Source organism: Hyla sarda, chromosome 1 (genome assembly GCF_029499605.1).
Source record: "Hyla sarda isolate aHylSar1 chromosome 1, aHylSar1.hap1, whole genome shotgun sequence".
NCBI classification, from domain to species: domain Eukaryota; kingdom Metazoa; phylum Chordata; class Amphibia; order Anura; family Hylidae; genus Hyla; species Hyla sarda.
This window is the reverse complement of record NC_079189.1, coordinates 119652418-119796596: the sequence shown is the minus strand read 5'-3', so window position 1 is coordinate 119796596 and position 144179 is coordinate 119652418. Positions and strand designations below refer to the sequence as shown.

Below are 144179 nucleotides of genomic sequence, written 5' to 3'. Positions count from 1 at the left end.
GCACACATGCAATCGGAGGAGGGAGGCAAGCTGCAAGCCCCACCTGAGTTGGCTAATAGTATGCCATGTGTTTTTTTTTTTGCTGTGCTGGCACCATAGGGGCTTCCTAAATGCGACATGCCCCCCAAAAACCATTCCAGCAAAATTTGCTTTCCGAAGCCATATGTGACTCCTTCTCTTCTAAGCATTGTAGTTCGCCTGCAGAGCATTTTACATCCTAACATGGGGTATTTCCATGCTCAGAAGAGATGGCGTTATAAATTTTGGGGGGCATTTTCTCCTATTACAATTTGTAAAAATGGTAAATTTGGGAAGAAAACTGCACTTTAGTGAAAAAACTTTTTTTTTCATTTACACATCCGACTTTAACCCCTTAAGGACTCAGCCCATTTTGGCCTTAAGGACTCAGACAATTTAATTTTTACGTTTTAATTTTTTCCTCCTCGCCTTCTAAAAATCATAACTCTTTTATATTTTCATCTGCAGACTAGTATGAGGGCTTGTTTTTTGCGCGACCAGTTGTCCTTTGTAATGAAATCACCCATTATATCATAAAATGTATGGCGCAACCAAAAAACACTATTTTTGTGGGGAAATTAAAAACGCAATTTTGCTAATTTTGAAAGGTTTCGTTTTCACGCCGTACAATTTATGGTAAAAATGACATTTGTTCTTTATTCTGAGGGTCAATACGATTAAAATGATACCCATTATTACATACTTTTCTATTATTGTTGCGCTTAAAAAAAATCACAAACTTTTTAACCAAATTAGTACGTTTATAATCCCTTTATTTTGATGACCTCTAACTTTTTTATTTTTCCGTATAAGCAGTGGTATGGGGGCTCATTTTTTGCTCCATGATCTGTACTTTTTTTTGATACCACATTTGCATATGAAAAACTTTTAATTCATTTTTTATAATTTTTTTTTAAATAAAATGCATTACAAAAGTAGGAATTTTGGACTTTTATTTTTTTTTTCGTTCACGCCGTTCACCGTACGGGATCATTAACATTTTATTTTAATATTTCGGACATTTACGCACGCGGAGATACCAAATATGTCTATAAAAAATTTTTTTTACGCTTTTTGGGGGTAAAATAGGAAAAAACTGACGTTTTACTTTTTTATTGGGGGAGGGGATTTTTTTTTACTTTTACTTTCACATTTTTTTACATTTTTTTTTACACTTGAATAGTCCCCATAGGGGACTATTCATAGCAATACCATGATTGCTAATACTGATCTGTTCTATGTATAGGACATAGAACAGATCAGTATTATCGGTCATCTTCTGCTCTGGTCTGCTCGATCACAGACCAGAGCAGGAGACGCCGGGAGCCGCACGGAGGAAGGAGAGGGGACCTCCGTGCGGCGCTATGAATGATCGGATCCCCGCAGCAGCGCTGCGGGCGATCCGATCATTCATTCAAATCGCGAACTGCCGCAGATGCCGGGATCTGTATTGATCCCGGCACCTGAGGGGTTAATGGCGGATGCCCGCGAGATCGCAGGCGTCGGCCATTGCCGGCGGGTCCCTGGCTGCGATCAGCAGCCGGGATCAGCCGCGCATGACACGGGCATCGCTCCGATGCCCGCGGTTATGCATAGGACGTAAATGTACGTCCTGGTGCGTTAAGTACCACCTCACCAGGACGTACATTTACGTCCTGCGTCCTTAAGGGGTTAAAGGGGTTATCCAGGAAAAAACTTTTTTTTATATATCAACTGGCTCCAGAAAGTTAAACAGATTTGTAAATAACTTCTATTAAAAAATCTTAATCCTTCAGTACCTATGAGCTGATGAAGTTAAGGTTGTTCTTTTCTGTCTAAGTGCTCTCTGATGACACGTGTCTCGGGAACCACCTAGTTTGGAAGCAAATCCCCATAGCAAACCTCTTCTAAACTGGGCGGTTCCCGAGACATGTGTCATCAGAGGGCACTTAGACAGAAAAGAACAAAATTAACTTCAGAAGCTCATAAGTACTGAAATGATTAAGATTTTTTAATAGAAGTAATTTACAAATCTGTTTAACTTTCTGGAGCCAGTTGATATTTAAAAAAAAGTTTTTTTCCTGGATAACCCCTTTAACGAAAAGTCGTCAAACTCCTGGGGGGTGTTAAGGCACACTGGACCCCTTGTTAAGTGTCTTGAGGGATGTAGTTTCCAAAATGGTATGCCATGTGGGAGGTTTTCTGCTGTTCTGGCACCATAGGGGCTTCCTAAATGCGACATGCCCCCCAAAAACCATTTCAGCAAAATTCACTCTCCAAAATCCCATTGTCGCTCCTTCCCTTCTGAGCCCTCTACTGTGCCTGACGAACACTTTACAAACACATATGAGGCATTTCCTTACTCGAGAGAAATTGGTTTACAAACTTTGGGGGGCTTTTTCTCCTATTACCCCTTGTCAAAATTCAAAAACTGGGTCTACAAGAACATGCCAGTGTAAAAAAATGAAGATTTAGAATTTTCTCCTTCAATTTGCTGCTATTCCTGTGAAACACCTAAAGGGTTAACAAACCTTTTGAATGTAATTTTGAATACTTTGAGGGGTGGTTCAGTTTTTATAATGGGCTCATATATGGGGTATTTCTAATAAGAAGGCCCCTAAAATCCACTTCAAAACTGGCCTGGTCCCTGAAAAATTTCGATTTTGAAAATTTTGTGAAAAATTGGAAAATTGCTGCTATACTTTGAAGCCCTCTGATGTCTTCCAAAAGTAAAAACATGTAAATTTTATGATGCAAATATAAAGTAGTCATATTGCACATGTGAATCAATATAAAATGTTTTTTGAATATCCATTTTCCTTATAAGCAGAGAGCTTCAAAGATAAAAATAAAATGGAAAATTTTAAATTTTTTCATCAAATTTTGGAATTTTTCACCAAGAAATGATGCAAGTATCGACAAAATGTTACCACTAATATTAAGTAGAATATGTCATGAAAAAAACATCTCGGAATCAAAATGAAAGGTAAAAACATCCCCGAGTTATTAATGCTATAAGTGACAGTGGTCAGATGTGCAAAAAATGGCCGGGTACTACAGTGAAAATTGTCTGGGTCCTTAAGGGGTAAAGGACCAAGGGCGTACCTGTATGCCCGTGGGAATTTCGGGACCAGACCAGCATGCCTGCTGAAATCATTTCTTTGCCGATCAATTCAGATTGGGCGATTTACGACGATTCAGGGCTGATCGGGTCTCTGATGTCCCGATAGCCCGGAAAATAGGGATGATTGGAGCTGTCAGAGATTGCCCGATCATCCTAAAGGATAGGAGAGAGGTGGCAGGGGTGCCACCTCCTCCTATCCCCTGCCATTGGTTGGTTACTACTGAAGACCAATGGCAGTTGGGGGTTAAAGTTGAAATGCCGCTCTGCCCGGCCCTGAATGTCCAGGCGGAGTGGGAGGAAGATGGCGGTGGAGGCAGGAGTGGCGAGGGACCAGGGATCGCGGCGGGACCAGCAGCAGCGGCGGTGGCAGCGGTGAAGGCAGCAGTGAAGATCAATGGTAAGTGTTCTTCACTGCTGCCTTCTAGGAGTTGCCAAACAAAGGCTGTTTGGGCATGCTGGGAGTTGTAGTTTTGCAACATCTAAAGGGCCACAGTTTGGAGACCACTGTGCAGTGGTGTCCAAACTGTAACCCTTCCAGATGTTGCAGAACTACAACTTCAATAGTTCAGGCATGCTGGAAGTTGAAGTTCTGTAACATCTGGCCCTTTAGATGTTGCAGAAATACAACTCCCACCATACCTGGGCAGTCTGGGAATGCTTGGAGTTGAAGTTTTGCAACATCTGGAGGGCTACAGTTTGGACACCACTACACAGTGGTCTCCAAACTGTTCTCCTCCAGTTGTTGCATAACTACAACTCCCAACATGTCCATCGGCTGTCTGGGCATGCTGGGAGTTGTAGTTTTGCAACAAATGGAGGCACACTGGTTGGGAAACACTGAGTTAAGTAACAAACCAAAGGGCATGCTGGGAGTATTAATAGTATGCCTCCAGCTGTTGCATAACTACAAGTCCCAGCATGCCCTGCATGCTGAGAGTTGTAGTTTTTGCAACAGCTGAAGGCACACTGCTTGCGAAACACAGAGTTTGTTACCTAACTCAGTGTTTCGCAACCAGTGTGCCTCCAGCTGTTGTAAACTACAACTCCCAGCATGCACTGATCAACCTTACATTCTGGGAGTTGTAGTTTTGCAACAGCTGGAGTTAAATAACAAACTCTGTGTTTTGCAACCAGTCTGCCTCCAGCGGTTGCATAACTACAACCCCCAGCATGCACAAACAGCCAAAGGTCATGCTGGGAGGCATCACTCACAATGTGTCTGACCTCATTACATGTAGGTCGACCTTTGTCGTGTATGTCCTCCTATGCCCATGTAGAAGATATTATGTGGGCAAGACGATCAGGCAGCTCCAGGTCCGGTTCCGGGAACATGTCCGTTCCATCCGAACCGAAGCTGGAGCTCCCAGACTGATTGCCCACATGCTGGAAAAACATGAAGGCAAAACAACAGACCTAAAATTCCTAGGGCTTGAAAAGGTTCCACCCCTCCGGGACGGAGGTGATCGTCACAGGGTCCTCCTACAGAAAGAAGCCCGTTGGATTGCACAGCTCAACGCAACGGGCAGTATCGGGCTGAATGATAGCAATGAGTACAGTTCTTTTCTTTGATCTTTTGTGTCCGTTTGGGTTTTTGTATACTTTACTTTGTTATCTATGTTTAGGTACTTACGTAATATTGTTCACGTGATCTTCCCCCACCGGTCATGTGATTCTGTTGTGCATCAGGTTGCCTAGCGACTACGTCATGCCGCTTCTATGTAAAGCGGTGGCGACGCGTCGCAGGCGTCACATCCGGCTAGAGGAAGTGCGCAGAGCGCACAAAACAACTTGTCCCGGCTACCCCTCGTCCACCCCACTCCCTCGCCTGCATCCCGTTTGATGTCACCGCTGAGTGAATAAAGAAGTTATCCTGAATGGTGAGTGTCGCCTCTTTTTACTACTTCTTGCTGAACCAATGCTGGTAGATGTAGTTTTGCAACAGCTGGAAGTTCCCCCCCATGTGAATGTATAGACTACATTCACACAGGCGGGGGTTTACAGCGAGTCTTTCAGTGCAAGTGTGAGATGCAGCAAATATTCTGTTTGCTGTAAACTTGCTGTAAGCCCCCGTCCATGTGAATGTACCCTAAAAACACTACACCACACTACACCTGCACAAAATAAAAAGTAAAACACTACATATACACATACCCCTACACAGTCCCCTGTACGGCACTGTTTCCAGCTGAACAACCAGTATTGCCGGATAGCCGTTGACTGTCCAGGCATGCTGGGAGTTTTGCAACAGCTGGATGCACCCTGTTTGGGAAACACTGCCGTAAGGTAATTTTGGTATCGGAGGCAAGTCTAATTCTTGCATCCGGGTCTGTCCCTATGCAAATCTCTTATTTAGGCCTCCAATGCGCATAGTGCTCTCTCACTTTAGAGCCCTGTTGTATTTCAAGGCAACAGTTTAGGCCACATATGGGGTATTTCTGTACTCGGGAGAAATTGCGTAACAAAATTTGGGGTCTTTTTCTCCTTTTACCCCTTATGAAAAGGTAAAGTTGGGGTCTACTCCAGCACGAGTACGGATATACCCTATAGGTGGACATAAAATGCTCTGGGGGCGCACAAGGCTCAGGAGTGAGAGCGCCATGTACATTTGAGGTGATTTGCACAGGGGTGGCTGATCGTTACAGCGATTCAAATTTTTCATTTTCACAATGGGGTAATAGGATAAAAGCCCCCAAAATTTGTAACACCATTTCTTCTGAGTATATAAATACCCCATATGTGGATGTAAAGTGCTCTGCGAGCAAACTACAATGCTCAGAAGAGAAGGAGAGCCATTGGGCTTTTGGAGAATTTGGCTGGAATTGAAGGCCATGTGCATTTACAAAGCCCCTATGGTGTCACAAAGGTGGAACCCCCACACATGTGACCCCATTTTGGAACTATACCCCTCCCCTCAAGGAATGAAGTGCAGTGAGTGTTTACACCCCACAGGTGTCTGACAGATTTTTTGAATAGTTGTCCATAAAAATGAAAAATTTTATTTTTCATTTGCACAGCCCTCTGTTCCAAAAATCTGTCAAAAGCCAGTGGGTTGTAAATGTTCACTCCACTCATTATTACATTCTGTGAGGGGTGTAGTTTCCAAAAATGGGTAACATGTGGGGGGGGGGGGGGGGTCCACTGTTCTGGCACATGGGGGCTTTGTAAATGCACATGGTGCCCGACTTCCATTCCAAACAAATTCTTTCTCCAAAAGCCCAATGGCGCTCCTTCTCTTCTGAGCATTGTAGTTCCCCCGCAGAGCACTTTACATCCACATATGGATTATCTCCAAACTCAGAAGAAACGGGATTAACATGTTGGGAGGCTTAAAATGTGTTTTGTTCCGAATTTATTCGCGGGAAATTGCTAATAAAAACATCTATTTCTGGCCTACAGGGAGCCTCAATAGGGGTGTATAACACTATGCCTTGTCCTAACATGCATAGGGAGTGTGCTGTGCTAGTGAAATAATACTGTCATTCAGTATTACATGCAGATTACAGGCATGGCTATTAAAATCACTGCTGCAGCGTCAAAATTGAAGAAATAGATTTTTTTATTTAATTTAATTTTTTATTTTTATTTATTTACATTTGAGTACCCATTCTGGTGAGCATCAAGCTGACAGTCCTCCACGAGGCGAGCTACCACCTGTTCCAGCCCATGCCTCTCAGCCCCCCCCCCCCCCATTGTCTTACTATTTCTGGAACTGCAAATGTTTCATTTAATCAGTTATGGTTCATTGCTCCAACCTGTTTCATTGGACTCTTGTGGTAATTCCACAACTAATATATGACGTTGACGACCAAATGGCCTCAGCCTTGAAAAGATTACATTGTCTGTTCCAGCCCATGCCTCTCAGCCCCCTCCCCCATTGTCTTACTATTTGTGGAACTGCAAATGTTTCATTTAATCAGTTATGGTTCATTGCTCCAACCTGTTTCATTTGACTCTTGTGGTAATTCCACAACTAATATATGATGTCGACGACCAAATGGCCTCAGCCTTGAAAAGATTACGTTGTTTTTTTTAAATTTAAATTTAAGATTTTGAAATTTGAATTTAATATTACATTCCCAAGTTTAATGTCCCGGGCCCCGGCATTTACTTTGAATAAATAGTGTGGTTACAAAAGATCAAATCTAACAAGGAGTCACATGTCATATGGCAGCACAATGACAGAGCCTGGAGGTGGCATCAGTCTGTGGAGACCATATAGTGGCTGAATGACACAGCCTGAAGTTGGAGGCAGCATGAGGAGAACATAGAGTGGCTAAATGACACAGCGGGGAGGTAGTGGCAGCATGAGGAGACCATATAGTGGCCAAATGACACAGTGTGGAGGTGGCAGCAGCATAAGGACAACATATAGTGGCTAAATGACACAACGTGGAGGTGGCGGCAGCATGAGAAGACCATATAGTGGCTGAATGACACAGCAAGGAGGTGGCGGCAGCATGAGGAGACCATATAGTGGCTGAATGACACAGCCTGGAGGTGGAAGCAGCATGAGGAGAACATATGGTAGTAGAACGAGACAGCCTGGAAGTGGCGGCAGCATGAGGAGTCCATTTAGTGGCTGAATGACACAGTGTGGAGGTGGCGGCAGCATGAGGAGAACATACAGTGGCTGAATGACACAGCATGGAGGTAGCGGCAGCATGAGGAGAACATATAGTGGCTGAATGACACAGAGTGGGGATAATGACAGCACGAGGAGAACATATAGTGGCTGAAAGAAACTGTGCAGAGTTGGCGGTAGCATGAGAAGACCATATAGTGGTTGATTGACACAACATGGAGGTGGCAGCAGCATGAGGAGAACATACAGTGGCTGAATGACACAGCATGGAGGTGGCGGCAGCATGAGGAGAGCATACAGTGGCTGAAGGACACAGCGTGGAGGTGGCAGCAGCATGAGGACACCATATAGTGGCTGAATGACACAGCATGCAGGTAATGGCAGCATGAGGAGACCATATAGTGGCTGAATGACAGAGTGTGGAGGTAGCGGCAGGATGAAAAGAACATATAGTGGCTGAATGACACAGGCTGGAGGTGGCTGCAGCATGAGGAGAGCATATGGTGACAGTATGAGACAGCTTGGAGTTGGCATCAGCATGAGGAGAACATATGGTGGCAGAATGATAAAGCCTGGAGGTGGCAGCAGCATCAGGAGTCCTGAAAGTGACCCGGTGACAGAGTGGTGTAGTGGGTGGCAATACCAATACCCAGTGACAAAGGTGGATGAAAAAAGGAAAGCTTGGCATCAGATGTGTGGCATCAGGTAAGTGGCAGGATCAGAATAGTAGCTGAGGCAGGTAGGCAGAAGAAAACGGTCTCTTTTGTAACAGTGTTAGTGTGCACAAGTAAGTATTGAGAATATGCATTACGTAAAACTTAATTTTAATAATATGCTTATTATAAAATATATGGTCCCAATTTTTTTTTAAATCAAACCAAAGGAAAGATGTGCAAAAAATATCATGTGCCACCTACACCACCGAGTATTGATGTGATGCAAAGGCCTTTAAAAGGTGAAAGGGAACAACGTATGGTCCATTGTAACCAGTGGGGCTAAACACTTCCCCGTCAAAAGGCCCTACTCTCGCATTATTAATTCCCTTCTTGGCAAGTGTTACTCGCCCTAAAAAGGGCAGCCCCACACAGGAACCTCTCCTTCTTGCTCCCTACAAACACTGCCATTTCCTAGGGTTTTTAGGTGGAAGTAGGGATTGGTTCCTGTGTGGGGCCACCCTTTTTAGAACGAGTAACACTTTCCTCAAAAAGGTGGAAGGGTAAAACATATTGTCCATTGTAACCAGTGGGGGTTACACAGGAACCGCTTGACAACCAGATTGAACACGTGTGCCATGCAGGGTGCATGTCTCAGGCTTCCTTGTCGCAGCGTAGACAAGATGTTCTTCTTGTTGTCGTTCACCAGGGTTCCTATTTCCAGTTTTCATGGACTAAGCCATGATTCGATTTCTTGATGAATGATTTTCAGCAGTTTCTCCCCTGTGTGACTCAGTTCGCCAAGGTAAACAATGTGAAAAACAGCGTGACACCGCCGTTCTCCGCACACATGGTATGCTGGAGGGGCACTGAGACTTGTCCATGCCGTGGAGGCTAAGCACATGGTGGAGGATGAGGAGGCAGAGTCGCACACTGTCACAGGACCTATGGCCTGAGAGCATGGAGGCAGAAGTGGCGTGACCTGTCCAAGTTGCTGTTGTTGTGGCTGTGCAGGAACCACATTCACCCAGTGGGCTAAAAAGGACAAGTATTGTCCCTGACTGTAGTTACAGCTCCACACGTCAGCGCTTTTGTGCACTTTGGTACACACCGACAGGCTCAAGGACTGGCCCACTTTCTTTTCCACAAAATCGTGCAGGACTGGTACTGTCTTTTTCACAAAAAAATTATGGCTTGGAACTCTCTACCTCAGCTAAGAACAAGCCATCAGTTCTCTGAAAGGTGCAGAGTCCACCACTTGAAAAGGGAGGGACTGCAGCACCAGCAACTTGGACAGGAGCACATTCAGCTTCTGCACTGTTGGATAAGTGGGCGCATACTGTTGGCTTTGCCGATGAATTGCTGGTGGAATGATAGACTTAAAGTAGGAGGAGCAAGAGCATCTGGAGTGACAGAAGATGGGTATGACACAGCTCCCTTTTGCTGAGGTGTTGAAACCTTGGCTGGCTGAAACAGGGAGCGGTGGGCCACTGGGGGATGCAGCAGGCTGGACCACAACATCGGAGCCATGGTTCTCCTAGGCCACTTCATGGTGACGCTGGATATGTTGACGCAGTGCCGTGGTGCCAAATTTGGGACCCTGGCCACGCTTCACCTTCTGCCGACACATCTTGCATGTGGCCAGGTTAACCTCCTCAGGCTACCAGTCCGCACTGATTGACTGCTACTGCCGCCATCTACAGGAACCCCTGTTTCACTACCTCCCGGGAAGGTAAGCAGCCGCGAAGCAGGTGGTCTACCCCGGGCACGTTTGGCTCCAGACTTTCCACTTCTGCCACCATGCTGAGTGCCAACCATGCTACCACCTTGATGGCTCAGCTGCTGCCTCATGGGTAACCTGCAACCCTCTTCTCCTGATGATGATGGGGAAACCCCTTCTGCATCCGGCTTCCAAATGCGATTGGTTTCATCATCATCATCGTCATCAAGTTATGTCTGCATGTCACTGATGTCCTCCTCAGGTTCCTCAACAGTGTCTGCTTCAGAAGCCTGAATGCTCGCAACACCACCTCCCACCCAGCTCTCCTCATCAATTTTTGCCTGCCAAGCGTAGGAAGCGGCGGATGTCTACTCCAATTCTTGGATGGGCAGTTGCTGCTGACTGTCCTCTAGATTGTCCTCACTAAATAGTGGAGCTGAACCCACAGCATAAGATTCTACTGTGGTGGAGGGAACAGCATAGGACAGAGACAATGGGAGGACAGGGACTGCTCTCGGGTCATGCCACCTGAGGGTTGTGTCTGAGGAACCCACCGACTTTTGACTGGGGGTGTCAGATGTCCCTTGTGATGAAGTGGATGACCGAGTTAACCAATCGATGATGGCAGATGGGTTGCTGGTCGAGACCTCATGCTGCGACTCCTGCTGCCACTCGACCCTAGTTTGCTGCGACCTCTTCCTGATGAATTTACATCCTGTCACTTCTCTGCCTGACATACTTAGTGTGTATATGAGGGGAGTACAATATGCTCCACTACGGTTGAAAAAGTATTTGTGTATAACACCAGTCAGTGAGTGCTTTTGCCTGGTCTTTTACAATATCTAGGCCCTTGAGACTTTAACAGGAACAAAATAGTACACCACTTAGATGTACATATGTGGTATGCACATGAGGGGAGTACAATGCACTCCAGTACGCTTAAAAAAGTATTTGTGTACAACATCAGCCGTTGGGTACTTTTGCCTGGCCTTTCACGGTATCTAGGCGCTTGAGACTTTAACAGGAACAAAATAGTACACCATTGAAATTTACGTAAGTGGAATGCATTTATGAAGGGAGTACAATGCGTTCCAGTAGGCTTCAAAAAGTATTTGTGTACATCACCAGCAGTTCACACCAGTGCTGCAGCACACAGTTGCTGTGTACTACAACCAAAATTGCACTTTCTCTCCCAATCACACTCCCTTTCCTATCAGTGCTTCTAGGCACGATTTGTGCTTGAGCTGAATCGCTGCTGTTCTGTGCAACACACTGTGCAACACACTGCTCTCTGTCCCTCTCTGTAATAGAACACTGTAGTCAGTGAATGGGAGGTGAATCGCTGCTGGACAAAAGCTTTTCTGTGCAACACACATCGCTGTCTGTCCCTATCTAACTCTCTGCAGTGAAAGGCTGAAGTGACTGGCTGCAATATGGCTGCCGATTATAATGCTGTAGTAAGTGAGTCCCGGGTTTAAAGTTATATACCTTGCCTTACTTGACTGACCTGTCTCTTCTGTGTGTAGATTCTCTGGTGTAGTGTTCTCCCTTAACCTGTTATTGGTCCTGCACAGGACTTGGGTCATGAAGGCTGTTTCCCTGGATTGATTTCTCTATACAAGGAGCACAGTGCCATTGTGCCCACAGCACTACTGAACAAGATGAGATGATGCTTGACACTGCTCCCGCCTGCTTTTAACAGCTAACAATAAACCCAGGGAAACAGGCTGAAGCTGCATCTCATAGAAATACATGTAGGGGGAGATTTATCAGTACCTGTGCAGAAGCAAAGTTGCCCAGTTGCCCATAGCAACCAATCAGTTTTCTTCTTTCATTTTCCAGAGGCCTTGTTAAGAATGTAAGAAGCAATCTGATTGGTTGATATGGGCAACTGGTCAGCTTTGCCTCTACACTGGTTTTGATAAATTTCCACTGTAGACTCTATATCAAGTGTATTGGTGAAGGATGTTTTATATCACTGACCTGTCACTTGCTGCAATTAAGACAGAGGCATCATAGAAAATATAGGTATACACAAGTCATACACAAGTGTCTATGCATTATTATTTTTATTTAATGAAAGCCTATTCTGCACTATATAAACAAACAAGACAGGCAATCTTAAAAACCTTAAGAATATTTTCATCTAAGCCTGCAATGTTAAAAACAAATAAATGTTAAAATATATTTATCTTTGCAATGCGGCATCTTTCCCAGATGAAATGTCCCCAGATTCCTCATCACTTTTTATTATGTTTGAACAATGAATTGCTACCAGTTATGGGCCACCTTGGTGACATGTTTGTAGTGTCATCATTGCGGTGGTCAGCAATTGACTGGGATTGTTATGTGACATAAAACAGCCCTGGACAGCATGTCATTGTGCAGCATCTACTAGGAATGCTATGTAACAACAATGTTCCCATATTTCATAAATATGCAGAATTAAACCTCTCTGAGAAGACACCCACATTTCTATGAAAAATTTACTTCTAGAGCTTTGGTCTAGGCATAGTATTGAATAACATTAGGCAACAAGGGCCATATTGTTGTCAACAACATTCCCAGAGTCCTACATGTTAATATTTATAAAAACCTTTAATATATTAACATTGGCCTTAGCACACGAAAACAATTCCCAGAATGTATCTCAGAGCAGCTGTTGACACTTTTCCAAGTGGGGCAGGGCAAGATCTGACAGGTACTTTACTCATCTGAGAGAACCTTACAAAGCTCAGTGATGACACTTTAAAATACACTCCATATAAATGAAATATTAAAAAGGACTTTGCATGTAAATACATTTCAATTGCTCCCAAGTTTGTGTCCACCAAGATAGAAGCATAGTAATAAACATGAACTTTGCACAAAAAAATGAGGCTATAAAGAGAAAGCTTTGCAGGCACTGCTGCAAAGAAAAAAAAATGGTAATATCCAAAACCGTGATTTGAATAGAATGAGAAGGAAGTGGAAATAGTTTCCGGGGGTTCACACTTTAAATACACAGAACATGTCAACAGCAAAATAAACAAAAAACTACCCCCAAAAAAAGCAAAATGCCTAATGTTTAGGGATGCTTGGTTAAAACATATTCATGCTGACTGATTGGTGAGGAGAGGCTGACATGGACTCTGTGCCCATGAAGATATAGTATATACCTGTATGCACTGGCTGCCTGGTACTTGGTGCATCAGGATATACTGTATATATACATCCTAAGAGCTAAAGGGTCTGTGGGGGATTTTCCGCAGCGTCGATTCCGCTGCTGAAAACTTGTTGGGGATAGCCCATGGACAGCCCAACCCTTTCAAACTTGTAGCAGAAAACACACTGCGAGTTTGAAACAAAATACGCTCATGTGAACGTACCCTTAGACGATGTTCAAAACAGCATTTGGAACTCCGTTATGGAGCTCAGTTCACCAATTCCGCTAAAGTCAACGGGACCTCAGGATCTGTTTATGTCAGTTGCGACACCCTCCGTCCCAGCCCTGTTATCAGCAGCTCAAATGAAGCTCTTGAAGGGAGCACCATGACACTGATATGAACAAGGCCTAATACAAATCATTTCAGCTTCATAAGTACAGTTATTTTACCCATAAACATGTCAATACGAGCGGAAACTGAGACAACATTTTACAACTAGAGACTCAAATTTGACTTTTCATGTGGCAAATGAGATACAAAATAAAACCTCAAAAAATTTCAAATTCTAGGCAGGTTCTGGAACTCATATCTACCTTTACAAAAATTAAATATGAATAACATACTGCTGCAGCTTGTATGATATGTATCAGGACAACCTTAAAGGGGTACTCTGGTGGAAAACCTTTTTTTTTTTATTAAATCAACTGTTGCCAGAGAGTTAAACAGATTTGTAAATTACTTCTATTAAACAACGTAATCTTTCCAGTACTTATTAGCTGCTGAATACTACAGAGGAAATTATTTTCTTTTTGGAACACAGTGCTCTCTGCTGACATCACGAGCACAGTGCTCTCTGCTGACATCTCTGTCCATTTTAGGAACTGTCCAGAGCAGCATATGTTTGCTATGGGGATTTTCTCCTACTCTGGACAGTTCTTAAAATGGACAGATATGTCAGCAGAGAGCACTGTGCTCGTGATGGCAGCAGAGAGCTCTGTGTTCCAAAAAGAAAATTATTTCCTCTGTAGTATTCAGCAGCTAATAAATACTGGAAGGATTAAGATTTTTTAATAGAAGTAATTTACAAATCTGTTTAATTTTCTTGCACCAGTTGATTAAAAAAAAAAAAAAAAAAAGGTTTCCACCAGAGTACCCCTTTAACTGTTACCATATATCACTAGTCTAGTTTCATTACTACAATTCTACACAGTTCTAAAATTCCTAATTCTGTAATTTTATGACTCATTTATAATTCATAAAAACAGTGCAGTAGGTTATGAAGATGTCGACACAGCAGATTTCTTTGCTGCTCGTTATTACCCAGTAATAAAGGAGATATCTTTTATAAGTGCAGTATCCCAACCAATGTGCTGAAGTAACTGTATTGCCTAAAATAATTGCAGAAAATAAGTTACTGAATGTTTTTCTATGAGCGACAAATGTAATTAAATCTAATTGCTCCCAGTGGTTACAAATACTGTACAGGGCATTCAGAAAGTCTTCAGATCCTTACACATTGCTGCTTGTGCTAAATTCAACAAAATGTATGTATTGTCCCATAATTTTACACTTAATGGACCATAAACAAAAACAGAATGATAGAAATCTTTGTTAATTTATTGAAAATGAAAAACTAAACAATTTTATGTACATAAGCATTCAGACCCTTTATTCAGTACTTAGGTGAAGCCCCATTTTGCAGTAATTCCAGCCGCCAATCTTCTTGGGGGTGATGTCACAAGGTTTGCACATCTGGATTTTGGGATTTCTGCCATTCATCTCTGCAGATCTCAAGTTCTATCAGATTGGATGGAAACCTTTAATAGAAGCCTTATTCAGGTCCATGCAGAAATGTTTGATGTACACCAACTGTCCTCTGTTACCTCTATAGCTACGCCTATACATATACTGTATAAATATGGATGAATATTATGGATGTTTTTGTACATTTCTGTTTTCCATAGATTTCCTGCCTCTGAAAAATGGCTATGGATGTTTAAAGAAGTTCTGTTTTCATCATCACATAAGACACAATACATGTGAAATGTATAGTACACTGCACAAAAAAATAAAGGGAACACTAAGATAAGACATCCTAGATCTAAATGAATGAACTAATCGTATGAAATACTTTCATCTTTACATAGTTGAATGTGCTGACAACAAAATCACACAAAAATTATTAATGGCAATCAAATTTATCAACCCATGGAGGTCTGGATATGGAGTCACACTCAAAATCAAAGTGGAAAACCACACTACAGGGTGATCCTACTTTGATGTAATGTCCTTAAAACAAGTCAAAATGAGGCTCAGTAATGTGTGTGGCCTCCACGTGCCCGTACGACCTCCCTACAACGCCTGGGCATGCTCCTGATGAGGTGCCGGATGGTCTCCTGAGGGATGTCCTCCCAGACCTGGACTAAAGCATCCACCAATTCCTGGACAGTCTCTGGTGCAATGTGGCGTTGGTGGATGGAGCGAAACATGATGTCCCAGATGTGCTCAATCGGATTCAGGTCTGGGGAACAGACGGGCCAGTCCATAGCATCAATGCCTTCCTCTTGCAGGAGCTGCTGACACACTCCAGCCACATGAGGTCTAGCATTGTCTTGCGTTAGGAGGAACCCAGGGCCAACCGCACCAGCATATGGTCTCACAAGGGGTCTGAGGATCTCATTTCGGTACCTAATGGCTGTCAGGCTACCTCTGGCAAGCACATGGAGGGCTGTGCGGTCCCTCAAAGAAATGCCACCCCACAACATTACTGACCCACTGCCAAACTGGTCATGCTGGACATGCAGAATGTTCTCCATGGGGTCTCCAGACTCTGTCATGTCTGTCACATGTGCTCAGTGTGAACCTGAAGAGCACAGAGTGCCAGTGGCGAATCTGCCAATCTTTGTGTTCTCTGGCAAATGCCAAACGTCCTGCATGGTGTTGGGCTGTCAGCACAACCCCCACCTGTGGACAACGGGCCCTCATACCACCCTCATGGAGTCTGTTTCTGATGGTTTGAGTGGACATATGCACATTTGTGGCCTGCTGGATGTCATTTTGCAGGGCTCTGGCAGTGCTCCTCCTTGCACAAAGGCAATGGTAGCGGTCCTGCTGCTGGGTTGTTGCCCTCCTACGGCATCCACCACATCTCCTGATGTTCTGGCCTGTCTCCTGGTAGCGCCTCCATGCTCTGGACACTATGCTGACAGACACAGCAAACCTTCTTGCCATATCTCGCATTGATGTGCCATCCTGAGCCACTTATGTAGGTTGTAGACTCAGTCTCATGCTACCACTAGAGTAAAAGCACCGCCAGCATTCAAAAGTGACCATAACATCGGCCAGGAAGCATAGGAACTGAGAAGTGGTCTGTGGCCACCACCTGCAGAACCACCCCTTTATAAAGGGGTTTTGCTAATTGCGTATAATTTCCACATGTAGTCTGTTCCATTTGCACAACAGCATGTGAAATTGAGAGTCAATCAGTGTTGCTTCCTGAGTGAACAGTGGGATTTCACAGAAGTGGGATTGCCTTGGAGTTACATTGTGTTGTTTAAGTGTTCCCATTATTTTTCTGATCAGTGTATTTAGTATACGACAGTGTTATGAACTTTTAAGGATGCTTCCCACCTAAACCTAGTCTATTATGCCTTTATATCTATCAGGAGCCATCCCAGGACATGGCTTAGGGGAATCATGAGACCCCCCTTGTCGGCGATCGCCGTGATTCGCCCGTCAATTCTGACTGGCCAATCACAGCTTTTCCAGGCTGATTGGGTCTCTGGTGACCCGATCGGCCGGAAAATACGGGTGATCGATACTGTCAGAGAATAGATCCCCTGCTCTGCTAGCCCCTTTAAGTCTGGGCAGAGCGGGGGAAAGATGGTGGCGACAGCTGCAGGGGCCGTTGTGGCAGGCAGCGGAGAGGACCGGTGGCAGGCAATGGAATGACTGGTGCAGGCTGCAGGAGATCGGCGGCAGCGGAGTCATCGGCAGCAGTGAAGATTGCTGGTAAGTGATCTTCACTGCTGCCTTTTAGGTGTTTCACAACTACAACTCCCTGATTGCGCAGACAGCCTTTGGGTACGGGGTATTTCCGTACCCGGGAGAAATAGCTCTACAAAGTTTGGGGGGCTTTTTCTACTTTTACCCCTTATGAAAAGGTAAAGTTGGGGTCTACACCAGCATGTTAGTGTAAATGTTTTAAATTTTTTAAAAGGTAGCCCAGCTACAGGCAACCAAAAAAAAACCTTTCTTCCCATATATCAAAAAGGTGTGAAATTAAAAGTGCAATCTTTAATATATTAGGTCCGCACTTAACAATAGTGTTTTAAAATTTAGAGCACCATAGAGTCCTACTTATATATATATGTATATAAATTGACCATCCGGTCTAATAGAATGAATACACTCTGAAGCGAAGATGAGGTGCCTGCAGAAGCACCAACATTCATCGCTATGTAGGATAAGGAACTCAAAGTTAAAAACAATTTAACATGGCCCCCCTTGACATGTTTCACTGCCTCAGCAGCTTTATCAAGAGGTTAGCGGGCACTGAGTTAAAAAACGCCGTGCAGGGGTTTTTAAAACCTCCCCTCATGATGTCACAGGATGTCAGGGCTCACACATTATTGATTCTCAACCAATAACCCTCCTAGTTTAAGGATTGGCACCCGAGTCGGCCAATCCGTACCTCTACACTGAATCCACCAATCTCCTGTCTAAGTTCCTTGCGCCCAATCACGGGTGAGTATCCTTAACTGGCGTGTATATCGGCAAATCCTTTCAAAATAGGTTGCCGATGACGCGCTGCGCTGTATTCACATGCGCGAGCTAATAGAACGATGAAGCCGAGACCGGCCTCATCTGCGCGTGCTCTGTTCTCCGACGGCATTGACGAGTTTCCGGTTGCGCGCTCAAACCTGTGCTGGGACTTAAAAAATCTTTCAGATGCGCAGGAGGAGATGCGCGAGAACATAGACAGTGACAGGTAGGTGAAGACTCGGCTCAAGTCAAATATACTAAATAAGCTAAATAAGTGGTGACGACTTTATATATGAAAAAATGTTGATAAAATGTGATAATAAAAGCTCAACTCCATTAAGCTATCTATTGTTGTATATTGTTATACAAAATAAAAAAGGAAATAAACACCAGTTGTGGTCTCATTCTTGTGATCTACTATAAACATTAGGGAAATAAACAGTGGGGGCAAATATTATTTATTTAGAGGGTGAAAAGGTTCCCCTATCCCCTATACCATCTAAAAAGATGGATATGGATTCTATTGGTGGTCTCATTGCCCTCACCATCTCATTGCCCCTATACCATCTAAAAGATCGATATTGGATCCTATTGGTGGTCTCATTGCCCTCACTTAGGAGATTTAGGGGGGGGGATTAGCGGGGGGGATTGGGAAAGGGAGAAAGGGGAGGGAGGGAAAGGGGAGGGAGAGGGGGGGGATAGGGGGGACATCATGAACACAATAACACTTGATTATTAAGTTAAGATATGAATATATAGAGTCATCACACTACCTATAAGAGCTTGGAGGGGAGGAATAATTAATCAATAAAGTAAAGCAACTAGCTCAAGCAATTCTTCTATATGTGTGTCCTGAACTGCTCTTAATCTATATGACATTCATGTAAAGGCTTAAGTGCAACACTAACGTGACTGGTACAGAAAGTACCATATATTCGTCTCAGGGAATGATAATCTGACAGAGGGGATAAGTTTGTATGTGGATCAGATTTTGGCTCCCTTTGTGGCGGCTCTCCCTTCGCATATTGAAGATACAGGGAATGCTGTCACTCGACTCCAGAAAATTTCTTTTTTGCCCCAAACCTTTATAGCAAGTCTTGATGTTGTGCCGCTATATACAAATATAAAACACGAAGTAGGTCTGGAGGCAGTTCGACACTTTTAATCCACGAGAGGTACACAATACACAAGTCACAATGAGTTTGTACTACGTCTACTTTATTTTCTTCTTAAAAAAAACATATCTAGTAGAGACCAATATATGGAGGGTGGAATTTGACCACTAACTCATAGACTACCAAACAGGGTAGCCCAAAAAAACCCTTTATTTCCCATATATCAAGAAAATGTGAATTTAAAAGTGCAATCTTTATTGAAATCGGGTCGCACTTAATGGTGTTTTAAAAATATAGAGCACCATATCGTCCTACTTGTTAGATTCTATATGCATATAAATTGGACCAACTGGTCTATGGATTGAATGAACACTGGAGCGGAGAAGAGGTGCCTGCAGATCACCTGCATTCAGCGCTATTGTAGGACAATGGAACTCAAAGTTAAAAACTTAACATGGCCCCCCTCGACATGTTTCACTGCCTCAGCAGCGTTATCAAGAGGTAGATAGGCACTGAGTTAAAAAACGCCGTGCAGGGGGTTATAATACCTCCCTTAATGATGTCACAGGATGTCGGGATTCACACATAATAAATTCTCCACCAATGCCTCTCATGTATTAAGAAGTGACACTTAAATCGACCAATCCACATCTCTGTATTGGATCAGCCAATCTCTGTTTGTGTTTCTTGTGCCCAATCGCAATTCCGGAGCCTTGACTGGCACGTACATCGGCGAATCCCCGTAGGGTAAATCGCCAATGACGTGCTGCGCCAGAATCTCGTGCGCGAGGTGATAGAACGAAGGAGCCGAATTCGACTCATCTGCGCATGCTCCGTTCTCCGACGGCTAACAGTAAACTTCCGGTTGCGCGTCTCGATCTGCGCGAGAACTTAGAAATCCTTCATATGCGCGGAAAAGATGCGCGAAAACATAGAGAATTTAGTGAAAACTCATGTCTATTGATTGGTATAGACTTTTAATTCAACAGACTTAATGGACTGAATTGTATATATTGTTATACATATTATGGATTTATTCGGCAAAGGAATAAAGTGGAAAGGTTTATTCTGATCTCATCTATGTGAATAGATATGATGAGATTCTGGTAAATCAAGCTAAATGAGTCAGTAGACTGATAAAAAGGAGAGGAGAATTCGATAATGAAAATTTGCATCCCAGAGGAAGTGTGATAGCTGTGACACCAATAAAAGGCTTAAATGCGACACTCACGTAATAGGTATATGAAATACCATAATTATAGGTTGTTATAAATAGTGTTATATTTTATTTAAGGCAGGTAAACTTAATTAGATAAATGGGCTGAAGGTGAACCCTTCATTCAGGCCCAAAGGAGACATAGATTTCAGTCGGTAAATCCACTTAGCTTCTTCTTGTAGAAGCTTTTTATCCAGATTGCCACGTCTTGGTCCTAAGCGTGGTCTGGCCAAGCCAAAAAATCTCAAACAGGACCAATTCCCCCCATGGTGGGACCAAAAATGTCTTGCTAGAGGTGTATCTGCTCTAGTTCGTATCGTGCTTATATGCTGAGAGATCCTTCTTCTGAACTGTTGAGTGGTTTTTCCTACATAAATCATAGGGCATCCACATTGAGCTATATAGACAATACCGGAGGTTTGACAATTGATAAATTCCCTAATCACATATCTTCGTCCATCAATGGGATTCGTAAAGTCCTTTGTTTTGGGGACTCTCTGACAAAAAGAGCAACTTCCACATGGATAGGAACCAATAATGGTGGACCTCAACCACGTTTCTTCCACATGGTCAGAGTAGTGGCTCTTTACTAGGTGCTCTCTAATGTTTCTCCCTCGTCTGAATGTGACAGACGGATAGTCGGTAAGTACTTCTCTCAGATCGCAATCTGCCATCAAAATGGGCCAATATTTCCGCAAAACGTCCATTACCCGGCGATTGTTTTGATCAAAGGTACCTATACATCTCACAATCTTCTGCCCCGGTACTGTCGTAGATCTTTTGTTAGTGGTGAGTAATTCATTTCTCGGAGTGTCCCTAGCTCGGGCAAAAGCCCTATGTAGAACTTTCTTTGGATATCCTCGAGATATAAATCTCTGATATAGCAATTTGCTCTCTGCCAGAAAGGCTTCATTAGATGAGCAATTGCGTCTCGCTCGCAAGTATTGCCCAACTGGGATGCCTCTCTTTAGGGCTACCGGATGATGACTTCTCCATTGTAGGAAACTATTGGTGGAAGTCGGTTTCCTAAATATCTTTGTATGAATACTGCCACTCGGGTCCAGAGTGATTTTTAGATCCAAGAAGTTAAGAGTGTTTTCATGTATTTCGTGTGTAAAGTGCATACCTATATTATTTTGATTGAGTGCCGTGACAAACTCATTGAATAAGGTGATAGTGCCATCCCAAAATAATAAAATATCATCAATAAATCTACCCCAAAATAAAACGTGACTAGTGTACTTGTGTAAGGTGTCAGAAAAAACTATAGTGTCCTCCCACCACCCTAGAAAGAGATTAGCGAAATTAGGTGCACAAGTAGTGCCCATAGCGGTGCCTTTACATTGTAAATAAAAGTGGCCATCAAATAAAAAGTAATTGTGAGTGAGAAGGAAATGAAGTAAACATAAAACAAATTCATTGTGACTGGTGTATTGTGTGCCTCTTGTGGATAGAAAGTGTCGAACTGCCTCCAAGCCCAAATCATGCTTTATATTGGTGTATAGCGCCTCAACATCGAGGCTTGCTATAAGGGTTTGGGGCGGAAAAGAAATTTCCTGGAGTCGAGTGACAGCATCTCCTGTGTCTTTGATGTACGAAGGGAGGGCCACCACAAAGGGGGCCAGAATCTGGTCCACATACACACTTATCCCCTCTGTCAAATTTTCATTCCCTGAAACGATAGGTCGTCCAGGGATAGGGGTTTTCTGTTTATGTACCTTCGGTAGTGCATATAGAGTAGCTATGGTTGGTTTAGGGTTAAACATAACCCGGAATTCATCCTCTGTTATCAAACAGTTTGTCTTAGCATCTGTCAAGATGGTTTTAAGCTCCGTCACATACACCTCAGTGGGATTGTTGTCTAATTTCTTATAGGTGGAAGGGTCCTTTATTAGTCTCAATACCATATTCTTGTAATCAATCTTATTCATAATTACGACATTTCCTCCTTTGTCAGAGGGTTTTATAATAATTTGCTGATTTTGCTCCAATTCTTTTAAAGCCTTGGACTCCGCCACTGTAAAATTCCGAGATCTACTGGAATTCTTGATTTTCCCTAAGTCATTCGTAACCATATCCACAAAGGTTTGTATGTTTCCATATTGGCTAAGGGGTGGTGTGGTCCTAGACTTTGGTCTTAAATCCGAAAAAGGGGGCTCCATCCTTCTGACTCCTGTGTCATTCTCCTCTAGAAGATCTACAAGATCCAACATAGCTCTTTCATCACGCTCCCTATTTGTAGACAGATTAGATTCTCTGTTCTTATGCATCTTATGGAGGGCTAATTTTCTAGCGAAGAGGTTTATGTCTTTTATCCAGGTGAAGGAGTCATAGGAAGGTGTTGGGACATATGATAGACCTTTCTTTAAAATATCAGTCTGAGAGGATGTTAATTCATGAGAAGACAGGTTAATAACCTGCATTTCATCCCTTTTTATCTCGACTGGGAGGGATAAGCCCATTTCTCCCGGTCTCGAAGTTGGACTCCTCCCCCTAAAAAAGTTGCTGGTGTTGGTAAATTTAGTGTTCCAGTAGTCATCATTGGGACAGCTGTGGTCACCACTGGCTGTTGGGCTAAAGGCACAGAATGAGTAGAGGAGGAGAAGGTGGACACAGGGGGAGAGACCCCCATCATATTTATCCCTTCTAAATTTCCTTGAGTTGTGCCAGAATAGCATGTCGATTGGGGATGTACTCCCATCATGTTTGTCCCATCTGGATTTCTTTGGGAGGGTCCAGGATGGCATGTTACTTGGGGATGAGTTCCTGCACTGTGGAACTGGTTCACAGAGTGATTTCCCTGGGTGGATCCTTGAGCGTATGCTGTGGTGCCCTTTTGGTAGGGACGTCTATTAGGATTTCTACGTTTGTTTTTGTATTTAGGTTTCGTTGTCGGATTAAATGCTCGTGTGGGCACGTTTGAGGTCTCGTCAGATTCAGATATCTCAGACTCCGAAATATCTGTATATTGGTTGATATAATTGTTTTGTGGTCTTTTGATGTAAATTTGACCAGTATCAAAGTCTCTCCTGTCTCTAATATATTTGTTATGTTTCCTTTCTTTAATATCTGATTGAAAATTTTCTATGTGTTTCTGTAACCTTTGTTCCAAATTCGAGAATTCAGGATTGCTTTTGAAAGCTTGTATTTCTTCAATCTGACTCTCCAGATGAGCACCGACAGCAATAAAGGCCTTTTTTTCATATGTTACTAAATAATCAAGCATACGTAATGAATTTTCGGTCAGAAGTTGTTGCCACCCATGTATAAACTCCTTATCCTCCTGATGTGAATTGGGCAAAATGTTGATTCGTAGACCCCTATATACTATCTTTTGTTGGAGGTAGGTCTCTAAGCTCGCTATCTCCCACCAGGAGCGAATGTATTTTTTATAAGTTTTTTGCAGATTACGAAAAGCTGATTGTATATCAATCTGATTCAGTGGTAATTCATTGGCTGAGAATACATGTTGGGCTTGTGCCAGAAAAATATCTGGATTTAATTTAGTGGAAAGAAATCCTGCCATAATATGGACAGACCTTAGAGGTACGGTCTCAGATGATGGGGATTTGACCCAAAAAAAGCAGAAAAAAACATATCTAGTAGAGACCAATATATGGAGGGTGGAATTTGACCACTAACTCATAGACTACCAAACAGGGTAGCCCAAAAAAACCCTTTATTTCCCATATATCAAGAAAATGTGAATTTAAAAGTGCAATCTTTATTGAAATCGGGTCGCACTTAATGGTGTTTTAAAAATATAGAGCACCATATCGTCCTACTTGTTAGATTCTATATGCATATAAATTGGACCAACTGGTCTATGGATTGAATGAACACTGGAGCGGAGAAGAGGTGCCTGCAGATCACCTGCATTCAGCGCTATTGTAGGACAATGGAGCTCAAAGTTAAAAACTTAACATGGCCCCCCTCGACATGTTTCACTGCCTCAGCAGCGTTATCAAGAGGTAGATAGGCACTGAGTTAAAAAACGCCGTGCAGGGGGTTATAATACCTCCCTTAATGATGTCACAGGATGTCGGGATTCACACATAATAAATTCTCCACCAATGCCTCTCATGTATTAAGAAGTGACACTTAAATCGACCAATCCACATCTCTGTATTGGATCAGCCAATCTCTGTTTGTGTTTCTTGTGCCCAATCGCAATTCCGGAGCCTTGACTGGCACGTACATCGGCGAATCCCCGTAGGGTAAATCGCCAATGACGTGCTGCGCCAGAATCTCGTGCGCGAGGTGATAGAACGAAGGAGCCGAATTCGACTCATCTGCGCATGCTCCGTTCTCCGACGGCTAACAGTAAACTTCCGGTTGCGCGTCTCGATCTGCGCGAGAACTTAGAAATCCTTCATATGCGCGGAAAAGATGCGCGAAAACATAGAGAATTTAGTGAAAACTCATGTCTATTGATTGGTATAGACTTTTAATTCAACAGACTTAATGGACTGAATTGTATATATTGTTATACATATTATGGATTTATTCGGCAAAGGAATAAAGTGGAAAGGTTTATTCTGATCTCATCTATGTGAATAGATATGATGAGATTCTGGTAAATCAAGCTAAATGAGTCAGTAGACTGATAAAAAGGAGAGGAGAATTCGATAATGAAAATTTGCATCCCAGAGGAAGTGTGATAGCTGTGACACCAATAAAAGGCTTAAATGCGACACTCACGTAATAGGTATATGAAATACCATAATTATAGGTTGTTATAAATAGTGTTATATTTTATTTAAGGCAGGTAAACTTAATTAGATAAATGGGCTGAAGGTGAACCCTTCATTCAGGCCCAAAGGAGACATAGATTTCAGTCGGTAAATCCACTTAGCTTCTTCTTGTAGAAGCTTTTTATCCAGATTGCCACGTCTTGGTCCTAAGCGTGGTCTGGCCAAGCCAAAAAATCTCAAACAGGACCAATTCCCCCCATGGTGGGACCAAAAATGTCTTGCTAGAGGTGTATCTGCTCTAGTTCGTATCGTGCTTATATGCTGAGAGATCCTTCTTCTGAACTGTTGAGTGGTTTTTCCTACATAAATCATAGGGCATCCACATTAAGCTATATAGACAATACCGGAGGTTTGACAATTGATAAATTCCCTAATCACATATCTTCGTCCATCAATGGGATTCGTAAAGTCCTTTGTTTTGGGGACTCTCTGACAAAAAGAGCAACTTCCACATGGATAGGAACCAATAATGGTGGACCTCAACCACGTTTCTTCCACATGGTCAGAGTAGTGGCTCTTTACTAGGTGCTCTCTAATGTTTCTCCCTCGTCTGAATGTGACAGACGGATAGTCGGTAAGTACTTCTCTCAGATCGCAATCTGCCATCAAAATGGGCCAATATTTCCGCAAAACGTCCATTACCCGGCGATTGTTTTGATCAAAGGTACCTATACATCTCACAATCTTCTGCCCCGGTACTGTCGTAGATCTTTTGTTAGTGGTGAGTAATTCATTTCTCGGAGTGTCCCTAGCTCGGGCAAAAGCCCTATGTAGAACTTTCTTTGGATATCCTCGAGATATAAATCTCTGATATAGCAATTTGCTCTCTGCCAGAAAGGCTTCATTAGATGAGCAATTGCGTCTCGCTCGCAAGTATTGCCCAACTGGGATGCCTCTCTTTAGGGCTACCGGATGATGACTTCTCCATTGTAGGAAACTATTGGTGGAAGTCGGTTTCCTAAATATCTTTGTATGAATACTGCCACTCGGGTCCAGAGTGATTTTTAGATCCAAGAAGTTAAGAGTGTTTTCATGTATTTCGTGTGTAAAGTGCATACCTATATTATTTTGATTGAGTGCCGTGACAAACTCATTGAATAAGGTGATAGTGCCATCCCAAAATAATAAAATATCATCAATAAATCTACCCCAAAATAAAACGTGACTAGTGTACTTGTGTAAGGTGTCAGAAAAAACTATAGTGTCCTCCCACCACCCTAGAAAGAGATTAGCGAAATTAGGTGCACAAGTAGTGCCCATAGCGGTGCCTTTACATTGTAAATAAAAGTGGCCATCAAATAAAAAGTAATTGTGAGTGAGAAGGAAATGAAGTAAACATAAAACAAATTCATTGTGACTGGTGTATTGTGTGCCTCTTGTGGATAGAAAGTGTCGAACTGCCTCCAAGCCCAAATCATGCTTTATATTGGTGTATAGCGCCTCAACATCGAGGCTTGCTATAAGGGTTTGGGGCGGAAAAGAAATTTCCTGGAGTCGAGTGACAGCATCTCCTGTGTCTTTGATGTACGAAGGGAGGGCCACCACAAAGGGGGCCAGAATCTGGTCCACATACACACTTATCCCCTCTGTCAAATTTTCATTCCCTGAAACGATAGGTCGTCCAGGGATAGGGGTTTTCTGTTTATGTACCTTCGGTAGTGCATATAGAGTAGCTATGGTTGGTTTAGGGTTAAACATAACCCGGAATTCATCCTCTGTTATCAAACAGTTTGTCTTAGCATCTGTCAAGATGGTTTTAAGCTCCGTCACATACACCTCAGTGGGATTGTTGTCTAATTTCTTATAGGTGGAAGGGTCCTTTATTAGTCTCAATACCATATTCTTGTAATCAATCTTATTCATAATTACGACATTTCCTCCTTTGTCAGAGGGTTTTATAATAATTTGCTGATTTTGCTCCAATTCTTTTAAAGCCTTGGACTCCGCCACTGTAAAATTCCGAGATCTACTGGAATTCTTGATTTTCCCTAAGTCATTCGTAACCATATCCACAAAGGTTTGTATGTTTCCATATTGGCTAAGGGGTGGTGTGGTCCTAGACTTTGGTCTTAAATCCGAAAAAGGGGGCTCCATCCTTCTGACTCCTGTGTCATTCTCCTCTAGAAGATCTACAAGATCCAACATAGCTCTTTCATCACGCTCCCTATTTGTAGACAGATTAGATTCTCTGTTCTTATGCATCTTATGGAGGGCTAATTTTCTAGCGAAGAGGTTTATGTCTTTTATCCAGGTGAAGGAGTCATAGGAAGGTGTTGGGACATATGATAGACCTTTCTTTAAAATATCAGTCTGAGAGGATGTTAATTCATGAGAAGACAGGTTAATAACCTGCATTTCATCCCTTTTTATCTCGACTGGGAGGGATAAGCCCATTTCTCCCGGTCTCGAAGTTGGACTCCTCCCCCTAAAAAAGTTGCTGGTGTTGGTAAATTTAGTGTTCCAGTAGTCATCATTGGGACAGCTGTGGTCACCACTGGCTGTTGGGCTAAAGGCACAGAATGAGTAGAGGAGGAGAAGGTGGACACAGGGGGAGAGACCCCCATCATATTTATCCCTTCTAAATTTCCTTGAGTTGTGCCAGAATAGCATGTCGATTGGGGATGTACTCCCATCATGTTTGTCCCATCTGGATTTCTTTGGGAGGGTCCAGGATGGCATGTTACTTGGGGATGAGTTCCTGCACTGTGGAACTGGTTCACAGAGTGATTTCCCTGGGTGGATCCTTGAGCGTATGCTGTGGTGCCCTTTTGGTAGGGACGTCTATTAGGATTTCTACGTTTGTTTTTGTATTTAGGTTTCGTTGTCGGATTAAATGCTCGTGTGGGCACGTTTGAGGTCTCGTCAGATTCAGATATCTCAGACTCCGAAATATCTGTATATTGGTTGATATAATTGTTTTGTGGTCTTTTGATGTAAATTTGACCAGTATCAAAGTCTCTCCTGTCTCTAATATATTTGTTATGTTTCCTTTCTTTAATATCTGATTGAAAATTTTCTATGTGTTTCTGTAACCTTTGTTCCAAATTCGAGAATTCAGGATTGCTTTTGAAAGCTTGTATTTCTTCAATCTGACTCTCCAGATGAGCACCGACAGCAATAAAGGCCTTTTTTTCATATGTTACTAAATAATCAAGCATACGTAATGAATTTTCGGTCAGAAGTTGTTGCCACCCATGTATAAACTCCTTATCCTCCTGATGTGAATTGGGCAAAATGTTGATTCGTAGACCCCTATATACTATCTTTTGTTGGAGGTAGGTCTCTAAGCTCGCTATCTCCCACCAGGAGCGAATGTATTTTTTATAAGTTTTTTGCAGATTACGAAAAGCTGATTGTATATCAATCTGATTCAGTGGTAATTCATTGGCTGAGAATACATGTTGGGCTTGTGCCAGAAAAATATCTGGATTTAATTTAGTGGAAAGAAATCCTGCCATAATATGGACAGACCTTAGAGGTACGGTCTCAGATGATGGGGATTTGACCCAAAAAAAGCAGAAAAAAACATATCTAGTAGAGACCAATATATGGAGGGTGGAATTTGACCACTAACTCATAGACTACCAAACAGGGTAGCCCAAAAAAACCCTTTATTTCCCATATATCAAGAAAATGTGAATTTAAAAGTGCAATCTTTATTGAAATCGGGTCGCACTTAATGGTGTTTTAAAAATATAGAGCACCATATCGTCCTACTTGTTAGATTCTATATGCATATAAATTGGACCAACTGGTCTATGGATTGAATGAACACTGGAGCGGAGAAGAGGTGCCTGCAGATCACCTGCATTCAGCGCTATTGTAGGACAATGGAGCTCAAAGTTAAAAACTTAACATGGCCCCCCTCGACATGTTTCACTGCCTCAGCAGCGTTATCAAGAGGTAGATAGGCACTGAGTTAAAAAACGCCGTGCAGGGGGTTATAATACCTCCCTTAATGATGTCACAGGATGTCGGGATTCACACATAATAAATTCTCCACCAATGCCTCTCATGTATTAAGAAGTGACACTTAAATCGACCAATCCACATCTCTGTATTGGATCAGCCAATCTCTGTTTGTGTTTCTTGTGCCCAATCGCAATTCCGGAGCCTTGACTGGCACGTACATCGGCGAATCCCCGTAGGGTAAATCGCCAATGACGTGCTGCGCCAGAATCTCGTGCGCGAGGTGATAGAACGAAGGAGCCGAATTCGACTCATCTGCGCATGCTCCGTTCTCCGACGGCTAACAGTAAACTTCCGGTTGCGCGTCTCGATCTGCGCGAGAACTTAGAAATCCTTAATATGCGCGGAAAAGATGCGCGAAAACATAGAGAATTTAGTGAAAACTCATGTCTATTGATTGGTATAGACTTTTAATTCAACAGACTTAATGGACTGAATTGTATATATTGTTATACATATTATGGATTTATTCGGCAAAGGAATAAAGTGGAAAGGTTTATTCTGATCTCATCTATGTGAATAGATATGATGAGATTCTGGTAAATCAAGCTAAATGAGTCAGTAGACTGATAAAAAGGAGAGGAGAATTCGATAATGAAAATTTGCATCCCAGAGGAAGTGTGATAGCTGTGACACCAATAAAAGGCTTAAATGCGACACTCACGTAATAGGTATATGAAATACCATAATTATAGGTTGTTATAAATAGTGTTATATTTTATTTAAGGCAGGTAAACTTAATTAGATAAATGGGCTGAAGGTGAACCCTTCATTCAGGCCCAAAGGAGACATAGATTTCAGTCGGTAAATCCACTTAGCTTCTTCTTGTAGAAGCTTTTTATCCAGATTGCCACGTCTTGGTCCTAAGCGTGGTCTGGCCAAGCCAAAAAATCTCAAACAGGACCAATTCCCCCCATGGTGGGACCAAAAATGTCTTGCTAGAGGTGTATCTGCTCTAGTTCGTATCGTGCTTATATGCTGAGAGATCCTTCTTCTGAACTGTTGAGTGGTTTTTCCTACATAAATCATAGGGCATCCACATTGAGCTATATAGACAATACCGGAGGTTTGACAATTGATAAATTCCCTAATCACATATCTTCGTCCATCAATGGGATTAACGTGACTGGTACAGAAAGTACCATATATTCGTCTCAGGGAATGATAATCTGACAGAGGGGATAAGTTTGTATGTGGATCAGATTTTGGCTCCCTTTGTGGCGGCTCTCCCTTCGCATATTGAAGATACAGGGAATGCTGTCACTCGACTCCAGAAAATTTCTTTTTTGCCCCAAACCTTTATAGCAAGTCTTGATGTTGTGCCGCTATATACAAATATAAAACACGAAGTAGGTCTGGAGGCAGTTCGACACTTTTAATCCACGAGAGGTACACAATACACAAGTCACAATGAGTTTGTACTACGTCTACTTTATTTTCTTCTTACTCACAATTATTTATTATTTGATGGTCACTTTTATTTACAATGCAAAGGCACCGCCATGGGCATAGCATGTGCACCCAATTTTGCAAATCTTTTTTTTAGGATGGTGGGAAGACACAATTGTTTTTTCACACACCTTACACAAATATACTAGTCACATTTTATTTTGGGCCAGATTTATTGATGATATTCTGTTGTTTTGGGATGGCACCATCACTTTATTTCAAGAATTTGTCACGACACTTAATCACAATGATATAGATATGCACTTTACCCACGAAATACACAAAAACACTCTTAACTTTTTTGCTTCATCGTTCTATTAGCTTGCACATGTGAATACAGCACAGTGCGTCATTGGCAACCCATTTTGAAAGGATTTGCCGATATACACGCCAGTCAAGGATACTCACCCGTGATTGGGTGCAAGGAACTTAGACAGGAGATTGGTGGATTCAGTGTAGAGGTACGGATTGGCCGACTCGGGTGCCAATCCTTAAATTAGGAGGGTTATTGGTTGAGAATCAATAATGTGTGAGCCCTGACATCCTGTGACATCATGATGGGAGGTTTTAAAACCCCCTGCGCAGCGTTTTTTAACTCAGTGGCCACTTACCTCTTGATAAAGCTGCTGAGGCAGTGAAACATGTCGAGGGGGGCCATTTTAAATCGCTTTTAACTTTGAGTTCCTTGTCCTACATAATGATGAATGTTGGTGTTTCTGCAGGCACCTCATCTTCGCTTCAGAGTGTATTCATTCTATTAGACCGGATGGTCAATTTATATACACACACATATATAAATATATATATATATATATATATATATATATATGTAGGACTCTATGGTGCTCTAAATTTTAAAACACTATTGTTAAGTGCGGACCTAATATATTAAAGATTGCACTTTTAATTTCACACCTTTTTGATATATGGGAAGAAAGGGTCTTTTTGGGCTGTCTGTTGGTGGCCTATGAGTTAGTGGTCAAATCCTACCCTCCATATATTGGTCTCACCTAGATATGCTACATTTTTTACACTAACATGCTGGTGTCACCCCCATACTTTTCATTTTCATAAGAGGTAAAAGGAAAAAAAGACCCCCAAAATTTGTTATGCAATTTCTTCCGAGTACGGAAATACCCCATATGTGGAGGTAAAGTGCTCTGCGGGCCCACAACAGGGCTCAGGAATGAGAGCGCACCATGTACATTTGAGGCCTAAACTGGTGATTTGCATAGGTGTGGCTGTTGGTTATAGCAGTTCTGACATAAATGCAAAAAAAAAAAAAAAAAAAAAACACATGTGACCCCATTTTAAAAAATACACCCCTCACAAAATGTAACAAGGGGTACAGTGAGCCTTAACACCCCACAGGTGTTTGACAAATTTTCGTTAAAGTTGTTCATGGAAATGAAAAATTAGATTTTTTTCACTAAAATGCTGGTGTTACCATAAAGTTAACCTTTTCATAAGGGGTAATAGGAAAAAAATCCCCAAAATTTTGTAACCCCATTTCTTCTGAGTAAGGAAAAACCCCATATGTGTATGTAAAGTGCTCTGCGGGCGCACCATACAGCTCAGAAGAGAAGGAGCGCCATTGGGTTTTCGGAGAGAGAATTTGGCTGGAATTGTAGGCCATGTGCGTTTACAAAGCCCCCATGGTGCCAGAACAGTAGATCCCCCCACATGTGACCTCATTTCAGAAACTAAACCCCTTACGGAATGTAACCCCACAGGTGTCTGACAGATTTTTGGAACAGTGATCCGTGAAAATGAAAAATCACATTTTTAATTTTCACACCCCACTTTAATGAAAGTTTGTCAATCACCTGTGGGGGTTTTAAGGCTCACTGTACCCCTTGTTCCCCTTGTTACATTCCTTAAGGGATGTAGTTTCCCAAATAGTATGCCATGTTGTTCTGGCACCATGGGAGCTTCTTAAACGCGACATGCCCCCCAAAAAAACATTTCAGAAAAATTCGCTCTCCAAAATCCCAGTATCGCTTCTTACCTTTTGAGCCCTCTAGTGCACCCAACCACATCCACATATGAGGTATTTCCTTACTTGAGAGAAATGGGGTTATACATTTTGGGGGACATTTTCACATATTACCACTTGCGAAAATGAAAAATTTGGGGCAACATCAGCATTTTAGTGAAAAAATCTAATTTTTCCTTTTTCACATCCCACTTTACGAAAGTTCGTCAAACACCTGTGGGATGTTAAGGCTCACTGTACCCCTTGTTACATTCCTTGAGCAATTTAGCTTTCCAAATAGTATTCTATGTTGCTGTTCTGACACCATGGGGGCTTCCTAAATGCGACATGCCCCCCAAAAACCATTTCAGCAAAATTCGCCCTCCAATATCCCAGTGTCGCTCCTTCCCTTCTGAGCCCTCTAGTGCACACACAGAGAACTTTACATCCACATATGAGGTATTTCCTTACTTAAGATAAATTAGGTTACACATTTTGTTGGGCTTTTTCTTCTTTTACCCCTTATAAAAATGAAAAATATCGGTCTACAAGAACATGTTAGTGTAAAAAATGAAGATTTTGAATTTTCATCTCCATTTTGCTGCTATTCCTGTGAAACACCTAATGGGTTAACAAACTTTCTGAATGTAATTTTGAATATTTTGAGGGGGGCCGTTTTCATAATGGGGTCCATTATGGGGTATTTCTAACATAAAGACCCTCAAATTCACTTTAAATCTGAACTTGTCCATGAAAAATTCAGATTTTGAAATTTTCATGAAAAATTTGAAAATTGCTGCTAAACTTTGAAGTCCTCAAATGTCTTCAAAAATTAAAAATATGTCAACATTTTGATGCAAACATAAAGTAGACATATTGTATATGTGAATAAATGTTTTAACTTACAAGCAGAGAGCTTCAAATGTGACATTTTAAAATTTTTCATGAAATTTTTACAATTTTCACCAAGAAATGATGCAAGTATCAACAAAAATTTACCACTAACATAAAGTAGAATATGTCATGAAAAAACATTCTCGGAATCAAATTCATAAGTAAAAGCATTCCAGAGTTGTTGTGGCATAAAGTGACAATGGGCAGATTAGCAAAAAATGCTCGGGTCCTTAAAGGGGTGCTCCAATGGAAAACGTTTTTTTTATCAACTGGTGACAGAAAGTTAAAAAGATTTGTAAATGACTTCTATTAAAAAATCTTTACCCTTCCAGTACTTTTTAGCAGCTGTATGCTACAGAGGAAATTCTTTTCTTTTTGAATTTCTTTTTTGCCTGACCACAGTGCTCTCTATGGACACCTCTGTTCATTTTAGTAAAAAATGTTTTCCAGGGGAGTACCCCTTTAACCCCTTAAGGACCGGGGTTTTTTCCGTTTTTGCATTTTCGTTTTTTGCTCCTTGCCTTTAAAAAATCGTAACTCTTTAAATTTTGCACCTAAAAATCCATATAATGGCTTATTTTTTGCGCCACCAATTCTACTTTGTAATGATGTCAGTCATTTTGCCCAAAAATCTACGGTGAAACGGAAAAAAAAATCATTGTGCGACAAAATTGAAAAAAAAAAACGCCGTTTTGTATCTTTTGGGGGCTTCCGTTTCTACGTAGTACATTTTTCAGTAAAAATGACACCTTATCTTTATAGGTCCAGACGATTAAAATGATACCCTACTTATATAGGTTTGATTTTGTCGAACTTCTGGAAAAAATCATAACTACATGCAGGAAAATGAATACGTTTAAAATTGTCATTTTCTGACCCCTATAACTTTTTTATTTTTCTGTGTATGGGGTGGTATGAGGGCTCATTTTTTGGGCCGTGATCTGAAGTTTTTAATGGTACCATTTTTGCATTGATAGGACTTATTGATTTTTATTCATTTTTAAATGATATAAAAAGGGACCAAAAATGCACTATTTTGGACTTTAAAATTTTTTTGCGCGCACGCCATTGACCGAGCGGTTTAATTAATGATATATTTTTATAATTCGGACATTTCCGCATACAATGATACCATATATTTTTATTTTTATTTACACTGTGTTGTTTTTTTTATTGGAAAAGGGGGGTGATTCAAACTTTTAATAGGGGAGGAGTTAAATGATCTTTATTCACTTTTTTTTCCACTTTTTTTTTTGCAGTGTTATAGGTCCCATAGGGACCTATAACATTGCACACACTGATCTTCATCATTCATCACTGGTTTCTCATAAGAAACCAGTGATCAACGATTCTGCCGCATGACTGCTCAGGCCTGGATCTCAGGCACTGAGCAGTCATTTGGCGATCGGACAGCGAGGAGGCAGGTACGGGCTCTCCCGCTGTCCTGTAAGCTGTTCGGGATGCCGCGATTAGCCGCGGCTATCCCGAACAGCCCGACTGAGCTAGCCGGCAACTTTCACTTTCACTTTTAGCCGCGCGGCTCAGCTCTGAGCGCGCGGCTAAAGGGTTAATAGCATCGGCGCGATCGGCACTGCGCGCTATTAGAGGCGGGTCCCAGCTTCACTATGACGTCGGGCCCGCCGTGATATGACGCGGGGTTACTGTGTAACCCCGCGTTATATCAGGAGAGCAGGACCAAGGACGTATCAGTACATCCTTGGTCCTTAAGGGGTTAAAGCAATGTATTATCTTAAAGGGGTACCCCCCTGGATTGTTTATTTTAAATGAACTGATGCCAGAAAGTCAAACAGATTCGTAAATTACTTCTATTTAAAAATCTTTATCCTTCCAGTACTTATCAGTTGCTATATGCTCAACAGGAAGTTCTTTTCTTTTTGAATTTTCTTTCTGTCTGACCACAGTGCTCTCTGCTGATACATCTGTCCATTTTAGGAACTGTCCAGAGCAGGACAGGTTCGATATGGGGATTTGCTCCTACTCTGGACAGTTTCTAAAATGATCAGAGGTGTCAGTAGAGAGCACTGGGGTCAGACAGAAAGGAAATTCAAAAAGAAGAGAACTTCCTCTGGAACGTGCAGTACCAGTTGACTTAAAAAAAATTGTTTTCCAGTGGAATACCCCTTTAAATAAACTAAAATGTATTACTGTGCACATAGCTTTATTTTACCATTACTTGGAAGCTGCAATGGTTAAACATATATATCTCAACATTCATTTCTTACATTTTTGTTAGTCAACAGGCCCCAACAATGTCAGTCTAACCTTTACTGTAACACAAAATATGTTAATGGGTTTGTTCTGTAGCAGCCACGATCAGGGAAATTTCATATTTTGTTGAAAAACAACGGCAACAATCTATTAGAAATATGTTCTTGGCATAGTACTAAAAATAACACGAAGACAAGACAGTCATATCTAAAGGTCCCAATAAACTTCAGTGAAAAGTCAATTAGACCCTCCCACTGTCAATAGTCTATAGAGATATCCCAACTCTCCTCTGACAGATATCATGGAAGTGAAGAGATGGGAATGTTAGATTTCAACTGCCCAACCAGTTAGTTGTCAGAGAGATAAACTGCTGCTAGAGCTGCCTGGCACAACTAACCTCCTCTAGTGTATGGGGAGATCAGGAGACAGAAAGCTGTTGGCAGGGTGTCACCTTGTAGATATATTGTAGACATTTATTGGTGCAAACAAGTAGCAACAGGAGATATGATGTCCCTTGGACAGCCGTAGTTGTAGAGTCATAATGCTACTAATGATGTCCGATCACTTCTTAATATTATCCAGATTAGATGTTTAGTTACTTCTAACAAACTCTCTTATGAGCTGCAGCAGGCTTTTAGGGGCCCTTAGGGGCACTGTTGCTGACACTGTTTGGAAGAAATGAATCATAGGTCATGATACATTTAAATTTATTTATTTAAAAACTTTTTGTTATTTTATTATAACTGTAGAATGCAGTGTAGCAGGTGACAGTTCTGTAGAACTGGAAATGTAATGAAAATATAAAGAAATACAAATATATATATATATATATATATATATATATATATATATATATATTCAAGATTCAATAAAATAAGGTGTTAGACAAGTGCTAAAGGCCCATGATCCACATTGTTCACAAGCCTATATTGCTGTTATCTACCCTTGCTAAAATTGCATATCTTTAGTTATCAAAATAACGCTGCGAAAACCTAGTTTGAACCCTATGGTACAGTCTTCTACCTTGCCATATGACTTTGTAATAGTCATTCAGCTCACAAACATAAAGCAATAAAATGTCAATTTCTATTTCAACTGTGCTGCCTATGTGTTATGGCAATGAAACGAATAAACTAGTTTTCTCTGAATTATTCATCTAGAACATTTGGCTTATTATGAAATTCAGTATAAGTCATCATGTTATTTGCATAGCCGACAGTTTCTATGGAAATTAATTTACTCATGGTGACTGTATTCTTGGTACTTACTCATTGCCTCATCCTATCCTTAACCAGCGACCCTGGGCATGAGCAAAATGTAAAACAGTAATGCATTTATGTTGAGTACAAAGGGGACACTAAAAAAACTAAAAGTTAACTCAAAATTACACAACTGCAAACATTATTTCAAAACAAAAAGTTAAAAAATATTGAAAATCTCATTAAATCCTGAAGTTAACTCAGGGCCAGTTTTACCAGTTATATAATCAGGCACAGTAGGCCTGTCCAAATGAGGGTGTGTGTGTATGTGTGTGTGTGTGTGTATATTTATATATATATATATATATATATATATATATATATATATATATAAATATATGTATATGTATAGGGGAATATGCAAAGCAGCTCATTACATCACCTTTTCAGGTAGTGTTCCCTGGTATCAGCTTAGCTCCTGTTAAGGAATATAAAAAGCTGATCGGGATTTTATGCCAAGCCAGACTACTCCCCAAAAGGGAAGTTTCTACCCATCTGCAGACAGCTGTTTCGTGGTTTTTGCCACTCGTCAGTACAGAGCAGGGTGATCTGGCTTGGCTGGGGTAAAAGGCTGAGAGCAGCTAAAGGGGGTGAGTATTTACCTCAGGGCCACCACTCCTGGTGTAACGGAGCTCCGTTACACCAGGAGTTGTGGCCTCGCCCTGAGGTAAATACTCACCCCCTTTATATATATATATTTATATATATATATATATATATATATAAAATAAAAGACTAGTGCAGCACTCCATAACATGGAAAAAGTGGTAAATTTATTCCATCAAAAAAAGTGAAAACAGCATCAACATTTCGATCTTCAGGATCTTTCTCAAGCTATATATTTTTTCTTTTTTTCTCTTTCTGAGGGGGGCACTGGGGGTCCTTCTGTACCATATTACCCCATCCCTGGGGATATCAGAGAGAGTTCTCAGCCTGCAGCTTCCCCGTGGCACACTAGGGTACCTTAAGGATCCACCAGGGAACATCAGCATTCCAGTTGTTAAAGGAGTAGTCTAGTCCTAAAAAACTTATCCCCTATCCTAAGGATAGGGGATAATTTTCAGATCACGGAGCCCGACCGCTGGGGCCCCCCACGATCTCCTGTACGGGGCCCCGGAAGCCCGAGGAAAGGGGGCACGTCGACCACCGCACGAAGTGGTGGCTGACGCCCCCTCAATACCAACTCTATGGCAGAGCTGGAGCGCTGCCTTCGGCATTCTCCGGCTCTGCCATAGCGTTGTATTGAGGGGATGTGTCAACCCACCCCCTTCCCACGGTCTGCTGGGGCCCCATACAGGAGATCCCGGGGGCCCCAGCGGTAAGACACCCCGTGATCTGAAACTTATCCCCTATCAGTAGGATAGGGGATAATTTTTTCAGGGCTGCACTACTCCTTTAAGATAGTGACTGCATGTGCTTGGAAAACTGTGGCTAAGCACCACCATTGGTTTCCTAGCGCATCCTATACACACAGTAAGTGCAGTCAGCATGTGCAGGTAGAGATGCTCCTCGCCTCTAATGGCTGCAAGAAGAATCTACCTGCAGCATAGAAGAGGGAGGAGATGGCGGTGACTGCGAAAAAGCTGAGAAGATACTTCATTTTTTTAGCAGGTCCTACCTGCTGGGGGAAAACTATCTATAATGGTTCCTACCTAAATGGGGGAGGCAAACTATCATGAAGGGCATGTCTTACCTACTGGGGCTAAACTAACTTTAGAGAGTCCAACCTACAGGAGGGAAAACTACCTTAAAGAGGTTATATATAAACTGGGAAAACTACTTACAGGGGGGCATTCTACCTACAGAGTTCTCCTACCGATATGGATGACAAACTACCTTAAGGGGTCCTAGTTATAGGGGGTGAACCACCTTTATGGGGGTCCACCTTACAGGGGACACACTATCTCCAGGTGGAAACTACCTTCAACACTAGTGTTGAGTGTGAATATTCAAATAGCTATTTTTTTCGCGAATATCATCACTTCGCGATTTTGCTAATATTTAGAATATCGCAAATTATATTCGTTATGATGAATATTAATTTTTTTCTTATTTTTTTTTACAGTACACATCACAATGATGTGTACTGTGTAAATGAAAAGGCATCATCCCTCCCTGCTTCCAGCTGTAACACTCACATTTCAGAAGACAGGAACACCGTTGGATGTGGATCCGCTGGACCTGTGTGGCAGATGACTCGGACCGTACCAGGGAGCGGAGTCTAAGGTGCTGCTGGTTTTCACCAGAGCCCGCCGCAAAGCGGGACGGACTTGCTGTGGCAGGCGGCACCCAGGTTGCTACCCCTGGCATGGCTCGACCACACAGGCGGCTGAGGAGATGTGAGGCACAGGAGGGATAAGCCAGCTCATAGACAGGATAGCAGAAGGTCAGGGCAGGCGGCACAGTAGCATAGTAAGGACATCACAGGAGGTCAGTAGGCAGGCAGCAGAGGAGCAAGGTCAGGTCAAAGAGCAAAGGATCAGATACACGGCAAGGCAACTCTCAGGTATGCTTTCTCTCAGGCACAAAGCAACAAAGATCTGGCAGGGAAGTGTAGGAGGAGGAGGAATTTATCAATGAGCCACAGGTCTACTACACTAATGGGTGCACTGGCCCTTTAAATCTTAAAGGTCCGGCGTGCACGCACCCTAGGGGATAAGGACACGTGCACCGGAGCAGAGATGCAAAGGTGGGGGCAGGAGAAGCACCTGGTGAGTGACGTACTGGGATTTGCATGCGGACGAATCACGCCATGTGAATCCCAGCCCCGCTGGGAGCAGCAGGTAACGGGACCATGCGCTCACAGCCAGCGTGTGTGGCCGGAGCGCATAATGTAATGTAACGTAACACTTGTGGTCCAAAGAAGGCGAATATGCGAATGCTAATTTTTTGCGAAAATTATGCGAATATCGGCACTTCCAGAGAACACTGATCCCTCCCTTCTTTTAGCTTGTGGGCCAATGAGAAGGATGCAAATACAGTTGTCAGAGGTTAGCAACATCCCTAGCAACCAATAGGAAAGTAGTTAGTTGAAAGATATAATCGCACATGCGCATTTTGTGAATTTTATTACAAAAAAAGGGAAGGAATATGCGAAATTCACGAATATAGGACTAATATTCATCCAAATGTTCGAGAAATATCGCAAATTCGAATATGGCCTATGCAGCTCAACACTATTCAACACGTCCTACCTACAGGGGGCTAACTAACTTCAATGGAGTCTTACCTACAAGGAAGAAAACTACAAATAGGTGGGGGTTTTACCTACAGGGATCAAACTACCTTCAGGGTGTGTGACCTACAGGGGGAAAAGCACGGAGAAGGGGCAAACTACTTTCAGAGAGTAGTACCTACAGGAGAAAATATCTTCCAATGGGTCCTGCCTACAGGGGGGCAATCTACTGAGAACAACTAAATACTAGGATATCTACCTACAAGAGACACCAACATATGGGTGGAAACTACCTACTGGGGGCACCTAAATACAGTGGGCCACCGACCTAATGGGGACTAATACCTGCTAGAGCAACCTACCTATGCCACCAACCCACTTACCTATCCACTTTACTGGATGAAACACCAAAAAGCTGAATTATTATTGTTCAGGATCCTATAGATAGGGAGAAGGAAAAAAAGAGTGCTAAAAATTGTGGAGCCTAAAATGTTTTGTTTGTCTGAAATAAATTGTTATGACGGTCTGGGCTGGATGGATATTCAAATGGGTGTATGACTCTGATCAGACAAGATGTCACCTGTAGTGTTGCTCGCGAATATTCGCAATTTGAATATTATTCGCGAATATCGCATATTCGCGAATTCGCGAATTTCGCGAATATAGCGCTATATATTCGTAATTACGAATATTCGTTTTTTTTTTGTTTTTTGTTTTTCTTCACAGTACACATCACAGTGATCACCCCTCTCTGCTTCCAGCTTGTGTGGTGTAAAGAAGGCTGTAATACTACTGCGTGAGACTGGCGTGCGAAAATTCGCATATGCGAAAATTAACGTATGCGAATTTCCGCATATGCTAATCTTGTATATGCGAATATTCACATATGTTAATTTTCGCATACGCGAATATTCGCATATGCGAAAATAAAACGAGAATATAACGAATATGCGAATATTCGCGAATATATGACGAATATTCGTCCATATATTCGCGAATATTCGCGAATTCGAATATGGCCTATGCCGCTCAACACTAGTCACCTGTGAATCACTGGATATAACATCACTGAGATATACAGGTATTGGGCAGTGCTTCTTTTTTGCCTTTTTTGTCTTTTGGAGAAAATGATTTGGCAAGGGTGTTCAAAGATATTTTTTTCCCAAGGGATGTCCTAAGGTGAAAAAATGTTTGGAAATGTGGTAATTTGTCATTTTTACATGTAAAAGGTACACGAATAAAACTTTAAATACATTCTTCTCATAGGCATATATGTGAGGGATATGTGAGAGTACTGGGAGCTATATAATCTTTTTCTTTTCTGAGCTGAAACCAATGGATAAAGATGTTTCAAATTTTAAACAAAGTCTATGAACTTTTTATATATATTTTTTGCATTGTTTTAGTTTGGATGTTTTTATAAGTTTGTTTGCTTATTTAGAAAATTAAATGATGCATCTATCAGAGGTTTGACTGATTTATTGTTGTGATTTTGCACAGATTTTGTATTACCACTCTTAACTCAGTGTCTTAAACTTTAATTTAAAACTTTTGTTTTTATTAGTTTGCTTTAGTTTTTATGCCTACAAGCACCTGATATGTAAATATGACCATAACTAAACACTGAATACTGGAAGATTTCCTTGTATGACTACACATATGAAAAACCACATATGAAAAAAATTTTTTTTTAAATCAACTGATGCCAGAAAGTTAAACAGATTTGTAAATTACTTCTATTAAAAAATCGTAATCCTTCCAGTATTTATTAGTGGCTGTATGCTACAGAGGAAATTATTTTCTTTTTGGATTTATTTTCTGTCACGACCACAGTGCTCTCTGTTGACACCTCTGTCCATGTCAGGAATTGTCCAGAGCAGCAGAAAACCCCCACAGCAAACATGCTGCTCTGGACAGTTCCTAAAATGGACAGAGATGTCAGCAGAGAGCACTGTGGTTGTGACAGGAAATAAATCCCAAAATAAATCAATTTCCTCTGTAGTATACAGCCGCTAATAAGTACTGGAAGGATTAAGATTTTTTTAATAAAAGTAATTTACAAATCTGTTTAACTTTCTGGCATCAGTTGATTTAGAAAAAAAAAAAAAAAAGAGTACCCATTTAGCTGATGCAACTACTTACTCACTTCTGTCTGTTTCCTTTAGATAGTACCGTATTTTTCGCCATATAAGACGCACTTTTTCTTCCCCAAAACTGGGGGGTAAAAGTTGGTGCGCCTTATAAGGTGAATAAACACCTATCGCGGCGGTCCCCGCGGCCATCAACGGCCGGGACCCGCGGATAATACAGGACATCACCGATCACGGTGATGCCCTGTATTAACCCTTCAGACTCGGCGATCAAAGCTGACCGCCTCATCTGAAGCGAAAATAACACTAACCCGGCTGTTCAGTCGGGCTGTTTGGGACCGCCACGGTGAAATCGCGGTGTCCTGAACAGCTTACAGGACACCGGGAGGGTCCTTACCTGCCTCCTTGGTGTCTGCTCCGTGCCGGGATCCCCTGCATGGCTGGCGCTCTCCTTCGTCGTCATCACGTCGTCGCGCACGCCGTCCTGTCATCCAATAGGAGCAGCGTGCGTATCGACGTCATGGCGGCGACGGAGAATGAGGATACCCGGCAGCAGAGATGTTCCTTAGCAACGGGGGACACCCCGGGGACAGCGATGGAGGGCGGCATCCAGGGCAGCGGTGACGAGCGGTGACGGGTCAGAAGCGGCGGGAACACGTGAGTACTACCTTCTATACCAGTGGTCTTCAACCTGCGGACCTCCAGATGTTGCAAAACTACAACTCCCGGCATGCCCGGACAGCCAACGGCTGTCCGGGCATGCTGGGAGTTGTAATTTTGCAACATCTGAAGGTCCGCAGGTTGAAGATCACTGTCCTATACTTTACATTGTATTTGGTTCAAAATCTTTATTTTCTAGATTTTTATCCTAAAAAATTAGGTGCGTCTTATCTGCCGGAGCGTCTTATATGATGAAAAATACGGTATGTACTGTGTTCCACGACCATCTAATCCAGGTTTTTTTTCACTGTTCTCAACCCCCCCCCCCCACCACCAAAAGGTCATGTTTTTAGGGTTCCCTAATAGTTCACAAATGATATAATTCTGCTATGTGCATCAGATACTATCACGGGTGTTTTTAAATGGGATATACTCAGATATCTGTTGGGGGGACTTTGAAGACCAGAGTTGAAAAACACTGCTAGAATCTGCCATGATCTTTCGTTGTTGTGCTGACAATGGAGAGAAGGTAAAGGTTGGTGAGATATTTTCAAGTTCTCACAGCTCCAGACCACCATGTCCCATTGGGAAAAGGGAACAAAGAAAAAGTATTGCAGTGAGAAAAGACGCGTGTCAGCTCTTTGTAAATATGTAACGCAACCTACATGACCTGAAAAGTATACTATACATAGTCATATTTATAGTATTTGCTACAAGGACTCATGAGCCTGTTTAGTTTGCTCAACCACCAAATGCATTTTCGCACTGTATTTGTAAGATGGTAATTGTGTTTATAGTGATCCTGTTTAAAGGCTATTTCAAAGTATTAAAAATTGTAGAAATGTACATGTTTGCGTATGAATGCTCACCAGGAGGTGTAACTGTAAATCAGACGTAGTTATTTTTCATAATTTTGCCCAGTTTTGTATAGTACCTTTGCTTTGATGTTAGTTTATGCTGAGAGCAGGATTAACTAGTTTATTTAAGGTGAATTTGTGGTGACACGGGGGTGCAAGATACCCTTGTCAATTCCTTGTGGGTCCAAGGTGGAGACAGCTTGTCCCTGGCCAGGCACGGGGCAATAAACACACCGATGCCGGGTTACAGATAACTGTCTTTTACTGAGGCAGGTGTTGATGGTACAACAGTATGGAGCAGAGTAAAAGGAATGCAGTATAACCCTTGTGAGCCCTGTTACTTTGCTGGGACTTATGGTGCTTTTCACCCACTTAAATTAGATAGACTGGAGTCTTGAGACTTGAAGATTAAGATATATCCCACGCTGACTAGGGTTCTGTTAAGGTCCAATTTCTGACACTGCCAGGGTATGATTAGCCAACTCCCATACGGGGGAACACATGCAGAATGACAGGATTGATTTGATTAAGAGCTTTTCTTCAGGCTTCCCTCTGGATCACCTCACACTTCTTCCAACTCCTTTCCACACTGTAGCTCACATGGAGCTCTCCTCAGAACAAGGTCTGAACTGAACTTACTCCAGACCTCAACTGGGGCAACTTCTCCCCCCCACCCCCTCCCCACACACTACATACAGGACAATTTGGGGATTCCCATTAGGTAACAAGGGTTACCTGCTCGCTATGCATCTTAAAAGTACAGTACACACACAATATAAAAATATAGTGAATACAGTAAACACTGCCCAAAAAAATAAAGGGAACACAAACAACACAATGTAACTCCAAGTCAATCACACTTCTGTGAAATCACACTGTCCACTCAGGAAGCAACACTGATTGACAGTCAATTTCACGTGCTATTGTGCAAATGGAACAGACAACAGGTGGAAATTATAAACAATTAGCAAGACACCCCCAATAAAGGAGTGGTTCTGCAGGTGGTGACCACAGACCATTTCTCAGTTCCTATGCTTCCAGGCTGATGTTTTGGTCACTTTTTAATGCTGATGGTGCTTTCACTCTAGTGGTAACATGAGACAGAGTATACAACCCACACAAGGGGCTCTGGTAGTGCAGCTACTCCAGGATGGAACATCAATGCGAGCTGTGGCAAGAAGGTTTGCTGTGTCTGTCAGCGTAGTGTCCAGAGCATGGAGGCGCTACCAGGAGACAGGCCAATACATCAGGAGATGTGGATGAGGCCGTAGGAGGACAAAAAACCAACAGCAGGACCACTATCTCCGCCTTTTGGCAAGGAGGAGCAGGAGGGGCACTGCTAGAGCCTGTAAAATGACCTCCAGCAGGCCACAAATGTGCATGTATCCACTCAAATGGTCAGAAACAGACTTCATGAGGGTGGTATGAGGGCCCATTGTCCACAGGTGGGGGTTGTGCTTACAGCCCAACACCGTGCAGGATGTTTGGCATTTGCCACAGAACACCAAGATTGGCAAATTCGCCAATGGCACCCTGTGCTCTTTACAGATTAAAGCAAGTTCACAATGAGCACATGTGACAGATGTGACAGAGTCTGGAGACGCTATGGAGAACGCTCTGCTGCCTGCAACATCCTCCAGCAGGACCGGTTTGGCCGTGGGTCAGTAATGATGTGGGGTGGCATTTCTTTGGGGGGCTGCACAGCCCTCCATGTGCTTGCCAGAGGTATTCTGACTGCCATTAGGTACCGAGATGAGATCCTCAGACCCCTTGTGAGACCATATGCTGGTGGGGTTGGCCCTGGGCTCCTCCTAATGCAAGACAATACTAGACCTCATGTGGCTGGAGTGTGTCAGCAGTTCCTTCAAGAGTATATCTGAATAAAAAAGCTGGCGATGGCGCTGCTTGATCAGGTTAATTCACAGGAGTCCAGATGTAAAGAGTATCAAAATTTTATTGACACAAAATACAGTAGGACAGAAATTTAGCAAAATACAAGATGTGCTTCAGAAGTAAATTCTCCCTTTGTCAATTGTGAGAAATGGCTGTCTGATGAAATGGGGCCAAATACAGGAATATGTACAGTTGAATTTGGCATCAAGGGGGAGGTCAGTGTTCACATGGGTGGTCGCTTGTGTGGGTGTCACAAAGGTTATGAAAGATCGTTTACAAAAAACGTTTACAAAGATCGTTTACAAAAAACGTAATAAAAATTTTCTACAAACCTGAATTTTACATGATAGTTTTAGCCAAAGTAGGTTGGATTAGTCTATGTACCACATATTAAAATATACAAATAGAAGGTTGCAGCAGCACTCTTGGTCAAAAAATGGAGGCTCTTAGCACACTTTTTTATTAAAATGTGTCCCCCATCCACCACTCGAAGGTGGGCTCACTTTGGATAACAAGCTCATTCTACTCACCTCTGCTGGGCATATAGCCTCTGACTGAATGACATGCAAGATCCACTATCAATTTGAAAATCATGTCAGTACACTATAAATAAATAAATAAATGGTATAACCAGGGGCAGACACAGACCGCAGTGGGCCCCTGTGCAAAGAAGGTGCCTGGCCCCCCTCCCTCATACGTCAATTGTTCAGGAACCCCCTTCCCCTTCATATGTCACTTACTCAGGTAGACCCCCATATGTCACTTGCTCAGGGGGGCCCCCACCCATATCACTTGCTCAGGAGGAACCCCCTAATATCAGTTTTTAATTATTTATTAAGGCCCCCCTCATATGCTCTGAGACAGTGACAGACAGTCCCATCAGACCTCAGATCAGACTAAAAATAAATAAATAAAACTTACCTCTCCTCCTCTGCTGCTCTCCATGTCCGCCAGGGTGTCTCGAAGTGAGCGCCTTCCCTGCTGTTTTCCAACAGCGGGCACTGCACAGTCACGTGACCTGACTGCATACAGCGTCAGGTCATAGTGCGAGCTGTACGCAATCAGTCTGGCGAAGACCAGGGAGCAGGGCTGGACTGGGGATAAAAACCAGCCCTGGAAATAACTGCATACAAGCCCCACAGGTCAAAGGGTGCAGCCGCAACATGTATGACAGAAGCCTGGTAAATCAAACACCAGGCTTTTACTACACAGGTTCTAAGCACTGCAGGGAAACCTGGCATTTGGTTTGTCAGGCTTCCATTCTCGAGTTGCAGACTTGATGCTTTGCCCTGCTGGCCAGCCAGGCCATCACATAAAAACTTAAAAACAGTCTTGCCAGGGGTATAACTAGTATCACATGGGCACCTGGGAAAATTTTCCAACTTCATCCCTCCCCTATACAATCTCCATATCTATAATCTTCCAAATGGTAACAATGTTAGACCCCAAACACCCCTCCCCCATGGTGTCCTGCACAGTAACACTGGGGTAAGTAAATTCCTCACTATGTCTCCCACAACAGTTAGGTGGATTAGCCTCAGATTAGATTATCCCCAGATTAGCCCTACCCCACCAGTAGGCAAATAGTCCCCACAGGTCAGCCTCCCCTCCCCAGCAGGCAGGTAGTCACCTCAGATTGACCCCTCCCCCCCAGTATACAGGTAGTCCCCTCTGGTCAGCATCTCCAAACAAAAGGAAACCAGCAGAGGACATGTAATACTGCAATACCATCACAACCACTACCAGTACTACTGACTAATACCACTATATTGACAGACATTTATCAAGCGATTTAGTTACATTTTTTTTAATAAAAATGTCGCACAAATGTCGCACCTGCGACTACGCGATTTTTCGTGCGACATTTTGACTTGAAAGCGAGAAAAGCAAGTTTTCCAAAACTTAACTACGTAGTAATAATTTTAAAATGGACTACGGGTAGTCTGGTATTTATTAACTGCGGCAGTCGCAACTGCGCAAAAAAAAGTCGCAACAAGGTTAAAAATTGACTAAATTTACTCCAGCTCAAACATGGAGCAGAAAAAGCTACTACCAAAGTAAAAAAGAAAAAATTGCTTACGTGAAAGAAATTTTGCAACAGGCTGAAACCAGTTGATAAATAAGTCACACAAAAGCAAAAAAAAGTAAAGAAAAAATTACTAAAAAACGGAATACATAAGCAAACATTGATAAATGTCCCCCATTGTTACTAAATAAAATTGACTATACAAAGAGACCAATATTCTCACATAAATACAGCTGTGCACAGGATCTGTATACCATATAAATGATTATATACAGGACCATATAGAGGTAGATACCAGCTGTACACAGGATCTGTATACTATATACATAATTATAGTTACATCTAGGGACCCAAAAGTGGCGTCTTTTCTGGTCAGCACTGTCCTCTTTCCTTTCCTTTTCCATCCAGATCAGAGCTTCTTCAGGCCAAAACTAATCTCTTCAGCATCTACAGGACAAACATGTTAGATCGCACATATTTCCAAGTGCCCTCACATAATCTAGATAATTTCTTCATTTATAGGCCCTGAACTTTTATAATACCCCCCTCGGTGTCCTGCTAAATAAAGGGGTAAGTAGGTAACTAGGTAGGCATTTAACTAGGTAGCTAAGTATGTAGGTAAGTAGTTAGGTAGTAAAATCAGCTCAATCCGATAATGAAAAAATAATATTAGCATTGCACGCAGAATCTAGAACCCTGGTCAGAAGTTCCCCACATTAAAAGCAAAAAGGATCTTTCTACAGCTCTTACAAAAAGTGTATTTTTATTCCATCCAAAAAAACAAGTGTCCAATCACAGCAAGCGATGTTTCAACCAGCTCACCTGGTCCTTTTCAAACTGCTGTGATTTGGCACTTATTAATAAAAACGCAGTTTTTTGAGGCCTTTGGGGGAGATTTCTTAAAACCTGTCTAGAGGAAAAGTTGCTGAGTTGCCCATAGCAACCAATCAGATTGCTTCTTTCATTTTTGAAAAGGCCTCTGAAAGAAGCAATCTGATTGGTTGCTATGGGTAACTCAGAAACTTTTCCTCTGCACAGGTTTTGATAAATCTCCCCATATGATTTTAGTACAAAAATTAGTATGCTTAAAATTGACCCCTACAACTTTTTTATTATGTGTGAGGGCTAATTATTATTTTTTTTGCTCTGTGATCTGTAATTTTTATTGGTACCATTTTTATTTTTATGGGACTTTTTCATAACTTTTTATGGTATATGAAGTGGGCAAAAATACGCAATACTGGACTTAGGACAATTACGCATGCAGCGATATCAACTAATGTTTATTTTTATTTATATAATTTTATTAGAAAAAGGGGAAAGAGGGTGATTCAGACTTTTATTAGGGAAGGGGATTATCACATTTAATACCTTTGTTTTATTTATTTTTTATTTTTATTTTTTTTCACAATTTTTTAGTATGATATGATTGCATATACTGAACAGTGCTGTGCCAAAGGAGCCTGCTATAGCACAGCATTTATCAGTGTTATTGATGCTCCATAATTTATTGCACGCAGACGCTGTGATTACCTTTGATCGCAGCATCTAAAGGGTTATTGCCGGAAATCTGCCCAATCAGCAATATCCTAGCTGTTAATAGCAGCCAGGACCCACCAGTTATGAAGCATGCTCAGCTCCTGAGTGTGCTTCAAACTGCAGGAGCCTGGCATCCTTAAAGGGGTTCTCCAGTGCCTACACATCTTTTCCCCTATCCAAAAGTTAGGGGATAAGATGCCTGATCGCGGGAGTCCCGCCGTTGGGGACCCCCGGGATCATGCACGTGGCACCCCGTTTGTAATCAGTCCCCGGAGCGTGTTCGCTCCAGGTCTGATTACAGGCTATCACCGGGCCGGCGGCGTCTGACATCACGCTTCCGCCCCTCAATGCAAGCCTACGGGAGGGGGCGTGACAGCTATCACACCCCCTCCCGTAGGCTTGCATTGAGGGGCGGAGCATGATGTCACATGGGGGCGGAGGCGTGATGTCATACGCTGCCGGCCCGGTGGTCACCTGTAATCAGACCCGGAGTGAACACGCTGCGGGGACTGATTACAAATGGGGTGCCGCGTGCATGATCCCGGGGGTCCCCAGCGGCGGGACTCCCTCGATCAGGCATCTTATCCCCTATCCTTTAGATAGGGGAAAAGATGTGTAAGCACCGGAGAATCCCTTTAAGGGGTTATGCAATATAAGTTATATTTTAGTTGGTTGTGTTGTTTCACATTGTTGGGGTAAGCCCCTCTGTTAATAGTTATCCCCATTATGGAGACAACTTTTTACAGAGGGGCCTACCCAAACTATATGGGGCAACTACCAACACAGGGGCCTACCCAAACTATATTGGGGCAACTATTAAAAGAGGGGCCTTCCCAAACTTTATGGGGGCCCCATATAGTTTTGGGTAGGCCCATCTGTTCAAGTTTCCCCCATAAAGTTGTAATATGCCCCTCACAGAGCCTCCTACAACTATACTATACTATTTTGGCAAAGTACTTTTTTTTACACTTAACCTGTGTCCCGTCCGCTGTCCTCCTTAGGGCAGGCTTTTCTGTTGTTGCGCTGCTCCCCTCTCCTGCAGCCGGCAGACCGCTGCTCCGAGTCCCCGCATGCTGACCTTCTTTCTTCTTCCTCCAACTTGCCTCCGGCGCTACTGAGGTCACATGGTGTCAGGTCCGGTGGCAGCATGCAGCGCGCGGCCAACAAACCTCTCAGTGGCCTTTGCTGTTTTAAAGACGCAGCGGCCGCCAGCCCCAGAGGTATGTGCTGCGCTGCTGCAGTGTGTGACAGTCTGTTACTGACTACAGAGTACAGTGAGTTAGTCAGTGTATAATGTGTTAGCCTCAGCGATCAGTGAGTGAAAGTCACTCACTGACATTGAAGAAAATTTTTTTTTTGCATGAGACGGGAGTTTGAATGTGCTAACTAAGTAGCGGCGGGTGGTGGGCCCCCTCTAACGCTGGGCCCTTGTGCAGGCTGAACTGGCTGCACAGGCGATATGTCCGCCCCTGGGTATAACTGGGTTTTGTTTTGGTATTGGATTTAGTGCAGGTGAACAGGCTGTCTGTTTCTCTTTAAAGATGTCTGAAGACAATACTGGTTGGGTTCATGAGCTAGGGCCCTTATCTCTGTCCTATGTACAGTTAGTATTTTGCTCAGTATTTGTAGACAAATCCAGCAGTGGATTTAAAACACAGAAGAGGTACAAATCTTTCCATTGTAGCTTTTCTCTGTGTCAGTTTCACTCCTGGTTTTGGCTAAAAATACTGACCAAAAAAATTATGTGTGACCTTTGATGGAGAACTCCAATGGAGGTTTCTTTTTCTAATTATGGCCATTGTGTGGAATATAAAAAAATTGCCATCTACTTACCTCCAGCACTTCCACGTTGCCTCTGTTGTACTGCTCTGGTCCCAGGCACTGATTGTCTTCCTGAAGCTGCATCATGACTGTTATCTATGGAAGCACCCAGGCCCCATACTGCAGCTCATACTGCAGCTCAGCCCCCCCCGCTGGAGTTCTCCTTTAAGTGCATTGTGTGCTCACATCCAGCATGTATCTAAGAATAAATACATCTTCGTTCACATGAAGTGTACCAGTTATTTTAGTAATACTGTTAGAAGGGTTTGATACAATGTGCTTGCCCAACCTTTTTAGATTGACAGCAATAGTTTTTAGCTCTGCAATAAAACGTTGTAAGATCAGCCAAGCTGAATTTTGTATATATGTAATGAATAAATTAGGATTTGTTTCTAGTCTGAATTTTTTTAATAACTTTGCATTCCAAAACAAGTTTAATAATGTAGGAATGTGAGAAACAGTCTGTAATAAATGATAGATGCACAAAAGAGAGCAGCACTCTTTATATATTCCCTTATTTATGTAATCCTCCCTAGTGGAAAACTCAGCAAAGCAACCACATTAGGTTTATTAAAGGAAAATTCCCATTGTGACAGTGTGATTGAAAAAAAGAACTTACTTTGTGAGCTTTCTATTCCTTGACATCTGCAGTCAGGAATTATATAGTGACACAGAACAATATAGAGTATAAATGTATTATGCTGTGGCTTGTAATGAAGGCTTGCATGGATACATGGAGGGAATACCAAGGAGATCGAAAGACTCAACTTAATTGAAATGTCTAGAAAAGAAATGATACAAACAAACATTGAAACAAAAATAATTGTATTTTCTTAACCTTCAGATGACTTTATTTCATTCTACTTATTTCCCACATAGGCGGTAAGTACAGTGATGTTTTATGTTTCTTTTGTTCTTCACAGCCATGCCTTTGGGCAGCCAGAGCTGACATGCATTTTATTCCGAACCGTAGTTTTCTAAAACTACAAAGCTATACAATGCAAGTATAAAAAAGAATAAAAATCATCTATCTATCTATTTTATAAGGTGCAGGATGTTCCAGATCTTACAAGCCTGGTTACTGAATGCTCAGAGGCTGTTCATAGTGTAGGGTCAATGCCAATGAGGTCACCTTATGGTGGTGGGATGGTACACGCTATTTAGCCAAATGGTAAGCCAAGTACTTCAGTTTTTCACTACAGCAATATAGCATTTCATGTCTTTGTGCTAGCAGTGTGCTGCTGAATTTTCCTGCTTGTGCATATCTATCTAGTTATCTATCTAGCAAAAGGAATCTTCCCCCAGCACACAAAAACTTGGTGAAAAAAGTGTTTATTCCATGGCAAAAAAAAAAAAAAAAGCTAAGTTTCGACCATTTCACCCAGTCTTTTTCAAGCATAGTGAATGTTGTCTCTATTACCAATTTGTACGTCAAAATACTGATGTCCAAATTGAGTTCTGTTAAATCACAAGTAGCCCATTTGTTATGAACAAATCTGACAGGTTCATGAAAATTATCCAGAAAATGAGGCCAACGGACCAATTCCGATCACAATGTTTATCTCAAGTAATTCCAGACACCTGCGCTTTTATTACAGATGAAGGCGGACATATTTATACCATCTTTTCACAGAAAGCAAAACAGTATTCAAGTTTATAAAGAAGAGACACAATGTATTCAGTTAGGGGACAAAATAGAAAATGTCAAAAAGTTTTTTTTTTTTTTCCTTTTTTGCATTATGTAACTTACAATAAAATGTAATTTGTATGTTGTATCTTACTTGCAGATGTTTCCAATTTCCTAGCAGATAGGCTAAATTTACAACTTTATCAGAGGCTTCTTCAGGATCCCCTGGTGCAAAAATTCTAGACAAAATATTACAGCATGCATTAGGGGAACCTGCTAGGACTCATTTTAGCTGTTGGTGTCCACTTTATCCTAAAAATAATAATAATGGTACACTAATAGTAAAGATATGTCCCCTCCTTCTGTGCCTCTTGCTGCTCTGTCCCATTGTTAGATTACCAAGCATGGAGGACCATGTGACCATATATCTACCACTGTGTCCTCCACTGCACCTGTATATGTCTATGGAGGATGCTGAGTGACATTTACGTCACATGCTCCTCCATGTTTGGCCATCTTAATGTAACAAATCTGGCACTGCTGCATCTTAGTTTTTCTGCTCCTATGACAGAGTAGAACAATGGAAATGGGTTATAGATGAGTAATAATGAGAGGTAGCCGCAGCTATATGATTCCATACTATAGAGCTGTAGGGATTCAATGGATATTATTAAGGTTATGACCTTATGACCGGCTGTCACGCCCCCTCCCACAGACTTGCATTGAAGGGGCGGGGTGTGACGTCATGGGAGCGTGGCTATGACATCATGAGCTCCCAGCGCTGACACCAGCGTTTGGAACAGTTTGTTCCCAACGCTGAGCAGCGGAGTACCCCTTTAACAGGTCAAAAAAGTGATTTACTGGAAAGTTACTTTCAAAAAATGGAACCATAGAGTTAGCCTGCTTTCTTCTAGAGAAGAGCTATCTTGCATGTTATTTATTTCACCAGGGAGCATTGCATGACCTTTAAGAGTAAAAAAAAAAAAAAAAAAACTCACCCAAAAAATCTGAAAAAGGGCCACACTTACTGGTTAAAGGTTGCTGATACAAGGGCAGGCTAGGCTCCTATTTCCATTATGATGTAGATCAGCCAAATTGCTATATATGAGGAGGTCGCAGAGGTGCAAAATACTTATGAACAACCACTCACAAGCCTACTACTCATGAGGGGGGGTAGTTGCCTAGTATTATAGTGGCACACAGATAAGGCATATACAGTGGGTAAAAAAGTATTTCGTCAACCACCAATTGTACAAGTTTTCCCACTTAAAAAGATGAGAGAGGCCTGTAATTTTCATCATAGGTATACCTCAACTATGAGAGACAGAATGACAAAAAAAAATCCATAAAATCACATTGTCTGATTTTTTTAAGAATTGATTTGCAAATTATGGTGGAAAATATGTATTTGCTCAATAACAAAAGTTCATCTCAATACTTTGTTATATATCCTTTGTTGGCAATGACAGAGGTCAAACGTTTTCTGTAAGTCTTCACAAGGTTTTCACACATTGTTGCTGGTATTTTGGCCCATTCCTCCATGCAGATCTTCTCTAGAGCAGGGATGTTTTGGGGCTGTAACTGGGAAACACAGGCTTTCAACTCCCTCCAAAGGATTTCTATGGGGTTGAGATCTGGAGACTGGCTAGGACTTCAGGACCTTGAAATGCTTCTAACGAAGCCACTCCTTTGTTGCCCGGGTGGTGTGTTTGGGATCATTGTCATGCGGAAAGACCCAGCCACGTTTCATCTTCAATGCCCTTGCTGATAGAAGGAGGTTTTCATTCAAAATCTCACGATAGATGGCCCCATTTATTCTTTCCTTCACACGGATCAGTCATCCTGGTCCCTTTGCTGAAAAACAGCCCCAAAGCATGATGTTTCCACCCCCATGCTTCACAGTAGGTATGGTGTTCTTTAGATGCAACTCAGCATTCTTTCTCCTTCAAACATGATGAGTTGAGTTTTTAACAAAAAGTTCTACATCTGACCATATGACATTCTCCCAATACTCTTCTGGATTATCCACATGCACTCTAGCAAACTTCAGATGGGTCCGGACATGTACTGGCTTAAAGCGTACCTGTCAAAGTGATATGTTACTCAGGACCCAATCCTGATCATGTGCATATAATTTCTATGTGTCTCGGACCTATATATCCAGAGATATAAGCATTTATCTGCTGGTGAGTTACTTTTTCATTGTGCAGGCTGGAGGGGGCGTGTCAGTCTGTCTCCCTCACAGGAACAAGCCTGTGCAGTCAGCCAATCAGTACTCTCTACTCTGTAACCCTTTCCTCTCTGGTTTTATGCTGTGTCATGTTACACAGAGAAAGATACTTGGAGCTTGCCTGCAGTAATCAGAAGACATTATGGTGAATTCATAACAGGATAAAATGTATAAATATAAGAATAGATCTTTATAAAATTAGTGCAAGGATTTTTTAGATTAAAGTACAGCATTTTTATGAATGCATGTTCTATCTGTTTTATCTTCTCCTAGTAAAGCTGGATGCTAATCAGCATAGCTGTCACTATGTGTGTCATTCATCTTTCACAGACTCCTGAATGTCTGATCAACTTCTTTGTCATTCAGGAGTTCGTGAAAGCTTTGACTATTTCAGCATTCTGGGAGTTGTAGTTTAGTAACAACTGTCTCTCATAGTTGAGGCATACATATGACGAAAATTACAGGCCTCTCCTCTCTTTAAGTGGGAGAACTTGCACAATTGGTGGCTGACTAAATACTTTTCCCCCCACTGTACAGGGTGCCAGTAACATGATAGCGTGTAATGCACTATGCTGGCTTACAACCTATTAGTGATGCCCAGCATCACAAGGCCAGACCGCCAGACCACATCACAACATATATATATATATATATATATATATATATATATATATATGATATTAGTTGATATCTTGGCCAACATATGCAAGCTCACAACCCATGCCTGATCGAATAGTTGGGGTGTCATTAATAGGTTGTAAGTCAGCATGGTGCACTACATGTTATTATGTTACTGGCACCTTGTTTATGCTTTATCTGTATGCAACTATAATACTAAGCAACTACCCCCTCATGAATAGAAGGTATGTGAGTGGTTGTTTATTAGTATTTTACACCTGTGCAAACCTCACCCTATATAGCATTGTGGCTGATCTACATCATAATGAGAATGGATGCCTACCCTACCCATGTATCAGTAACCTTTAACCACTAAGTGGCCATTTTTCTGTGATTTTTTGGCCTTTAAGAGTACCAACAACAGCTTGGTGTGCTGTGCAAGGAGACACAGCATCCACATTCACCTTAATCTATCTGTTGAGAAATGAGGACTAGGCATTCCCATTCAGCAGGATTAACAACTTATGCTGGACAGTCTGCAGTCTGACATTCATGCCATTTTGAAAGTAAACCTATTGATTATGATATATTGATACTCATCTATAGGGGGCTGGTTGTGGCCTTCAGATACATTACCAGAACACACTGGAAAAGTCATTACACTATGTATAGATTGATACTGTGCAATAGTCTTGGGAAATTCCAGTGCCTAAATTACTATACAGAAAGCCATAAATAACAGCAGTCTAAGACATGATAACCAGCTGTGATAACAGTCTAAATTTCCCATTTAAAGGATGCTGTGATCCCAAATTGATCTTCCCTATCTTGTGCCCAAAAATGACCATTTATGTCAAAAGTTGGTCCCACCATCAGGAACGTAGATATTCTATCTGCTGTTCTTCGAACCTACACATTTGTATTCAATTTTTGTAAAATGTTTTCCTGGATTGTTTTTCTATTGTGCATACCCAGAACATTTGGTATCCTAGCATGATCCTTTTATAATATCCAGATTGTTATCTCCATAACATTTTGTTGAGCTGTATTGAATAGGTTAAGTGTCTTTAAGAAGGTTGTATAAACTGGGATAACTGACCTGTCTTCTCTCTATACGACAATGGAAAAAAAAATACTAAAAGCAGTAAAATATGTTGCAGGTTGAGTGACCCCCATTAGCCTTTAGCAGTTTTAATATTGTTAAGTTTATTTCATATAGAGAAAAATACTTTGTATCCACTAGTAATAAATCCCCACAATTTATCTGTCCACAAATTGTATTCCAAGGACAATGGTTTAATCAATGAATCATTACACTTTTTGGAATCGGAAAGGAATGCTAAAGAGTAGATGAAAAGAAACCTGACAGCACTTGGCATGGTATTCATATTTTGTAAAATATTAGCACATGGTTCGGTGAATTCCATTTATGTTCAATAGAAATTGGAAGACATAATACTGTTTTCTACAGCAGTGTTGCCAAATGACACCCAGAGGATTATAGTTATATTCAATAAATGGTTATGTTTTGAAATGTAAACTGTAATAAGGCTGAGTACAGTGGGAGGAAGGCCGTACAAGTATATTAGAACAAAGGGAACCAACATGTTATTTTAGGCACACACAGGATTATGAGATTCTTTTTGAGCCTTCAAAATTGCAGCTCGAATGAATCTCAGTCTTTTAGATGTTTTTCTTCGGCGACTTGAAAAAAATGTTTCTGGTGTTTTTACAATTTTATTTTTTCCACCATTTTTTGGGCCTGAAAAATAACCTAAAAAAAAGAGAGAAATCATGACTGACAATATTAAAAAGAATCAAAATTGAAATACCTTAACAGCAGATATTGTTTACTCTTTTAACCTGAAAGCTCTTATGACTTTACCATTTTTGATTGATATCCAGAATATTTACATGAAAATGGTCACTAGTATTTCCTCCTCATCCAACTTTAGTGTCTTGTAGCATTGAAAAGATTCCACTAGTAAAATTTTGAAAAAATAAAAAAAAACAGAAAAAAGGGAAAAAGACGGGAAAGATGGACTCATGGAAATATTCCTTCAGATGAAATCATCTTACTATTCTGCCTTTTCCTATTAGTTTGTTTCAGGCAGTTGATATGTAACCGTCTCAAAACTGTTCTATTACTCTGGATCAGCTGGTTATGACTGCTCAGCTCTGGGCTTGTTAAATGTTGGAGCTCACAAATTATTACTTATTTCTAAAGCATTAATATCATTAAAAACTACTTTTGATATGTCAAGCCAGGGAAGCGTGTGGCATTGCGCTTTGCTCCCCGACTAGCCATGAGATCCATCCATGTCTCTGCATAGAAGTCTATACAGAGAAATGTATGGATCGGTTTTCTGATTTCTCATTCGAGTTTTCTTGCAACTATTAGCTTGTCATAGTTCTATAAGTCCTGGAGTACTAGGAGGAAAGCGACAAGGTCTCCTATCTTGTAACCAGCCAAGCATCATAGCATATGACAGCCTCTTTGCTCTCTTCATCAACATAATGTAGGCACCATGAAGAGTCCTTTTTATTCTTTTATTTTTATTTTATAGTGCCATTTATTGCAGCTGCAAGATACTTGATGAGGAGAAACAATCATATTCAGTATTTCCAAATATAAAACAATGCATTTGGGGGAAGAAAACCTCATATTGGCCATTCTGTGTTATTGAAAACTTCAGAAGGAAAGGATTTAGGGATCTTTCTCAAAATGAGTCAATAATCTAGTGAGAACATCTAGTCTGGAATATGGTGTTCAGTTCTGGAGGCCTTGCCTAAAAAAAGATATTGATAAAATAGAACAGTTCCAAAGACAGAATACAAGAATGGCGGAAGTCTTAGGCATCAAACACATCAAGAAATAGTTAAAGAACTAAATATCTATGGTGTGGAGGAAAGAAGGGAAAGGGGGGACATGATCAAAACCTTTAAAGGGGTACTCCCGTGAAAAACTTTTTCTTTTTAAATCAACTGGTGCCAGAAAGTTAAACAGATTTGTAAATTACTTCTATTGAAAAATCAATCTTTCCAGTACTTTTTAGGGGCTGTATACTACAGAGGAAATGCTTTTCTTTTTGAATTTCTCTACTGTCATGACCTCAGTACTCTCTGCCGACCTCTTCTGTCCATTTTAGGAACTGTCCAGAGCAGGAGAAAATCCCCATAGCAAACATATGCTGCTCTGGACAGTTCCTAAAATGGACAGCAGAGGTCAGCAGAGAGCACTGTGGTCATGACTGTCACACACTGCGCTCCGGCCGCAAGCACCGGTCGTGAGCGCATGGCCCCTGAATTCCCGACTGCCGGCAGGGCTGGGATTCGCATCGCAGCCCGTCACTCACCATGCTCCACTGCCACCTCCTCTGTGTCTCAGCTCCGGCGCTCGTCCCCGTCTACTAGCTGGAGCTCTGAAATTTAAAGGGCCAGTACGCCCATAATTAGTTGTTACACCTGACACTACATTATAAAGACTCCACCTTCCACACTCTTCAGTGCCCCTTGCCTGAGATTAAGCGTTCCATATTGTCTGTTGCCTTACCCGTGTATCCAGACCTTCCGCTACGTTATTTGACTTCGCACCTTTGCCGCCTTCCTTGACCTTCTGCTATGTTTGACTAAGCTACTGCCTTATCCTTCGCTACCTCGCCTAGCCCAGCTGCCTGTGTGGTCAAGCCATGTCGGGGGTAGGGACCTGGGTGTCGCCTGCTGCAGCAATCCCATCCTGCCTTGCATCAGGCTCTGGTGAAGACCAGCAGCACCTTAGACTCTGCTCCCAGATACGGTCCGAGTCATCAGCCACACAGGTTAGAGGATCCACATCCGGCTCTGTAACTGCAAGATCCGGCCATGGATCCCGCTGGGGTTCCTCTGCCAGAGAACCTGGATCTTGCTTCCATCGATCATGGTGCTCCAGTCACAGCAGTTGGCCCAGCAGGCACAGCAATTGAGCCAGTTATCCGCTCTGATGCAGCAATTGCTCACTGCACAACAGCAACCGCCACAGCCTCCTCCTGCTCCAGTGCTGTCTCCCGCTGCTGCAGTCGTCTTCGGATCAAAACTCAGCTGGTCTCTTCCAGAGAAATATGAGGGGGATCCCAAGTCCTGTTGTGGTTTCATGACTCAGTGCTCCATGCACATTGAACTCATGGCAGAACAGTTCTCTACGAAACGAGCAAAGGTGGCCTTCGTTCTCAGTCTCTTAACTGGAAGGGCTTTGGCCTGGGCAACTCCACTTTGGGATCTCCGCCATTTTGTTTCTGCTCGTCAAGACGATTGGGCCGATTTACTACCCTGGGCCGAGTTTTCCTACAACAATAAGGATTCCGAATCCACTGGATCTTCACTCTTCATTGTGATCTATGGACTTCATCCTCGTCCTCCTCTACCCTTGTCTACTTCCTCCGGAGTTCCCATGGCCGATGAAGTGTGGAATTTTGTCTCCATCTGGCAGGAGACTCATTACTCTTTTCTACATGCCGCTACTCATATGAAAACACAAGCGGACAAGAAAAGATGCCCTCCTCCCGAATTCTCTCCTGGGGACAAAGTGTGGTTATCTTCCAAGTTTATCCGCTTTAAAATGTACCATGTTATAAGCTGGGTCCTCCCTATTTGGGTCCTTACAACATCAAAAAACGTTTAAACCCTGTGGCTTATTCTCTCCATCTGCCTTCCCCACTCCGGATCCAGAATTCTTTTCATGTATCTCTCTTAAAACCTGTTATCCATAACTGCTTCTCAATATAAGACATCACTCCTACTCCCATCTCTGGTACCTCCGATGTTTATATCGTCAAAGAAATTCTGGATTCCAAGTTTGTCAGAGGAAAAATTTTTTCCTTGTTGATTGGGAAGGATTTTTCCCAGAGGAAAGGTTTTAAGAGCCGCAGGACAACATTCTAGACTGTGACCTTATCCACAAGTTCTTGCCCTCCAAAAAGAGGGGGAAACCAAAAGGGGGGGTACTTTCACACTCTGTGCTCCGGCCGCAAGCACCGGCCGTGAGAGCATGGTCCCTGAATCCCCGACTGCTTGCAGGGCTGAGATTCGCATCGCGAGACTCGCCCACATATGAATCCCAGCCCGTCACTCACCATGCTCCGCTGCCGCCGCCTCCTCCTCTGTATCTCAGCTCCGGCACGTGCGTCCCAGTCTCCTAGGGCACAAGTGCACCGGAGCTCTGAAATTTAAAGGGCCATAATTAGTTGTTACACCTGACACTACATTATAAAATCCCTGCACCTCCCACACTTTCCTGCCGGATCTTTAGTGCCCCTAGCCTGGGATTAAGTGTTCCATATTGCCTGTTGCCTTACCCGTGTATCCAGACCTTCAGCTACATTATTTGACTTCGCACCTTTGCTGTCTGCCTTGACCTTCTGCTACGTTTGACTACGCTACTGCCTAATCCTTCGGTGCCTAGCCCAGCTACCTGTGTGGTCGAGCCATGTCGGGGCTAGCGACCTGGGTGTCGCCTGCCGCAGCAAGCCCATCCTGCCTTTCGGCGGGCTCTGGTGAAGACCAGCAGCACCTTAGACTCTGCTCCCCGATGCGGTCTGAGTCATCAGCCACACAGGTTAGAGGATCCACATCCTGCTCCGTAACAGTGACAGAAGATAAATCCAAAAAGAAAAGCATTTCCTCTGTTGTATACAGACCCTAAAAAGTACTGGAAGGATTAAGATTTTTTAATAGAAGTAATTTATAAATCTGTTTAACTTTCTGGCACCAGTTTTCCACGGAAGTACCCCTTTAAATATCTGCCAAAGCTGTCGGAAAGTATTTTACTGAAAGAGTAATAGATGTTTGGAACAAACTTCCTGCTGATGTGGTTGGTAAATCCACTGTAAGTAAATGTAAGCTTATCTGACTGGGATAAACAGATATCTTTTCTAAGACAAAAATAAAGGAAATGATATAACAGACTAAATGGACCATGTCGTTTTTTTTTCTGCCAACAATCTTCTATGTTTGTATGATTTTCTTTTCTCTGGTTCTGTCTTAGGAAAATGTCTCTATATGAAATGCGATGCTGATTTGATTGGAGTCAATGGCACTTTGTGTAATGCCAGCTTTAGTCACACTTAAATAAAGAGTTGAACCGCTGACTCTTTGCAGTATCTTTTCTTGGGAACTGAAGTTTGGCTGCCAAGGAAAAATACAAGTCTAACATAAAAGAAAAGCCCCATCGAGCAATGAGTACGTTTTGTTTAGTAAATGAAATGTGATTTGATTTAGTATGAAAAAGCTGGTCAATAAAACATGTCTACAGCCAGAACATTTTCTCTGGACTTGGCACGGTAAATAAAACTCCAATAATTCCATCAAAATAATAACCTTCACCACTAACCTTTCTGTTTTTTGCAACTATGGTAGACAGCAAATGTTCCTGCCTTTTGTGACGGGTACATAAAAAATTCTGGGCTCATTTCTCTATTTTGGCATATCATACAGCTCTATTTCAAAGAATAACGTTCCTCTGTCTATTGGGGGTATAGAGGTGGGTGATCATAATCTTTCAAGTTGTTATACACAGTACATAACAGAAAGAGGTGTTAATAAACAAGAAGACAAATAAAGGAAGTGGAGCCGATAGATGGTATCTTAAACTTTTTTTTTTTTTATTATGCATTTTATAGGTTTCTTTCTGCAGGTTTCAGTTTAGTTTTTTTTTCTAGTTCTTCAAGCAAATCTTGAGAAATACAGCTGCAATATCCTGCTTTTTGTATGCTTTTTACTTTGTGTTACTAGCTTTCAGCATTAATGTATAGGGCTCACAGCCAGCACTGACAGATGTGTTCCATTAGTCTTTTGGAGCTTACTGTATGCGTATCCACAAACATACTGAAGGTTTGAAGGACAACTTAATGCTTATTGCAATTCCCCTTGCAACTTTTGTTCCTCTTCTATGTGTATACCGTATTTTTCGTCGTATAAGACGCACTTTTTCTTTCCCAAAACTGGGGGGAAAAAGTCGGTGCGTCTTATACGGCGAATACACCCCTATCGTGGCGGTCCCTGCGGCCATCAACGGCCGGGACCCGCGGCTAATACAGGACATCACCGATTGCGGTGATGCCCTGTATTAACCCTTCAGACGCGGCGATCAAAGCTGACCGCCGCATCTGAATGGAAAGTAGCACTAACCCGGCTGTTCAGTCGGGCTGTTCGGGACCGCCGCGAATTCACCGCGGCGGTCCCAAACAGCCCGACTGAATAGCCGGGTTAGTGCTTACAGGACACCGGGGGGACCTTACCTGCCTCCTCGGCGTCTTCTCCGTTCAGGGATCCCCTGTATGGCCGGAGCTCTACCTTCCTCGTCATCACGTCGTCGCATACTTGCGTCGGCGTGCGTAACAACGTGATGGCGGCGACGGAGAGCGAGGATACCCGGCCGGCAGCAGAGACGTTCCAGAGCGACCGGGACACGGCGACAGCGATGGAGCGACATCCAGGGCAGCGGTGACGGGTCCGGAGCGGTGGGGACACGTGAGTATTACCATCTCCTGCAGTGGTCTTCAATCTGCGGACCTCCAGATGTTGCAAAACTACAACTCCCAGCATGCCCGGACAGCCAACGGCTGTCCGGGCATGCTGGAAGTTGTAGTTTTGCAACATCTGGAGGTCCGCAGGTTGAAGACCACTATTGGGTTCAAAATCTTTATTTTTTTAGATTTTGCCCCTAAAAATTGGGTGCGTCTTATACGCCGGTGCGTCCTATAGGACGAAAAATACGGTAATTTGTGACTCAGAATATGCAGGTAAAGTTAATACAGCTGACCATTTTGGTACAGCTTAGACATTTTAAAGCCTTTGGCACAATAGTGTCTTAATTTATCCAGAATGTTTGGATTCAGGCATGTGGATTATTAGTCTTCCTGGGCTACCTGACCTTTCTTGTCAAAGCATTTTCTGCAGAGCATTTATTGACTTTCAGAAATAAAACTACTATAGACTTATCCAAATATTTCCTATCATTTTAAGACATTCACTACCAGCTGAAGGTTGTCAAAACTATCACTTAATTTTTCTTAGCCTAAGGAAAATTTGGAAATAGATGAATGCTTAGAAACTGCCAGAAAGAAATGGCATCGGATCAAATCAGAAGTTTATAAAACTGATGATAGATTTTTTTATAATGCAGGAAGCAGGATGTACCAGATTATACATACAAAAGGCAAAGTTCATAGCCATCAGTTAATATAACAGCGATATCATGTGCATCTGAGTCTGCTTTTTTACCAGTTAGACTTGTTTTAACCGGTAAAGTCATAACACAGTATCATTTGTTTATATCCCTATCGGCTATCTGCCCATATCTGCAGCTCTGAGCATGATATAGAGCTGACAGATTCTATTTAAGAACTTGATTTGGTGTACAAGAAATCCCCTACCTGACATTTGACATACATATATGTTAAAGTGTTGGGCACAGAGTATGGAATAGGCCCAGGTGCTGAATCCCATTTCATGCACAGCTGGTGCCAGTGATGTAAACTTTATTTGTGAGTCTATAGTAAACTGTGAGCGCAAGCGCAGTTTACAGCAGACTTCGCAGTTAGCATAGGGCTAGCATAGTCAGCATAAAGAGCGTAGTTTAATGGCGTAGTTTGCAAAATTAGCATAGTTTCAGACTGAAAGTGTAAGGGGGGGAGGGGGGATGATAGCCAGCTGCAGTAAACTTTACATCAATACTGACAGCAGAGGAAAGAAGGGAGGGAGTGATACTCCTCTGCTGTAAGATGCCATTCAGATGCTGCAGTCAATAGTAATTATGTCTAAGTCATATGTAAGTCATTAGAAAGCGGATTGACCCACCGTCAGCTGATCCCCCCCTGCTTCTGCACGCAACACAATTGTGGAGTAACAAGCAGCTTTCCTGGCCACTGGGTGTTTTATGAACGTTCCTAGGTCTGCCATCTAACTTCTCTATCAAAATTAGAGCACAGACATCAGTTTTTAGTCAAATCAAGTGATACTCTGATCTGAAGTCTAAAAGAGGTTTTAAAAATTTTCCAAAAATTTTTAAACATTCAACCCCTCCTGTTTCTTAATTTGCATATAAAATTCTTAAAATAAAATTTTTTTTATGCATTTGTAAAAGGCTGAGCTATATCATGGTATTTGTCCTGGACTATAAACACCATTAAACATATAAAAAACATACAATGTGACATTGTTTTTAGCCACCTTGCCTCTCCTCAGAAATTGGTAAAAAAAAATAAAAATCACAAATACAAACAACAGCAGCTTTATCAATAATTTAAAAAAAACTATTTAGTATATTATAAGGTACATCACATGATACCATACAGCCATGCAAAAGGTGGGGATGAAAACAAAAACAAAACACTATTAAGAAAAATTTTTTGGTAGGAAGGGGTTAAACAAAACATAAATTTTACTTAATATGAGTAATATTTTACATGTCAGGCTAGTTTTTACTTGTAGTTTAAAAAAAAAAAAAAGTGTTATTCTATCTTATCAGCAGTCCTAATGTACACAATGTTACCACGTGACTTTATAAACCCTATTAGCTAAGGCTTGATGAAATGTGTTGACAAAAACTCAATTACCATAAAAATGTGTTGATAGATACCGGCTGCATTTTTCTAGACCAAAAAAATAGTATGCTAGTTTTTTTTTAAAAGGAAAATATTAACATTCCTTAATCGTGAATGGCTGGGGAGTACATTGTTATGATTTAGTATTCTCACGCATATTTTTCAAACCACAAAGTTCAAAGGGAGAAAACAGATGTATATCACATAATGAGGCCCATGAAGGTGAAAACAGTGTCCTGTTTCATCTTGTGAATAATCATTGTGACCCTAGGAAAAGTTCACTGTTACTACAATATGTCCAATGGGATGGTCCCCCATACTACAGAACACATAAAAACATAAACATAGGAAGAAATAAAAATTACACAATATATTTTTCTATTCATCTTAAATTTAAGTACCGTATTTTTCGCCTTATAAGACGCACTTTTTCTTCCCCAAAACTGGGGGGAAAAAGTCGGTGCGTCTTATATGGCGAATACACCCTTATCGCGGCGGGCTCTGCGGCCATCAACGGCCGGGACCCACGGCTAATACAGGACATCACCGATCGCAGTGATGCCCTGTATTAACCCTTCAGATGCGGCGATCAAAGCTGACCGCCGCGTCTGAAGGGAAAGTGACACTAACCCGGCTGTTCAGTCGGGCTGTTCGGGACCGCCGCGATTTCACCGCAGCGGTCCCTAACAGCCCGACTGAATAGCCGGGTTAGTGCTTACAGGACACCGGGAGGGACCTTACCTGCCTCCTCGGTGTCTTCTCCGTTCAGGGATCCCCTGTATGGCCGGCGCTGTCCTTCCTCGTCATCACGTCGTCGCGTACGTGCATCGGCGTGCGTAACGACGTGATGGCGGCGACGGAGAGCAAGGATACCCGTCCGGCAGCAGAGACGTTCCAGAGCGACGGGGACACGGCGACAGCGATGGAGCGACATCCAGGGCAGCGGTGACAGGTCCGGAGCGGCGGGGACACGTGAGTATTACCTCCTATGCAGTGGTCTTCAATCTGCGGACCTCCAGATGTTGCAAAACTACAACTCCCAGCATGCCCGGACAGCCAACGGCTGTCCGGGCATGCTGGGAGTTGTAGTTTTGCAACATCTGGAGGTCCGCAGGTTGAAGACCACTATTGGGTTCAAAATCTTTATTTTTTTAGATTTTGCACCTATAAATTGGGTGCGTCTTATACGCCGATGCGTTCCGCCATCATAAATTTGGATGATAGAAATGGCAAGCCATTGAGTAGCAGTTTGTATGCATTGTGTTAGCGAAACATATAAGCCTTTGCAAGTAAGTTTTTTTTTATCCAGTTAAGACTCACACAAAGTATATGCACATCACATGCACATTAATGAAGCATGAGAGGGCTCAGGAGTTAAGCCCACACCATCCTCAGTGAGTGCTGGTGACTATTTGCAGCTGACACCCACCATCACCAGCCAGGATTGGAGACAACTCTCTAGATACTTTGATCAATAGTGACCACTGTATCTAGGAAGTTAGATGCACAGTACTGCACCTGTCAGGCCTATATGGCTGCCATAATTGTACAGTAAAATGACTGTTCACTGCAATACATTAGTATTGCAGTGTACTGTACATGTAATAACATAGCTTGTGGTTTTTGTTTTATTTTTTGTAACGGTTTCCACCTGATCTGGGGTGTATATATATCTTAGGTACTGTTGTACCACAGTTAAGTGTGATTGATCATGTAATATGTAGCCTGTTTCTCCGGGCATCTGTCTGGATTGTCCTACACTTTATTATATTTGAAATGGAATAAAGAATCCATATATTGCATCTATCAGGAGGTGCCCCTCATTCTCTGAATTTTCATATGGGACTTTGCTGTTTGTTGTCAATATGGCTTGAGCACCACCATCTACTGGGTCCCTCTGATTTACGTCTATATCACCTATATTTAACTAAAAAATAGCACATTAAACCTGCTCACTGTCTTTTTCATCTTATGAACGGAAGGTGTGTCCTTCTCTTGCCTGCTCTGTGCATGATTCAGCTTTCTTCCTCACTCTGCTAACTCACTGATCTTGAGAGCAAGCCTGGCAGCCCTGCTCTGCTATACACAGACACACACACACACACACACACACACACACACACACACAGACACACTGGAACTGGAACTTTTAGTTTTGGAATAGTTGGAGGTACAGTGTTTGGATAACTTTTTTTACAGCAGTGTTGCCTTCAGCTGTGTGCCTACAGATTTTGCAAAAACTACAACTTCCAGCATGCCCAGACATCCTTTCACTGTCCAGTCATGCTTGGAGTTGTAGTTTTGCAACAGCTGGAGGCACATGTTTGGTAAAACTTTGTGTTACAGCAGTGTTGCTGCAGGCTGTGTTCCCCCTGCAGCCTTGTCCATCTGCCATCACTTGTCCATGACCCTTGGACAAGCTGATGCTGTGGGACTCAGTGTCCCAGGAGGTATGGGGACCCTTAGTGGTGGGATTTTCAAAGGCAGTATTCTTTAATATGTGATTTATTTATTTATTTTTTTTTTTTTAAGAAGTATACTGTATTAGAAAAACTATTGTTTTGCCAAGATGTACAACATATAAAAAAAGTACTTATATCTGACAGTGACAATAGTTTCGAGCCCAGTCTGGGCTCGAAACTATTGTTGCAAATAAAGTTCTTAGTTTTACACTGAGGACGGCTGCCTTGCATCTTTCCTGGGAGGAGAAGCGCTGTATGGAAAGTCCTTCTTTTTGGAATTGATCCACGTACTCCATCATTACACTGCATCCAGCTGACCTTGAGGCATCTGGAAAGGACACTGTGGCTGCTGACCTCCAACAACCACTGCGAGTCTACAAGTTTTCCGAGGTGTTGTGCCCTGAGCACAACAACATCTGGTAAGCCTCTCATTTTTTTGGCGCACATTGTTATTACCCTAAACCGCCTGCACTAGGAGCGCACCTTATTTTTTCTTTTATATCTATCCATTTAAAGTATTTGGACCTGGGTGGTGCCAGCTGCTGTATCTTGCTGGTGCATTTCTCCACTTGATATGTGCACATGGATATACAGCGAATATGCACAGAAATATACAGTGGATGTGCACAGGGACTATATAGTGCATACCCAAGGTTGAGTCTGCTCTATATGTGGGATGTGCTGCTTGCATTATATAGCTGACACCTGCCGAAAGTAGCCAGAAACAGAGAGTCTTGAAAAAAAAAAAAAAAAATAGCATGCCAGTATATCACATGTTCAGTCAATAAATGTTCTCAGTTGTCACATTTATAGTAAAATGCTGTTAAAAAACAAAGGCAGAAAAAATGTTAAGTCCTCAGAAAGGGCTTGTTACAAATTCTTAGAACAAAATAATGTTAATGCTTATGTAAGTGTACAGAATTCTTGTCTAAAGTTACCCATAAGCCTTCTCCCCTCCTTCTCCCCTCCCTTAGTTATACTTGATGGACATATGTCTTTTTTCAACCGTCCTACTATGTAACATTCTGTACTAACTGGTATCATCTCTGAGGCTGTTTATTGGCTGCACAAGAAAATTGTGGAATCTTTTATAATACTTAGACAATGTACAAAATACAGCAAGTTACAACAAAATCAACAAATTTATTGATAAACTTTTTATTATTGGACACCATGAACCATTTGAAAATTTTTACATATTTGTCAAGGTTAAACATTATGTGACATATTTCAGATATTTTGTCACTATAAAATGCGCACTGTTATAATGGTTGAATGAGATTCTAAGGGCAGGTAGGAACCTACTCCTTGTGTCAATATTCATAGAAAACCCAGCACTTCAAAGGGTTCATATTGTAAATGAATGGCTGTCAATAAATGTATTCCCATTTCAGCATCACATCTGAAGTGCCATGTTTTCTGTGAATAAAAATTTGTATATGATAAATGACCAAACAAATTTACATAGACAAAATGTACAGATTGAAACATTTATAAAAGTAAACACTTCACACATCAGATAGATCACAGCATATTTCTTACAATCACAGAGCATAACTTAAATATATACATTTGCTACAATATTTAACAATAAATGGATCAAGACATTACCTGTCAGCTTCCTGGAAAAGCTGTACATCCCAGGGCTTATACTACATGTGACAGGGCAAACATTATAGAACTGAATACAAAAATATATATTTTTGGGGGTTATTCTACAAAAAGATGTGTATTATCCACATATTTTCACAGTTTTTCTAAAGCCCTATATATACAGCTTTTCAAATAATAATACCTTAGATCAAGATCTTTAGTTGAATACCAATGCACACACCATCTTTGGTGCTGCTGCAACACACTGGGGATATTCTTTATCATAATCCCAGGGAAACATGGTTTAGTAACTCATAGACATCAATCAGGTTGCTCAATAGGGACCAGTGAAAACATGAGCCGGAATGTTATCCACTGCTACAGGCAATGCCTTCACTTTTCTCTTGGATTAGTTTTCATTTTTTTCACTATAATCTTTTATATTATCCTCTATGGATGACTGGATGCAATAGTGCATTCTTGATTCATGAAATGTCATAAACATAAAGAAGATTAACATTCAGGACAGCTCATTGTATTTTTTATTAGTCAAGAAACTAATTTATGTCCATTTACTGTCAGTTTCATACTGTGTTTACTCGGTATGTTGTAGTTACACATTGGTTTTCCTTCAAAAAGGCATGTCAATATATACCATGGCGTACCTCTAGTGGGCCCACTCAGTTTCATGGCGTGAACATAGTCATCTAATGCAGTGGTTCTCAACCTTTTTCGTGACTGTACCCCCAAAGGGTGAAAGTATGTTCATGGGTACCCCTTATGTGTAAGTTCCTGCGAGGGGTACCCGCGGACAAAATGAGTAATAAAAGTACTTAATTTCATGAAGATGTGTGCTTACCTTCCTAATGTGATACTTAATCCCCTTGTGCCATTATTCCCCTCTCCCTCTGATCGCCTTTTGCCATAATCGGATAATGGCAAAATGGAATCAGAGGGAGGGGAGAATAATGGCACAAGATTAAGATGGCTGGGGGGGGGAGTAATGATTACCCCCTCCATATTAATCTCCTTGAGCCATTATCCCCTCTCCATCTTAATCCCCTTGTGCCATTATTCCCCCCTCCAATCCCCCTGGGCCAATATATGAGATACATACAATAACACCCTCCCATACTGTGCTGTTACACTTCGTTTAACATGCTCACCAGGCCTGTGTCTATCCCATTCGGCAGGAGTCGGAGGGCCGCAGCGGGTGACATCCTTCTGCGCTGTGCCGCCGCCTCTGCCCATCATCAGGGACGTCAGGCCCGGCAGCCACTGCAGCTCGAATAAAGTGGCCGTGGCCGCAGCTCTGGCCGCTGTACAATATAGTGAGCTGCCGTGGCAACTGTGGCATCCAATCCCTGCTCTGCACTGACAAATACTGGCCAATGCATGGCCGGTATTTGTCAGCGAATTGCCGTACCCTCCCATAACCCTTGGCGAACCCCTGGTTGAGAACCCCTGATCTAATGACTATTTGGCCAATTTCCCAGACTCAGCAGATTATTTTGAGTCCTGCTTAATATCTTTTTGACAGAATGTCAATCTATACCAGTAACATAATGGGCAAATACTGTGTGTACACACTATTACCTGTATGTCCAAACAAACCTACCAAATCAAACTGCATATACACTCATACACACTTAATATATACCCTTGTACATACACATAATATATACACTAATACACACACAGTATTTACACTAATACACACAGTATAGTCATAGACACGCCACCTCACACACAGTGTATGCATACATACACTCTTACATACAAAGTATATACATACACACGCATTGGGAACAGGAATATACAATAGACAAGCTCAGATTACATACTCAGATTATCCCCTTTGTCTATACTTGCCTCCTCCCTGTAGTGCTGACACCTTTTCCCTTTTCAGCAGTGCAGTGAGGGGCAGGGGAGGGGCAGAGCACAGACAGCAATCCTACGCGCTATGGGCACAATTGATGCCTCCCATGAAGACCCTCTGTACTAACAGGCTCCAGGAAAAAAAGCTTGCAACAATTTAAAGACCGTAAACAGTCTGGGGGATGGAGGAGAGCAAAGGTTATAGGTGCACAACGCTGGTTGAAGCAGCACAGTATTTTTGCTTTCTCCCTGCTCCTGGTAGGGACCGTGAACATTTTATCTGGGGCACAGACCAAAATGTTAAACTAAAATATGCATTCTAATTGTGTCCATCAGTGCTTTATAATATACTTTATTAAGCTTCTTAATAAAGTATGGGCAGATAGCGCCACAGCCTAAACTGTGATGCTGTGCGCCACTATTGCACTTAAAATTTGGCACACTGTTTTGATCTAAAGTAAGCCTAAAAAAATGGTCAAAACTTAGACTAGCCAGTCTAAAGGGTCTGCACAGCCTTTCTACACTAAACTGAGCATTAAACAGGGACTAATTACCTGCCAACTTTACACAATAAGCCAGTACAGGATCTTGGACATTTACTTTGTTGTCATATAATTTTATAAATTCTGTTGTGGGATTTTTATTTCTATGATGCTATATCCCATCAATGCCATTAGTTCTTGTGCTTTACTAAAACATTATATATATATATATATTTTTTCATAAGAGGAAAAAGTACTTTAGCAACAGTTCAACATTGAACAATCTTCTCATTGCAGCTTCACACTTTTGTCTTTTGTTGGGCATTGAATTCTTCATAATGGATTCCTCGAGATGTTGTGATTTTCATTACGGCACCATTTGCAGTTTCATCTTCTATAAGTTTGACCATTCCTTGTGCGATAAGTGATGGACTGCACAAAAGAAATATTCATGAAAACATTAGCTAAAATAACTAGATGATTATTGTCAGGCAAATGACACTTTAACTGTGTTTACAGACCCAAATTATTATAGTGTTTATTAGAAGGTTAGTTAAGGGGGTTATCCAACACGTAAACATTTAAAGGGGTACTCCACCCCTAGACATTTTATCCCCTATCCAAAAGATAGGGGATAAGATGTCTGATGGCGGGGGTCCTGCCACCTGTAACGGCTTACGGAACCGCTGGAGGCCCTCAGGCTAATACCATCCCGACCATGAGAACGGAAGATTGTGACATCACGACTCCGCCCCCGTGTGACGTCACACCCGCCCCCTCAATGCAAGTCTATGGGAGGGGGCGTGACAGCAATTGGATTGTATTGGAGCGTCAAGGATTATTCTTCTAATCAAATATTAGATCAGCAGGGATCCAAATCTTAGCACCCCCCACTGATCAACTTGCTGAAGGGGCCATGGTATCTGTCTAAGCTCTCTGTAATGGTGGTTCAGGGAACTGCCGCACTTTTCCATTCAAGTGAATAGGAAAACCCTGCAATACCTTGCACCACTGCTACTTATAGTGCGACAATGTTATGACAAGTGCAATTTAACACTGAAGAAACTGTGGTGTTTACCCAGCTCACTGGTGGGAGTGCCGGGTATCAAACCTGCAGATCTAATATTCATGACCTATCCTGAAAGTAGGAATAGGCGGGGGCTGTCCTCTATGACCATCACCGATTGTTGGAACTAAGAATAGGTAGCAGTGGCAGCAAAGTGATGTGAATCTCGGTATTCTGAGGGCTTAGCTTGTCTTTTTCCAGAACCTTCATTTTCAGTCCATTATAGTTAACAGCCATCCATACAGCCTCCAGAAAGAGCCAGGCTGAGCAAAGAGAGGTGGTGCTTTCCTATACTCTGTTGTAGCACAATGTTTGGACACCCACCAATTAGACTTTGATGGTATATCTAAACAATATGGCATCCATGTTTATACTGTAACAACCACTAATCAGATCTATCACAATTGTATTATTATAGATTATGATCATGAAATATGTGCAGAACATTCTGTTCTGAAGTAAATAGGTTATATTCATACAATTGGTGGTGGTATCCATATTCTTTTCAGTGTTACATTTTTTTTTTTAAAGGTGTTAAACTAAATGATTTCTATGCCTGATATCTATATAAAGCAGTCATAACCCTATACAGGGCGTTAATATATTGTGCAGGATACTCCCCAGGGCCGCGACTCCAGAATTAAAGATAGTATTCTTTACTGCACACATAATTGAAGGAAGGATGAGATAAAGTTAGATAAACTATAACACAGAAACCTTGGATGCAAAGGGAAAATTAAAGAAAAATAAAAAGGTTAAGAAAAATTACATCATATCATTTTAACATTTAATTCTGTGTCTGCTTATTCGCCCACCGTGTGAACTTTATATGCAAACAATATAATCACAACTGCGATCATTCTTCAGGTTCTAAAATAGACTTGTGCTGAAGTTTATATACAACTACAAATCAAGTATAAAAGAGGCCCAAGGGAGGAAATGGCAATTGTTCCATGTGCCAAATAATGTTAAACAATATTCACTATTGCTGCATGAAGCTTGCCAAGTATACAATAAACAATGATTAATATAACGTACAGCTAGCAAACCGTGCCGATACTATGAATAAACAACATGTGCAGCGCAATATTCTTGCCTCCTGTTGTGAGAAATATGCTCAGTATTCCAAGTCGAGTGTTTAGTACTCTAAAGTGCTGTGACCAATATAGTATAATGCTTTATAAAAACAAGTTAAATTCTTCAACTGTGCAAGTATTCTATTTTTTCTTCAAGTCCAGTATATAGCTCATCTATTCCAGAATATTCGTATTTTATACATGACAAGTATGGCAAAATGTAACATGGATGATTAAAGTGTGGCTGTCATTAATAAAAAAAAAAAAAAAAAAAAAACTTTGACATGGAGGCTTGCTAAAAGTTTTGATCTGTCTAGGTCTCAATGCTGAGACTCCCACTGATGAGGAGAACAAATGAGCAGAAGTGCATGCTTAACGTGTTCTGTAGAGATGAGGGAACTTACAGTAAATTCGATTCATCACGAACTTCTCAGCTCGGCAGTTGATGACTTATACTGCATAAATTAGTTAAGCTTTCAGATATTCCGGTGGGCTGGAAAAGGTGGATACATTCCTAGGAAAGAGTCTCCTAGGACTGTATCCACCTTTTCCAGCCCACGGGAGCTCCTGAAAGCTGAACTAATTTATGCAGGATAAAGTCATCAACTGCCGAGCCGAGAAGTTCGTGACAAATCGAATTTACTGTAAGTTCGCTCATCTCTAGTGTTCTCACCTGGCACTTCATGTGACCTTGTCAGACTTGCAATGTAAGTCTATGGGGTTGCCCGGGTCTCATAAATACAGAGTGAGGAGATTAGTGTATGGTCTCACACTTCTTATACCTTTAAAGGTGTGCTTTTAAAAGGTATTGACTAATGAAGACAACAGATCTGGTTTCTCTAGGTACCAGCGATTTGCCGCCATTACCAGAAGAAGCAGCAGTTGGCAATAGGTTATTTGCTGCAGAGAGAATATGCATTTAGGGCATGTGGACATGGGTTGTCCAGGGTCAAGGTTTTGCTGTAAGTGTAATGTACAGTAAGTTTCATATACAAAACATATAGGGGGAAGATTTATGAAATCTTGTGCAGAGGTAAGGTGAAGCAGTCAGATTCTACCTTCTATTTTTCAGAGGCCTTTTTAAAGGGGTACTCCGGAGAAAACCTTTTTCTTTTAAATCAACTGGTGCCAGAAAGTTAAACATATTTGTAAATTACTTCCATTAAAAAAATCTTAATTCTTCCAGTACTTATTAGCTGCTGAAAGCTACAGAGAAAATTCCTTTCTTTTTGGAACACTGATGACATCACAAGCACAGTGCTCTTTGCTGACATCTCTGTCCATTTTAGCATCCGTGCATAGCAGATCTATGCTAAGGGCAGCATGGTGGCTTAGTGGTTAGCACTGCTGCCTTGCAGTGCTGGAGCCTTGGGTTCAAATCCCACTAAGGACAACAATAAATAAAGACTTGTTATTATAATAGCGTCAGCAAAGAGCACTGTGCTCGTGATGTCATCAGAGAGCATTCCAAAAAGAAAATAATTTCCTTTGTAGTATTCAGCAGCTAATAAGTACAGGAAGGATTAAGATTTTTTTATTGAAGTAATTTACAAATCTGTTTAACTTTCCGGAGCCAGTTGATTTAAAAGAAAAAAGATTTTCACCGGAGTACACCTTTAACAATGAATGAAGCAATCTGATTGGTTGCAATAGGCAACTACATCTCTGTTCATCTGCACAAGTTTATACAAATCTCCCTACATGTTTTATACTATACAAGTCACAGCTTTGCTTTAATTTCTCATATTGTTCTGGCTAAATGGAAACTGAGGTGTGATGAGTTGCTGTGGGCAACAAAAAGGATGTTACTTTAAAGGGTAGGGACACGTAATGAATCCACAGCATATTTTATGCTGCGGATCCGCCGCTGACTGACCCTAGTGTGCCTCCTGCTGTGCCTGCTCATAGCAGCATTCCGCCGATATGAGCAGACACACAACTTGCAACTCACCATGTGCATGCGCAGTGTACTCACAGACAGCTGCAATGTCTAAGAACACTGCGTATGCACACAGCGACTTGCAGGTCCTGTGTGTCTGCTCGTAGCGACAGATTGCTGCTACGAGCAGTCACAGCAGGAGGCACACTATAGGGTCAGTCATCAGAGGATCCACAGCGTAAAATATGCTGCGGATGCGTTTCGTGTGACCCTACCCGAAGACAATTTAATAAATCTTCCCACTGTGTTAAATAAGGTTGCAAGCTGTAGAAGGGTAGAATACATTGAAGCCTTTTTGAAGAGTCGTCTTGGGGGTCGTCTTCTCAAAGGAAATGGCTAGAATGCATGATGTATAGTAGACGGAAAATCTGTCACACAGAATCTGGTCTTCTGAAAGAGGTGGTCTTTGGAAAGGCTTCACTTTCCATTCAAAAGAGGTGTGGCCTCAGCAAAGTAAAAGGGTGTGCCAAGATGTGCCAAAATTATGGTGCAAGATTCTGGCACCATTTAAGAAAACAAAAAGTCGGTCTAACATTTTTGAATGTTTTCACCATCAGTGCTAGGGTGCAATGTCTGAGCTTTTGCTGTTCATAAGGTGAATTGTACATTCATACAAAAGAACATACAAGTTTATGAATAAAAAAACAATTTTACATGATTTTAGTGGGATATGTTGAAAAGATTTTTATAGATCCCCCAGTATATTTCATGAGTAAATATACCAGTGTATTAAAATCTTAGTGTATTGACCGTAATGATTTAGCATGTTTTCCTGTCCCTACTATTCTTTAACTCTTTCCTATGCAACAACTTTCCTATAACTGATAAAGCCTAGCCAAAAGTCACTGACAAAAATATTCTATCTACTACAATAACATAGATAAATGTTGGCACTTACTCAAGCACGCCAAACAGTTTCATCATGTCCTTTATGTTATCCTTGTATTGGAAATATTCTCCCATATTTTCTTCTTTCTCAATGGATTCTAGAAGTGGCGTGTCTACAAATGCCGGACACACTGTGTTTACCCTCACACCATAGTTTCCGATAGATGCCAGAGCCTGTGAAAAGAAATGAGACCTATATAAGATTGGAAATCCCATGCATATGCTTTCAGAAGGAAAACAATGATACACCGTAGTATAATTTACAGTACATAGAACTCATATGGAAAGGAGATGTGCAGACCAACATCAATAAACAGGGAAAAATGATGCGATAATATTTGATTCTGAAAGTCATAGTAGAAATCAAGCAGATACATAAAACAACTGATTTAAAACTCAAGTATTTATAACTATAGCACTCACATAGGCAAGTATAAGTGTTAAACCCCAGGTGAATGAAAAACTAAGAAAACCTTGTACAGTATCAACGTATTAAAAAATGGCACCATAGGACCCGAGGCTAGGTCTGAAAGGATATTTCATAACATGATGACATTACAACATGCTGGATTTCAGCTGATATTTCAGGTTAATATTACTTCATACAGTATAGTGACACTTACAGATGGTCCTGTCTAATGTGGTTGGATGTTGATTGATGGCCATATAACCTAGACCTAAGATTAAGGTTTTTTATTTTTATTTTTTATTTTTTTCTCCTTTGCAGAACTATATAAAGGTCAAAAGTGTCATGAAAAAATCAAGTGAACTGATGCAATGACAAAAAAGGGAACAAGGTTCTCTGGAAGGTTGTTTTTTGCCTTAAACAAACCCAGAATGGTGTTGCTGCTTGTCCTAGGTAGATAAAATACACCTGAATAGATAAAAGCTCAGAAGCATGGAGGCATAATGCAGGGCAGTATTGGGTCTTCTCCGTTATACATTGCATTACTAACATACTATGCTCTGATGAAATATATCCCAGTGAATCTCTATAGCAGTGTATACTTATAGACATAAAAGCGCAAGAAGTCAATTACTACTATGGGCCTCAAAGTGTAACGTAGAGTAGCAGGCTTTTTAATGAAGACAAATATCTTGCTGGTTGCCAATGACTACTGGCAGTGTGTGACTTGTGTTTTAAGGACAAGGCAGCAGGCAGGAACATGTTTTTCTCCTTGCAATATGTTTCGAAGAAAGGGTGCGTGTCACTAAACTTATCACATGCACGGGGTTATCTGCAAAGGCAGTGCAGGCAGGGGACACCACCCTGTCCCTTATCATATCGATACTGAAAATATTTACTTGCAAGAAGTCACAGCAGTATTTATCACCCAGGCTGTCCTGAACACTGAGTATACAGACACATTTAATTAACCATAAAAACACCATACAACACTGTACATGGAGCATATAAAATGACTTTTCAACATACTAATAATTATAGTAAAGTGCAAAATGCCATCATCCATATAATTCCATAAAAACTACCAGTGTATAAATACTGCCACAGTACTCAAGCAATACCACCATACAGTAGCAAATAACACTTTGTCCAAATAATATCATAAAATGTAAGAATATTAACAACTAGCTTCAAAATTATAATGCCATTCTGTGTCTGGGTACTCTGCCCCTGGACATCTTATCCTCTGGTCAGAGAGCTGGGTTCAGGTGGCCATGGTTGTGATGTCACGCCATGCCTCCTCATTCATGTCTATGGCAGGGGACGTGAAGAGCGCCTAAAGCTGGAGTGCCACCCTGAGATGGCGGGGAGTCCCAGTGGCGGGATGCCCTGCGATCAGACATCTTATCTTCTATCATTTGGATAGGTGACAAGATTCCAGATTCCCTTTAAGACATTATGGCATTTGCTACATATCTTCTCTACATATCTTTTTTTTATTTTTTTTAATCAATTATCTTTTTATTGACATTCTCTACATATCTTCTAAACATTCATTACCACACATGGTTCAAGTTAAGATTTGACATTACATTGCACATAAATGTTGGAAACCTGTCAAAATGGGATACCGATTCATTAGTGCACGCACTGGCAGAGCCCCCATTGACAAGTGATTATGTTTGGGTCATTTTCTGAATATACAGGTGTTTTCCTGGGACTCAACAACAGAGCACGCCACACTTTTGAGTCCAGTACCTGTATATTTTGGAAATAACCCGAACAAAGTAAGGCTACTTTCACACTGCAGCTGTGACCTGCTCGTGACGGGTCCGTTAGGCTTCTTTTTGCCTTTAACGGCCATTATTGGGATGGGGTCCGTTGTTTTAGAGGAGTATAGCGGGAGAAAAAGACGGTGTATGCACTAATTTTTCTCCCATTATACTCCCGTCATTTTACCATGGCCGGTCTACTGCCGGCCATCAGTTTATTACATTGAGGCCACCAGGTCAATGGTGCCTGTGCAAGTGCATGCACTTATATAGGTTGCCAACATATACCTGCAATGTACTGTAAAACTGTAATGCAAATTCAGCCTAACATTGTACATAGGTTTCTTCAGAACAGTCCCCAAATGCAGCAGGAATATTTTCTATTCTAATAGTGAAGCTAACTTCAGAAACCTTTTTTTGCTAATCTTAATACACACTGATCAACCAACAATACAATTATGCCAATAAAACTAAAGATCTCATTTAAATTATTAGGATTAATTCACAAGTCACATTAATTTCAAAGATTTTACTGCAATTTTGGAAAATTGGACAAAAATTGCAGTCATAATGCCATGTGTGAATCAACCTTTACTGCAAGATTAAGGAGTCGACTGTCCTCCTTGCTATTACTACATACACACACTCACTACACATAATAACCATATATATTCACTACATTCATGCACTCACACATGTGCACACTCTTGTAATTCACACACATACATTATATATATATATATATATATATATATATATATATATATATATATATATATACATACATACACACATGGAAACTGCAGAGCAATGCAGAAAAAGATGTCAGCAGAGCAATGTGTAGCCGTATATATATTATATATATATATATATATATATATATATATATATAATCAGACCTAGTTCTCCTCCTCATCAGCAGTTATTAGGGGGCATTGGCTCAGAAAAAAGCAATCTATGTTGTGCTACATGTCTATTATAAAGTAGTTATAAGTCACAGAATATTAGATACCTGATCCTTTGTGCGTAGTCAAAAACAAACAAAATACGCCTTTAGTGGCCTCTAGATCTAGATCTCTAGTACAAAGGTTAAAAAAGTAGCTGCCAAGATCATTCACAAGTATTCTATAAATGATTTCGTATTTTCATCAAATGGGAGGTAAAGTAGTTAACTTGCAGGCAGACATTTTTCAGGACTTTCTATCACTATTCCAGTGGAAAAAAACACTACAGTCAGCTTATTACCAGCCTGAATTGGATGATAACAGACATATCCCCTGTACAGCATAGGCTGCAGGATATTGGTTCATGGTTTTATGGTGCAACTAAATGAGGAGCAATAACATACAAGAGTGTACTTGTAGAAGGGGGGAGTTAATGTTATTCCTCCACTTATGTTAAGACTTATGATATGCCCTCTCTATGCCTTGTAAATATGCCTATGCTGCAAAAGTTGTGTATCAACTTTGTGTGCCCATTTCTGGGCTTGAGGGCTTAGATTTGGCACCAATCTAAGAGTGCATGAGGTGTCTGCGAGGCCTTCTGTGGCCTACAAGAATGACTAGGCCTGAGCTTGTCTGCCCAGAATCCACTGGGGGGGGGGGGGGGGGTGCTGGAAACTGTAAGAAGTGAAGGTGTAGAAGCTGTGCATGAGTCGCTTGAAATCTTAACAGATGCCCAGAGTAAAAGTGCCAGAGTGGAAGGGTGCAGCAAGGCCTGAATATCATCATGGATGGTCAATGTATGAGCTGGCTGAGGAAAGTGTATAATGCTAGATTGTGTTAAACCTTCAGTCCAGCGATAGATAAATAATGATAGACTCTGTGGATGGAGTAATACCTTCAGTCCTGGGAAGGAATTGCATTGGTGAGATACTGTTTTCTGTATAACATCAACGGACTGTGTGAGCACTTCAGTCCTGAATATGTGTACGTTGCATGGGCATATTGAGAGTTTGACTACTATGTGACCTTTTATAAAATGCATAAGTGAGAACAAGTCCTGTAAGACAGTGTGCAAAGACACTGAGACAAAGACAAGGGGTCCTTGTTAGTATACATCATGGTCACTTTATCAATTACTAGCTGAGTACCCGGCGTTGCCCGGTTTTTCCTTCCTAATCCTTGTTGGGGAGGAAAATAAACAAAGGAGGAAGCTTTTGACTTCACATCACGTCCTCATATATTGTTGTCATATCCCACCCCATATCCCGTCATCATATCCCGACCTCCTTTCTCGACCTCCTTTCTCGACCTCCTATCCTGTCCTTCTATCTCGACCTCCTTTCCCATCCTCCTTTCCTATCCCGTTCTCCTATCCCGTCCTATCTCGACCTCTTATCCCGGTCCTCCTATCCCGGTCCTCCTATCCCGGTCCTCCTTTCCCGGTCCTCCTTTCCCGGTCCTCCTTTCCCGGTCCTCCTTTCCCGGTCCTCCTTTCCCGTCCTCCTATCCCGACCCGTAATATGTGTACCAGTTATTGAAATATCTCCAGCCGTACGGAAGTTATGTGGGAACATACATTTCCCATTGATTTGCATGGGACTTTAAACAAAAACCCAGACCCTCACAAATGCAGGTAGTTAAGGGTTAAATTAACTATCCTATATTTTAAGTGGACATATAAGTAACATGTTACCAAGTATTATCGAAATATCTCAAGCCGTTTGGAAGTTATGCAGTAACATATTTCCCGTTGACTTGTATGGGACTTTATACATAAACCCTGCCCCTGGCAAATGGGGGTGAGTAAGGGTTAAATCACCAATCCTATGTTTGTTGTTGACATATAAGTAACATGTGTGCCAAGTTTCATGTTAATATCTTTAGCCGTTTGGACGTGATGCTGGAACATACACACACACACACACGTACGTCGAGTTTTATATATATAGATTTAGGTGCATCATTAGTAAAAAGGGCCATGTTGCCAATCAAGGCCTGCATAGGATTGGGATTCCATGGGAGGAAGATATTAGGGAATGTCTTATTAAATTATAATTACATATTACAAATAAATTACACAAAATTCCCTTTAATACATAAAACTTCCAGTACATTTAAGTAATTCTCTGCTGTCGAGTTAAACCGGATTTTGATCCCAAAGGAGTAGTTATCCTAAAGGAAAACCTGCCTAGCTAGAAACTGATATAAGAGCAAAGAATGAAACACCATTTAACTGTTAACATTTACCATTCAGCAGTCTGGGAAAGCTGTGTGACAACTCCTATGGGATAGTGTATATTGAATGCCACCGAGTTTTTACTGGCATTTTTTATTTGGGTAGAAATGCTCCCTAAATTTTATATTTGAAAATATCTGTTACGTTTGAGCTAGAATATCTTATGCAAGGACCATTCTATGGATTCAATTATGTACAGAATTATCGCTATAAATATTTACAAATGACAGCTAGTTAAACATATTACAGTGCCTTTGTAGGTGCGTGGGAAATGGTACAAACCACAAGCAGGTTTACACATGGTTTTTATTACCAGGATTCATTATACACAGCAGCAGGGCTGCTATTGTCTTTCTGTCAGGATGGGACTGTGTGTAAATATCAAGACACTAATTTGTAAGGAATTGATCCTTGCTGTGAGCTGTACCTTGTTTCCCGAGCTAATAACTTTCCTTGGTTTTAAACACAATAATCATTTACTTGTACTGTGAAAGTTCCATTTTATTTGGCACAAAGCAATCAAACACAGAACAAATTGTTCCCGGTGTCGACTCTATTTTCTCAGTGGATGACAATGATTACATAACCTATATTAGAACACATAGATAAAGCCAGAGAGGACCATTATTACTAGCTACACTCTGGAAAGGCTATTTCTGCCAGTGACACTAGTGGCACAAAGGTTCCCCTAACCATTAAGTAACAAACAAGAAAAAATTCAATAACAACCATGTGTGCCGCGCTGATATGTACGGGTCAGCCTTGAATGCCTTGGGCCAAAAAGGAGAAATGACTCTGAAAATCCATCCTCCAGCCATAACAAACAAGTTACTGCCTGTTTTTACTTAGCATCCTTCTGTTATCAGTGCACAGAGGGGTCATATATTTTGATGGAGCTAATAGATTATTTATTAAAGAAAAGATATAAAACACCAGAAGCAAAAAGTATACTCTACAGTTGGTGTCAAAGGGTCCTGCCTTTAAAGAGAATCTGACAGCTAAACTGCTTTATTCCTAATGCGGCCCAGTGCATTGGAGGAAGGGAGCCAGATGTCCGAGCTCCCCTGTCTGCTCCATATTCCTCTGTCAGCCCTGCCCCCTGGACGATTAAACGCCGCGGGTGAGCGCACAGAGATGAAGATTGCTCACAAGAAGCCTTCATTAACATAATAATGAAGGGGGCGGGGCCGACTGGGAATATGGAGCATGAAGGGGAGCTCGTCCAGCGGTCTCCCCGCCTCCAATATGCACTGGGGCACATTGAGAACAAGTGGGTGCCTCATCACAGTCGTTAAATGTGGACAAAACTTGGCTCTGACAGGTAGTTACAGTACGTTGTGGTGGTTGTAGTGTTTGCCGGCTCATGCTCCATTTATGTTGAGCATTTAGCCAGTTCTACCCTGGATGCTCAGCATCAGTACTGTATTATTATATAAGCATATATAGTACAGTATATAAGACTGACATGTTTCCTGGTAGACAAGCCACAATGTATTCATAAAAAAAGCTTTATTCCATTGTACAGAGAGGAGAGGTCACAACCTGGGCCAGATGACCAGAAAAGTTTAGAAATCCAATCAAACAGCACATTGTAGTAATAAATATCTAGAAACCTGGTTATACACAAGTGTGTATGCAGTCATATAATGCTGCGCAATAAGAGGCTGTCTGTCTGGTTGTATAAGTATGTATAACAATCCTGTACGATAAATCTTTTTAGTAAGATGGTTATGCAAGTGTATACTGTATAAACCATCCTACTGTTCTGTAACAAATAACTAGAAATTTGGTTATATGTATTTAGTGATGCAATACTATGTAAAAAAAAAAAAAACAGGCTGGTTATAAAAGTGTCTATAATCTGTTGTAAATGTGAAATATTTAACTAGCAGATTGGTTATACAAATGCATAGATTTAGTTCGACAATGCTGTGCAATAAATGACTAGCAAAAAAAAAAAAAAAAAAAGTACTAAAGAAAGTAATAAAGAAAGTAAGCCACAATGAAAGAAAAATAAAATTAAAACCAGAATAACAAAAATACAAGACAAACCACAGTTGAATCCACATTCCTAACCAGTGTTAGACAAATGTTGTAAACCCAGGGTGGAGACCTATACCTCAGACCACTAATTTCCTCGAGGAATTTAGTACTTTTGCTTTTGCTAGCATTCTGGCATTCCTATTCCTATTTATTTCATGACTTTTATTTATACCTGTTCAACTAAATCTGCATTACTACCTGGTTATGTTCGTACTGACTATGCCTGTTCCATTTAACTCCTGCTTCGCTTTCTCTTACCTACAGTATGTTTCTGGAAAAATCTATTTGCTTGTTACTGTCCAGTCTTCAACAATAAAAACCCTATTACATGGGGCAGCAATCGACCAAATAGGTCATAATCGCCCTGTGTAATAGGACCAGCGATCAGTCAACACACGGGCAAACATCGGATTATCAGGTTGCTTTGACTTTTTTTGGCCGTACATCTTCCTGTGTAATAGGCAATGTGTGACAGACTGCTGATTGCAGTAGAAGACTGCCCCCCTACCCACTTAAAGGAGATCACAGGTGAAAAATAACTTATCCTCTATGTACAGGATAGGGGATAAGTAGCTGATCGTGGGGGAGGGGGGGGGGGGGTCCGACTGCGATCACCGGGATGGGACCCGGTGCTCAGTGCCGTTCATTCCTATGGGAGCGTGGAAAAGACCCGAGTACAGCACTCAGGCATCATCAGCGCTCCCGCAGAAATGGGAGACAATACGCGCTCTTCACTGAGAGAGCCATGGTCCCATCCCGGGGATAGTGGGGTACTCAGCAGTTGAACCCCCCCCCACGATCAGCTACTTATCCCCTATCTTGTGCATAGGGGTTGAGTTAATTTTGGTTGGAGTACTCTTAATGGTCAACATGTTTAGAGGCTCTGTAATTGAGTGTCAATCTAAGAGATTGGCACTGTTTTATGTTGCACGGTCAGGCCATGTCAAAGAGTCCTAACTAGAGATGAGCAAGCCAAACTCAGCAAACCCGGTCTGTCTCAGAACTTCGGGGTGACAGCGGCTCACCGAACTTTCAAACTTTACCAGGCAGTAATGGCGATATTAATAGCACAATGGAAGATTAACACATGGCTTTTTGCCACCTGAATGAATAGAGGAAGTACTAAGAACACTGAGAGGATGTCAGGGTAACCCAGAATACCTTGTAGCTAGCAGCTAGATGACATGACTCCAAGTTATCCAGTGATTGCTTGCATTTATGTCAATCAGAAGACAGCATAGGGGTGAGTTTAAGAGGCCGATAAAGCCCTATGCACTGCATTGCAGATGCCATCTTGGGGACAGAGAAAGCTGAGAGACGGCACTACTAATCTAAGAAAGTCTTCACACATCCAGTAGAATTTGAAAGCAAGAAGGACAAAGCAATGAACAGCAGGTTGACTTTAGACAGTGACCTCCAGTCACCTGCATTCCTGTGTCCAGTTGGTGCACTACAAATCTCAGCCAGCAGTGTCACTACAGAATGAGCAAAGCATTGAGCAGTGGGCTGACCTCAGGCAGTGACTTCCTTTCACCTCCATTACTATACTAACTGCAGAAAAAGATCATAAAACTATCACATTACGCAACCTAGCAAGCTAAGCAAACACATTTACGCACTGAAAGCATTAAGAGTGAACGCTTAATAGCCATCTAAGGACAAGTTACACCTGTCCAGAAGAAATGTTGCTGGTTGACCATAACCATTGAGATTGCTTCTTTCATTTTAGAAAAGGCCTCTGAAAAATGAAAGAAGCCATCTGATTGGTTGCTATGGGCAACTCAGCAACTTTTCCTCTGTACAGGAATTGATCAATTTCCCCCATAGTATTTCTACCTGTGTTTAATATAGCTATGCATTAAAAGCATTGAGAGCAAACGTGGAATAGCCATCTTAGGCCAAGTTACATGTACTTTCTGGGTTTAATCAGGGACGGCCCCCACAGCTGCACCCCACCGCATTGGGAAAGCAGCGTCCAGGAACTGCCCCGTTACTACTTACTTCATTCCTGGTGGCTTTTAAAACTATGGATTTCTTTGAAGCACTCAAGTGTTTCAGAGTGAATGACAGAATGTTGTGATCGTGTTCCCTGTTTCTATTTCATGCAGTCTGTGGTTCAGTCAGCATGAAACCACTGACAGGTTCCCTGTTAGAAATGACTGTATCAAACATACTGACTTGGAACTTGGAACTTTATGTTCATAGATATTGTAAGAGAAACACTAGGTAAAACTGATAAACTGGGGTAGATATTAATAAACTGTGTAATTCTTAGATGTAGACTAGACACATTTTTAACAGTGACTCATGCTGTCTGAAAATCTGGTGCATCTTTAAACTGTCTAGTTAAGTCTGCACCAAGTATTCGTTGGCTAAGTTTTTTGCCAAGAATGTGTGCCATATAAACCATACCCCTTCCACCTTAGCAAAGCACTTTCCTAAAATACAACGAGAACAACAAGTTTTTTTACACTTCTGGGTGCAAGCTTTTTTATTAATTACCTCCTCCAATGCCTGATACATGAAATAGGGGTGATGCATAACCAAAACATGGAGCACCAAAGAAAGTATCACATTGGTGTATAAAGGTGTGGCATTCATGGACAACCTCCTCTTTTTCATTACTAACTTCAAATATATATACCTAATGGCTAAAATATTTATATACCTAGCAGTGTACAATTATAAGATTAACTTACAAAAATCAGATGCCCTTACCATATCCTTGCCCCAACCTATACATTGAAATCGCTATTTACTGCAATCACACTGTGCGTGGTCCAATGAATAACCCCGTGCCCCGCAGATACTTCAGATGTCGTGATCAGTACTGATCACGGCATCTAAAGAGTTAATGGCGGAAATTAGCAGGTTAGCAGACATCTGCCATTATCCATGAGGTCCTGGTTGCTGATAACAGCAGCCAGTCTGTTCCGATCACCACAGAGGGAGACGTTGTGATTGCGGAACATTGTGTACATCACTGTGCGCTAAGAACCAGGGCACAGCAACATACATGTATGTTGCATGTCCTCTAAGGGTTATTCCAGGCAAAAAAAAAAATTTTATATATCAACTGGCTCCGGAAAGTTAAACAGATTTGTAAATTACTTCTATTAAAAAATCTTAATCCTTCCAATAGTTATTAGCTTCTGAAGTTTTCTGTCTAACTGCTCAATGATGATGTCACGTCCCGGGAGCTGTGCATGATGGGAAAATATCCCCATAGGAACTGCACAGCTCCTGGGGCATGAGTCATAAGAGAGCAGTTAGACAGAAAACAACAACTCAACTTCAGAAGCTAATAACTATTGGAAGGATTAAGATTTTTTAATCGAAGTAATTTACAAATCTGTTACTTTCCAGAGCCAATTGATAAATAAAAAAAAGTTTTGGCCTTGAATACACCTTTAAATATTCTGGAACATGGGCACCATGACTAGTACAAATAATCCAACGATAAAACTTAGCAATTACCTGGGGAAAGATCTTTTGTATTTTTTTGTATTTTTTTAAATATGTTTGGGCTTAGTTTTAGAGGCTGTTAACCAGAAATATGCATTGTCTTGAAATATCTTTATAATTTTAGTGAAATGCGTTACGGATATTTAACTGTGCAAATAATAAACATTTGTGAATTAAAATCTGGTGCAATTTCTACCGAAAAAATGACATATGATTTGTACCACATTTTCAATGTGTTTTACACACTTTTGCACCTTGCTCATAAAGGGGGTGTAGCTTACAGAAAAGTGGGCGTGACTTCTGTAATTGAGGTGTGATCATAAAAATGCCCTGTAAAACTAAGCCAAATAACAGATTGTGCAAACTTAAATTAGTCTAAAGATGTTCCCCTTATTAGTCGAAGTTTACACTGTCTAAGAATTATACAGTTTTTGATTATCGTTAACTATCCCAGTGTATAACTTTTGAGAGTTTTGAGTGTTCCTTTAAAGACAAAACATAAATAGTTAGTACTCAGGGGGAATTTTTTTTAAATTTATTAACTGGTGCCAGAAATAGTACTCCTTTAAACAGATTTTGAAATTACTTGTATAAAAAAATCTTAATATTTTCAGTACTTATCAGCTGCTGTATGCTCCAGAGGAAGTTCTTTTCTTTTTTAATTTCTTTCCAGTCTGACCATAGTGCTCTCTGCTGACACATCTGTCCATGTCAGGAACTGTCCAGAGTAGAAAGAAAATCCCATAGCAAACCTTCTCCTGCTCTGGAAAGTTCCTGACATGGACAGAGGTGTCAGCAGAGAGCACTGTGGTCAGAGAGAAAATAAATTCAAAAAGAAAAGAACTTCCTCTGGAGTATACAGCAGTTGATAAGTACTGGAAGGATTAAGATTTTTAGGTAGAAGTAATTTACAAATCTGTTTAAACTTTCTGGCACCAGTTGATAAAAAAAAAAAAAAAAAAAGTTTTTCACCAGAGTTCCCCTTTAAATATACACAACACCACATTCAGCTAGCAGTACTTACTCGTGACATTTCGGTACACAGTGTATGCACATGAAGAATAGTTATTTCCCTGTATGACTGGATAAACATGAGGGCACATTGTCATGAATAATAATTTATTATGCTCCATTATACTCACCGCTATTGATCTTGTGAATCCAATTACGCCATGCTTTGAAGCAGAGTACACAGGCTGGTAGGCAGCTGGTGTGAGACCTTTGATAAAAAGAATAAATATCATTTCGATCAATAAGAAGCTACCAGGACATGCTTTTTGGTCACAATGATACAAGAGGACTACTGGCATACCCTGATCAAATCAGATAGCCTTGAATTGCTGCAGATGGCACTTTAGTATTTTATCTTTCCAGCAGACTACATGCTAATGCACAATGCAGGGCAATTTACTAGACTCAGTCACTTGTATTAGAGAATTCATTGCACTGAAAAATATATATTCAACTTTCATTTTGCACTCTTAACAACAAGTGAAGATGTAATTTTCCAGGCTATATTATTTGGGAGGAAGGAAAGGCTATTACGTTTCAAACATGCACTGGGGGTTTGCTGTAGGAAGTGTTGTTTCCAGCTGATAAGATATGTGATGTACTTAAGACTTAAAAATTGAGTTGTTTCACAGGCTCACATACATTGCGGGTACAATGTATTCTGTAAGATCACAAGGGCCTGTTCTAGACAAAGAGTGGCCCCAAAATGTAGTGATGAATGGCAGGGGCCATATTCAAATTTGTGATATTTCACAAATATATTGACGATTATTCGTCCTATGTTCGCGAAATTCGCATATTCGCCATGTTTGTTCACTTTTTTCCATGGGAAAATTCAAAGTGAGAAAAAAATAAAAAAAAATATTCATTATTGTGAATATATAGCACTAGACAGTGACCCCCCCGACCTATAGCCGTGTATGTGATGGCCCCGACATACAAAAGCATTGTATGTTGATGCTGCCTTCAACATGCGATGGCCTCTGAGAGGCCATCGCATGTTGAAGGCAGCATCAACATACGATTCTTTTGTATGTCGGGGCCATCACATACACGGCTATCTGGCAGCGGAGATTGCTTCAGCTGCCGTCGGATAGCCGTTTACGGTGCCCCGTGTGGTCTGATGACGATCACTTAACTCTCCTCGGGGCTCCGGATCATCCTCTTCGGGATCCCCTGCATCGTCGGTGCTCTCCATCGTCGTCATCACGTCGCTGCGCACACCGTCCTGTCATCCAATAGGAGCGCTGTGCATAGCGACATGATGGCGGCGATGGCGAGCGAGGATGCCAGGGAAGCAGAGACGGTCCGGAGCGTCGGTAACACCACAGGGACGCAGCGACAGCGATTGACTGCGACATCCAGGGCAGTGGTGACGAGCGGTGACGGTACAGAGTGGCGGGGACACGTGAGTACAACCTTTAATACCAGTGGTCTTCAACCTGCGGACCTCCAGATGTTGCAAAACTACAACTCCCAGCATGCCTGAACAGCCGTTGGTTGTTTCAACAAACAATCGTTCATTTGGAACGGATTACCATCGTGTGTTGAGGGACCACTGTATACTAAATATTCGCAAAATAGCAAAGTGCTGATGTTCGCAATAAAAATTTGCATTACGAATATTCATGCTCAACACTACCCAAATACAGAAATCTTGTGCCAACAACACAGCCACATTAAGTCAGTTAAGAAGATATTGTGCATATCGGAAATATGCCTCATAGGAACCTGCAGTCTGGACCTGACTCATTGACTGGAGGAGATTTCTAGGCATGCTCTGCGACCTGTCCAAAGAGCATTGTCCAGGGAGGGGATAGTAAACTGGGATCATTACCTATTGTCAGGGGCAGAACTATATGATGATATCACCATTCCCTGTAATCCTGCTTGTGGCAAAAAAAAAGGAGACTACCAAGACATTTTCTTTACAGAACAGGAACTGTCAGCTTATTATTAGGCTTAGTGGCCAGAACGAAAACATCAAGATAAAAAAGGACTGTTTCTGTCAGACAAAAAGTTAAATTCAACAGAGAGCTGCCGTTCTTCTTAAAAGGTTTTTCAGATTTGGCAAAGTTTCCCTCCTATTCACAGGAAAGTGGATACATATCTTTATCACTGTGGGACCAACCGTTGGGACCCCCATAATCTTGATAACAAGATCCCAGCCTCCAGGGTGGTTAAAGAGGTTGAGACATAAGGGTCCCATGGTAAATCCTCATGTAAATCTGGAATAGGGAACATAAATGACAAATCTGTTCCACCCTATGTGAGTAGATAAAACCAGTGCCATACCGTCACTGGTTTTATCTAATCACAAAGGGTGGGACAGATTGCATCAATATACACAAAGCCACAATTCCAGTTTATCCAGCAAATAAAATATTACTAGGTAATAGCCAGAGCCTTCTAGATTTGTAATAAAAACAATATAAATGCATATCTTAAAGAATAGCTTAATCTATAACCAAGTGGCAATGAGCCTTGTTATATGTTTCCTTTTTGCTGCACTGAGACAGAGGAATCTAAGGTCAATCTCAACCAGCGCAGGAAGCATTTGACTATTATTCAACAGATGACTAATACTTATGAAATGTAATCCCATACAACAATCTAATAAAGAAAACGTGTGCAGTGCTTCTTTACTAGTATTCAGATTATTGGGCAGACTAGATGGGCCAAATGGTTCTATGTTTCTACTTATGTACCAAATTACTTCAGATAAAACTGGCCTATTTATATGCCCCTCACTTATTCCACAGGAATTCCTTGTTTGGCAATGAACAGACATTTTGGAAGCCAAGCTTTTGGCCAGTTCCATGCAGCTCTACATCACCTCAAAAATTCACTCACGGTCATCAGAAAATAACCCAAGTTTTTTATTTTTAACTGTTTTGAGAATTTTTGTTCCATTCTGAATTTTAAATAAATCCAGAAATCTTGCAGTTTTCACTTTTTCTCCTTAGTCTAATAATAGACTGAGACTTCCTGTTCTGTAGAAAAAAAATTTCATCAGTCTCATCATTATAATTGCATGCAGGATTAAAATGAAAGGTGACATCAATATATAGATAAGACAGGGGTCGGATCATTAACGATAGGTGATGGTCAAAGTATCTATCCTCTTCCACCTTACGCAATGACCTTTGTACAAGTCACAGAGCATGCCTATAAAACTATTCTATATAAGTCAATAAGTCCCCTACAGTCTATTGTTTCTTATGCCCATGTGGCTATCGTGTTAAGCGAAGCAGATGATAAGGCAATGTGGCTGCCCTCATATCAATGTCCAAAACATAAAATACAAAAGTATTGAGAAAATAGAAACAATAGTAAAAAAGAAAGTTTTTGTCTCTCTAGTCAGTAAAAATCTAGGTGACACCTTCCCTTTATATACAACCATGTGTGCAACCTATAGCTGATAATTCAGATTAACTTTGAAAACAGGTCCCCATACACAGTTGTGTGTGTGGGATTTTGTTTCTGACAGGTATTTTTCCAAGTTATTTACTATTGTATCATGTATTTGGCAATTTCTCCAGTTTTTTTGCATTTTTTGCATCTTCTCCAGAGCTCAAATCCACCACCACATTTTATTGGGAAACATTAGTAAATTTGTAGGTTTCTTTCGAAAATGTATATATATATATATATATTTTTTTTTTAGAGACACGCCCCTTCTCCCTGATGCCCATTTATAGGGTTTTCTGAGTAAAGTTGAGAGTTGGTAGGGTTTCTGGATTTTTTTTTTTTTTTTTTTCAGGAATTCTGGCGCACGACCAACAAAAAACCCTAAAAAAAATTTACTTGGATAAGCCTTATTAAATGAAGCCCAATGTCTGGAGAGAGAAGGATTGAGTATGTTGGCTTTCAACTGCCTAACCCTTTTGTTTAATCAAGATATTAACTGTCTGGTGATGGCTTACCTCCCTTATTCACAATACAAAAAACACTGGCCAATTTGACCATTCAAGTGTAGGGGAACAGGAGAGAAAACAACTGCCAAACAAACATTTGGCTAAAAGCTATTAAAGGTGTATGGGCACCTTTACACTTAAATTCCCGATCTGACTCACCCTGCTGCATGAAGCAGTGGGGTTGGCATGCGCTCCATGTATTGTACAGCATGTGGGAACACCGAAGATACAAGAGCATTGTACTCGGATATCTCCTGTGCTGTGGATAGGGTATAGGTTTTTAAGAACTGGAATACCCCTTTAAAGGCTGTGTTTACACTGTTGTTTTTAAAGAATGCTTGATACAGATAATGTACTCATCGGGATCCAGTAAAATGGATCCCAAGATATGCTGTTGATTTATAGTTTTTTTCCCCTGTAGAATGTAGTAGTTCAGTGGAATATGTCATTCTGCCATATTTAACAGGGTACTCCTCCCCTAGACATCTTATCCCCTATCCAAAGGATAGAGACAAGATGTCTGATCACGGGGGTCCTGCCGCTGGGGACCCCTGCGATTTCAGCTGTGGCACCCCAGACATCCGTTGCACCAAGTGAACTTTGCTCTGTGCCGAATGACTGGCGATGCGGGGCGGAGGCTTATGCCATCAACCGCCACGCCCCCTCCCATGGACTTGCATTGAGGGGGCATGGCCGTGATGTCAGGAGCCTCCAGAGAAGCACTTGATGCTCTAAACGAATACCCGGTGCAGCAGGGAGATTGCGAGGGTCCCCAGCAGAGGGACCCCTGCGATAAGACATCCTATCCCCTATCCTTTGGATCGGGGATAAGACGTCTAGGGGGGACAGGTACTTCTTTAATGACACTGCTGATGCTAATATAAAAAGAGCCTTATATACACAAGACATCAAAGCAAAGGCATGGACAATGCAATGACAAAAGGAAAGAGAGGATTCTAGTTTTATATTCTCTGTATCCATACTATTTATAATATCCATGACATAAAACAGTTAGGACAAAAATAGAAACAATAATGTCAAATGAGTAATGGAATAATTTCAGCTAGTCTATCTCTAGTCACTGCTGAATAGTTTAATTCCCTTAATTATATGTGATTCATCACAAGTATATTCGGTTCTACCAATGTTTATGATGCTGTAAACTGATATTTCTTTTTATTAACTATATGTATAAAATATGTACTTACCTACCTCCAATCCATGGTCCCGTTCATCTGTTCATCTTCCTTATTCTAGCAGTAGGCTTGTTGCATGTCGGGAGCACATTGACGTCACCGCTGCTGCTTCTCCACTGGGTCCCTCTGCGAGCAGGCTTAGGGAAGCAGCAGTGGTGATGTCAACATGCTCCTGCCATGCACCAAGCCTGATACCAAAATAAGGAAGAAAACAGATGAACGGTACCACGGATAAATAAATTCACAGAACTCTGAAAATCATTTAATTAATGCTTAGGTTGTCTACCAAATGTAATGCCTATTTCACATCTGATATTGCTCTCTTCTTACAGCTTACATTTCCTATGATGCCTATGACATTGCACAGTCAGGGGCAGAGGGCAAAGGCTCATCTAAGAACAGCAAGTAACAGATTAGTGACATAAAACTGCTGTCCCCTAAATCCCACTATATAGTATCCTATGAGATGCAGCTTCCACCGTTCTCCTTGTGATAGCTTTCTCCCTGTCAGCAGGAGAGCAATATCAAGCTCCATCTCATGGGATACACTGAAGAATCTGCACAAAGAAGTGAGCAGCCTATATAAATAAAATCCAGGTGCTTATTTTACCTGCTGGGATGTCTGCTTTTTTTGCAATGTAAGCAGTGGATACCATCATATTTAATCAGTCTGGCAACCTTGGCAGTGAAGTACATTGTGAATGGTACAAATCTCATGTACTGATAGCTTGTTACAATGTATCAGTGTACAGCAGGTTAAATATATCAGTCTGGAGTCCAGGCTGTATAGCGGACACAGGATGTCGAGCTTGTAAAATCTAAAAGCACGGGATATCATTTGTGACAATGCAAACACACTCTTAAGGAAATAATACACATTAGCTAAGTGGCTGCTGAACCATCCACCACACTACCATCAATAACATTTATATTCTGCCTTACCAAATGTGCATGATATGAAGGAGGAATGACAGGCTACTGTACTAAACTCCTCCAGAACTTCTAATCAACACAAGATAACTTGACCTGTCTGACAGGCCTTTCAGATGTATATCCTACTTGCAAAAAATGTGATCCTCCAACAAAACGTTAAGAGTCTAGGTAGGTTAAGCAGAGCAGAATTGTCGGCCAGGATAAGTTCACATCTATCTATTCAGAGCCTATGACACAGAGTCAGTTGTAGGGAACAGCTCACACCGTGGGATAGGCAATGACAGTACTCACACAGGCAGCGGGTTTCAAGCTTCCAGGAGGATGTTTATTTAAATGACTTTAGGCACAAGGCACAGTGCAAACAAAACAAAACCTAAGCTTGTCCGGCTCTAACTAAACATCAGGATACCTCACTATCCTACTATGGGCCTAATGTCTGGCCCCAAGCAAAATCAGAAATTGTCCATAGAGGAAGATTCAGACCTGGTAGGTTTGAGCTGCAGTGCTGGCTGTGGCTGCTCCTCATCTCAGTCTCTCCTTCAGCTCCCAAACCCCAACAGCCCTTTGGTTTAAGGCTTCCTCCCCAGCAATCAACACAGGAAACCTCACCTGAGAACACCATGGAGAAGGGAAAACCCATAGTGGACTGGAGCACTCCCACTTCCAACCTGTCCACCAGTCCAGGAAATCTAGCCCATGTAACTTAAAAGAGCCCTAGCAGACTATGCTCTGCTAAAGCAGCATATAACCTTCTGGATTTCTCTTACCGTGCCTGGCTGAGGAAACCAGGTGAGATATACATCCCATTCACCACTTTCCCATACACTTAACCACACAGTTTACTACAAAAAGGGAGCACCAATGGACTTTAATGGGTCCTGTCTGGTTTTCATCTGTTGGGGCCCGGCTGACCCTCGCAGTGCACATACAGCGTTCAGAACTAAATGTTCCGAATGCTGGCCAGTGGAGTACCCCTTTAAATGGTTTAGCATTTCTTGATGGAAAAATAATGTTCACATGCTTTCATATGGGAATTCCAAATTGCCTATATAGGATAGTGATAGTATTTTGCACTTTGTGTATATGTATTTTTCACATTACTTACTGCAAAAAAGCTGGATTTGACTGAAAAGGTGAACCACATATAGTATTTTATTTATTTCATTGCAGCTTCCTAAGTGTTTTTGTTTTCCATCTTTTGTCAGCAATATACTGCATAACAGAAGCCCCCATAGCATGAATGGACAATATGTCGCCAGATGTGGCTATTTTATACAGCTACATATACTTTTCTCGCACACATGTAGCCATGTATACTGCTTTAAATCTATATATAAAATATATAATATATTCTGGGTAACAGATTCAGTATCTCACCTGCCAGAGATGATATGTTTATTATCACTCCTCCTTGACCTCCATTCTTTTTGTTCATAAGTTCTAAGCCAAGATAGGTTCCTCTAATAACTGAGATCTGAAACAGAAAGTACAATAGATTAGATGTTTTCTAAAACAGTTTAAAAGAGAAACTCCAATATGTTCTCTTTTATAAGAATAAAAAGAACAGTAAAAATAAAAAGTTCATATTCAGTTCATAAAAATGAGCAAAAGGCATAAAAATCTATTAACTGAGAGAAAACAAGGTGCCCTAAACCTGCCAGAGGCATGCTGTTTTTTAAGCATTTTGACAAATGTAATTTCTAAATAGAGCAGCAACTGGCCTGAAGCAACATTCTCTCAGATAATATGAACTAAAGATGGCTTATGTGTGGAAATATATATAAACAACTATGGATGAGCAGATTTCATATAAATAGAGGGCCAATGTAGAACCCCCAGCTAACATAATATATGTAAAACCATAAAGCAACAAATACAATTCCTCTATATCTATAGCCAAGAATATTCTATGATAACCATAAATGAACATTTTCCAACATTGTCAGCCAAAGTTTTATCATTTGTTAATTTACTTTAGATATTAAGAATAGAGCTAAAGATGAATAGTCAATAAGAATGACCCATATACATGGTAAACACTGGTATGGGGCTTGAATTGGATGATATGGTCGCTGTTCAATTTGACCACCTAATAAAATCTGGATTCCTTGCACTTGAATTGATGGTAGAAGCATTTCCAGCACCAGGAGCTTCCTTATACTACCTCTCTAAGGTATATGGCGGCCTTTCTACTCTCCACTGACAGATGATGTTGATGTAGAGAAGGGTCGGGCATGTTGAATTTACCAGTCGTTGCTAACTGTCTGGCTGCCCCTCACCCCTCTCTATAGACAACACATGCCGAATGATCATGTGTATGCGGAAGTTAGCTGACAGTTATTGAAAGTGTATACCCACGTTCGCTTCACACGAAAAGTTGTCATTTTTACAGAATTTCCTCAGAACGTGTTAAACGTTTTCAATTGCTTGAACCCTGCACTCTTCCACAAAAAAAATCTACATTATCGGTAATTGTAGTAATGGCTTGTAAGGTGTAGAATGTACAAATATTTAAAGGGATTATCCAAGATAAAAGGTTATGGACTATCCACATAGTAGGGAATAACTGTCTGATCATTGGGGGTAGGGGGGGGGGGTCTTATGAGTGAATGGAGTGACAGCTCACATGCTTATCCACTGTTTTATTCAGTGTATATGTGAATTCCTAATTATTGGTGCGTTTAGTGTTCTGTAATGTTTGGAAGTCCCATAAAGAACAAATGGAGAGATAGTAAAGAATGTACGCTACTGCTACATTCACTTGGGGCACAATTTACTTCCTTCTTCTGATCGGCGGGTATCCCAACAGTCAGGCCATCGATCCCCTAGCCATCCCCTATTCTGTGAATAACTATTAAACTTAATATAATCCCTTTAAATTAAATTAACATTTAAGATAAGTATATGGACTTAGAGGGTGCCCTACCAGCTCACTGCAGAAAAGAAGACTAAACACTCGGGGTTGGTAGGATGTCTTAGCGGTTGATTTTATAGTTAGTTATGGCACATCTAGTTCTGTCTTTGAATGTTCTACTTTTTATGCAATATAATATAGCATCTGTAAAGTCTAAACACATTTTTTGTCACTTGTGGAGCCACCAGAACAGATATCTGACATAAAGCATGATCAGTATCTCACCTCAGGTAGCAGATTGCATCGTTCCTAAAGGTGGGACATGTCCCATGGAGTGGCCATAAATCATTCTATCTAGCATCTTCTCCTATACACCACTCTTCTTCTCTCTCATTCTATATTGTTGGCTCCCTACACACTATAACCTACAAATAATGTCTGAACACAAGGCAGTCATGACTGGGGATGCAGTTATTATTTGATAACTGTATGACTATTATATAGACGTTTATTGTATACTTTATGTGCAATCATATTTTCAATCAGGCCAGGAGAAGCCATTGTAGTTTTGGCCTCTGGCAGCAGAAAAGCTAGAACTGACCATGGGTATCACTCGACTCAGGAGCAAAATGAAAGAAATATGTGAAAGAATTCTACATGTTCTAGTAATATTCTGCGCACTAAGGACAGTGTGGCAGGCCCCCATATACTGTACAGTACATAAAATCTTTGCTGGAACCAGTTTATGGACGGTTTCGTGTTATGTCATTTTGCTGATGAGTTTATCCTTAGTAAATAATTCTTTTGTATTAGGCTTTGAGTATCTACATCTGGTACACAAAGTTACCACCCAGGCTTATGTACATGTCAGATTTCTCTAATGTGTAGAGTATACAGTTTCCACAGTATTCTTATGACTAAATGGTTATTAGAAATCATTCATGTCTGTCACAGATTGCCCAGGATTGGTAATTCCTTACATGTCTGAACAGAATGTGTTTTTGGCGTGGTAACCTTGTTGATAGAGATTTAAGTATTCCAGAAACTTAATGACAACGCATGGATCAACAATCATACTATTGGGAATGTTCTTTAACTGGGTTAAAGGTAACCTTCTTTATACTTCATGCATGTCAGCAGATAAACTACTTACAACATTATATATATATATATATATATATATATATATATATATATATATATATATATACACACACATACACACACTATACAATATGTATATTTTACAGTCACAATAAAGAGGGATCTGTAACAAGCTTGTTTATCGAATTTTTTTACTAAATGTAAATGAAGTTAAAAAATATTATCTAGGGCTGGGTTCACACATATTATGCGATTTGTGTTGGGCGAGAATATTCGCATTTCAAATTTTTATCACGAATATCGCAAATTTGTGAATATTGCAAATATTTTCGCTATATATTCAAAATTGCGAATATTCGTTTTTCCAGCATATGCACATATTCCTTCTTTTCACTTGAATGATGCGAATACACTTGTCAGAGGTTATGAACAACATCCCTAGCAACCAATAGTAAAGTTGGCCACCCCCTCACTGTTTTCTTCCTCGAATATGCAAATATTCACATATGCGAATATTCGCATATGCGAATATAACGAATACGCGAAATTCGCGAATATAGGACGAATATTAGTCTATATATTCGCAAAATATCGCAAATTCAAATATGGCCAATGCCGCTCATCACTATAATGTGATCAGTATTTTAACTAAAACTAGGTAGCGGTCCAAACACAGCAAAAGAATCAAATCTTTCGATTATAGCTTTCTCTGTGTCAGTTCCACCACTGGTTTTGGCAAAAGTACTGACCAAAATATTATGTGTGAACCCAGCCAAAGGAATAAGTCCATCACGTTGATAAAGCCCTGTATGATGCAACATTTGGATTGGAGTTTGTCTAAGCATCTGTACATGCAGATCTACGTTAATCTCAGCTCAAAACCATTGACATTGCGGTTACATGCTGTTGACAAGTTTGTGCATGAATATGTATTACTAAAATGCACTGGTCTGACACACCATACAAATGCTTTTATTTTATGTCACAATTTTCAAGACCCAGCTATATTCTATCCATATCAGTGGTTTTAAAATGTTGAATTGATGAGTTAAAGGGCTATTCCAGAGGGAAAAAAACACGGTTTCAAATCAACTGGTGTCAGAAAGTTAGACAAATAAGCACAATATTTTTTTTTTTTTTAGAAATCTCAAGCTTTACAGAATTTGTCAGCTGCTTTATGTTCTGGAGGAAGTAGTGTAGTTCTTTCTACAGTATGTCCATCTCAGGAACTGTCCAGAGTCAATCTTCATACAAAACCTCTTCTGCCCATGGGCAGAGGTGGAAGTAGGGATCACAAGGAAAAGAATAAACAACTTCCTCCAGGACATACAACAGCTGGTAGGATTTGAGACTGTTAAAGGGGTTATCCAGGAAAAAACTTTTTTTTATATATGAACTGGCTCCAGAAAGTTAAAACAGATTTGTAAATGACTTCTATTAAAAAATCTTAATCCTTTCAGTAGTTATGAGCTGCTGAAGTTGAGTTGTTCTTTTCTGTCTAAGTGCTCTCTGATGACACCTGTCTCGGGACACACCCAGTTTAGAAGCAAATCCCCATAGCAAATATCTTCTACTCTGTGCAGTTCCCGAGACAAGCAGAGAGCACTGTTGCCAGATAGAAAACAACAACTCAACTTCAGCAGTTGATAATTATTGAAAGGATTAAGATTTTTTAATAGAAGTAATTTACAAATCTGTTTAACTTTCTGGAGCCAGTTGATATAAGAAAAAAAAGTATTTTTTTTCTTTAAATATGAGTACCCGCTATAATGTCAAATCTGTTTTATTTACCAAATTTTCTGAATCTACTCTTCCATTTAATGTTTGTTTGGATAAAAATCAAACAATCAAAAGGTCAAAGACAGAAAGCAAACATGGTCAATTAAAACAAGCAGTTCAGAGAACAAAATGCCAAAAACAACCATCTGGAGGCTCTAAACTTTTCGTGAATGCAGCAATGTAAGTGTCAGTGTTCTATTACTAAATGTACTGATAATACATATTCTAGTATTCTTCCAAAATGTCTGAATGTAGCAATAATTAGATCTTCTACTAGAAGAGCAGATCAGGTAACGCACATGTAAAGGGTTAAGATAGGAAGTGCTTGAAGTAAAAGTGGGCTGTCCAGGGTTACAAAAAGAGTCATTATTTTATACTAACATAAACAGCGCCACACCTGGTCTGTGTCTAGTATTACTTTACTGGTGCATACACTTTGGCTAATTAAGAAAGGTCAAAGTCTCTAAATGCCCAAAGTCTAGCATTATTGTTTCATGTAACAAATTGGCCATCCTACAATTCATTAAAAACATGATCAACCAGAGAGGCCACCACTGTTATTATACAGCTCTGGCTTTATAAAGAAGCGTATGCCTCTAGATAAATCTGGTATGATTGTACGCTGGCATTCTATGCGGGTGCTGAATCTCCGGATTCGGAAACCTCCAGGTTTCTGGGACTGGGGACGTGACGTCACACTATGCCCCCTCCATTCATGTCTAGAATGTGGGTGCTGCAGGGAGATCGCAGGGAGTCTCAGCAGCGGTCCCCCCACAATCAGACATCTTATCCCCTACCCTTTGGATAGGGGATAAAAAATGTTTTTGCCTGGAATACCCCTTTAAGACCGGTGTTTGAAACCTTAGAGAATTCATAAATACAGTACAATAATACACATTACAATTTAAAATTCCTTTTCTGTCATGGAACAGTTGAGATAGTCTAGAATTTCAGAGCCAGGAAATGAATTCTTACAATCTCTTCATTACTCTCTCTAATTTCCACACTATCTCAGGGGCTGCAGGCAGAGGTGTGTATGGGATTATGTAAACTAAGCCGACTGCTGAAGGCCCTGAGACCTGCATACTGCATATGTATTAGTGCGCTCCAGATAAGGCTGCATCAATGAAGAATGCAAATAAGAGAATGGCTGACAAAACAATTATCTCCTGGTGAGTGTGTTTTGGTGTTGGGCCGGAATCCGCATTAACACTAATAAATTCCTGCTGTGAGTCTAACTGCTTATTAGTTTTAATGCAGATACGGGGCCAGTGATTGGACAATTCTACCCCCCCCCCCACCACCACCACCACCATTTATAAAGTCCCCTGGCATTACCCCTGGCGTTACTTGTTTGTTTTTGTTACTATGGGTAAGGTGGCATCTTGGTATGGGATACTATTAGCCCAGGCATGCTTATGTATGTGTTCGATACACATACAACTGCCCCCCCCCCCCACCCCTTTACTTTTGGGCTTTATGGTTACTGTGCAATAGGTAAGAGCACATAGATACATACATAGTACATAAGCCTTATGTGTGGACTTCTTAGTTTAATAGTTTAGCTTCATTCATTCAAGTGTAGTATATAACTTACCAAGTTAACTTCAATAGTCTTTTCCCAGTCTTTTTCATTGTTTACTCCAGCATTGTTCACCAGGATGTCTAACCTTCCAAAATGGTCCACTGTCTTTTGAAATGCATCTAGAACATAAACGTGGCACATAAAAATATGGATATGTCTACTTCTTGAGGGATTATACTATGAAGATCATTATGACCATTATTGACTTAAAGGGATACTCCACTGGAATTTTTATTATTTTTTTTAAATCAACTGGTGCCAGAAAGTTAAACAGATTTGTAAATTACTTCTATTTAAAAATCTTAATCATTCCAGTACTTATCAGTTGCTGTATACTACAGAGGAAGTTCTTTTCTTTTTGAATTTCCTTTCTGCCTTACCACAGTGCTCTCTGCCGACACCTCTGTCCATTTTAGGAACTGTCCAGAGTATGAGTAAATACCCAGTGCAAACCTCTCCTGCTCTGGACAGTTCCAGACATGGACAGAGGTTTCAGCAGAGAGCACTGTGGTCAGACAGAAAGGAACTTCAAAATGAAAAGAACTTCCTCTGTAGTATACAGCAGCTAATAAGTACTGGAAGGATTAAGATTTTTTAAGTAATTTACAAATCTGTTTAACTTTCTGGCACCAGTTGACTTAAAAATAACATGTTTTCCACCGGAGTACCCCTTTAAAGCCTTACTGTAATTTAAATAAACTTCTGACATGTCACGTCAAAAGTTTAGAACAGTTTGGGTCTCAAAGCTGTGATTCCCACAGATCATTAGATATAGCAGATATAGATGCAATCTGACTGATTACAGAAGATGGGCTCTATTAAAGCCTATGGAGCCCGTCTAATACAGGGCTATATGTATAGATCAGAGGAGATTTTAGCACCGAGATGCTGATCAATCTAAACGTTTGACATGTCATGCTTTCCGAGAACTGTGCGTATATATGTAAGTAATAAATTATTTATTATATCAATTTATTGCTGAAATCTTGTCAAGCCAAATCCTAATGCAAGGGGTGTAACTATATGGGTGCAAAGGTAGCAGTCACAGCAGGTAGCAGTTGTGGGTCTTGTGACGGAGAGGGCCCCAAGGCACCATAAAAACACCAGACACCAGTAGTATAAATGACACATGGTAGACATGGGGCCCTGTTACAGATTTTGCATTGGTGCCCATAAGCTACAAGTTACGCCTCTGACTATTCTTGAATTCATGTGATACATGTATTAAAGGGGTTATCCAGGAAAAAAGGGGCTATGAAGTCTGAGTCTTGATTTTTGTCATATATATATATATATATATATATATATATATATATATATATATATAGTTATTCCCTTGTGCTTTGTATAAGATACAGATGAAAGTGATTGCTATTTGGAGTCAATCTCACTAAGGTCTTCATCTATTTTAATAGAGGAGACAGCTTGGCAGAAGGCAGCACTAACATATAGTGATATATGCAATTGTATAAATCGGCAGTGTACCCATACGTATCTTACCTCTCAGCTGTTCTTGGTCTGTGACATCACATTGGATAAACAAAGTCCTGTTACTTCCAAACTGCTCATCGAGGGAGGCCTTACACTCCTCTCCAGCTATCTGGTTTTGGTCCACCATCGCCAGCTATACAAGGAAAAACATGCACACTTGAGTTTATCTACATCATGTATAAATACATAAATATCTTATTCCATAAATGTAACAGGTGTAATGCCTTTATCTGGAGTTTTAATCTCAGATTTTAACACATGTAAATACTGGAACACCATCATAACAGAGTCCTCATTTCTGAACCTTCTAAGAAGAAACGTGCTGGAGACCACATGATAATCCATTCCCATTCGTGGTACAGAAAGGCCTTTACCCCTTTAGCAAACATAAGCAATCACTAGTATTGGTAAAAGTGGCAAGAGGCAAACATACTGTATGACCCTTATGATGAGCCTTATTTTATTAAACACTTAGGACCCCTTTGCACAAGATGATTATTGGCCAAACATCAGCCAAAGAATGAGCAAAGGCAAGATTACCAGCTAGTTGACCTGTTGTAATGAGCTGAAAAATCCCCATGTAATAAAATATGTATGGCGAACAAATGTCGAAAAAAAAAAAAAACTGCCTGCACTATGGTCGGGCTGTGTAAAGGCTCATTAAACGATCACCGATCTACAAGATCAACACTTGTTATTGGGACCTGCTAGGTCTTATACAGATAAAGTAAAAAGCTAATTTCTGGCTATAATGTGCCCAGGGCCTCTATTACACTGGATAAACATTACCCTCTGAGAGTCCATGGATGTTGGAGTACATGCACGCCCAACTAAGCTAAGCTATTTAAAATGCATCGATGGCTTCAGATTACTGGGGTCAGTGCCGTAGTTTTATTTTTTTTTATTTTTTTGGGGGGTGGGGGCATCATAGGGCCGTAGTCCTGGAAACAAAAATTGTTAGAGGAACAAAATTTGACCATCATACAATCTGGCAGTGTAACTCTCTAACCTGACCCAGCAACAGCAAAGTGAACGGTGATGCATTGCAGCTTATTTTACATTATCCAGGCCAAGATAAGGGGCACAGTACTGGCCTTGCCCTGGGCGCTCCCAACCTACGCTTCACCAATAACTGGGGTGACTGAAAAGAATTTCACTGACTTTGACCTCTTTTTTTTATTTATTTTTTGATAATACTTCCACTTTCATTTTGAAACAACAGATGGTAAGTGAAAAATGGTAATCTTCACATTTTCTCAAACATGTCAGTATAGTATTTTGAAAGTTTGTTCTCTATGATTTAAAGGGGTACTCCGCCGCTCAGTGTTTGGAACAAAATGTTACAAACGCATAGAGCCGGTGCCTGTGACATAATAGCCCCGCCCCCTCATGACATCACGCCAGCCCCCTCAATGCAAGTCTATGGGAGGGGGCGTGGTCGCCATCACGCCCCCTCCCATAGACTTGCATTGAGGGGGCGGGGCGTGACTTCATGAGCGGACGGGGCTATGACGTCACAAGCTCCCGACACCGGCTCTAAGCGTTTAGAACATTTTGCTCCAAACGCTGAGCAGCGGAGTACCCCTTTAATAGTCTCATTGATGACTAATAGAAACAAAATGTTCCCATGGTTTTCCTATTTTTTTTTGTTAAGTTGCACAAGATGGACACAAGATGTTTGGACACAAGATGTTTATTCGTGATACATGTGTCTTCAGATATACTCTCTTTTGGAACTATAGGAGAGGAAGACAGGATCATCCTTGGAAGGACTCTACCACCACACCTGCAGTTGCTTACAAATATTGATGCTTGGAATTTATTAGCAGAGACAAGTCCACATAATTCTTCTAACTAATGAAGATAACTAGTTCTACAAGTACTAGGATCCCTGCACTACAACACAACGCTGTCTATTTATAGTGGACGTGAAATATGGGTTTCACAGAACTGTTTATACAGGATATTTATACTGCAAGAAAATCCGATGAACACATACGAAAAAAGAAAAAGCAATAAAACAGAGAAGAAGCGTCCCATATCATTAGCCAACTAGCCGATACATTCAAATGCCCTAAATATATCATTTTATTTTATTTTCTACATGCATTTGAATTGAAGCCAGTTAGATAGTGAGCCTCATGGGCAGAAGAGATTGATGTGACAAGTGACAATATCTATACAGTGCTGCAAAATACAGTATGTTGGTGCTATGTAAGCAACGTAAACTAGATCAAATAAATGTATGGTCTCAAAATACTATTAGGTCATATGAACATCATAGAGGGGGAATCATCTACTTAAGACCCCCTTTTATGAGCTACAGAAATTGCTCTAGTTGACATGGCACAAGTACGTATTACGTGGTTGCCCTTTCATATTACATTTTCTTTGTAGTGGTTGCTTTATTGGAAATCAGCGAACCAGTGGTGATCAACTATATAGCAGGGCAGTGTCACTGTAAAAAGGCGTTGTCCAGATGGACCCACTTGACTGTAACTAAATTGGGAAACTTCAATATCATCTTCTTTCTTTAAAGCTCATTTAGATCTGCCAACTCTACCCACAGATCTCCACCATGCTACAGATAGTGCTCTCTGAATATAATGATAAATATCAAATAAAGGAAGTCACAGACCTATTGCTGGCGTTCTTCATTTCTTTATTGCTTAGCAGTTTATCGTAATAAAATTCAGGTACAATTATTCCATGGATTTTACATATAGCAGGAGCTAGAAGTCTGATCCCAAATGTCCATAGCTATGTCTGATGCCCGAAACATAGGGTCAGATACAGCTATAGACGTGAGGGATCATACTTTCAGCGTCATATGTTAAATCATTGGAATATTTCTACCTGAATTTTATTATGAAAAAACGACTATGCAATAAAGAAATGAAGAATGACAGGAAAAGGTCTGTGGGTTCCTTTATTTGAGATTAATCATTATATTGCCATATGCTCTGCATTGGTTATTCAGAGTGTATCTAAATTGGGTACATAGGTTTCAGTCCCATCAGGTGTGGAGGGAACAGACAAGGTCCTTTGCGAAGACCGGTGCTATAAATGATGTGTCATAATATAGGCCTTGTTAGATATTTTATATTGGGGCTCAAGGAGCATTCAGGTAACTCTTCAGGGAATATTAGTATTGATACAATAAGACAAGTGTAGTCCTGTATAACCAATTTTTTGTTGATCCAGAAGAAGGCATCCTATAACCCTTATTACATAGTAGTCATTTTCCATATTTCAATCTTTGTAGCTATGAACTTGATTTATGACAGATGTAATAAATAAAAACACTTTTGGCCATCACCTAAACAACGGTGATGGTAGCAGAAAACTTTTGGTAAAAGAATTACACTACGGCTTGAGCCACACATGGAACTAGTGATTACATTAAATTCCTGATCATTAATATTGTGGTGAGGGTGTGATGAGGGCAGATGTTATTACCCTAGGGGCAGATGACATTAACCCCTTGTGTTCGTGAAGCCAGGGCGTGGTTTAACCTCTTCACCACACAAAAGTATACCGATGGATCCTGGGCTAGGCACCGGGCAAATAATGACTCCAACGCCAAGTTACGGAACAACGGCAGCTTTACTGAGATAGACAGATGTAATAGTCTTGACAGCTCAGTTAGGCCCAATGAGGTGACCAGTGACTTCAGAGACTCTAGGGCTCGCTGGGACTTATAGTGGACAATTTGCTGCAGGACCACGCTGACTTGATACAGACTGATCTTGACTGACATCACTATGTATGTAGCTTACTAGGTTTTGATGTTCACCTGTAGGGTACTGAATTTGTGGAAGCGTGGTAGACTTTAGGCCTCCTCAGGACACCAGACACTTTCTCAGGACTTAGCAACAACTACACAAGAGAGAGAACTAGCTCCTCCCAGGGTTTACATGGGGGAGAGTCTGGTGGGGTCCCATAGGTCACTCTATAGTTCACAGTCACTGGTACCTTCCTTGGTTACAACACATGACAACAGTATTTAAAGGCACATAATATATACACATTACATTAAGTAACATAGGTGCTTATTAACTATTTAGGGAGCATAGATGAAAGGAGGGCCCAGGGGTCACTGAAATAGAGTCCACCTGACAGGGCAGCAATGGCACAGGGGTGCAACTCCCGTCCTGGGCCACCACAATAATAAAACTATTCCATAGGGGGAAAAAAAAAATTGGTAAGAACATTTGAACCTTTTTCCCCTATAGTTTAAAGGAGAACTCCAGCCAAAGCTAACTTATACTGTGGATAGTGGATAAGTAGATGATTGCAGGGGGGGGGGGTCTGACCATTGGGACCCCCCAGTATCTCTGAAACAGGACCCAGCTGTCAGTGAGGAGCGGTAGACGGCAGACGTTCTATTCATTTCTATGGGAGCGCTGGGGGTTTAACCGTTGGCATCAGCTACTTTTACCCTATCCCTATAAGTTAGTTTTGGCTGGAGTTCTCCTTTAACATACATACATTTTCAGCTATGGGCATAGATCAGTGTTTTCCAACCAGGGTTGCAGAGCTACAACTCCTTGCATGCCTGGACAGGTTTTGGCTGTCCAGGCATGCTATGAGTTGTAGTTTTACAACAGCTGGAGGCTCCCTGGTTGGAAAACACTGGCATAGGTACTTGCCCATGCTGAAAAATACATAAAAATGGAAAAAGAAGAGACTCTTGAACAGTCTCCAAACATATAACCAACAAGCAATGGTTTATGCAGTTTGGCTCTCCAAGGACACGTGAAATATTTACTCATCCAACTTGGAATGATGTAATAGTAATTCATTCTCAAGTGTTTGCATCCTGTCCTTCCAATACCAGATGAACAAATGGTTATGCATCTCAATTAAGCTGTAAGTGTATCAGGAGACACCCAGACCTATTTACAAACACAGAGTACAATCTGCTCCAATAACATCCGCCAGTCTAGTACTGTACAATATGTACATTCCAACAACACTATTGAAGCCATTCACCTTATTTATCTTATGACACATTGGACTTCATACACCGGATAAAGAATACCAATAAGAAGAGTATCGATCTCATTATATTTTACACCCAAAATAAGTTGTGTGTTTATGCTAGTTGTGTATCTTCGTTGTCTCCGTGCTTCTTTTTGTTGATCTCTACTTCCTCATAACTATCAGATATTTCCACATTCTTCCTGCAGCTTATTCTTGTCTTGAGGGCTTAGCGTTTTGTACAAGCATGCTTCCAGATGTGATAACAAAATGATGACATGTATTTACAACTGCAAGAGGAAGCATCTTTCTTTATGTGCAATGTTTTAGATTCTTGATGACTATTTTTTTTTGGCAATCTTATTTACATATGTGTTTTTTTTCGCTCTCTCTCATGGCATGTTAAAAGTAATATGAGGAAATAATACTTTACTGAGAGAGTAGTGGATGCATGGAATAGCCTTCCTGCATAAGAGGTATCTGCAAATACAGTGAAGGAGTTTAAAGGAGAAGTCTCATACAAATTTTTTTTTATCATAATGGGGTGGGAGTTGGCACTCCGAGTGCTGGGGCCCCCTGTGATCTCCTGTATGGAGCCCCGGCCCTCCCCTGGAGTGACACATCACAACCCCCGCTCCGTACAGGAGATCGTGGAGGGGCCCGAGTGCTCGGACCCCCCAAGATCTAAAACTGTGGATAGGGGATACTTTTTTTGTATGATATATCTCCTTTAAAAGGCCACTGTCAGATTCATGATTAAGGGGATCCTCCCTGAAACGTAGCGTCAGGCTCAGCTATGGATGTGGATGTAATGGCTCCGTGCTCCTATTTCATGGAATATATGCTATAAAGCTGGAAAAATTTAAAAAAGAAATACATTTAAAAAAACATCTAAAACAGGTCTGTGAATTCCTTTTTTCAATGTATTTATTGCTGCATCTTCTGTATACCAAGTGAGAGATAAACAAACAAATGGCCTTTATGGTCACTTGTATAGCAATAACATGACAAACAAGGAAAAAAATCCAAAAAGTCTGGACTAAGAGACACAACAAGGGAGTATACACTTCTTTCTTACCCAATACTCATCCCAAAGAGACCTTATAGATTCAGAGGGGGCTAATTTATCATTGAGTAAAACATAGCTCTAATGTCCTAGACTGTCGAATAAATGTCCAAGTAAAAAATTTTTTCCCTATCAAGGTAGGAGCAACAATAAACAAATAAAAAATGCGGTCTAGTAGAAGGGTGTGTCCAGAAATATATTTATAAAGTATTGTAACCTCTCTCCAATATGGATGCATAAGATAGCATGTTCAAAATAATATGACACAGGGAGCCTTACAGAGCATTACAGGGCCAGCATACATTGGAAATGGTTGGGTTAAAGGGTTTCTCCGGTGCTTAAACCTCTTATCCCCTATCCAAAGGATAGGGGATAAGATGCCTGATCGCGGGAGTCCCGCCGCTGGGGACCCCCAGGATCATGCACGCGGCACCCCGTTTGTAATCAGTTCCCGGAGCGTGTTCGTTCCGGGACTGATTACCGGCGACTACAGGGCGGGCGGCGTGTGACGTCACGCTCCGCCCCTCAATGCAAGCCTACGGGAGGAGGCATGATAGCTATAGGCTTGCATTGCGGGGCGGAGCGTGACGTCACACGCCGGCGCAGGCGTGACTGATTACAAACGGGGTGCCGCGTGCATGATCCCGGGGGTCCCCAGCGGCAGGACTCCCGCGATCAGGCATCTTATCCCCTATCCTTTGGATAGGGGATAAGATGTTTAAGAACCGGAGAACCCCTGTGCAGAAGGGCTAGAGTGTGATACCAGAACATCATATAAGTTTTTATTGGTGTTCCTTATATTGTGTGCAAATAGAAGTCTTAGATGCCTCAGCTGCCCGTTCTTTAGTATGCATTATCAATAATAAAGTTTTATTTTATTTAAAGGGGTTGTCCAGGAAGAGAAACTCAAAGCAATTTTTTTTCCAAAAACAGCACTACACCTGTCTTCGGATTATGTGGGATATTACAACTTGTCTCCATCCGCTTTAATGGAACTGAGCTCCATTATCATACACAACCTGAGGCACTGTTTCTGGAAGAAATGAGCTCTGTTTTCTATTCATGGATACCCCTTTAAACATTTCCAGTGCATTTGTAAGATATCTGAGCAAGGCACCATCTTATCCCACCTGCCTGGTCAACAGAGTAATAGGGGCTCCTTTGTTATATAAACATTTTTGATGTTCAGAAGGATTTACTAAGATTTTATATAAATATATTTAAATACTCAATCAGAATTGCTGCAATGTTAGTGATGTTTTGAGCAAAGGAACATCTTTATGTCACCTAAAATAAACAAGAAAATAAGTACACTGCTCAAAAAAATTAAAGGGAACACTAAGATAACACATCCTAAATCTGAATGAATGAACTAATCGTATGAAATACTTTACTTTACATAGTTGAAATACTATAGTTGAAACCTGGCATGTTCCCTGAGTTTTTCCAGCAAGATGGTGCACCACCACATTATGGGTGTCAGGTCCGAGCATTCCTAGATGAACAGTTTCCTGGAAAGAGGATTGGTCATTGTGGGCCAGTTGAATGGCCCCCAAGGTCTCCCGATCTGACCCTCTTAAACTTTTATCTTTGGGGTCATCTGAAGGCAATTGTCTATACTGTGAAGATAAGAGATGAGCAGCACCTGAAACTACGGATACTGGAAGCCTGTGCTAGCATTTCTCCTGCGGTGTTGTTATCCAGATAAATGGCCCAGCCTGTATTGAAGATGGGTTCACACATAGTAATTTGCTCCATATTTTTGGCCAAAACTAGGACACAGAAAAAAGTGTATATCTTTCCATTATAATTTTTTCTTGAAATTTTAAGTCAATGACAAGGAAAGTCCCCAGATCTCAATCCCATTGAGAACTGTTGTGAATCCCCAAAAAGTGGGTAGACAAAAAAAAACACACGGAAATTGGCATAAACACCAAAGTGGTGATTAGGTAAGAATGGGCTGTCATTGGTCATGATTCTGCCCAGAAGCTGATATCCAGCAGGCCAGGGTGACTTTCAGGAGTCTTGAAAAAGAACAGTCGGTCAACAATGTAAATATTGAGTCTTTGCATAAACTTAATGTACGGTATTTGTCAATAAAAGTTAAAACATCTCCACTTATGGGGCTCCTATGTGAACTGGGTGGATGTGTAACAAATGTCTAAAAACATTTATTTTAGCCTTCTCTCCATAAATTCCTGAATAATGTTATGAATATCTAAAGTTTTTGTGTTACCTGGCAAATGCTTCGGTGTGGAAAAGTACATTCCTTACACAGGAATAGAGAAAAGAATAGAACAATGTGCACTGGGGAATAGGCAATGTTATTATATTGCACATGGTTGCTGAGATCACATGGTACACAGGTCCAGTTTTGCTGAGGTCATTGTAAAGTACACTCTGTAACAGGAAGAGTTGCTGATGTCATTACAGAGCTTTCTAGATAACCAGATGTAATACGAATAAAATTCCACACTACACGATAGCAGCACATATGCAAAGGTCAATCCTCTGATATTGAGAGTATTGGGGGAATCAAGGAAACCCACCAGCCCTAAAGGAATAACTACGGCCAATGCATATACAGTTCAACTTTACCAGGTCCTCACCAAAATAATATTGGCATCTTGTTCTATACACTATCCTTGTTAGGGAAAAAACTAATTTGTTAAAAGGATATAAATACTGAGTAACTGGGATCAGTACGTGAGTGTTACGCCTAGCGCTCCGGGTCCCCGCTCCTCCCCGGAGCGCTCACGGCGTCTTTCTCCCTGCAGCGCTCCGGTCGGTCCCGCTGACCGGGAGCGCCGCACTGTCATGGCCGTTGGGGATGCGATTCGCACAGCGGGACGCGCCCGCTCGCGAATCGCATCCCAGGTCACTTACCCGTCCCGGTCCCCTGCTGTCATGTGCTGGCGCGCGCGGCTCCGCTCTCTAGGGCGCGCGCGCGCCAGCTCTCTGAGACTTAAAGGGCCAGTGCACCAATGATTGGTGCCTGGCCCAATTAGCTTAATTGGTTCCCACCTGTTCCCTGGATATATCTAGTCTCCTCCCTTGCACTCCCTTGCCGGATCTTGTTGCCTTAGTGCCAGTGAAAGCGTTCCTTGTGTGTTCCTTGCCTGTGATTCCAGACCTTCTGCCGTTGCCCCTGACTACGATCCTTGCTGCCTGCCCCGACCTTCTGCTACGTCCGACCTTGCTTTTGCCTACTCCCTTGTACCGCGCCTATCTTCAGCAGCCAGAGAGGTGAGCCGTTGCTAGTGGATACGACCTGGTCACTACCGCCGCAGCAAGACCATCCCGCTTTGCGGCGGGCTCTGGTGAAAACCAGTAGTGGCTTAGAACCGGTCCACTAGCACGGTCCACGCCAATCCCTCTCTGGCACAGAGGATCCACTACCTGCCAGCCGGCATCGTGACAGTAGATCCGGCCATGGATCCCGCTGAGGTGCCGCTGCCAAGTCTCGCTGATCTTCCCACGGTGGTCGCTCAGCAATCGCAGCAGATTGCCCAACAAGGACAGCAGCTGTCGCAGTTGACCACCATGTTACAGCAACTTCTGCCTCTGCTACAGCAGCAACCATCTCCTCCGCCAGCTCCTGCACCTCCTCCGCAGCGAGTGGCCGCTCCTAGCCTCCGCTTGTCCCTGCCGGACAAATTTAATGGGGACTCCAGACTCTGCCGTGGATTTTTGTCTCAGTGTTCCCTACATATGGAGATGATGTCGGACTTGTTTCCTTCAGAACGGTCTAAGGTGGCGTTCGTAGTAAGCCTTCTTTCAGGAAAGGCCTTGTCTTGGGCCACACCGCTCTGGGACCGCAATGATCCTGCCACAGCCACAGTCCAGGCCTTCTTCACTGAACTCCGGAGTGTCTTCGAGGAACCGTCCCGAGCTTCTTCTGCCGAGACTGCCCTGTTGAACCTGGTCCAGGGTAATTCTTCCGTTGGCGAGTATGCCGTACAATTCCGTACTCTTGCTTCTGAACTATCCTGGAATAACGAGGCTCTCTGCGCGACCTTTAAAAAAGGCCTATCCAGTCGCATCAAGGATGTGCTGGCCGCACGAGAGATTCCTGCCAATCTGCAAGAACTCATCCATCTAGCTACCCGCATTGACATGCGTTTTTCTGAGCGACACCAAGAGCTCCGCCAGGAAAAAGACTTAGATCTCTGGGCACCTCTCCCACAGTATCCGTTGCAATCTACGCCTGGGCCTCCCGCCGAGGAGGCCATGCAAGTGGATAAGTCTCGCCTGACCCAGGAAGAGAGGAATCGCCGCAGGGAAGAAAATCTCTGTCTTTACTGTGCCAGTACCGAGCATTTCTTGGTGGATTGCCCTATCCGCCCTCCACGCCTGGGAAACGCACGCACGCACCCAGCTCACGTGGGTGTGGCGTCTCTTGGTTCCAAGTCTGCTCCTCCACGTCTCACGGTACCCGTGCGGATTTCTTCTTCGGCCGGCTTCATTCCCCCACCATTGATTGGACCACCGGGGAGATCAGGAACTGGGACTCTGCCTGCCACAGGAAGTGCCTCTCCCCCCCTCCCAGTCCCGTCAGGCAAGCCTCTGTGCCACCCCATGGCCCCCGTCCTGGTGTCACACTGCCCCGTGCCAGGTCTCGCCCTCTGCCCTCCCTCCCCATTCCCACTCCTGTTGTACTGCCTGCCGTTGAGGAAACCCTCCATTCTTTCCCGGTGTCCTCATCCCAGGGGAGGCAGTTACTGGACAAAGAGAAGGGGAGACCTAAGGGGGGGGGTACTGTTACGCCTAGCGCTCCGGGTCCCCGCTCCTCCCCGGAGCGCTCACGGCGTCTTTCTCCCTGCAGCGCTCCGGTCGGTCCCGCTGACCGGGAGCGCCGCACTGTCATGGCCGTTGGGGATGCGATTCGCACAGCGGGACGCGCCCGCTCGCGAATCGCATCCCAGGTCACTTACCCGTCCCGGTCCCCTGCTGTCATGTGCTGGCGCGCGCGGCTCCGCTCTCTAGGGCGCGCGCGCGCCAGCTCTCTGAGACTTAAAGGGCCAGTGCACCAATGATTGGTGCCTGGCCCAATTAGCTTAATTGGTTCCCACCTGTTCCCTGGATATATCTAGTCTCCTCCCTTGCACTCCCTTGCCGGATCTTGTTGCCTTAGTGCCAGTGAAAGCGTTCCTTGTGTGTTCCTTGCCTGTGATTCCAGACCTTCTGCCGTTGCCCCTGACTACGATCCTTGCTGCCTGCCCCGACCTTCTGCTACGTCCGACCTTGCTTTTGCCTACTCCCTTGTACCGCGCCTATCTTCAGCAGCCAGAGAGGTGAGCCGTTGCTAGTGGATACGACCTGGTCACTACCGCCGCAGCAAGACCATCCCGCTTTGCGGCGGGCTCTGGTGAAAACCAGTAGTGGCTTAGAACCGGTCCACTAGCACGGTCCACGCCAATCCCTCTCTGGCACAGAGGATCCACTACCTGCCAGCCGGCATCGTGACAGTGAGACCCTAGTGCTCAGGGAACATCCTCATGTAGTCTCCCACTAGGCCACTACAAAAAACAATGGTTGGGCATTTCTGTGTCTTAATATTTGATGCTGTTTTATTCTGTTTTACCAAGCCTTTAATTTGTAAAAAGGCAATGTAATGACTGAAAAAGGGTTTCCCATAAGCTAAAATGTTGAAACTTTCAAGAAAACAGGTTTAGCATGAACCAAGCCTAACCTACTCTTCAAGAGAAGGTATAGAAACCGAAAGATGAGCGCCAGAGTGAGCAGATAGAGAGAGCCTGTCTGTGGACACATACTGTAGAATCCTGTGAGGAGATGTAGGACAAGGACCTCACAGGCCTGGCTTAGCACCCCTGCAGCTAAAGTGCTGCATGTTTTGAGGATCTGCACCTCACAGCTGGGAATTGCAGTGCCTAAGGTTAGTGCACAACTCAGCTTGAAATTGCACTACATTGTGACTGGCTGTTGAGGGATTGCGAGCCAAGCATCTGCCTGCATTTAAATAGTCTGACTACGGAAGTGGATTTTAGGAAACATGCTTCTGCCTCCAGAGAACTTTGTTAAAGACTGTGTGCCTCCATCTTCAAGGTGAAGTGTTCATTTGATTACCAAACTAAAGAAAACCACAAGGTCTTGTCTTTAAAGTTACCCCAGTCTTTGGCTATTTATCTGCACCTGACCATCAAGGGCACCCCAACTTAAACTGACCAAGAGACATACACACAAGGAGTGCCACAGGGGACTACAACCACCATCCTATCTATCCCCTCTTCACTGTGCTCAAGGAGTGTTGGAGGTCTAGCCACCATGACCACCATAAACCCTACTGTGACCAGACTATGACAACTGACTACTACATCCTCCATCATTTCAGCGTTCCACACCACACAACCCTCTAGGATTGTTGCCCTTACATGATGCACAAGGTACCGATCATTAAACTAGAGACACCACATGATATAATGATGAGTAAGCTAAATCTTAGAAACCCTTTATACATTAGGAAACAAGCAGAACTTCTGCTTTTACTGCCAAGTAAGCATGTGATCACAGATTATATGGAATAAATACAATTTTGAGGTTACTTAACACAGTGGGTAAGATTATAGCATAATTCATTCTAACATATGCCCCGTTTACTGAAGACCTATCATTATAATATTACCTATTCCAAGACATGTAAATCTCTTAATGGTAAGTAAGAAGCTGTCCTGGAATCTGGCTGGCTATTTACATTCCAAATAATTGTAATGTTCACAGTACATAGATGACAATTGTTATTCTCCAACCAGTCCTGCTGTAAATTCACCCATGCTGAGACACCTATCATAGGTAAAATAATAATTATGTGCCTAATATGTCCTCACTACTAAGCAATGGGTGTTATTGCCACTGTTTAGAATTTTGGGATTTTTCTAAATGATTTTTGAAATGATAGACTAGCAAGAAATAACACTGACCCTTAAAGGGGCACTTCACTGGCCAGCGTGGAATTAAATGATCCGAGCTCTGTTTTCGCACTGTGGGGTCGGCACGCTCCTTTGTGATGTCATGGCCATACCCCCTCAATACAAGTCTATTGGAGGGGGCATGACAGCTGTCACGCGTCCTCCCATAGGCTTGCATTGAGGGGGTGTGGCCATGATGTCACGGGAGGCATGACCGACCCCTGCAGTGCGAAAACAGCATTCAGAACATTTAGTTCCATGCTGGCTAGTGGAGTACCCCTGTTCAGAAAAGCCATTTTTAAATGATCCATCAGGAAATTTGGGGTAAATAGATGGAGGAGATTTCCCGTTTGGGATTTCCATCCATTAACCAAAGAGGAGATGAACTGCAAAAAGTGAATCTCTACCTGGAGCACCCATTTCGTTCATTAGACAAACAGCCAATATACTTCAATTCAATGCAGCCGAGAAAAAATCGTCGGTCGGACCCTTAACGGAATGGTGAAAACGGACGTGTGAACCTAGCCTTAGTGTTTGGACTGACGTGTGAACCTAGCCTTAGTGTTTGGGCTGACGTGTGAACCTAGCCTTAGTGTTTGGACTGACGTGTGAACCTAGCCTTAGTGTTTGGGCTGACGTGTGAACCTAGCCTTAGTGTTTGGACTGACGTGTGAACCTAGCCTTAGTGTTTGGGCTGACGTGTGAACCTAGCCTTAGTGTTTGGGCTGACGTGTGAACCTAGCCTTAGTGTTTGGGCTGACGTGTGAACCTAGCCTTAGTGTTTGGGCTGACGTGTGAACCTAGCCTTAGTGTTTGGGCTGACGTGTGAACCTAGCCTTAGTGTTTGGACTGATGTGTGAACCTAGCCTTAGTGTTTGGGCTGACGTGTGAACCTAGCCTTAGTGTTTGGACTGACGTGTGAACCTAGCCTTAGTGTTTGGACTGACATAGTCTTCCTATCCTGTGGCACTTCAGCTGTTGCAAAACTATCATTCCCATCAAGTCCTGAAAGCCATAACAACACCTGGAAAGCCAGTGGTTGGGTGTAATACATTCACACGGGTGCATTAGTCTTACTGCGGATCTGATGACTTGTACGATCTGACAGCTGTAAGTTCGGGTCATTAGATCTGTAGTCAGACAAGGATTCGCAACTGTAATCTGGATGCAAAAATGCAGCAGTAATATGTCCACACTTGAGGACCCTTAGGCCATGTTCACACGGGCGAAAATGTGCGGAATGTATGCCAGAAAATACGGGCAGACATTCCTCAAATTAACTTGAATTGGTGACACTAGGACCGCTCTGAATCCACAGAAACATTAAACAGGTTTGATGTTTCTGTGGACGCCTCAATTGGGATTTCAGCAGCAGAAACATCTGCTGCGGAAATTCCACCTTGTGCACAGTGCCGAAGAATCCCACGGAAATCAAAGGGACTCTGCTGCAGCGAAATTTCGGAGCGGAGTATTCCCACAGAACTCTGCTCGGAAATTCCAGCATGTAAACATAGCCTTAAAATGTTTTTTTCAGGAAAAAAAACAACACATTGATTGCCGACTCTCCAAGATCCCATAAATGTTTGTTTTTTTTGTTCAGAAAACCCCATTTCATGTGCCTTAAAAGGATTACTTGATTGTCTATACACAGTTGTGGAATGTGGTAGATAAACCTTATGGCTATCAATGCTTACTGAGCACAGTGTCAACAGCCGCTTGCAAGACCATGCACAGTAGCTTTATATTCAGCTCCTGCGGAGAACTTTCAAAGGCAACAAAGGCCATATAAATTCTCAGCCTTAAAGGAAAACTGTCACATGTTCAATCCCGCACTAACCACAGGTACTGACAGATAGTGCGGGGGACGCTGATTCATATGATCCCTACCTTGCCCGGATCTGTCTGGTCGTTCGACCGCAATCTTAGTTTTTTTTTATAAATGCAAATGTGGCTGTAACTGGCACGGGCGGGGTTTTCAGGAGCCTAGTGGCACTGTGACGTCTGCGCTGCCCGTCTATGAATATTCATCCCCCTCCCTCCTGCTTTCCCTCTCCCCGCTGCTCCTAAATGGTATTCACTGCGCATGTGCCGCTTCCTGACATGCGCAGTGAAGACCAGTTAGGAGTGGTGGGGATAGGGAAAGCCGGAGGGAGGGGGGGATGAATATTCATAAACTGGCGGCGCTGTGGACGGGCGGCGCTGACATCACAGTGCCACTAGGTGCCTGAAAACCCCGCCCGTGCCAGTTACAGCCACATTTGCATATATAGAAAAACTAAGATTGCGGGCGAACGGCCGGACACATCCGGGCAAGGTAGGGATCATATGACTCAGCGTCCCCGCACTTATCCGTCAGTACCTTTGGTTAGTGTGGGAGTGAACATGTGACCATTTTCCTTTAAGGTAAATTCACACAAGGCAGATTTATTGCAGAAATTACGGTGACTGTCCCATTCATCTTAAGGGTACGTTCACATATACAGGATTCTCCATATTTGATGCACAGGATTTGTAACTGTACATTAGAAGCTGTGCTCAGTCATTTAGTTTACATTGAAAATCTGCAGCAGAAAATCCTGCGCTTCAAATCTGCGTACGTGTGAACGTACCCTAAGGTCCCAGCAAAAGCTATGCGCTTGCTCTGACCCAACTTTGTTTATATGGATGGAGCTGATGTTCAGGTGTAGAAACTTCTGCAACCAAGCAGCTACATGTGACATGCCTATTCTTTCTGCTGGCTCCAGAATTGGGATTTCCGCAGCGGAAACATCTGCTGTGGAAATTCCGCTGTGTGCACAGTGCAGCAGAATCCCACTAAACTCAATAGGACTCTGCTGCAGCGGAATGTCCGAGTGGAATTCTTCTGCTGAATTCCGCATGGAAATTCCATTGTGTGAAAATAGCCTCACTCTTTAGGTTACTTGGTTTAGCTATAACTAGAGATGAGCGAACTTACAGTAAATTCGATTCGTCACGAACTTCTCGGCTCGGCAGTTGATGACTTTTCCTGCATAAATTAGTTCAGCTTTCCGATGCTCCGGTGGGCTGAAAAAGGTGGATACAGTCCTAGGAGACTCTTTCCTAGGAATGTATCCACCTTTTCCAGCCCACCGGAGCACCTGAAGGCTGAACTAATTTACGCAGGATAAGTCATCAACTGCCAAGCCGAGAAGTTCGTGACGAATCAAATTTACTGTAAGCTCGCTCATCTCTAGCTATAACATTTGGCAGCTTACACAGATCTGAGACAATGCCATGTGGGGAACAATATGCTGCAATTCACACAAAGGCTGGGAGCCGGAGGATTGATGGACTGGTGTTTTTAAGGCAGTTCTGCTTTTACAATTGAATGACATTTCCCTTTCAAAACATATAGTGCTGCAGTTCTGACCCTTATTCAACGTGGTGTTCCAAGTTAAGTTAGTTTAGCAACAAATGCAAATGTAAGCTTATTATAATGCAAATAAGGGTGACGCATAAGTAAATGACAGTATTTGTGGCTTTAGAAGTGTAGAATAGGATTCTGTAATAGGCATAGTGCAGGGTTTCTGCTTTGCTCAGAGTGTCACAGGAAGAAGAATACAAACTGCATGGCAGTGTTTCCCAACCAGGGTGCCTCCAGCTGTTGCAAAACTACAACTCCCAGCATGCCCGGACAGCCTTCGGCTGTCCGGGCATGCTGGAAGTTGTAGTTTTGCAACAGCTGGAGGCACCCTGGTTGGAAAACACTACTGTATGGTTATGAGACTTTCAGTAGCTGAAAACTTGACAGTCAATGGATAGTTCCCCAGCTGTTCAGACTCCAGCTGCTAAGGCTCTAAACATCTCAGCAATGACATATAGAGATAATATATAGAGGAAAAATACAAGAGCATCTGGAGAGGAACTACAATTCTCCACCAGCAATCATCCTGGGAGGACAAATATAACTAGTATCTACTAAATCTCATCTCCTAAGGAACTACAGATCTCAGCAATGTGCCCAGGGATGACTTCTACAACTACTTGTTGAGGAAGTATCAATAATGAGCTCTGATATGGTATACTGTATACTACACAGGAACTACAAGTCCCAGGAATGAACTCATAGAGGAAATCCATTGCTACTTACCTGAGGTCCTACAAATCTTATCAATGATTATTTGTCAACTACTTACCTGAGGTACTACAAGTCTTATCAATGAATTCCTTTTTGTGAATGTATTTGTGAACCATTTACCCGAGGAACTACAAGTCTTGACAATGAAACTCTGAGAGACACTATACTATACAGTCACCCACTTAAAGGGGTATTCAGGAATATATATCTCAACTGGCTCCAGAAAGTTAAACAGATTTGTAGATTACTTATATTAAAAAATCTCAATCCCTCCAGTAGTTACCAGCTGCTGAAGTTGAGTTGTTCTTTTCTGTCTCACAACAGTGCTCTCTGCTGACACCTCTGCTTGTCTCAGGAACTGTCGGAAGCATTAAAGGGGTTATCCAGGGAAAAAAACTGTTAGATATATATCTATCTATCTATATCTATCTCAACTGGCTCCAGAAAGTTAAACAGATTTGTAAATGACTTCTATAAAAAAAAAAAATCTTAATCCTTTCAGTACTTATGAGCTTCTGAAGTTAAGGTTGTTCTTTTCTGTCTAAGTTTCTCTGATGACACGTGTCTCAGGAACCGCCCAGTTTAGAAGCAAATCCCCATAGCAAACCTCTTCGAAACTGGGTGGTTCCCGAGACACGTGTCATCAGAGATCACTTAGACAGAAAAGAGCAGCCTTAACTTCATCAGCTCATAAGTACTGAAAGGATTAAGATTTTTTTTAATAGAAGTCATTTACAAATCTGTTTAACTTTCTGGAGCCAGTTGATATATATATATATATATATAAAAAAAAGTTTTTTTTCCTGGATAACACTTTTAAAGGTTTGCTATGGGGATTTGCTCCTACTCTGGATAGTTCTTGAGACAAGCAGAGGTGTCAGCAGCAGAGAGCACTGTTGTCAGACAGAAAAGAACAACTCAACTTCAGCAGCTGATGACTACTGGAAGGATTAAGATTTTTTTTATAGAAGTAATTAACAAATCTGTTTAACTTTCTGGAGCCATTTTTTTTTCCTGGAATACCCCTTTAAGAAACTACAGATCTCAGTAATGAACTGGTAAATGGAGTTTGTAACTACTTACCTGTTGGATCAGAAGTCTCCGAAATAAACTCTGATCGAAAATATGCTACATACGTCTTCATCTTCTAAGTGGCTACAAGTCTCAATAACTTAGAGAAGGAGCCTATATCTACTCACGTGAAGAACCACAAGTCTCAGCAATAAAGTCCAAATGATAATCTACATCCACTGTTCTCAATAATTAACTCTGATATGGACTATGCCGTAGCCCTCTTTGTCTTCTAAGGAACTACAAGTCTCAGCAATAAAGTCCAAATGATAATCTACATCCACTGTTCTCAATAATTAACTCTTATATGGACTATGCTGTGGCCCTCTTTGTCTTCTAAGGAACTACAAGTCTCAGTAGCTCTAAAAGGCCACCTATAGCTATTCACCTGTTGATCTACAAGCCTCACTAATGTGTTCTGAAAGGAAATATATCCTATAAGGAAATGCAATTAACCCTTTTATGGAACCTAAAGCTATTCCCCCTGAAGGAACTACAAGTCCCAGTAAAGAATTGCTAGAAAGAATCTATAGCTAGCCCAATACATGAGGTGCACTACAGTTCTCCGCAATAAACCCTGAAAGAGAATCTACAGCAATCTGCCTGGTGTGGCACTACAAGTCTCAGTTTAGACCAGTGTTTCCCATCCAGGGTGCCTCCAGCTGTTGCAAAACTACAACTTCCAGCATGCCCGGACAGCCAAAGGCTGTCCGGGCATGCTGGGTGTTGTAGTTTTGCAACAGCTGGAGGCACCCTGGTTGGGAAACACTGGTTTAGACAATATAGTGTATATGTATCAACCTGCCAGGGGGGTCTCTCACATATACCCTGAGAAAGAATAAGCTATTCCTGGGAAGGAATCTATAGCTTCGTTCTGTTGTGAAGTCTCAGCAATGCCAGCGAAGGTTTGAATGAACTACAACTCCCAGCAGTGCACTCTAGTAGTGAAGCCCCAGGACTGTACACAATGCTATTACTATGATCGCTGCTATACTGTGCAGGAGTGCGTTCCCCAGCGTTATATTAATGCCTACAGCACAGTCTGTACACGGCCATACACAACACACAGACAACTTACCGCAGCTCCCTTGTTCAAAAGTTCCTCCACCATAGCTCTGCCAATCCCCTGGGCAGCTCCAGTGACCAGTGCCACCTTGCCATTGGCATACATGATGTCTGTAGCCTGATGCCTGCAGATGTGTGATGAAGTGCTGGAGACTAGGGCTGCAGTCCTGCCTGTGCTGTCACCTCCTCCCCGGCTGGATGAATGTGCTGGAGTCTTATCTCCTGCTTCCCTTCCCTTCAATCTCCTTACAAGTGGGAGGGAACAAGTGCTCGGAGGTCTAGGTAAGTCTGGCTGCCTCCACACTGCCCTCCTTACCTGCCCCTTAACCCTTCTCTTCCCAGAAAGTAGCCTAAAAACCAGAGTGAACAGTAGTTTCTTTTCTAATCATATCTATCTATCTGTCTATCTATCTATCAATCATCTGCCTATCTATCTATCTATCTATCTATCTATCTATCTATCTATTTATCTATCTATTTATCTATCTCATATCTATCCATCTGTCTGTATTCTATCTATCTATCTATTTATCTATCTAATATCTATCCATCTGTCTGTATTCTATCTATCTATCTATTTATCTATCTAATATATATCCATCTGTCTGTATTCTATCTATCTATTTATCTATCTATCTATACATCTGTCATCTGCCTATTGATCTATCTGTATTCTATTTATCTATCTATCTATCTATCTATCTATCTATCTATCTTATATCTATCTATTTATCTATATATCTGATACCTGTCTATCCATCTATCTGTCTGTCTGTATTCTATCTATCTATCTATCTATCTATCATTTATCTATCTATCTATCTATCTATCGATCTCATATCTATCTATCTATCTATCTATCTATCTATCTCATATCTATCTATTATCTATCTATCTCATATCTATCTATCTATCTATCTATCTATCTCATATCTATCTATTATCTATCTATCTCATATCTATCTATCTATCTATCTATCTATCTGTGTATTTCTGTCTATCTATCTTTCTTTCTGTCTATATATCTATCTATCTATCTATCTATCTATCTATCTATCTATTTCATATCTATCTAACACAATGCTTCCCAACCAGGGTGCCTCCTGATATTGCTACATGCTACACTACAACTCCCGGGCATGCTGGGAGTTGTAGTTTTGCAACAGCTGGAGGCTCCCTGTTGGGAAACACTAATTTAATACAGTGATCCCTCAACTTACAATGGCCTCAACATACAAGAGTTTCAACATACAATGGTCTTTTCTGGACCATTGTAGCTTGAAACCAGACTCAGCATACAATGCTACAGACAGTCCAGACCTGTGAAACGTGTCAATGGCTGGAAGAACTGGCCAATCAGAATGGGCATTTTACTGGTTAAACGCCTGTATTACTGAAGTGCATGCACTGACTGGTGTCTGGTAGCGCCCCCTACAATACAGGGATGTACTACATGTTCTGTACTACTATTTACGAGTGCCTGGGTTAGCTGCTCCTTTGGACTCCAGGTGAGGGCGGCTCCATTTAACTTTTTTAGGACATTGCGTGTTCTGTACAGGACCCTGAAGAAGCTCCTGTCCTCTACAAAGACAGTGATTACAGCTCCCAGCAGCTCTATATTACTTTTATATGTAAGGACTTGCTATATCTATATTAGTTATCTACTTATTTTTCTTTAATCCTCACTTTTTCCTATTTTTGGATGACATTTTGGTGGCTTCAGAAACAATTACCAGGTTTCCATAGAGTTCTGGTCTCAACATATGATGGTTTCAACATACAATGGTCGTCCTGGAACCAATTAATATTGTAACTTGAGGGACCACTGTATCTATCTATCTAACTATCTATCTATCTATCTATCTATCTATCTATCTATCACAGTACTTCCCAACCAGGGTGCCTCCAGCTGTTGCAAAACTACAGTTGTAGTTTTGCAACAGCTGGAGGCACCCTGGTTAGGAAACAATTATCTTTATCTATATATCTCCTTATCTCCATATCTATCTCCTATCTACCTATCTATCTATCTCATATCTATCTATCTATCTATCTATCTATCTATCTATCTATCATAGCTATCTAATATATCTATCTATCTATCTATCTATCTATCATCTATCTATCTATCTATCTCATATCTCTCTATCTATCTATTTATCTCATATCTCTCTATCTATCTATTTATCTATCTATCTATCTATCTATCTATCTATCTATCTCATGTCTATCTATCTATCTATCTCCTATCTATCTATCTATCTCATATCTCTCTATCTATTTATCTATCTATCTATCTCCTATCTATCTATCTATCTATTTATCTATCTCATATCTCTCTATCTATCTATTTATCTATCTATCTCATGTCTATCTATCTATCTATCTATCTTCTATCTATCTATCTATCTATCTATCTTCTCTGTCTGACAAGATAGAACACATAAACACTTTTCTGTCTTCCAACTTCCACTTGTTAATGCTTCTCATGTCCCCTTTCCCATAGCTGGGTTATTTTTTACTGTCTTTTATGTTCTTCTCTCTGTGAATCAACGTCCATTTATTTTTATCTTTCAGTGTCTTTCATGTCTCAAATAATGAATTCTGCAGTGACAGCCAAGAGAAAAATCAGGGCAACTATTCTATCCATAACAGATAACAAAAGCAAATCCAAATCACACCGAGCATTCCCAGAGATTCCTCACAGCAATAATTTATGAAGTCGGCTGCTTTTCACCAAAAACTACTGACATGCTTTAGTATTTCCCAGTGAATGTGCACTGTATTATGTCTTGTGGAGATGAGCGGATTTTTGAAAAATTTGATTCGGCCGATTCACCGAATTAAAAAAAAAAATCTTTTTTATACGAATAAATTCTCGAACAAATTTTTTATTAGTAATGTATTTTAGTAATGTGTTTAATAAAGTGTGTGCGTTTCACTTTTTTTCTCTATTTGTTTACATTTTATAGGTAGTACTACTACTCCCAACATGAAACAGACTGTTCCATGATGTGAGTAGTAGTACCTGTGCTAATAGACAGATCGCCCAAGGTGTCACTTCAGACACCCACTGTGATCGTCCTGTATAATGTATAGATGCAGGCGGCTTTCTCGCATCTAGATAGGACGATTGCATCAAGTGTCAGGAGTGATATCTGCTGTGATCTGTCTTTAACTGCAGGTTCTACTGCTCCCAACATGGATCACACTCTGATCCATGCTGGGAGCTGTAGTACCTGCATTAATAGACAGATCGCAGCGGGTGTTACTTCTGACACCCGAAGCGATCGTCCTGTATAATGTATAGATGCGGGCGCTCTTCTCTGGTCCCAATGTAGTATGAGTATATGCCATATATATACCTATTATTCATATTTCCCACAGAGAGCTGTGATTGGCTGGAACCATCTGGCCAATCACAGCTCTCTGCTGGAAATATGAATAAGTGATGTTCTATTCACATAACTGGCCGGCCGGAGTATAGTGCAGAGATACGAGCACAGGAGAAAGTCGCTCCATCTCTGCACTAGAAAGGACAATCTCATCGGGTGTCAGGAGTGACACCCGGGGCGATCTGTCTATTAGTACAGGTACTAGAAAAATATTGACTGCACACTGAACCTTAAAACTTAGCTTTTATTATGCTAGTATAATCATAGCAATAATGTGTCAAAAAATCAAGAAAAAATTGAAAAAAACATAAAAAAATATATTCAGATTAGGTCTTCATCAGATTGCTGTGCTTCATTTATAGCAGTGCATCCATCTTAGGATACCAAACTCTATATACTGTGTCAGTATAAACTGTGGTATAAACTGACAGAGCAGCAGTGGGAATTACGTCTTGAGTGGGTGAATAATAATAAAAATACATAATATCACCTTAGAATTGGAAACGCTATGTCAGTGTAAAACGTGTTTGACATATACATATATATATATATATATATATATACGCTGTGGCCATCTTATTTAAATGCAATATCAGTGTGTATAATGCTCCAAGTACATGCTAGGTTCAGCACAGACTGTGAACCATATCCTGAGTGTATATTGCGGTAATATCTCAGCAGTGTGTACTTCTTCTATAAGTTGTGGAGATAAATAACATAATATCAACATATAATTGGAAACGCTATATCAGTGTAAAGTGTGTCGGTAAAATATGCTGTGGTCATTGCAATAATCAACGCATTGGTAGTGTGAATTGTGCTTGGAATCTGTGAACGGAACTACCTAGCATGAGTAATTAATAGAAAACGCAATATCAGTGTGAATTGTATCTAAGCATCATCATCTATAGTAAATGGCACTTGAAGATATATACTTGATGTATTTACAGTAGGACTATTTCAATGCATCCTGTGTGAATGATGTTTTGCCAAATGTAGAAAATCTTCTCCATAGGGATGAATCCGGATGTTACGCGACACTAACGGATCCCTAAGCTAAGTGGTGATGCTTAAAGGGGTACTCCAGCGCTAAGACATCTTATCCTCTATCCAAAGGATAAGGATAAGATGCCTGATCACGGGGGTCCCGCCGCTGGGGACCCCCGTGATCTTGCACACAGCACCCCGTTATAATCAGTCCCTAGAGCACGTTCCCTCCGGGTCTGATTACTGGCGATCAGGGGGACAGAGCATTGTGATGTCACGGCCCCACCCCCGTGTGACGTCATGCTCCGATCCCTCAATGCAAGGCTATGGGATGGGGCGTGACAGCCATAGGCAATAACATCGCTATGAATGAGTTTTATTAATAAACCGAAACGCGTCAGCGTTTCATTTGGCTTTTATCTGCACGTTACATTTAAGTTTTTTGCACTTTTTTAATGGATTGAAATAAACTTATTGTTTTCATGGAAGCTGGAAAACCTACCTTTTTTCCCTTGTGCATCTAACTGAGAACCGGCCCAGCAATCAACCGCGCTTCCAACAGATGTGTCTCTGTGTCTCCACGCAAACCATGGAATTGTGAGCTTACTCTGCAGTTATACATTTAATATTGCTAGAAGGACAGCAATCTGATGGTGACCTAATCTGAATATTTTTTTTTATGTTGTTTGCTATTTTTCCGTTATTTTTGACACATTATTGCTATTTTTATACTAGTATTATAAAAGCTAAGTTTTAAGGTTCCCTATAAAGTCACAATTTTTCTATAACTTTTTCCGGGAGACCTAATTTACCTATCTAGTAATATCAGTGCCCCGTATTAGTAAAGGTACTTTAGCTCCCATCGTAGAACACAGTCTGTTCCATGTTGGGAGTAGTAGTACTACTTACAAAATGTAAAATATAGAGAAAAAAAGTGAAACACACACACTTTATTAAACACAATATTAAACACATTATTAATAAAATAATAATAATTTTTATAAAAAATATATTATTTTTACATTTAAATGGCCCCTTTATACATTTTTATTATTGTCGGCTACATGTTTACGTCCCTGCCTGCCCACATAAATTGATCCCTGTTTAAAAATGAACATTAACATTTTATTTATTTTTTGTCTTTCAATTTTAGGGAGTGGGCAGGGACCAGAAAATTCAGCGCTCAATATTAAAAATGAATGAGGAGTGCATTTCATAATTTTTTTTCTAGTTTTCGTTCTAAATCATTATCATCATATTTTTTTTTTATTTTCACTTACTTTTTAAGCCCCATTTATGTTTATTTTTTTCGATGTGCTGCCATGAATAATTGCGGGGGTCAGAGACGAGACGAGGACAGGGACATCAGTAATATGCATAATACAGCAGGCAAAAAAAGGCTGTTTCCCTAATCTACCAAAAATCCATATAAATCAGAAATCAAAGTTACTGCAAATTGTAATTTGCGGAGGCAGATGGACGGGACAATAATGTATGTATGTATTTAATGTAATTTTGAAGGATGATGTCATTGTAATTAAGAATTCACATCACTTATTCATATTTCAAACAGAGAGCTGTGATTGGCCAGATGGTTCCCGCCAATCACAGCTCCCTGTGTTAAATATGAATAATATGTATATATATGGCATATACTCATACTACAGTGGGACCAGAGAAGGCCGCCCGCATCTATACATTACACTATATATGACACCTGCTGCGATCTGTCTATTAATGCAGATACTACAGCTCCCAGCATGGAGCAGAGTGTACTCCATGTTGGGAGCAGTAGTACTTGCAGTTAAGTACAGATCACAATAGGTGTCACTCCTGACACCCGATGCAATCGTCCTATCAATTGCAGAGATGGAGCGGCTTTCTCCTACGTTTGCATCACTGCACTATACTCCGGCTGGACAGTGATGTGAGTAGAATTCACATCACTTATTCATATTTCCCACAGAGAGCTGTGATTGGCCAGATGGTTCTAGCCAATCACAGCTCTCTGCGGGAAATATTAATAATAGGTATATATATGGTATAAACTCATACTACAGTGGGACCTGAGAAGGGCGTCCGGCCGCCTGCATCTATACATTATACAGGATGATCGCATCGGGTGTCAGAAATGACACCCGCTGCGATCTGTCTATTAATGCAGGTACTAAAGCTCCCAGCATGGAGCAGAGTGTACTCCATGTTGGGAGCAGTAGTAACTGCATTTGAGGACAGAACACAGCAGGTGTCACTCCTGACACCCACTGCGATCATCCTATCTATTGCAGAGCAGGAGAAAGCCACTCATATCTTTACATTATACAGGACGATCGCAGGGGTGTCGCTAATGAAGAAATTTGTTATTTCGAATCAAGTCGAAGTCCAGATTCAGTTCGAATCAATTTTTTCAGGAAATTCGGAACGTATTCGACTTTGTCCGATTTGATTCGCTCATCTCTACTCATAGCAACTACTGCTGAATTGTTACAAGTATTGAACTCTGTATAGGCTGTTGTGTGGACCTGGGGCTCATAATAATAAATCTATTACCTTCCCATATATCCATACATGTAGCTTTATTTATTCACTGAAATATTCAATTATCTGATGATTTTGGGATAACAAATCCAAAGTTAGAGCTTCACTTTAAAGTGTGCACATATAGTAGGAGTATGATAAGGGTAGTAGTCCATGTTATGTATATCACATAGGTATTGACATTAATCTCAAATGTTCCTTTGTGATTCTAAAAATGTCTTTTTTTTAAGTGAAGCTGTTCCCACATACAAAGAAGAGGAAAAAGACCTATGTAGCCACAATTCAGGTAAACAACTTCTATCTTTGGGGGGTGGGAGGTTGGTGGTGTATTGTTTTGGTTTGTTAATGTGTTTTCTTTTTTTTGTGTGCAAAAACCTTTAATAACATTTTCTGATTAAATAAATAAAAAAACTACTATCTCAGTTCTAGAAAATACACAATCTCTGGTTTACTATTTATAGTACAGTTTACAATTCAGAAGAGTGATGATTTGGTCACTGTCCCTTGAAATAGTACTTCTTTCACAGATACTTTGCAAAAAAAATAAAAAATCTTAGTGGTTTGGCACATGTACATGGAACAATACTCTCTGCAGATATGTGTAGATGTTGAAGTCTTCTCTAGCTCACAAGTGCTAATGTCCAGTTTACCAAAACTGCTGTACAAAGATCTTCATGGGTAGTAAGCCTTGGTGTAACCTAATATAAGAACTCCACTTTACTCTTTTGGTGGCAATCTGTGACACAGCACTGATAGAATCATAATCAGACAAGTCCTTTCTGACTTGGCAGACAGGCTGGCACTGGTCCGACCAGAAGCCAATGAGAGCTCCAGTGAAAAGCAGAAGGGCCCCTATTCAGCTCTATCCCTTCTTGAAGAAATACTAAAGACTGTAGATTGTATCATCACAGCCGGGCTAAAACTTGTAGTTGAACTACAAGTTTTTAGTAGGTCTTTAGCAAGTCTTTTGGCCTATTTATATTAGGTATGCCTGACGTTAGAAATCCTAGGTTCACTAAACTTTGGTCTTCTCAGAAATAGCAGGACAAGGGAGGGACAAGACTCTTGGGGAAATACATCAAAACCTGTCGAGAGGAAAAGTTGCTAAGTTGCCCATAGCAACCAATCAGATTGCTTTTTTCATTTTTTTAGAGGCCTTTTCAAAAATGAAATAAGCAATCTGAGTGGTTGCTATGGGCAGCTCAGAAACTTTTCCTCTGGACACATTTTGATAAATCTCCCCCATTATCTTTTGCAAGGCAATGAAGTACCTACAATTCATAGTAGGCATCCAGCGAACCTATTATACCTCAACTGCCCAACTACTCTATGATGGGTAACAGCCGAAGATGTATTGGGCCACTACACTTATTTTTCACAATGGGGTCTACAGTATATCTTCTTTATGAACCTATGCATGTATTAGTGCTTATTTTGATCTCCTGCTTTGCTCTAATACTTATTGTGTAGTATGATGAGGGGTGCTGTACCCTAGGGGCATGTCTTTTTCCGTCATTGTACATTAAAAGGTTCTTTAGGGACTCTAAAACAGAGCACCTAACTTCACTTATTTAACTTCTTACAAGGTTATTTCTTCTCTTACTGTGTTTGAAAGGTGCTATGTGAGCAGAAAGGAAAATAACAACAACATCACAGTTAAGTAGGGTTACATCATAAAAACATTAATTACATCATGACAAACTATCATATATAACAATGAAATTCTGCTGAAGACAAGCTTACCGCAAAGAAGGAACTAACATCACAAGAACAGCCCCAGTCTACCCACTTAAAGGGGTACTCCCCTGGGATTTTTTTTTAATCAACTGGTGCCAGAAAGTTAAACAGATTTGTAAAATACTTCTATTAAAAAATCTTAATCCTTTCAGTACTTATCATCTGCTGTTATGATCCACGGGAAGTTTTTTTCTTTTTGAATTTACTTTCTGCCTGACCACATTGCTCTCTGCTGATACGTCTATGACAGGCTACACAATGGATGTCACGATGCCGGCTGGCAGGTGGTGGATCCTCTGTGCCAGAGAGGGATTGGCGTGGACCGTGCTAGAGGATCGGTTCTAAGTCACTACTGGTTTTCACCAGAGCCCGCCGCAAAGCGGGATGGTCTTGCTGCGGCGGTAGTGACCAGGTCGTATCCCCTAGCAACGGCTCAACCTCTCTGGCTGCTGAAGAAAGGCGCGGTACAAGGGAGTAGACAGAAGCAAGGTCGGACGTAGCAGAAGGTCGGGGCAGGCAGCAAGGATCGTAGTCAGGGGCAACGGCAGAAGGTCTGGAATCACAGGCAAGGAACACACAAGGAACGCTTTCACTGGCACTAGGGCAACAAGATCCGGCGAGGGAGTGAAGGGGAAGTGAGGTGATATAGGGAAGTGCACAGGTGTAAACACTAATTGGAACCACTGCACCAATCAGCGGTGCAGTGGCCCTTTAAATCGCAAAGACCCGGCGCGCGCGCGCCCTAGGGAGCGGGGCCGCGCGCGCCGGGACAGAACTGACGGGGAGCGAGTCAGGTACGGGAGCCGGGGTGCGCATCGCGAGCGGGCGCTACCCGCATCGCGAATCGCATCCCGGCCGGAGGTGGTAACGCAGCGCCCCGGGTCCGTGGAACCGACCGGGGCGCTGCAGTGAGGGAAGTGTAGCGAGCGCTCCGGGGAGGAGCGGGGACCCGGAGCGCTCGGCGTAACAGTACCCCCCCCCTTGGGTCTCCCCCTCTTCTTGGGGCCTGAGAACCTGAGGATCAGACTTTTGTCCAGGATATTGTCCTCAGGTTCCCAGGACCTCTCTTCTGGACCACAACCCTCCCAATCCACTAAAAAAAAAGTTTTTCCTCTGACCTTTTTTGAGGCTAAGATCTCTTTGACAGAGAAGATGTCCGAGGAGCCGGAAACAGGAGTGGGAGGAACAGATTTAGGAGAAAAACGGTTGAGGATGAGAGGTTTAAGAAGAGAGACGTGAAAGGCATTAGGGATACGAAGAGAAGGAGGAAGAAGAAGTTTGTAAGAGACAGGATTAATTTGACACAAAACTTTAAAAGGACCAAGATAGCGTGGTCCCAACTTATAGCTCGGGACACGGAAACGGACATATTTAGCGGAGAGCCATACCTTGTCTCCAGGGGAAAAAATGGGAGGAGCTCTTCTTTTCTTATCTGCGAATCTCTTCATGCGAGAAGAAGCCTGTAAGAGAGAATTTTGGGTCTCTTTCCATATGGTGGAAAGATCACGAGAAATTTCATCGACAGCGGGCAGACCAGAGGGCAAGGGGGTAGGGAGGGGGGGAAGAGGGTGACGGCCGTACACCACGAAAAACGGAGATTTGGAGGAAGATTCAGAGATTCTGAAATTATACGAGAATTCGGCCCAAGGTAGAAGATCTGCCCAGTCATCCTGGCGGGAGGAAACAAAATGTCGTAAATAGTCACCCAAGATCTGGTTAATTCTCTCTACTTGTCCATTGGATTGAGGATGGTATGCAGAAGAAAAATTTAATTTAATCTTGAGTTGTTTACAGAGAGCCCTCCAGAATTTAGACACAAATTGGACGCCTCTATCCGAGACGATCTGTGTAGGCAACCCGTGAAGACGAAAAATGTGTACAAAAAATTGTTTAGCCAACTGAGGCGCTGAAGGAAGACCAGGAAGAGGGATGAAATGTGCCATTTTGGAGAATCGATCAACGACCACCCAAATAACAGTGTTGCCATGGGATGGGGGTAAGTCAGTAATAAAATCCATACCAATCAGAGACCAAGGTTGTTCGGGGACAGGTAGAGGATGAAGAAAACCAGCGGGCTTCTGGCGAGGAGTCTTATCCCGGGCACAGATAGTGCAGGCTCGCACAAAGTCCACCACATCAGTCTCTAGAGTCGGCCACCAATAGAAGCGAGAGATGAGTTGCACAGATTTCTTAATGCCCGCATGACCTGCGAGATGGGAGGAGTGACCCCATTTGAGGATCCCAAGGCGTTGGCGTGGAGAAACAAAGGTCTTTCCTGGAGGAGTTTGCCTGATGGAGGCTGGAGAAGTGGAAATCAGGCAGTCAGGAGGAATGATGTGTTGAGGAGAGAGTTCAATTTCAGAGGCATCTGAGGAACGAGAGAGAGCATCGGCCCTAATGTTCTTATCAGCAGGCCGAAAGTGAATTTCAAAATTAAATCGGGCAAAGAACAGAGACCACCTGGCCTGACGAGGATTCAGCCGTTGGGCAGACTGGAGGTAGGAGAGGTTCTTGTGATCGGTGTAAATAATAACTGGAAATCTTGATCCCTCCAGCAGATGCCTCCATTCCTCAAGTGCTAATTTAATGGCTAGAAGCTCTCGATCCCCGATGGAGTAGTTCCTCTCCGCCGGAGAGAAGGTCCTGGAAAAAAAAACCACAAGTAACAGCATGCCCGGAAGAGTTTTTTTGTAGAAGGACAGCTCCAGCTCCCACTGAGGAGGCATCAACCTCCAATAGGAAGGGTTTAGATGGGTCAGGTCAATGGGACAATCATAAGGCCTGTGAGGAGGTAGAGTCTCAGCTTGTTTTTTGCAAAAAACGTCCGCAAAGTCCATATAGGCCTTAGGGAGACCGGTTACATGAGGAAGCACAGGGACACGGCAAGGTTTACTGGGAACCGGTTTTAAGCAGTCCTTGGAACAAGAGGGCCCCCAACTCTTGATCTCCCCAGTGGACCAATCCAGGATTGGGGAATGGAGTTGAAGCCAGGGAAGTCCAAGAAGGATTTCAGAAGTGCAATTGGGGAGGACCAACAGTTCAATCCTCTCATGATGAGATCCGATGCACATTAGAAGGGGCTCCGTGCGGAAACGTATAGTACAGTCCAATCTTTCATTGTTTACACAATTGATGTAGAGGGGTCTGGCGAGACTGGTCACCGGGATGTTGAACCTGTTGACGAGAGAGGCCAAGATAAAATTTCCTGCAGATCCAGAGTCCAAGAAGGCCACAGCAGAGAAGGAGAAGGCAGAGGCAGACATCCGCACAGGCACAGTAAGACGTGGAGAAGCAGAGTAGACATCAAGGACTGTCTCACCTTTGTGCGGAGTCAGCGGACGTCTTTCCAGGCGGGGAGGACGGATAGGACAATCCCTCAGGAAGTGTTCGGTACTAGCACAGTACAGGCAGAGATTCTCCATGCGGCGTCGTGTCCTCTCTTGGGGTGTCAGGCGAGACCGGTCGACCTGCATAGCCTCCACGGCGGGAGGCACAGGAACAGGTTGCAGGGGACCAGAGGAGAGAGGAGCCGGGGAGAAGAGACGCCTCGTGCGAACAGAGTCCATATCCTGGCGGAGCTCCTGACGCCGTTCGGAAAAACGCATGTCAATGCGAGTGGCAAGATGGATGAGTTCATGTAGGTTAGCAGGGATTTCTCGTGCGGCCAGAACATCTTTAATGTTGCTGGATAGGCCTTTTTTAAAGGTCGCGCAGAGTGCCTCATTATTCCAGGATAATTCTGAAGCAAGGGTACGGAACTGTACGGCATACTCGCCAACGGAAGAATTACCCTGGACCAGGTTCAACAGGGCAGTCTCAGCAGAAGAGGCTCGGGCAGGTTCCTCAAAGACACTTCGAATTTCCGAGAAGAAGGAGTGTACAGAGGCAGTGACGGGGTCATTGCGGTCCCAGAGCGGTGTGGCCCAAGCCAGGGCTTTTCCAGACAGCAGGCTGACTACGAAAGCCACTTTAGACCTTTCGGTGGGGAACTGGTCCGACATCATCTCCAAGTGTAATGAACATTGGGAAAGAAAGCCACGGCAAAACTTAGAGTCCCCATCAAATTTATCCGGCAAGGATAGTCGTATTCCAGAAGCGGCCACTCGCTGCGGAGGAGGTACAGGAGCTGGCGGAGGAGATGATTGCTGGAGCTGTGGTAGTAACTGTTGTAGCATAACAGTCAGTTGAGACAGCTGTTGGCCTTGTTGCGCAATCTGTTGTGACTGCTGGGCGACCACCGTGGTGAGGTCAGCGACAACTGGCAGAGGAACTTCAGCGGGATCCATGGCCGGATCTACTGTCACGATGCCGGCTGGCAGGTGGTGGATCCTCTGTGCCAGAGAGGGATTGGCGTGGACCGTGCTAGAGGATCGGTTCTAAGTCACTACTGGTTTTCACCAGAGCCCGCCGCAAAGCGGGATGGTCTTGCTGCGGCGGTAGTGACCAGGTCGTATCCCCTAGCAACGGCTCAACCTCTCTGGCTGCTGAAGAAAGGCGCGGTACAAGGGAGTAGACAGAAGCAAGGTCGGACGTAGCAGAAGGTCGGGGCAGGCAGCAAGGATCGTAGTCAGGGGCAACGGCAGAAGGTCTGGAATCACAGGCAAGGAACACACAAGGAACGCTTTCACTGGCACTAGGGCAACAAGATCCGGCGAGGGAGTGAAGGGGAAGTGAGGTGATATAGGGAAGTGCACAGGTGTAAACACTAATTGGAACCACTGCACCAATCAGCGGTGCAGTGGCCCTTTAAATCGCAAAGACCCGGCGCGCGCGCGCCCTAGGGAGCGGGGCCGCGCGCGCCGGGACAGAACTGACGGGGAGCGAGTCAGGTACGGGAGCCGGGGTGCGCATCGCGAGCGGGCGCTACCCGCATCGCGAATCGCATCCCGGCCGGAGGTGGTAACGCAGCGCCCCGGGTCCGTGGAACCGACCGGGGCGCTGCAGTGAGGGAAGTGTAGCGAGCGCTCCGGGGAGGAGCGGGGACCCGGAGCGCTCGGCGTAACAATGGACAGTTGACCAGAACTTTATGGATGGCCAATAATGAGAGGGAAGCCTTAATTTACCATTTAGGCACAGTGTGAAATCTCTAGAGAAAGTATACAGGCTTTTAGTTTAGTTATATAGTTTTATAGTGTACATGTAATAAAAAATAAAAAATAATATATATATATATATATATATATGTATATATATATATATATATATATATATATATATATATATATTAGGCATTGCCATAATTGTCCAAAAGGAGGAAAAATAAAAAGGTTGGCATTATAACTCCCAGGCTAGCGCAGCTTCATGGATGCAATGTCACAGCATCAGATAACAATGGCCATTTATGGACTCTATTGGCAGTGCCCCATTGGTTCAGCATGCATAATATCCAGGTATATAGAAAAGAGAAAGGCAATGGCACTCACCACCATTTGTTTTTCAGCTTTGTTTATTCAACCACGGGGGAAGGAAGTCACATACTTAACTAAACAGCCAGTTCAGTAGAGTCCTCTGACTCCCTTCCCCCATGGCTCAATAAACAAAGCTGAAAATTACATTGTGGTGAGTGCCATTGTCTTTTTATATCTTTTATTGCATTAGTTGTACCAAGCTGCAGAATAAGTTTAGCATATCAATTACACTGCACAACAATCACTGAAAAAAGGTTAAAACTTGCCAAGATTAGCTTTTTTTGTTAATTCTACTTTTAAATTAAATAAAAATGTTATATGTATTCAAAAATAGTATTTTACACAAAATATTTTTCATGTTTAAATGTAATAAACCATGAAAAATTATGTAAATTAGGCACCACTGTAATCGTACCGACCTGCAGATTAAAGCTACTTTGATTTATACTGCATGGAGAGCAACATTGAAAAACTAAATAAAATAAACAACAACAGAATGGAAATTGTCAGCTTCTTTACCAAAAATGTTTTGGCACACAAAAACCTCTGCATCTTAATAGGATGCCTACAAGATATCCCAAATAAAAGGAGGCCCCAAAATTCATTAGGTGCACCTTTGTGAGGCCTGTTATTGAGTCTTGTAGGACTCTAGGGCCATATTTGGGATATTTCTCAGAACTAGGGAAATATCCCATAACAAGGTCAGAACTAGGGGAATAAATATTAACTTACATTTAGGAAGTTTATGAATTTTTCTTTAGATGTTTCAAATAAACCAAAGCAAGGTAGAGGCATTTCAATCTATTTTTTTTCTGTGTGCGGAATGCCAGCACCTGCTGCGTACTAAATTTAATTTTGAATATTTTTTAAAATGGGATGATTTCCAAAATACCAGCCCCTCGTATTTAATTTTTTTTTTTATTATTTAGGAAATTGCTGCAAAACTTCTAAGTCCTCTAACATCCTTAAAAAAGTAAAAGGACATTTAACAAATGATGGCAACATAAAGACATATTGTAAGGCCTGGTTCACACTATGGAATCTCCGAAAGGAATTTCCTCCAGAGATCCTGCGGGTGGCGCTAGGACTGTGCAGACTGCATTTTTGTTTCTATAGCAGGCAATGCATTTCTAGGCAGGTCTTTTGGCAGATCTGCTCAGAAATGCATTGCTGTCTATGGGGATGGCAATGCAGTCTGTGTGGTCCTAATGCCGCCTATGGGATTTCCGGTAGAAAAACTGGTGGATTTTACCAACTTTAAATCTGCAATGGATCTGCTTTGTATGAATACATCCAAATATGAATAATAACCAATTTATGTGGCATGACATAAAAGCAAAGAATTTGACATGTTTAAAATGTTTACATAATTTTAAATTTTTTCACAAAAAGTGCTGAGTGGTTAAAATTAAGTAAAATGTCTCACAAAAATAAAAAAATAAAAATCTAGAATCACATATATTAGTGAAACCATCTCAAAGTTCTTACACTATAAGGGTGGGGCAGGTCAACTTTCAAAAATTGTCCTTGGTCCCTAAAGGGTACCCCTGTGGAAAAAAAATGTTTTCAAACCAACTGTTGTGTGAAAGTTAAACAGATTTGTAAATGACTTTTATTTAATAATTTTAATCCTTCCAATACTTATGAGCTGCTGTATGCTCCAGAGTAGGTTGTGTAGTTCTTTCCAATCTAATCACAGTGCTCTCTGCTGACACCTCTGTCCATGTTAGGAACTGTTTAGAGAAGGAGAGGTTTGCTATGAGGATTTGCTCATGCTCTAGACAGTACGGACAGAGGTGTCAGCAGGGAGCACTGTGGCCAGACTGGAAAGAACTACACAACTTCCTCTGTAGCATACAGCAGCTGATAAGTACTGGAAGGATAACATTTTTTAAATAAAAGTAATTTACAAATCTGTATAACTTTCTGGCATCAGTTGATCTGAAAACACTTGTTTTTCAACTGAGTAGCCCTTTATCCAGGATTATCCAGGATTTAAAAAAAAACATAGTTGCTTTCTAAAAACAAACAAACAAACAAACAAACAAAAAAAAAAAAACAGCACCACTCCTAGATTTCACATGTTGCACTATGACCCAGCTCCATTTACTTTAATGGGACTGTCCTGCAATACTACACCCAATCTGAGCACAGGTGTGGCGCTGTTTCTAATCTTGGATAACCCCTTTAAGGTCAAAACTAGACAAAATTCTGCATAAAATGTGGCGTGTGAGTAATGACAGGTAAACTCCCTTTGTGTGTTATGAAATAGGCGTTTTCGGTCCTGAAACTGTAAACATTAGGTATTGCTCTCGCTTGATAACATGTTTGGCAGAATATTAATAGATCTTTCTTAACCACAGTGATCACTTTATGAGTTAAACCAGTCGCTCCACCTGTTCACAATGACTAACATTATTTTTCTAATCCTCCGGGCACTACTTTTTTTTGCTGAAATGCCGGCCCTTCCTGACTCATTGATTATAATAGTTAGAAATGCTACCGAATCCAGTCTTACAAATGAAGCCAACTCTTTTACTGTAACCTAATAACAACTTGTATTACCTGTGCTTCAAGAACTACAGTATGTGTCAATGTATGACACATTCACTGTATAAATAGGAAATATTTAAAGAATACAAAACAACAAACAGGGGCATTTTGATCAGTTTATTACATAATTTGTGGAATGTTCGGCAACCAAAACACAATTTTGCCTGCACTATCTACCTGTATATTCAGGTTAGGGCGGATGATCCGGCTGTCAGATTCCCCCGCTGTAAAAGCAGATATACAGTTAGGTCTAGAAGTATTTGAACAGTGATGCAATTTGCATAGTTTAAAGGGGTATTCCAGTTTTTTTTTTTTGACTATGCTACAGGGGCTGTAAAGTTAGTGTGGTTCATAATATAGTGTCTGTACCTGTGTGTGATGGTTTTCTCACAATTCTTCTGTGATTTTCACCCCAATATTTATTTTTAACAGCATACAAAATGACTGTTGTCTCAGATTTTTCCTTGGTTGCAATGAGGCTGAGACCTGACTCACTAGTCAGCTGATGACAGGGAGCCTGTCTGCTTCAATGGGTGGAGGGATCGCTTGGTGGGAGAGACATCAAACTGCAACTAATGCAACAGCTGTAGGCACCCTGATTGAAAACCACAGGTCTTTTGAATGGATGCAGCTCATTTATGTTTTAATGGGTGGGGTGGCTGATGTGTGGGAGGGAGGAAAATTAAATTATGGGATTTGTAGTCAAAAAAGAAAACTGAAACAGGAAATACCAGTTCACAAAAAGCTAGCCACAGTGTTATGGTAATCTCACAAGATAGCCATTTATCCCCAAGACAAGCACAAATCCTTCCTAAGCATGTCCATTACTGTCTGCCAGGTACGTACTAAAATCCTCTTATGGTGGATAACCCCTTTAATCTTTGTTTACTAAGGCTGAGTTCACATTGCTGTTATGCTCTGTCCCATTAAGGTCAGTTTAGCTCCTTTTTTGTACCCTACAGCCTCAAAAAGGTCTCGGAGCACAACGGACTCGATTGGGTAATCATCAGGGTCCATCGGAGATCTGTTAGTTTATTGGAGAAAAAAATTGTGTGTGCACTATTTTTTTTCTCCGCTAAAATCGAGAGAAAGTCTTACATCTGAAAAATGAAGAACAAATAGAATTGTAGAGGTTTTCTTCATAATTTAAACTGGAAAGATCTGCCAGTTTTCTAACCAACAAAATCACTACCATGATATTTAATATTTACAGCATATTTTTTGCCATTATTGAGATGTTAACTCACCCATGTTATGGCATGTGACTATTAGAAGGAATGAAATGTACTATGCGCTGTCAACTTTACTCTCTATTTTAATTATAGGGAGAAGCATTTCAAGTGTTTATTTATCTTCCCATCCACTCTGTCCTTAACTCATGCTATTAAAAATGCAGGTACAACTAGTTTCCTATTGCCTTTGTATACAGTTGGATCTAGAAGTATTTGGACGGTGACACATTCTTAATAACTTTAGCACACTTCCACCTTTATTGAAATCTCCATACAGTTCTCATTCTTTAGCTGGTCTTCTATGTATCACTATAGCAGTTGTCTTCAACCTGCGGACCTCCAGATGTTGCAAAACTACAACTCCCAGCATGCCCAGACAGCCGTTGGCTGTCTGGGCATGCTGGGAGTTGTAGTTTTGCAACATCTGGAGGTCCGCAGGTTGAAGACCACTGCACTATAGTATGAGCTGAACTAATAAAACTGAATAAAAAGATATGGAAAAGCGAAAAATGTGAGAAGGATGTTTAGACAGGCAAAGGACGGAGAGATATAGAGAGATTGTTTCCATCACCTGAATTAAAAAGAAACCTGACACTTTTTTTTACCAACACAAACTGACAACTATGATAAGTAACATATACTGTATATTTTTTGCTCTTAAAGGAGTAGTCCAGTGGTGACCCAGTGGTGAACAACTTATCCCCTATCCTAAGGAGAGGGGATAAGTTTGAGATCGCGGGGGGTCCGACCGCTGGGGCCCCCTGCGATCTCCTGTACGGAGCCCCGACAGCCCGCGGGAAGGGGGCGTGTTGACCTCCGCACGAAGCGGCGGCCGACACGCCCCCGCGTGTTGGCCGCCGCTTCGTGCGGAGGTCGACACCCGCTATCTGGCCGGAGAGCCGGGGCCCTGTACAGAGAGATCGGAGGGGGCCCCAGGGGTCGGACCCCCCGCGATCTCAAACTTATCCCCTATCCTTAGGATAGGGGATACGTTTTTCACCACTGGACTACCCCTTTAATCAGTAGTTTTTATCTTTCTACTGACATTCCACTGCTATAGGCCCGCAAACAGGACATGTTTGCTGGTTTACAGTAAGAGAATGCTATAGAGTAAATAGATAAAAATCACATGTTCTAAATCAGCGTTTTTGGGGGTAAAAGAGTCCCTATAATCTGTCATGAAATAAGGAGGTAACAGGTCACACCAAGCCATACAACTACCTACCATTTTGTTTAACCCCCTCAAATGAAAGCTAACGTGTACTCTACAATAGTGTTGCTCACAAATATTCGCATTTCGAATATTCGCAGCGAATATCGTACATTCGCGAATATTACGAATTTCGCGCTAAAAATTAGCTATTACGAATATTCATATTTTTTTCAAACTGTTTTAAAAACTGAGCACATTGTAGGGATCTCCTTCGACTGATAAATGCAATGCTTGTATCATTAAAGACCCAGGGATGAGACTGTGAGGCGAAAGGTTTATGCATGCGAATATTCTTAGAAATTCTGCCCTACTTATGCCTGTGAGCCAATGAGAGTTCTGCAAGCACAGTTGTCAGAGCTTAGCAACGTCCCTAGCAACCAATAGAAACTTGCTGGCACGACCAGTATATAACATCACTCCCCACCAGCATTCCTTTGCAGATTCACATGGGGTTTTAGAGAGGAGAGTGTTTCTGTGCTTTTGCTTGCGTCCTTTGTGCCTTGTATCTTGTGACAACCAATTGCTTTTTTTAAAAGCAGAAGAGAACCCAATTGTTTTTTTAAAAACAGAGGAAGCACAACTGATAACACAGTGATAACTCTCTGAGTACAGATAATGTAGTAGATGTGACCTGCAGTCCTATGTAACACCACAGATAACACAGTCCTCCAAAGTGAGAGCGCCATGCGCATTTGAGGACTAAATTAGGGAATTGCATAGGGGTGGACATAGGGGTATTGTTTGCTAGTGATTCCCAAACAGGGTGCCTCCAGCTGTTGCTAAACTCCCAGCATGCCTGGACAGTCAATGGCTGTCCGGTAATACTGGGGAGTTGCTTTGCAACAGCTGGAGGCTCCGTTTAGGAAACAGTGCCGTACCAGACGTTTTTTAATTTTTATTGGGGAGGGGAGGGGGCTGTGTAGGGGTATGTGTAGTGTTTTTTACTTCTTATTTTGTGTTAGTGTAGCGTAATGTAGTGTTTTTAGGGTACAGTCACATGGGCGGGGGTTCACAGTAGTTTCCCGCTGAAAGTTTGAGCTGCAGCGCAAAATTAGCTCCAGCTACAAACACACTGTAAGCCCCTGCCCATGTGAATGTACCTTGTACATTCACATTGGGGGAGAGGGAGGGATGCAGTGAGTTGCATGCAGGGAGTTGTAGTTTAGCAACAGCTGGAGGCACATTGGTTGCGAAACACTGAGAGTTTGTTACCTAACTCCCTGTTTCACAACCAGGGTGCCTCCAGCTGTTGCAATACTACAACTCCCAGCAGTCATGGTCTGTCAGTGCATGCTGGGAGTTGTAGTTTTGCAACAGCTGGCGACACACTGTTTGGGAAACACTGCTATCTGATCTTATATCATAACTTTTAAACTAGTCTAAAATGCAGTTAAATATAATGAAATAACAGTGGTGACATTATTAACACAAATCAGCAGTTTTTCCTCACTTGGTGAAAAGTTACTCCCCACCATCTTCGCTTCGCAGGGCAGCAGAAAATCGCGATGCGAAAAGCAACTGGCAAAGATCCAGGAAATTATCTCCATTCTCACATGATGTCATAGCGGGCATGCGCAGGTGAGCGAAATTTCGCTATTGCTAAATTTAGCAATGGCGAAATTTTGCAATGAAAAAAAAAACCTCTCATAAAACCTTGCAAAATATTTCGAATTTGAATATGGCATATGCCACTCATCACTACTCGACAACAGTGGCGGATCCAGGGGGGGGGGGCAACGGGCCATTGCCCCCCCCCCCCTAGATTTCTGCCCCCCGATTTCTAACATGGTGGAGCGGGAGCTGACAGCTGACATTCGCTCATTAATTTACCTTTCTCGCCGCTGGAACGTGATCGGCGATCAACGGCAGGCCGGCTCTCACCTGTCTGCACAGTCTGTGCAACTAAGAAGAAGAGAGCTTCTCAGCGCGGGAACGTAATATAAGTGTATGGATTGTTTTTTTTACTGTTTGGCACATCTATATGGCACTGGGCTCAGGGGGCAATTAAAAAACAAAAAAGGATAAATTTGATGTGAGGTGCCCATGACAGGGGGGCATTATATGTGAAGAGCACATGACAGGGGGTCCCCTGTCTTGTGCTCTTCACATAATGCCCCCTGTGCTGTGCCCCTCACATATAATGCCCCCATCATCATCATGTGCCCTTCAGATATAATGCTTCTGTCATGTGCCCCTCACATATGATGCCCCCTGTGGGGCAGGACAGGGGGCATTATATGTGAGGGGAGCATGACGGGGGCATTATATGTGAGGGGCACAGCACAGGGGGCATTATATGTGAGGGGCACAGGACAGAGGGCATTATATGTGATTGGCACAGTATAGGGGGCATTATATGTGAATGGCACAGCATAGGGGACATTATATGTTAGGTGCACAGGACAGAGGGCATTTTTATTATGTGGGAGGAACAGGACAGACATTATTAATATGTGGGGGGTGCAGGAGGGGCCATAATTATTATTATTATATGTGGGGGTACAGGATGGGGCATTATTACTATGTTTGAAGGCACAGAGTGTTTTGCATTTTAGAGGTATGGTGTATATTATAAAGGAATTTCAGGGTTGGTACGATTTTTATGGGCCACAATACATTACAGTATTGTATTCAGAGGGTGCACTGCACTGCAAGGTTATATTCAGATGGTACAGTGTGTGGAAGTATTATATTCAGAGAACGCAGTATGTGGCAGTATTATATTCAGAAGGTACAGTGTGTGGTAGTATTACATTTAGAGGGTACAGTGTGTGGTAGTTTTATATTCAGAGAGTGCAGTGTGTGGTAGTTTTATATTCAAAGAGC

The 144179-nt window shown here is 41.8% G+C and overlaps 1 protein-coding gene across 1 annotated transcript; it reads right to left on the bottom strand.

Moving 5' to 3' along the window:
- Positions 1 to 68551: 68551 nt before the first annotated feature.
- HPGD (15-hydroxyprostaglandin dehydrogenase) lies at positions 68552 to 122519 on the bottom strand. Its single transcript, XM_056560702.1, has 7 exons — positions 122304 to 122519; positions 103090 to 103213; positions 101602 to 101708; positions 95645 to 95741; positions 88353 to 88429; positions 76355 to 76518; positions 68552 to 71807 (listed from the first exon to the last, which is right to left on the bottom strand). The coding sequence occupies exons 1-7, from the start codon at positions 122394 to 122396 to the stop codon at positions 71675 to 71677; spliced, it is 795 nt and encodes a 264-aa protein (XP_056416677.1). The 5' UTR covers positions 122397 to 122519; the 3' UTR covers positions 68552 to 71674.
- Between the last annotated feature and the right edge of the window lie 21660 nt (positions 122520 to 144179).

Excerpts from the sequence above, each read along its gene's own strand:
- HPGD (XM_056560702.1), bottom strand. The coding sequence starts at position 122,396 with ATGTATGCCAATGGCAAGGTGGCACTGGTCACTGGAGCTGCCCAGGGG. Across the intron at positions 101,709-103,089 it reads AGACCAAGAACAGCTGAGAG|ATGCATTTCAAAAGACAGTG; the intron begins GTAAGATACGTA and ends TTTATGTTCTAG. Across the intron at positions 88,430-95,644 it reads AAACATATCATCTCTGGCAG|GTCTCACACCAGCTGCCTAC; the intron begins GTGAGATACTGA and ends TTTTTATCAAAG.